The following is a 120,403-nucleotide window of genomic DNA, read 5'->3' as shown; positions in this document are numbered from 1 at the left end:
AGTATCTTCTAGTGTACCGTTTTAATTAATGATTTTTTTTTCGTACCATATATATGTTTGTTTGTTTGTTTGTTTTTAAAGATTTTATTCATTTATTTAACAGAGAGAGACATAGCGAGAGCAGGAACACAAGCAGAGGGAGTGGGAGAGGGAGAAGCAGGCCTCCCGCTCTGCAGAGTGGGAAGCCCGATGCGGGACTCGATCCCAGGACCCTGGGATCATGACCTGAGCCGAAGGCAGACGCCCAACGACTGAGCCACCCAGGCGCCCTATGTTTGGTTTTTTATTGTGACAAAACATACATTAAGATTTGCCATCATAACCGTCTCTAAGCGCACAGCTCAGCGGCATGAAGCCCACTCACACCGTCCTGGGACCGCCCCCACCCTCCGTCTCCAGAACGTTCCATCTCCCTAAACTGAGACTCTGTCCCCGTGAAGCACGGACTCCCCACCCCCACCCTCCGTCTCCAGAACGTTCCATCTCCCCACACGGAGACTCTGTCCCCACGAAGCACGGACTCCCCACCCCCTGCCCCAGCCCCGGCTCCCACCCTCTCCTCTCTGTCTGTGTGGACGGGACTCCTCCGGGGACGTCCTGGGAGTGGGGTCCTGCGGGATGTGTCCTTCGGGGTCTGGCTCCTCTCGCTGAGCCCGGTATCCCCAAGGTCCCTCCACGTCGTGGCAGGTGCCGGGGTCCCTTTCCTTCCTGAGGCTGGAGCGTGTTCCCGCGTGGGGACGGACCGCGCCGTGTGTACCCCTCATCTGTGGGTGGACACTGGGGGGCTTCCCCCTTCGGGCCGCGTGACCCCTGAGGCTGTGCGCAGGTGACTCTGCTCGAGTTCCTTGGGGCGACAGCCCTACCGCCTGTCAACGTTAGACCCGCACACGCGTTACAGAAACCTAGCAGTGCACGGCGGTGCGTGACTTCGGGTGCTGAAGGCTGGCCGGTCCCCATCAGGGGCGCCTTCTCGGAGCACCCTGCAGAGCCCGCGTCCGGCCCGCCGGCCCCCCGGCTTCTCCTCCTTGCTCCGGACTGACCGCCGCCCCCACTGGAGCGCCAGCTCCCCCGCGGCGCTGGGCCTGAACCCGCACACCTATGCTGGAATAGGGTTGCAGGACTATGAGGTTCCGAAAGGGGCAGCGACGTGTCCCACGTCCCCCAAACGCGAGGCGGCCGGCCCCAGCCCCGGGGGTCGGAGCGCCGCAGACCGGCGGCGGTGGCTTCAGTCTGCGCAGCCTGCGCTCGGTCCTCCGGCCAGCAGAGGGCGCGCTCCTCCGCCCAGAAAGCGGAAGTGCGTGCGCGCGGACGGCCGAGGGGCGGGGCGCGCGGGGACCTTGTGATAACTGCGCAGGCGCGGGGAGGCGGTCCTTTCTGGAGGGCTGACAAGATGGTGAGTGCCGTGGGTTGGTGCGACCGTCCCCGGCCGATCCGCCGCCATCCGCCCCCTGACCGCGCCGTGAGGGCCGGGGGCGGGCCGCTCGGCTGCGGCGGCCTCCTCCAAGCGTCCGGGGCCGCCGGATATGGGGGCGCGGGGTGGGCCTGGCTGGTGTCGGGATGACGCGGGGCGGGGAAGGCCGGTGCTCGCTGGCACGTCCCCGCCGAGCCCCAGCAGCCCGGAGCCGCGTGTGTGTGCCCCGGCCGGAGGCGGCGGGGACCCGGGCCGGGTGAGCCCCGCGGCCGCGGCGGCTGGGGGGCAGGTCCTCGGGCCCCGCACTGACGCGCGCCCCGGCCCGCGCAGGCGGAGGTGGAGCAGAAGAAGAAGCGCACGTTCCGCAAGTTCACGTACCGCGGCGTGGACCTGGACCAGCTGCTGGACATGTCCTAGTAAGGGGCGGCCGGGGCCGGGGGAGGGGGGCGGCCGGGGCCGGGGGAGGGGGGCGGGGGGGGCCGGGGGAGGGGGGCGCGGGGCGGGGGCCGCGGGCCGGCGGGGCGAGGGGCGGAGGCCGGGGCCGGGGTCCGGGGTCCGTCCCGGCTCAGGCCGCCCGCGCTCGCCCCTGTCCGCAGCGAGCAGCTGATGCAGCTGTACAGCGCGCGGCAGCGGCGCCGGCTCAACCGCGGGCTGCGCAGGAAGCAGCACTCGCTGCTCAAGCGCCTGCGCAAGGCCAAGAAGGAGGCGCCGCCGATGGAGAAGCCCGAGGTGGTGAAGACGCACCTGCGGGACATGATCATCCTGCCGGAGATGGTGGGCAGCATGGTGGGGGTCTACAACGGCAAGACCTTCAACCAGGTGGAAATCAAGGTTCGTGCGGGGCTGGCCTGGCGGGGGGGGGGGGGGGGATCCTGCCACTGACGTCACCTGACGCCCTGCCCTGCTCGCCCCCCGCAGCCCGAGATGATCGGCCACTACCTGGGCGAGTTCTCCATCACCTACAAGCCTGTGAAGCACGGCAGGCCGGGCATCGGGGCCACGCACTCGTCCCGCTTCATTCCCCTCAAGTAGCCCGTCTGCCCAATAAAGGCACAGACTTGTCTAGTCCGGAGTCCGAGCGTTCCTTCCTTCCTGGGGTCCGCCACCTGGGGCCTCGGGTCCTACGAGACTTGTGCCAGCCGTGGCCCTGGTCTCCTGCTGTGGCACGCATTGTTGGCAGCCTGAGACAAGCCCAGGGTCCTGTGCCGTCTTGTGCTCTAGCGTCTCACCCTCCAGCCCCAGACCCTCGGGGGGAGCTGCCATGCCCTTCTGGGGCTCCTCCTCCCACGTTCTCCATCGCGGGGGTGGTTTCCACAGCTGAAGCGAATGATTGGCAGGAGCCTCTGCCCTCCCTCCAGCTGCACACACCTGCCCCGTCCCTCGCCGTGCCGCCTCGAGTCCCCTGGGTCTCCCATGGTGTCCCGGGGTGAGCTCACCCAGTACCCCCTTAGCATTTGATGCAAGGTCTCAACCCTGCTCCCTAAAGTGTTTCTGCTCCAATTTGTCTCCTTCACGACGGGGAAGACCTGCAGGCCGCGGGGGGGCAGAAGCCTCTGGACCAGGTGTAACGGTCCAGGCGGCGCTTCCTGTGACTCTCTGACCGACGTATGTGGGGGGGAGGCGAGGTGGTATCCTGGTTGTGGCCTGAGTAAGCAGCTGGCGTGGGGACAGCAGGGAGGCGTGAAGTGAGGTGCCTACTGTGCGTCTAGCGGCAGTAAGGTGGCTGCGCCTCCGGAGGGGAGGCTGGGAGCGGAGGCAGTGGAATGAAAGGAGCCTCCTGCCTTTCCCCACTCCCCCCAGTGATGACTGCTGTGCCCTCCGGCTGCTCTTTTTTGGACTCTCTCTCCGGGTTGCAGCATAATGGGCTCACACTGTTCCCTCGAGTTGCAGTGAGTGGAGTTAGAAAGCTGGGGCCGTTGTGTTTGTAATTTGTAGCAGAAGGCAGAGCAGGGCAGGCTCTGACAGGATGGCACACGCTTCTCGCGGCTCGGCGAGAGGAACCGCAGGGTGGAGACCAGACGGCCCGCGACTGTAGCTGCAGTCTGTCCGCCACTCTTCCCTGGGAGCCCGCGCGCTTAAAAAGCCCCGGAGAGCACAGTACTGCGAGAAATAGGGCCGAGTATCTGAACCGGCAGAATCAAAACGCTTGGCCTCAACCTCGTTTCTAAAGCCCCCACAGAAGCCGTGCGGACGTTGTTGGTTCCAGGCCTGGCGGGAAGGGTGGCCGGGGAAGGCCGTGTGGGCTGGTGGGAGGGGCCCCTCTGAATGGCAGCGGTGACGGGCCGGGGGTCCTCTGACCGTCCCCGGACCCTGGTCTGACTGCGGAGAGGTGGACCAGAAACTCCCAGCCCGCGCTGCGGATTTGGCGGGTGCGAGATGGGACACGGGCAGGCCAGTGCTTCGTGGTCTTGCGGCCCTTGTCAGAGCTGCTGCCTGCAGAGACTGGTGGACCCCATGCACGCAGCCGTCCCTGGGAGCTGCAGAGGCCTCTGCGTGACCTCAGACTCACCTGGCCCAGGGGAAGGTGAGGGCTCTCTGTGGTCTCGGTTGTCTTGTCTTTGGAGGTTTTGCTAGTTTCAGGGGTAGAATTTCATGATTCATCCGTTGTATACAACACGCGGTGCTTGTTCCATTATGTGACCTCCTTAGTGCCCATCACCCAGTGACCCCCTCCCACACCCCCCTAACCGCCCCCCCCCCAGCAACCCTGTTCCTAGAATTAAGTGTCTCTTACGGTTTGCTTCCCTGTTTTCATCTTTATTTTTGGAATTTTTAAAATTAGGGTTTGTTGTTTTATTTTGTCAGAGCACAAGCAGGGGGAGTGGCAGGGAGAGGGAGAAGCAGGCTCCCTGCCCAGCGGGACTCGATCCCAGGACCCTGGGATCATGACCTGAGCTGAAGGCAGACGCTTCACCGGCTGAGCCACCCAAGTGCCCCTTTTTGGAATTTTCATAATTAAATTGAATAGAAGAAACATTTTCTACATAAGCTTGGCAAGGGGGAGAAGAATGCCCAGGGTGAATGTGTTGCCTTCACTGGCAAGTGGTTTTTGATCCTGAGCATGAAAAGCCATACAACTGGACAGTTCTTAGGCCACTGGGTCCATGTGCGGGATAAAAGGCACGTGCAGACAGGTGTCTGAGATCCTCCTTGAGGGGCATGGGAATAATGGCAGTGAATACCAGCTGGGGGTTGGTGCCCGCTCAGCTCGAGGCAGTGGGCAGCCCTGGGACTGAGGGGCCCACCATCCGTGCTTTCACCAAATCCACTGGACCTTTGTCTAACAGTTTGTGTTGTATAAAAACAAGCAGGACCCTCCCTATGACCGCAGCATTGGCGTCTCCCACCTTCAGGGCCTTTAACCCTCACTGGAAGCTTCCAGCATGGCCACCACAGGCCACCTTAGTGGGCTCAGGGTGGGAGTGGTCAGTGGTTATACCATTGTTAATTTTAATGCAGTTTAAATTTATATTAACCAATTAGGTATGATTGGGAGACAATGCCTGTTAGTGTTCCAAGCGGAAGGAACGGTGTCCTACTGAGACCTACACCCCAGCCATCAGGTGGCACTCTAGGTGTCCGGCTGTGGGGCAGGATCCTGCGTAATCTGCTGGCTTTAGGCCCAGGCTCTGCCTTCAGGCCTCCCAGCTCCATTCCTGCCTTTGTGCCCTCTGAGTCTGATCCTCCGGTCCAGCTGCAGTGGGCTGCAGCCCCCACACCCAGAGTTGACTCTCCCAACCTGCCTGCCATCCCCACTACCTCAGTCACAGGCAGCTCTCACCCCGGGGCTCTGCCTGGACACCCCGCCTAGCTGGCCAGCTGCTTTGGAAGCCTGTCCTGCGTCTGGCCCCTTCTCTACCTTCTCACCTGTTCATCAATTTGAAATAAGTAGAACAGCGCCCGGAGTCCTCGAGTGTCCCACCAGACCCTGCTGGCCTGCATCCACCCCCTCCCCCTGCTGGTCCTCACTTCCCAGCCTTTGCATGGGCTGTGCCCTCTGCCCGAGTACCCTACCACTGATTCACGGCACCTGCTTGCAGAGGCTAAGGGAGCGCCCTTCTCTTCTTGCTGCTTGTTCTTTGCTTTTCCGGGACTCACCACAGTTCCTAATAACGCTCCTCCGGGACTCCCCTCTACCTCCCATCCTCATCCCTCCTGGACCAGCACAGTGCCCTCCGCCCTGTTCTCCCCGCTGCCGTCAGGGGGCGCCGGTGAGCACCGAGTCGGGCCGGTCCCTGCTCCGCCCGCAGCCCTGCAGGGCTCCCAGGTCCCTCGAGTAAGGGCCCAAGGCCTTCCACGTCCACGGGACCCTGCGCGACCCCTCCCCCACACACCTCGTCCCCGCCTGCCTCCTCCGTTTGCGCTGGCCGTTCCTTGTGCCGGGACGCTCTTCGTCGGGTCTGTCAAGTGCCCTTCCCCGCAGCCTTCCACGCCCTCACCTCCCTGCTGTTTTCCGCGCTCACCGCCAGCCAACTTACTGTCATTCCCTCTCCTCCCAGTGTGTCCGTTTCCCTCGAGCAGGGTTTTGACTGTTGCACACAGCAGGTGCTCGATGGATACTGGTTAAATGACTTCAGTGGATGTCTGTCTACGTGTAGTGTGGGCCAGCAAGCCCCCTCCGTACCCAGCGCCCAGCTCGGAGTCCGGCAAACAGGAGGCGCGCGGCAAATGTTCGCTGAATGGCTAATGGCCTGAGCGCGCAGCCCGAGCCTGGTTGCTGCGGGCCCACTGTCCCAGCGGGCAGCCGACTGCGGCCGCAGGGCGGCGCCTCCCTCCATCCTTCCGAAGCTCCATTCTCCTTGGGACCCCTCGCGCTCCGGGTTCCCAGCCCCCCGGTGAGCCCCTCCCCGCTCTTCCTCCGCCCCCACCCCTCTCCAGTCTCCCACCTTCCTCTTCCGAGTCCTCAGTCCCGCGAGACTCCCGCCCCCCCTCCGGCGAAGCCCCGCAGACCCGCTCGTTGGTCGCCCCCCCTGCCCAGGAGTCCCCGCCCCGGCCCCGCGGAGCGGGCCCTCCCCGCAGTCCCTCCGCGCAGGCGCAGGGAGTCTCGGACGTGCCTCCCCCCCCTTACCCGAGCGGCCGAGGGCGGGGCGCGGGCTGGTCCGGGGCGGCCGCGGCTCCATGGGGCTCTTGGGGCTGCTGAGCCTGCTGCACTCGGCCTTCTTCGGGGACCAGGTAGGGCGTGGGGGGCGCTCCGATACGCGCGCGAGGCTTGACGGGTCTGGGGTCTCGCGCAGTTGCCGAGGAGACCGTTGCCAGGGAAACTGCTTCAGGCTGGGAGCCCCTCCCCCGCGTCGCAGCGAATTCCCCACCCCGGGTCTGCGCAAGCGCGGCCTCGCCGGGCCCAGCTCCAGGTCTCCGAGGGAGACCCCCCCACCCGACCCCTCCCCACTGCGCGCACACAGAGAGCAGCTGGGGCGGGGGGACTGCGACGGGGGACCGTCCTGCCGAGGGTCCGTCCCGTACAAGGCGGGTAGGGGCCGGGCCACGCCCTGCACCTTTTACTGCCTCAGTTTCCCCTCTGGGCTCCCAGCGTAGGGCCGACTCCGACATTCACCGACGCTGAGGTTCATAGTGTGCATCCCACCGGGCCCGAGCTCTTTGCCGGCCTCTGTAATCGTTCTGAACCCTGCGGCTCTAACATCCCCAATTTAAGAGGAAACTGAGGCTGGGGGCGCAGCGAGGAGGCCAAGGTCACGTCTTTAGCAGGGCTGGGGCCTGAGCGCCGGGCGGAGGCGTCAGCAGAGGACCGGGCGTGGAGGCCGATGGGGAGCTGTCCGCGGTGCTGACAGGACGCTCGCTCGCCCCCTTCCCGCCCGGGGAAACTGAGGCCCAGAATCCTGTCAGGGGCCCCACCGCGGATCGGGTTTCGGGGGCACGGTCCCACCAATCCCCCATCTCCAGTGGCAGTCCTTCCTCACCCGTCAGGGCCCTAGTCCGCGCTCCATCTCTGGTCGTATGACAACCTGGTGCCTTCCTGCTTCCTTCTGCCCCACCCCAGCTCTGAGTGGGGGGGGGGACACCTCAGGTTCTACCCGCAGCCCCTAGCATAGCGGAGGGTCAGTGGAAAAGGGCGGGGCATCAACTGGGGATTGACACTGAGGTCAGGCTCAGAAGACTCAAAGACCCTCTGTGAGTGACCGTGTTGTGTGCTGGCCAGACGCTGGGATGGGGGTGGGGGCGGGGGGAAGGGGCGGTCTCAGGGTGAGGGTGGGGATGAGCGAGCCGCATGATTCAACTTTCCTCTTGAGAGCCCAGCAGCGGTAGGGAGCACAGAGGGTCCCAGGGAGGGTACCTGGGAAGGGTCCCCCATTAGGCCTGGGTACTGTACACTGAGGGGTCTCTTTCATTCCCCCAAGACTGGGACTGGGGTCTTGGGGTGCTGTGGGGTTTCCCAAGTCTCTGTGGTTCTCGAATTTCCAGTGATGCCTGAATGTGTGGCTCAAGAATTCAGAGGGTCAGGGACTTTTGAGGAGGAGGAGGGACAGGGGTGTCAGAGATATGATGTTCCAGAGTCTTGGGGACAAGGGCATCTTGCCTTGGGGTCTCAGTCCCATGTGCCCTCAGCCTTCCAGGCCCCAGGGCTGGTGAGGCTCATGAGTTAACTCCAGCAGGGTGCTTTCTGGCTTAAGCCTTAGTGTCCTCATATGTATGAGGACAAGGCTGGCCATTAGACCACTCTAAGATTATGCCTGAGAGGGGCCTGGGGAGCAGTGACCTCTGAGACTGGGTGGGGGAGGTAAGATGTAGTTCTCTGCAGGCAAGGATTCTCCAACCCACCTCCCAGCCAACAAAACAGGAAACTGAGGCCAGAGAGAGATAGGCCCAAGGTCATGCAGGGGGAATCAAGGTACAGCTAAAGCTGGGGCCCTGGGCTCTGTCCTTTCCCCACCCCCATTCCAGCTTTGCCCATTCTGTCCTTGCTCTTTGTGGTCAGTTCAGCCCATGACTCCTCCAGGAGACTGCCCCTGCTCTAAACCCCTCATAACGACCTGATCCAGCCCCACCAGAAACCCACATCCCCTGAGAGGGCTTTGATCTCAGCTCCAGAAACTGCACATGCTGTTCCTTCAGCCTGGAATGCTGTTCCCCTCCTTGCCTCCATGGCCAACTCTTATTCATCCTGAAGAGGCCAAGCACCCATGTCCCTTTCTCTTTGCAGCCTTCCCAGCTTCCAGAAAGATCCCCCTTGCCCATTGCACCCCGTCCTCAAGCCCCACGGGTTGGGGACTGCTGTGTCTGGCTCTGGAGGCTCCTCTGAGGGCCCCCAGCACTGCTAGCCCAGGACGGGCACACGGGACCTCCTGCAGTAAACCCAACAGAAAACAGTGTGGTCCCCGTGCCCTTGGCTGCCCGTCCTGTCGTTCCTTGCACCAGCCCTATGTGAGGCTGCAGCCACCTCCCCATCTTACCGAGGGGGAAACAGGTTCTCGAGGCAAACGATTTGCCCTGGCCTCCCAGCCAGGAAAGACAGAGGCAGGCCCCCTAAACCCCGTCTCCTGCCCAGAGCCTCCTTCGTCCTTCAGGCGTGCATGTGTCTGGGCAGTAAGGCCTGGCCACAGCTGGGACCCCAGGTCCCCCCTCCTCTGGCTCCCCTTCTGTGAGGGTGAAATAGGAGCGTGATGAGAGACAGAGACACAGGGAGACAGAGATTGAAAGAGACCGAGCGATATGGGGGTGGACAGGAGTCATGGCAGATGCCCACGGAGAAGCTCTGCCAGGGAGACAGTGAGAAATGCCAGGGTCCCAAATGCTTTGCAGCATGCCCGCCCATCCCCCATGCTCAGCCCTTCACGCCAGCCATGACCCTCCCTGGTGGCAGGAGCTGGGGGGTGGGGGGTCCAGCCTGGATCCTCAGCCCTGCCCCGCCCTCACCCATCTGGCCTGGCTGGATCCGTGGGGAGGGGCTGGCCTGGCTCCTGCCCCCCACCCGCCAAATTCTGATGTAACATCCAAGACTGGATGTTTTACTCTCAAATTCTTCGGATCAAGCCGCGGGAGGTTCTTAAGACTCTGGAGCGGGGGGGGGGGGGGCGGGGGGCACGGGGTCCTCGACCTCGGGGCGCCCCCGTCCCTTGGAGGGGGTTCACCCCCCCTTCTCTGCACACGCAGTCCCTGAACCCGCCCGGAGGCACTACGTCCCGCGGCCGCCGCTGGTCCCCGCCCTCGGGCCGCCATTGGCTGTTGCCATGGCACCAGTCCGTCTTCCCGCGCCGCCATTGGCCGCGGGGCCTGCATCCCGCATCCCGCATCCTCCCCCGCTCGCTCGCGGTGGTCTCGCCCAGCTCCAGGAGCGGCGGCGCCGCCTGGCCAGGCCGGGACCGGGCTTTGTCCGCCCCAGAGCCCTCTGCCTGCGCCGCCGAGACCCCGGAGCCCCGGAGCCCACGCCCCGCGGCGCCCCCGACAGCCCAGCCCGAGTGAGATAAAGTAAGCGGCGCGCTTCCCTGGGTGGAGGGCAGGGGGCGCGTCCTCCGCCTCTGCTGGGGGCCTCCATCCCCTCCTCTGCTTCACCTGTCAGCACGCACTCCGGAGCCTCCGTTCCTCCAGGGTGGAGCCGGAAAGGAAACTGAGAGCCAGGGAGGGGGCCCCTGCATCGCTGCTGCTACCCCCACGCACACACCCACTCACGGGGTTCAACCCTCTGGTGGCCCCCAGTCTGCAGGCAGGCCTGCTGTGTGCTTCGGGGATAGCGCTACACCTCCCTGGACAACCATTTCCCTCTCTGTAAAGTGGGGTTTGCATAGAAGGAAGGGGAAGGAAGGGCCTCTTTGGGCCAAATCTATGCCATCCTCCCCTGAAATTCGGCCACTCACTGCTCAATCAGACCAACCCCCCAGCTATTGGTGCTTTCCTTTCTGCAGTGGAGAGCTCCCAAGGAGGCTCCTGGGAGTCCCCTGGCGCAACCTGGGGTTGAGGGGCAGGCAGGAGGGCTTCCTGGGAAGCTGCACCTTGAGGGATGGCAGGAATCGGGAAGGGTGCTCCAGGTGGAAAACTGCACATGCAGGGGCCTGGCTGAAGAGCACTGCTGTGTGGCTGCAGGTGGATGTGGAGGAACCAGGTCTTATCTTGAGGGCACTGGGGAGCCATGGGAAGTATTGGAGCAGGGGAGGGATGGAGTCCAACCAGTGACTTTCAGAGCTTCCTTCTGGCTGTGCATGAGGAGTGGACTGTGGGAAGCCAGTGAAGCTGCGCTGATGGGAGGGGTGTGGGGAGCTGGGGGAGAGAGGGTCCAGCTGGGCAAAGCTTGAGGGGCTGGTGGGAGCGTGGAGCTGGGGACTTGGGCTGGAATGAGGGGGGAGTCTGGTGGGTGGCCCTGCTGCCAAGCTCAGGCTGATGAAGATGCAGGGGGAGTGAAGGTATCCCAGGCTCAGCCTGGAACATCCACGAAGACACCCATGAGGGGAACGGGGGGTGGGAGGCAGCCCTGGGTGGGGCTCAGGGAGGGGGCTGAGGTTGGTTGAGGGACTGGAGGGGTGTGCAGGGGGTGATGTGCCTCACCCAGTGCTTTCTGGCGGGGCACGGCCTGGGAGCCTCAGCCAGGACACAGCTCCAGTCCAGGGATCCAGCCACAATCCCAGGCATGACTCCCAGCTCTGGGACCCCTGACGGAGCCATGGGTGGGATCGCTATTGGGGTGGGAGGCGAAGGCTGTGGTGCCCAGGCAGCTGGCCTTCCCTACCTGACACACTGTCTCCCATTCTGACTGTCCCACCCGCCCTGTGACTTCTGGTTTGTTCCATGACCACTCCCATGCCTGACCTTCTCATCAGCCTGCAGGATGGGGCCGGCACACTGAGTTCTTCTCATGGCTCAGATGGGCAAACCGAGGCCAGAAAGCACCGCCTGGACTCCTGAGTACTTCCAGTGCCGGCTTCCTGTCATGCTTCGTGTGGCCCCCTGGCCTCACTTCCTTCCTCTGAGCACAGCCTAATGTTGGTCCCTGAGGCTCAGGACTGTGACCAGGAAGTCAGATGACAGGGCCAGGCATACAGTAGGGCCTCCAATGGGTTAGGATGGCCTGACCCCATCTCCCCACCCTTACGCCAGGCCCAGTGTGCCCTTGGTGACTCCAGGGTGGGTGGGGTGGGGAGGGTTCTGTGGGTAGGAGCAGACGGATGACAGTGAATGAGCATGTGAGTGAATGCATGTGTCCAGGTGAGGGGGGCAGTAAGCACCTCCCTGTGGGCAAGGGAGAGCTGGCTGATTTGGGGAGGGGGCTCCTAGGAAGGAGGTGGAGGAGAGGATGGGCTGCCATTGGTGGGCCTCAGACAAAGGCGGAGGGAGGGGGCGAGTGCTGATGGGAAGGGAACAAAGAGGGAAGGGGGGCGGGGAGGTGGGACAGCTCTGGGGAAGGCCTAGCCAAGAGAGGCGGGGCCGGCTGGACAGAGGGTGGAGGCTGGGCCAGAGTGAGAAAGGACCGCCACACACAAAGAAGGGGTGGCAGTGGCAGAGCCCAGGAGATGGGGCATGGGGCAGCCGGGGCCGCAGGGGCTGGGAGAGGGCTGACCGGAGGGGGGCCGGGCCAGGCAGGTAGCTGCTCTGGCTCCAGCTGCTGGTGGGGGTGGGGTGGGGGCGGGGCATCTGATCTTAGCCCCCCAGGGTGACTGTGACGGGCTTGGGTCTGTCTGTCCGGCTGTCCAGCTGTGGGGGTCCCACCATCAGCCTGGCCATTGCTCTCTGAGCTGCTTTTTGTTGGCAGGCACAGCATTTTTATTGTCCCTCGGTTGTGCCAGCGGGTGGTCTGCCCAGGCCCTCTGGGCAGCTGCGTTTCTGTGGGTCAGGGCCTGGGCTGTCAGCATGTGTGTCTGGGAGCCCGGCAGTGAGGACGGCCATGCATTTGTGTCTGCTGGCCAGCGGCACGTTTGGGCCGTGTGTCTCGACGTCCATCCCATGGCTCTGCCCACATCTGTCACCATCTGTCTCTCCACTGGCCATGCCGCATGTGTCCGGGGCCAGGCCTGCAGCGGTCCACACCAGGCATTCCTGCTGGGACTCACCCCAGGACTGGATGGGAGGGCTGGGACTTCGATCAGGGGCCAGCCCTCCCTAGGCCCTTGGGTGAACCTTCTGACCTGTGGCCCCAGGCGCTGCAGGAGCTGAAGATGGCGAGCTCCGTGGCACCCTACGAGCAGCTGGTGCGGCAGGTGGAGGCCCTGAAGGCCGAGAACAGTCACCTGAGGCAGGAGCTGCAAGACAATTCCAGCCACCTGTCCAAGCTAGAGACGGAGACATCCGGCATGAAGGTGCGGGTGGGGCTGGGGCTGCAGTTACAGGCACAAACACCAGGAGGTTGGACCTAGAGGCCGGCCGGCCCGGCTGGGGCATCTCAGGGTGGGGGTGGCCCCGGGCAGCCCAGGCAGTGGGCTTATGCTGGTGGTGCTCTTTCCCGCCCCCCCTTAGGAGGTCCTGAAGCACTTACAGGGCAAGCTGGAACAGGAGGCCGGAGTGCTGGTGTCCTTGGGGCAGACCGAGGTCCTGGAGCAGCTGAAAGGTGAGGGCCCTGCCTGGGGGCCCCCTCTGCACGCTGGGGCAATCTCCAGCTTGCCCCCAGAGGGAGGGGCAGGAAGCGGCGCTGACCTCGCCCTCTCCCTCCATGCCCATACAGCCCTGCAGATGGACATGACCAGCCTGTACAAACTCAAGTCCCAGTCCCCAGCCCTAGGCCCCGAGCCCACTGCGCGGACCCCCGAAGAAAGTCCCGTCCACGGCTCTGGGCCCTCTAAGGACAGCTCTGGGGAGCTGAGCCGGGCTACCATCCGGCTGCTGGAGGAACTGGACCGGGAACGGTGAGAGACCCCGGGCGGCGGGAAGCCCCGCCCTCAGCCAGCCCCGCCCCCGCTACCCGGGCCCCTGACTGGCCCACCGGCATGCGTCCCACCCGCCTCCTGAGTCGACCCTGCCCACACTCGCTGCTTGTGGCGTGTCTTCCCCCTTTCCGGGTCCAGTGGACTCTGGAGGACAAAGGAGGGGGCGTTCCTCGCAAAGAGGGAGGCTCCCGGGAGATACCCTCAGGGGTCCCCAGTATGCAGGCTTCACCAGGGACAGGGCTGTGTCCATTGCCAGGGTCAGGACTGGAGCCAGAAGGGTTCAAGGCAGCCTTTGTGGAGAGAGGGGCTGTGGCCCAGGAAACCCGGGCCCGTGGCCAGCAGAGGAAAGCGGGGCCCAGGCGCCCAGCTCCGCTCAGCTGGGTTGTGTGGGGTCAGATGGGGCAGTTCAGGAGCGGCTTGGAGTCCTGTCCGCGCTGTGCTGTGGGACCTCAAGCGAGTCTCCTAACCCCTACCAGCCTCAGACTTCTGCCCTGTAATTATATGGAACATAGGCAAAATTATTTAAAGTCAGTAAGTTTTTATTTAAAGGAAAAAAAAAAAAGACACAGAGCCTAACCTTGGAGCTCTGTACAATGGGAACAGCAGTGTCTCCCCACAGGGTTGTTCAGAGCGAGACTTGGGCCTGGAGCAACCTGAGCCTGACTTGGTCTTTGCAGGCTAGAGGGAGATTAGCAAGTGCGGGAGAGGGGTTGGGGGCAGAACAGCCCCCTCAGAGCCTTTCTCCGGGGACCAGAACTTATAAAGGAATTGCGTCTCTCCTTTGAATTGATTTTCTGCCCCCCACCCCAGTCCCTGAAACAAGTGATTACACATCAAGGCAAACACCGCATGCACGACGGCCCCCCCTCTGCGAGCTGCGCCCACCGACTCGCCCCCCCCCCCCAGGTGCTTCCTGTTGAACGAGATCGAGAAGGAGGAGAAGGAGAAGCTCTGGTATTACTCACAGCTGCAGGGCCTGTCCAAGCGCCTGGACGAGCTCCCGCACGTGGAGACGGTGAGCGGCCGGCGGGGGCCGGGGGTGGGGGGGGCTCGGGCCCGGACGCGCCCTCACCGCGGCCCGCCCCCCCCCCAGCAGTTCTCGATGCAGATGGACCTGATCCGGCAGCAGCTGGAGTTCGAGGCCCAGCACATCCGCTCGCTGATGGAGGAGCGCTTCGGCACCTCGGACGAGATGGTGCAGCGGGCGCAGGTGAGGCGGTAGGCGGGGCCGGGCGCGGAGCGGGTGCGGGGAAGTCTGCATTACCCGGCGGGCAGGGACTGCCGTGGGCGGGGTCTAGCTCAGGGGGCGGAGCCAGAGCTAGAGCCCTTTGTGGGGTGGGGGGCGGAGGGGTCTAAGGGCAGAGCCGGGCCCAGAGGGCAAAGTCCGAGAAAGTTGGGGGCAGGGGGCGGACACTGGGCGGAACCGAATGTGAGCGAGCCCCGGGCCTCGGTCAGTGGACGCGACGAGATCAGGGAGTGGGCGGGGCCAAATGAGGGAGTGGGTGGAGTCAGTCTGGGTTGGGGTTGGACCATGGGTGGGGCCGGGATGTGGGCAGAGTCAGGTAACAGGGCGGGGTTTAGAGCGGGTGGGGCCGCATAGAGGAATAGGATGGATCAGAGCCAGGGGAGGGGCCAGGGCAGAGTCAGACGTCAAAGTGTGGTTTGGGCAGTGGGTGGGGTCATAGCAGGGAGTGGGCGGAGCCAGGGCCGGGGCGGGGTCAGCCCCAGCGTGCACCTTTCTCTGGGCTCAGATCCGCGCTTCGCGTCTGGAGCAAATCGATCAGGAACTGCTGTCCGCGCAGGACCGCGTGCAACAGACCGAGCCCCAGGTACTGGGATGGGTGGAGCCAGGGCCCTGGGGTGGTGACGGGTCCAGGCAGGGCCCTGCCCGGGGTGCAGGAATGGGCCCGTAGCCCCCACCCACATCGTCTTGGTCTGGGCGCTTTGTGGGGTGCTCCCCAGTCGAACCCCCCGGGCCTGGCGTTCTCCGCACAGGCCCTGCTGGCGGTGAAGTCAGTGCCGGTGGATGAGGATCCAGAGCCTGAGGTCCCCACGCACCCTGAGGATGGTGTCCCTCAGCCGGGCAACAGCAAGGTGAGGGGGTATCCAGGTTTGTTGGGGGCCAGGCGGGTGGGTTGAGGTGCGAGGGGTGTGGGTGGCCAGCCGGGTTGAGGTGCATGGTGAGATGGGTCCCTCCCGCGTCTCTGTCAGATGTGGGGGACCCGCCCTCCTCCGTCTCATAAAGTGTCCCCAGGTGTGGAAGGGCGAGCCTGGGTGGGGTGTGTGCTGAGACCGGCAGGGCCAGCATGTGGTCTCAGGCCGGTAAGGTGGGTGGGGGATAGCGGTCCTATGGGTGTGTGTGGGGGGACACTCTAGCCTTAGACATAGGAGGTCACCCACAGGAGTACCCAGTGAGGGACGACAGGGTGGGCATTTGGCCCTCCAGAACTGGGGGCACTCAGTGCTGGCTGACGCCTGCCACCCACCTCACCAGGTGTGTGCGCTGGCCCCCGGGAGGATGCAGGGCGAGGGGGGTCGGGCTGAGCAGGCGATTCTCCTGGGCTGGGGTCACATGACTCTCACTGTGTTTGCGCCGCTCACCGGGGGTGCGGGGCTGCCCTGGCTGGGGCCGGGTGAGCTGGGCGGGGTTCCGCACCTTGACTCCATCCCCTGCCCGCCTAGGTGGAGGTGGTCTTCTGGTTGCTGTCCATGCTGGCGACGCGCGACCAGGAGGACACGGCCCGCACCCTGCTGGCGATGTCCAGCTCGCCGGAGAGCTGCGTGGCTATGCGCCGCTCGGGGTGCCTGCCGCTGCTGCTGCAGATCCTGCACGGCGCCGAGGCTGGCGCGGGGGGTCGGAACGGGAGCCCCGGGGCGCCGGGAGCCAAGGATGCGCGCATGCGCGCCAACGCGGCGCTGCACAACATTGTCTTCTCGCAGCCGGACCAGGGCCTGGCGCGCAAGGAGATGCGCGTCCTGCACGTGCTGGAGCAGATCCGGGCCTACTGTGAGACGTGCTGGGACTGGCTGCAGGCCAGGGACGGCGCCGAAGGCGGCAACGGCGGCGGTGAGCACGTGGGGGCCGCCTGTGCGCCGGCCGAGGCCTTCTGGGGACCTTGGCTAACTTCCGGGGGACCCTTGCAAGCGGGGTGCAGTTCGAGACTGCTAGTTTTTACAGCTCATTACAAATACATGACAAAAACGCTGCCAAAATGTACTTAGCACCAGGCACTGCGTCATCCCCCTCTGCAATCCCGGGGGTGGGCAGCACCCTCTGTCCTGGCTTTGGACAGGTGTGGTAAGGCCGCCCTGCTCTGGGAGGGCCCCCCCATGTGCTCCGCGGGCGGCGGTTTGAAAAGCTCCGGGGTCCCTGCAGGCCTGTGGGGTGAAGGCAGGGAGGGGCAGGGACCCACCAGGAGGGCGAGGGCTCTGACCCGCCCTGTGGCCCACAGCCCCGGTGCCCATTGAGCCTCAGATCTGCCAGGCCACCTGCGCCGTGATGAAGCTGTCCTTTGATGAGGAATACCGCCGTGCCATGAACGAGCTGGGTGAGTGCCCCCTCCCTCCTCCATGACTACACACCGCCTCCCGACTGGCGGGGGGGTGGGGGGGGGTGGGGGGGGGTGCTGGCCCCCATTCCACCCAGGGCCGGCTTTTAGCCACCAAGGTGCTGGGGCTCAGAGAACAGGGAGGTGACTTTGCTGAGGAAACCAAGAGTAAAGGTGAAAGACCCAATAGCAAGGCTCAAACATCGCATCCATATGCTCAATTTCACTGTCGTGATTACAAAATGAGATACGCTTCTCACCCAGCAGGTGGTCAAAACGCCCAAAGGGTAGACCCCGTTCCTGTGGTTGGCTGTGTGGAAGTGGGTGCTCGCAGCCCCCGGGGGGGGCACCCGAGTGCAGGCGCGCTGGAGGGGCATTTGGCTCCAGCAGATACTTTATGAATGTGCGCACTTTTGAGGACCGCCCCCCCCAGCTAGGAATTTACCCTCTGGAGGAAGCAAGCCACCCAGATAAAACCCCCAATCTGGAGACCGCGTGTGCCCAGTAGCTAGGAGCCGGTCGCAGGCAGCGGCGTCTTACCTTCCCTTTGAAGCTCTCCTGTGGTGGGGGGAGAGGAGGGGGTGGTTCGGTCCGCTCCGTGCACGATACGCCTGCACACACGTGCCCCAGAACGCAGTCTAAACCCAGGAGGATCGAGTGCCCCTGGGCTGCGCTTCCCGCCAGCCGGTGCGAGGCCGCCACGGGGAATTTCTGTTGGCACCGTATCCCCCTCTGACCTTGAACACCTGGACTGTGGACACACAGAATTTCATATGAAACTGGTTCTCAAAGTGTGGCCCAGGACCCCTGAGGGTTCCTGAGGCCCTTCTAAGAGGTCCCCAAGGTCGCAGTTCTTTTGATAAGGACACAAGATGTGATTTGCATCTCCCACCCCGGTCTTCTCTTGGGCGTTTTCCAGATGCTCCTTCTCTGAGGACCACTGGGCTGTATGTTCTGGGGTTTAAAAAGGCTTCCTTTTAATTTCCAGCAGGGTGCGTATGCCCAGCTCTCACCCACAGGAACAGAGTCTCTTTGGGGGTCCTCGAAAACGTTTGGAGGATACAGGGGTCCCAAGGGCAAAACACTTGCATGCCATGTCCGCCAGGACCCCCTAGCCAGGTGGTCCCACCCACAGCTGAGTTCACAGCACTGTCTGCCTGTTCTTGTTCGTGTCCTTCCTGTGGGTTTCCAGCAGTGGGGTTTCCACGTTCAGGAGCGTGAAAGGCCTTGGAAGCATCCCCTGAAATAGCTTATAATTATGTACTAAAATTTTTAGGGGTGCCCGGCTGGCTCAGTCAGTAGTGTGTGATTCTTAACCTGAGGGTCGTGAGTTCAAGCCCCACGTTGGGTGTAGAGCTTACTTACAAAGAAATTAAATTGTGGTAGAATGTACATAAGATTTGCCATCATAACCGTCTCTAAGCGCACAGCTCAGCGGCATGAAGCACACTCACCCTGTCCTGCGACCGCCCCCACCCTCTGTCTCCAGAACGTTCCATCTCCCCACACGGAGACTCTGTCCCCGTGAAGCACGGACTCCCCACCCCCACCCTCCATCTCCAGAACGTTCCATCTCCCCACACGGAGACTCTGTCCCCGTGAAGCACGGACTCCCCACCCCCACCCTCCATCTCCAGAACGTTCCATCTCCCCACACGGAGACTCTGTCCCCGTGAAGCACGGACTCCCCACCCCCACCCTCTGTCTCCAGAACGTTCCATCTCCCCACACGGAGACTCTGTCCCCACGAAGCACAGACTCCCCAGCCCCGGCTCCCACCCTCTCCTCTCTGTCTGTGTGGACGGAACTCCTCTGGGGACCTCCTGGGAGTGGGGTCCTGCGGGATGTGTCCTTCCGGGTCTGGCTTATTTCACACAAACACCCTCAAGCAGAAAGTCTTCGGGGTCCACCCATGCGGTAGCAGGTATCAGGGCGTCCCGCCTTTTCGCGGCTGAGGAATGTTGCATTGTGGACAGACACACTGTGTCCACCTTTCGGCCGCTGTGAGCCATGCTGCTTGAACATGTGGCAGGTGTACTTTGGAAGTTTTTAGATGCGTGCTACTAACTTCCTGCCCCAGGGACGCGGCATTGCCCCCATCATCGTTGCGATGGGGAGATGGTGGAGATGGGGCTTCTCATGCTTGTGTTGCTGCTGCATTCCCTTCTCTCCATACTGACCATTTCCCCCGATTCGTTTTCCCCCACAGTAGCTCCTGAGCACGGGCCATCCACAACCTGCCCTCCGTGGCTCGTGGTCCGGAGGGAATTCTCATGTGGGATGTTGGGGGACTTCCCTGAGAAAGTGACTTGAGCTGGGAGTAGAGACAGGAACCTGGGCAAATAGCAGGGAAGAGCATTCCGGGCAGAGGGAACAGCCGTGCAAAGGCCCAGGAGCTGGCAAGGAGCCCTGGAGGCTGGGGAGGGGGACCTGAGCAGGGCAGGTGTGGGTGGGAGGGAGCAGAGGGCATCTGAGGCCGGGAAGAAGGCAGGTGGGTGGTTTGGGGTGCCCAGCAGTGGGCAGGGCCCCCCACCTGTCCGCAGCCAAGCCCCTCCCCGCACCCCCGTAGGTGGGCTGCAGGCCGTAGCGGACTTGCTGCAGGTTGACTACGAGATGCACAAGATGACGCGGGACCCGCTCAACCTCGCCCTACGCCGATACGCTGGCATGACCCTCACCAACCTCACCTTTGGGGATGTCGCCAACAAGGTGCCTGGGGCCGGCCAGAGGGTGGGCAGGGTCAGCGCTGTCCCGGTTCGAGCCTCCCTCTCCCCAGCCTCAAAACAGCCCTGAGAGGTGGGGACAGTTGTCCCCAACTTATAGGTGGGTAGACTGAGGCTCAGAGAGGGCTGGTGGGGCCCAGAAGGCTGGTGTCTGGATGCGATCTGCCAGGCCACCATCCTGTCGGCTGCTCTGGGGCCAACGCTGCCGAGAAGGGGGCCTCTGGACCAGGGGGCTGGGTGTCCATGCTGGTCTGGGCCTCAGTTACCTCGACGGAGCAACAGGGGGACGGCTGTCCCTCCCCCTCAACACTCGTCAGTGAGGGTGGGGGCTGGGCTCTAGCACACAGTAGGTGCTCAGTGAGCAGAGGAGGGAGCCTGGAGGTGGGGGTGGTCTGCTTCATGCCCCCTGCCCCGCCTGGCATGACAGGACTTCCCTCTCTCACACCAACAGGCCACGCTGTGTGCCCGCCGGGGCTGCATGGAGGCCATTGTGGCCCAGCTGGCTTCCGAGAGCGAAGAGCTCCACCAGGTACCTGGCTGGCGTGGGCCGTGGCGCCAGGAGCGCCCTGCAGGGTGTCCCACTGCCTGAGGCCTTTCTGCCAGCAAGGCGCCCTCTCCCCTGGGTATGGTGGGTCTCCAGTGAGGGGCATCCCCTCCAGTCTGTCCCCAGCCCCGCCTGACGCAGGGGTGGAGGATGGGAGCCTGGGCCCTAGGTCCACCTTGCCCCTTCTCTGCCCCGGCCCAGGTGGTGTCCAGCATCCTGCGCAACCTGTCCTGGCGGGCCGACATCAACAGCAAGAAGGTGCTGAGGGAGGTCGGCAGCATGACTGCTCTGATGCAGTGTGTTCTACGAGCCTCCAAGGTGGGTGCCAGCTGGAGCTGGGGCTGGGGGCAGGAGGGGCTCACCCCGGCCGCAGGAAGAGGGAGCAGCCAGGGCTGTTCAGTGCCAGCCACAGGGCAGGGAGACCTGCGGGAGGGGGTGAGTTCCCCATCTCTGGGGGAAATCAAGTCAAACAGTGCACCGCATAGCAGCTGGTCCACACCTGGGGCTTCCAACCCTGCATCTCAAGGTCCTTTGGGTGCCTTTCCTCCCAGCCCTTTGTGCACATGTTGACTGGGAGGGCGGCGTGGGTGGGGCTGACCCCCTCCTTCCCCCGCTCTGTGTCCAGGAGTCTACCCTGAAGAGCGTGCTCAGCGCCCTGTGGAATCTGTCAGCACACAGCACTGAGAACAAGGCGGCCATCTGTCAGGTGGACGGCGCACTGGGCTTCCTGGTGAGCACGCTGACCTACAAGTGCCAGAGCAACTCCCTGGCCATCATCGAGAGCGGCGGCGGCATCCTGCGCAATGTGTCCAGCCTCATCGCCACCCGCGAGGACTATAGGTCAGCCCCTCCCAGCCCGCGGCCACCAGGGGCGTGAGGAGGGGGTGGAGCGCGGGCACTGCGGGGAGGTGGATGCCGGGGCGCAGTTTGGGGTTGGGAGGGCAGAGCCCACTCTGCTGCGAACCGAGAACAAGCCTTGCTCTGTGCTGAGAACGGGACCGTCCCGACTGGTCCCTAGGGACTAAATTTTTTAGCATAAGTGTATCCCAAACCTTGTGTGGGGTATACTTATACTAAATTTTATTTATTTTTTTTTAAAGATTTTTTTATTTATTTGAGAGAGAAAATGAGATAGAGAGCATGAGATGGGGGAGGGTCAGAGGGAGAAGCAGACTCCCTGCCGAGCAGGGAGCCCGACGCGGGACTTGATCCAGGGACTCCAGGATCATGACCTGAGCCGAAGGCAGTCGCCCAACCAACGGAGCCACCCAGGCACCCACTTATACTAAATTTTAAACTAACTTATTAAAATACAAATATGGGGCGCCTGGGTGGCTCAGTCGGTTAAGCAACTGCCTTCGGCTCAGGTCATGATCCCAGGGTCCTGGGATCAAGTCCCACATCGGGCTCCCTGCTCTGCGGGGAGCCTGCTTCTCCCTCTCCCCCTCCCCCTGCTGGTGTTCCCTCTCTCGCTGTGTCTCTCTCTGTCAATAAATAAATAAAATCTTTAAAAAAAAATACAAATATGTATTACTTTCTAAATATTAGTTATAAATATTCTTTACTAAAATTTTTATAAATAGTATTAATAAGTACTCATCCCTTATCAAAATAAAGTAGTATTTATTAGATGATAATCAGTAATGTTTTTGATGTAGGAAAATACATAACATTTATTTTTAGTGTAAGTATATCCCAAATATGGCATGGGCTATACTTGTGCTAAAGATTTTATTTATTAAAGTCAATAAAACATTTATTTACTATGTAATACTGCTAATTAACAATACTTAGCATTTTTAAAAACAGATAAGACTTGCCTTCAGTGTAAGTATATCCGAAATATTACCAGATGTGGTTATGCTAAAATGAGATAAAGTCAATTTTACATTAAAAGATAGTATTAATTTATTATTTTAATATGTATATTTTAGAAAATATGTATTCCGTTTTCTGAAATGTACAGTTACTTTGGCGCCTTGCCTTGGTGTTTGCTAAGTCTGGCCCCCTGTCCCGGCGGGCGGGCGGGGCGGGGCAGGGCCGGCCTGACGCTCCCCCGCCCCCGCCCCCGCCCCCCCTGCAGACAGGTGCTGCGGGACCACAACTGCCTGCAGACGCTGCTCCAGCACCTGACGTCCCACAGCCTGACCATCGTGAGCAACGCCTGCGGCACGCTCTGGAACCTGTCCGCCCGCAGCCCGCGCGACCAGGAGCTGCTGTGGGACCTGGGCGCCGTGGGCATGCTGCGCAACCTGGTGCACTCCAAGCACAAGATGATCGCCATGGGCAGCGCCGCCGCCCTGCGCAACCTGCTGGCGCACCGGCCCGCCAAATACCAGGGCACAGCCGCGGCCGTGTCCCCCGGCGCGTGCGCGCCCAGCCTGTACGTGCGGAAGCAGCGGGCGCTGGAGGCCGAGCTGGACACGCGGCACCTGGCGCAGGCGCTCGACCACCTGGAGAAGCAGGGCCTGCCCGAGGCCGAGGCCGAGGCGGACGCCGCCTCCAAGAAGCCGCTGCCGTCCCTGCGGCACCTGGACGGGCTGGCCCGGGACTATGCCTCGGACTCGGGCTGCTTTGACGACGACGAGGCGCCCTCCCTGGCTGCGGCAGCCGCCACCGCGGAGCCTGCCAGCCCGGCCGTGCTGTCGCTCTTCCTGGGGAGCCCCTTCCTGCAGGGGCAGGCGCTGGCCCGCGCCCCGCCTGCCCGCCGCAGCGGCCCGGAGGCGGAGAAGGAGGCCGGCGGGGAGGGGGCCGTGGCGGCCAGGGCCAAGGCCAAGTTGGCACTGGCAGTGGCGCGGATCGACCGGCTGGTGGAGGACATCTCCGCCCTACACACCTCGTCTGACGACAGCTTCAGCCTCAGCTCTGGGGACCCCGGGCAGGAGGTGCCGCGCGAAGGCCGGGCCCAGTCCTGCTCCCCTTGCCGGCGGCCCGAGGGCAGGCGGCCGGAGCCTGGCAGCCGTGCCCACCCCCTACTGCGGCTCAAGGCTGCCCACACCAGCCTCTCCAACGACAGTCTCAACAGCGGCAGCACCGGTGACGGGCGCTGTCCCCGCGAGCACACACGGCCCTGCCCGCTGGCCGTGCTGGCCGAGCACCGCGAGGGGCCCCCGTGCAACCAGGTGCGGCCCAGCCGGCTGGACCTCCATCTGCCGGGGAGCCAGGAGCCGGCGTCCCGGGACAGCTCTGCCGCCGACGCCCGCGTGCGCACCATCAAGCTGTCGCCCACCTACCAGCACGTGCCGCTCTTCGAGGGCCACCCCAGGGCGGGCATGGGGCCCCTGGCCCCCGGAGCCCGGAAGCAGGCCTGGCTGCCCACAGACAGCCTGAGCAAGGTGCCGGAGAAGCTGGTAGACACAGGCCCACTCTGCCTGTCCCGCTGCAGCTCCCTGTCCTCGCTGTCCTCGGCTGGCCACCCAGGCCCCAGTGAGGCCGGGGACCTGGACAGTGACTCGTCCCTCGAGGGGCTGGAGGAGGCGGGACCTGGCAAGGCAGACCTGGACGGGGCCTGGCTCGGGCCCGGGGCCGCCTCCCTGCCCGTGGCCATCCCGGCACCCCAGAGGGGCCGGGGCCTGGGGGTCGAGGACACCACGCCGTCCAGCTCCTCGGAGAACTGCGTGCAGGAGACGCCGCTCGTGCTGAGCCGCTGCAGCTCGGTGAGCTCCTTGAGCAGTTTCGAGAGCCCGTCCATCGCCAGCTCTGTCCCCAGTGACCCGTGCAGTGGGCTGGGCAGTGGCACGGTCAGCCCCAGCGAGCTGCCCGACAGCCCCGGGCAGACCATGCCACCCAGCCGCAGCAAGACGCCCCCGCTGGTCCCCGTGCCCCCCGGCGAGCGCGAGAGCACCCAGTTCAGCTTGCAGTGGGAGAGCTACGTGAAGCGCTTCCTGGACATCGCGGACCGCCGCGAGCGCTGCCGGCTTCCGTCCGAGCTGGACGCGGGCAGCGTGCGCTTCACCGTGGAGAAGCCCGACGAGAACTTCTCGTGTGCTTCCAGCCTCAGCGCGCTGGCCCTGCACGAGCACTACGTGCAGAAGGACGTGGAGCTGCGGCTGCTGCCCCCGGCCTGCCCCGAGCGTGGCGGTGGCGGCGGCGGCGGGCCTGGCCTGCACTTTGCTGGGCACCGCCGGCGGGACGAGGCTGGGGGCTGCCTTGAGGGGCCGGCCGCCGCCGACCAGGAGCTGGAGCTGCTGCGTGAGTGCCTGGGGGCGGCGGTGCCCGCCCGGCTCCGCAAGGTGGCCTCGGCCCTGGTGCCCGGCCGCCGCGCGCTGCCCGTGCCCGTCTACATGCTGGTGCCTGCCCCCGCCCGGGTGGAAGACTCCTGCACCGACTCCGCCGAGGGCACACCTGTCACCTTCTCCAGTGCCACCTCACTCAGTGACGAGACACTGCAGGGACCTCCCAGGGACCCGCCTGGCGGGCCTTCGGACAGGCAGAAGCCCGCAGGTCGTGAGGCCCCGGCCGGGCAGGCCACGGGCCATAGGCACAGGGCACGGGGTGCGGGCCGGAGCACAGAGCAGGCCCGCGGGGCAGGCGGGAGCCGGGGGGGGCTGGAGCTGCCCCTCCGCGGGCCCTCGAGCGCCTGCACGGACCGGGCCAGCCCCCGCCCCATCCCTGCGCACGGGGACGGGGCGCCGCAGTCACTGTGCCTCACGACGCCCACCGAGGAGGCCGTGTACTGCTTCTACGACAACGACTCCGATGAGGAGCCCTCCGAGGCGCTGGTGACCCCGCGGCGGGCGTCAGCCATCCCCCGTGCAGTAAGGAGAGAGCACCAGGCCGGCAGGAAGGAGGTGCAGGCCTTGCCCAAGGTCACGCCCAAGGCCACGCCAGCCGCCCGCGCCCAGCCCAGCCTCATCGCCGACGAGACGCCACCATGCTACTCCCTGAGCTCCTCCGCCAGCTCCCTCAGCGAGCCTGAGCCCCCTGAGCCCCCGGCCAGCCGGCCCCATGCTCCCCAGCCAGCGGCCAACAAGGTGCCAGGCACTGGGGGTGCGCGTAACGGCCCCCCGAGCCCGCGGGCGGAGACGGGCCTGCTCCGGCGCTGCGTTGGCTCCGCGGTGCCCAGGCGCCGGCTGCAGGCATCGGGCCCACGGCGCCGCAAGCCCCAGGCTGCGCGGCCAGCAGAGGCGCTCCGGGAGCGCGGGGATGAGGCGGCGAGCTCAGACCATGCCTCAGACCTTGACAGCGTCGAGTGGCGTGCCATCCAGGAGGGCGCCAACTCCATTGTCACGTGGCTGCACCAGGCAGCGGCGGCGGCCACCCACGAGGCCTCGTCTGGGTCTGACTCGATCCTGTCCGGGTCCGGGCTGTCCGGGAGCTCCACCCTGCAGCCCCCCCTGCACCGGAAGGGACGGCGGCTGCAGGCGGGGGGCCCGGCGGGCAGCACCGCGAGGCCGGAGAAGCGGGACTCGGCCCTGGCCCAGCACAGCGCCAGGGGCCCCGAGAAGCTGCGCGGTGCTCAGAAGACCGCGTGCAGGGTGCCGGCCGTGCTCCGGGGACGGACCGTGATCTATATGCCCAGCCCGGCCCCCCGGGCCCCGCCCAGAGGCCACGCTGGCGCCTGCATGGCACCAAGGAAGATGGCACCCCCGAGTCCTGCGCAGCCAGCAGCCCCCGCCAAAACCCCCAGCCCCGGGCAGCAGCGGTCTCAAAGCCTGCACCGGCCAGGCAAGATCTCGGAGCTGGCGGCGCTGAGCCCTCCTCAGAGGAGCGCCACACCACCCGCCCGCCTGGCCAAGGCCCCCTCATCCGGCTCCTCCCCGGCCTCTCCGGCCTCCCAGCCCCCTACGAGGAGGCCGCCCCCAGGCGCCCAGGCCGCAGGGCCCCTCCCCGGCCCCAGGGCATCTCTGGTGCCCCAAACACCCACACGGGCCTTGCTGTCCAAGCAGCACAAGACACAGAAGTCACCTGTGCGGATCCCCTTCATGCAGAGGCCAGCCAGGCGGGGGCCGCCACCCCTGGCCAGGGCAGCCCCAGAGCCAGGCCCCCGGGGTCGGGCAGCAGCTGAAGGAAGCCCTGGCGCCCGAGGGGGCCGCCTGGGCCTGGTGCGCGTGGCCTCTGCCCGCTCCAGCGGCAGCGAGTCCTCCGACCGCTCGGGTTTCCGGCGGCAGCTGACCTTTATCAAGGAGTCCCCGGGCCTGCTGCGCCGCCGCCGGTCGGAACTCTCCGCCCCCGAGGCTGCGCCCCCCGCCTCCCAGGGTGGCTCACCCCGCCGCAGTCGACCCGCGCTGCCTGCTGTCTTCCTGTGCTCCTCACGCTGCGACGAGCTGCGGGCAACCCCCCGGCAGCTTCCGGTCCCCCAGCGAGCCCCCGTGGCCAGGCCCAGTCCCAGCGAGCGGCCGGCCCGGCGCCCCAGCTCCGAGAGTCTGTCCCGCCTGCCTGTCCGCACCCCGGCCGCACGGCCCGAGACGGTCAAGCGCTACGCCTCCCTGCCGCACATCAGCGTGGCCCGCAGGCCCGACGCGGCTGCCCCCGGGCCCACCACCGACGCTGCCCGACGCAGCAGCGATGGGGAGGCCCGGCCGCTGCCAAGGGTGGCGGCGCCGGGCACCACGTGGCGTCGCATCCGGGACGAGGACGTTCCACACATCCTGCGGAGCACGCTGCCCGCCACTGCCCTGCCACTGATGGGCGCCCCATCTGAGGAGGGCCCCAGCGGCCCCCCACAGCGCAAGACCAGCGATGCCGTGGTCCAGACGGAGGACTTTGCTGCCGCTAAGACCAACTCCAGCACGTCTCCGAGCCTGGAAAGCAGGGCCCCCCCCCAGGCCCCGGTCAGCGGCCCCATGGCCCTCCTTGGCAGCGATGTGGACGGGCCCGGTCCCACCAAGGCGCCCACCTCTGCTCCCTTTGTCCATGAGGGCCTGGGGGTGGCTGCAGGGGGCTTTCCTGCCAGCCGGCATGGCTCCCCCAGCCGCTCAGCCCGTGTCTCCCCCTTCAACTATGTGCCCAGCCCCATGGTGGCAGCCACCACTGACTTGGCTGCAGAGAAAGCCCCCACCGCTGCCCCCGCCAGCCTCCTGGAATAGCGGCCAGGGCCCGCCTTCTAGAACATCCTTTCCAAGCCAAGGGCTGGTCTGGCTGCCTGGAGGGTGGTTCCACGGTCCCTCTACCCACCAGAGCCCGCGCCCTGGGAGCCCCACTGCAGCCTGAACTGGCCTCACATCTCACGCACAGACGCTTGCTTCCGTGCTGTGGGGGCTCTGGAGGGAACAGGGCTGCCGGCTGGACCTCCAGTCCCAGCCTGGAGTGCGCACAGCGAGGCCGTCTGGCCCCAGCCTGGCCCCCACGCAGAGACCACCCTCCCAGCCTGGACCACCCTCTGCAGCACGCTCCAGGGCCCCGAGCTCCGCTGGGCCCAAGCCTCAGCAAGCCCCCCCCATGTCAGGAGCCGCAGGAAGGTGACAGCCCGCCCGAGGTGGGGGACAGGGCTGGGGAGGGTGGCCCATTAAGCAAGCGCCTGCCAGCTGGGGGCCAGCCTACACGGGGACAAAGCCTGTAATTTTGGAGGCCCGGTAATTGGTTAATGATGGCTTTGTGGGTTTGTTTGCCTTCTCAGCCCCAGCTGGGGAGTGTGGGGGTAGGGAGCGGCTGAGCCCGACTCAAAGCCCCCGCCCCAGACAGCGCCGCCTAGGGAGGCGGAGCAGCCTGGACGAACAGGGACGGGCTGGTGCGTCAGCGGCAGGCGCAGACGGAGCCCTGGCCGGGGGAAGGGGGGCCCCGGAGCTGGGCACGGTGCAGTGGGACGGAGGTCCAGGCGCGTCGCAGGGCGACCCTCCGGGGGTTGTGCGGGTGCTGGGACGACGCCAGGGTCTGCGAGCGCACCTGTGGGAGGAAGCGTGTGGAGGGATGTACCCGAAGGCGGCCGCCAGCTTTTCGATTCCCTTCTCCTTCGCCCCACACACAGCGCTGGGCTCCCTGGGCTCTGCGCCAGGCGCACCATCTCCGCCTCGGGACAGCACTGCAGCAGCGGGCGCGGGGGATGCTGACCACCGGGTGCTAGACTCGGGACAGACGCAGGGACAGCGAACCCCGAGGCCTCACTTCTTCCCCTCCCGCCGCCAGGCCGCTCAGGGGTCGTGCGCGCACGTGTTCGGGGTCAGCTCCAAGGGCACCTCCTTGCAGAAAGAGCCAACGACCTCTTTCCTGCGCACGGAGGCTCTGGGGAGCAGCTGCTCTCGGCAAGCGGGTCTGCCATGACAGCCGCCGCGCCTGAGCCAATGCTCGGGCAGACAGGACGCGGCCACCGACGTCCCTTCTCTGGAGGAGGCGCGCGTGGCGAGGCCCGCCCGCAGACATCACTGTCCCGCCCCATTACCCGAAGTGTTTCCTGTGGCTGACCATCCCCACGGGAAACCCTCGTGAGCCGTGCTGATCCCAGACCCCACGGACACCCTGCTGCTGTCATGTTGCATCACCAACGCCCCATCCCATGTGACGGGAGCCGGGGCCCGGCCAGAGAGGGCCCACGGGCAGGAGGCAGGGTGGCCAGCAGCAGAGGCGGTGACGGTGGCTGAGCCAGCTGCGAACGGCCACAGCCCGCCCCCGGGGACACACCAGAGTGTCTCAGACTCTTCTCAGAAACCGCCAGTCGCGGTCCCCACTGTAGCCTGGAGGGCTGGGACTGGGGCTCCTCTAAGCTCCTTTCTGGATTTGGGGACTGCCAGACATCATGCTTGCATCTCCACGGGGCAGGTGCTCCCGTGACGGCCTGGGGGGGAGGGAAGCAGCAGCGGACCCACCACCAGCTCATCCGGTCATGGGGCCCACGGCTTCGTGCACTGTGAGACCCTGGGCAGTGCTTCCGCTGCTCTGTGCCTCAGTTTCCCCCACGTGGGCCGTGGGGAGAACTCCCAGAGCTACCTCTTGGGCGAGTGGAGAGACCACCACGCCCGGGGGAGAGACCTGTGCTTCTGGACCCTCCCTCGCTGCTGCCTGCGCCCATCTGGCCGCGGGCATATCGTCTCCACAGGCAGGGCAGGAAGGCAGCTCCACCTCGGCGGCACCCCGGGGGCTCATGTCCTGTCCACGCCCGGCAGCCACTTTTGCCTTTCCCAGCCCCCGCGTGGGGGCACAGCCACACCTCATCATCCAGCCTGCGCAGGCGGCGGCAGGTGGCGGCCACCGACAATCAACCCGAGTCGGGAGCTGGACGCCTGAGGTCTCAGGACCTGAAGGACCAACCAAGCCACCTGCCAAGGGAACCGTGAAGGGCCCCTCCGCCTCTGGAGCCCTCCTGGGGCAAGCCCGACGGGGACGCCTGGGAGCCCAGGCCTGGGACTTTGGACCCCGGGCCGGACGGACACCACCACTAGCTGGGTGCTGAATTTGGGGCTACCTGCTGGCGTGGCATTACCTCACCCCTGCTGCCCCCCACCCGTCACCCGGCTGGCGGCCACACGCCCCCAGCCCGAGCCTGGCCGTCTGGGTCTGTCCCCTGCATCTCTGCTCATCTCTGCAGCACTACAGAGCCTCTGTAAATACAGCCCCAGCTGCCCCCACTAACCACACAGCCATCGTCTGGCCGAAGGAACCCGCGGAACCAGGCGTCTTACGTGCACCTTTAATAAACCCAGCTGTCGAACCGCGCCCCGCTGCCTGTGGCTCTTTCCAAGCGGGTGCGGGTGCGGTGGGGCTGGAGGGGCCTGGCCTCCGCCAGGAGCCGACCCGCTAGGACACCCTTCAGAAGTCCTCCTCGGCCAGGCCCCTGGAGGCAGAGCTGGAGTGTGGCCTGGCCCCGGGACGGCAGCACAGGGAGGTCAGCAAGCGCGCCCCCGCCTGACCCCCGGGGGGGCTCCGGAGAGCAGACAGCACCCCAGAGTCAGGCAGCGCCTGGAGACCAGGGCCAAGCAGGGAGGGGTGAAGCGCCTCGCACCGGGCGGGCTGTTAGCTGTGGAAGGGTGCTGATGCGCGAGGGGGCCCAGCCTGGACAGGGCAGTCTTGGCGTCCACTGCCATCTCGGGAGCCAAGCCTGGGCTTTCTGTACACCTGTGCCCGCAGGCCTCCTTTCTGGTTCCGTTTTAGGGGTCTCTCAGGCTTAAGCAGACTCCCCTTCTTCGGGGAAAGAGAAACACCTCCGGACGCCCCACCATGCCGCCCCGGAGCTTCCAGGGACCCCAGGAGAGGGGCAGCTCACAGAGGCACTGTGCAGGGGACCGGGTTCTGAGCAGATTGCCCCTGAGGGGCTCAGTGGGGATACCCCCAAGCAGCCTGGCTTCTGTGATGCCTCTTGCAGACACTGTTGCCCTGGTCTTCCCAAAGTCTGTCTTCTAGGGTGAAAAACCCCTTTCAAGATCTGCTTCTGTTCCACGGCCCCACACCCACCCACAGGTGAAGCTTGCCAGGATGGAGGCAGCCAACAAGGGCTCGTGTGGGAGACGGGCCAGGAGCCCCGTGTGATGCAGTCCCACAGCTCCCAGGCCGGCCCCGCACCCCGACCATGAACCTGCCCTGTGGGAGCGCCCACACCTTAGGTCAGGGTGCTCGGGGTCCTCAGGGGCGGCACCCGCCAGAGGCCCCATCTCACATCTGGGCCCTGCCGGGCAAAGCTCCTCTCATAGCCACAGCCACTGTGGTGGAGGGAACAGAACCCCCGGCCTCCTCGGGAATCTCGGGGGCCCTGCAGTTCAGGCAGAGATGGACAGAGGCAGCAGAGTGGGTCCCACCAGCTCAGTCTATTGGGGACGATGCGGGGAAGCAGGGTCCCCAGAGGGAAGGAGAGGAGGGTGGACGGCCTGGCCCTCGGGTGCTGGGGACCCCACGTGAAGTCCAGTCTGGGATTCACAGCCCCGGGGTGAGCAGCATCCACACCAGGTCCCAGGCCTGACCCCCAGAGAGGCGCCCGTGCCCGGCTGTGTCCCGGGGGCTCTCTGGGTACCGGGCACGCCCGGACCATGGGACCCGGGGGCCTAAGCTGTGCCAGGTCAGGTGTCACGGGGAGTCGGGGGGCGCCCTGCCCAGGGCAGGCAAGCAGGCGGACCGCTCAGCCCAAGGAGGCAGCCATGGCTCCCGGCAGCGCCACTTGCTTCACCTGGCCGACGTCGCGTTCCAGCTCCTCACCAGCTCGCCACAGCTCCTCACACTTCTGCTTCAGCCCAGCGCCCGCCTGCTGCAGCCGCTGATTCATGGTGACGTAGGTTCGGCTCTGCTGGTAGAGCTGTTCCCGCTGGGCCTCCGTGTCCTCCGCCTTCCCGGAGAGGCCTAGGGAGTCTGGGGACGGGACACGGCACACGGGTCAGGGAGGGGCGGGGAGAGGACACAGCTTATCCCCTCAGCAAAGCACGCCACTGGAGGGGATGGATCACTGAAAAAGCCTGGCACCTGCATCCTGAGGCCCTGCCTGGGTATCGGCCTCCACTCCTGCAAAGGGCGGCGACCCCATGGTGGAATCACAGAGCAGGCTGGCTCCCACGCCGCTCTCAGAGCCAGATGCTGCGTCGCGCCTCCCCAAACCTCCTCCCTGGCCGCGCAACCCTGTGAAATCCAACAGTCAGGGAGGTGGCCCAGGTCCCCGCGCCCCTGCTTCCTAAAACAGCACAGGCCCGGGGAGGGCAGCGCACGACAGCAAGGGTTGCAGGCCGCCCAAAGGCATGTCGAGATGCTCTCCACCCTGCCTGGTTCCCCGGTCTTTGACCTGCGTCGGTACTAAGGCGGGACACAGGCCACACAACACACATGCAAGGTCACAGGCAAGCTCCCCCTCTGTGGGCCCTCGCGTAGCCCGGGCCTCAGTGTCCCCTCCCTGGGAACGCTGGTGGACACGGGCTGTGGGGCTGCCCCGTGCAACAGAACATTCCGGTCCGATAGAGAGCCACCCACCAGCCACGAGTGGCTCTTGAGCACATGAAATACAGCCACATGGAGCAAAGCACCAAATTTTTCCTATTACGTAGTTTTTTTTTTTTTAATTCCCAGAGCAGGGCACCTGGGTGGCTCAGCTGGTTAAGCGACTGCCTTCGGCTCAGGTCATGATCCTGGAGTCCCTGGATCGAGTCCCGCATCGGGCTCCCTGCTCGGCAGGGAGCCTGCTTCTCCCTCTGACCCTCCCCCCTCATGCTCTCTCTCTCATTCTCGCTCTCTCAAATAAATAAATAAATCTAAATAAATAAATAAATAAAATTTCCAGAGCATTTCTTAGCCTCTCCAGTTTCCCAGACTAATGGTGAACGTGTCCTCCACCAGCGTAACCCGAGGGCGTGCACTTTCGGCCATCCCGTTGGCCCCAGGGCTCCGAACAGTAGCCCTGGCCAACAGAACACGGTCTCTGTGACTGTCCGATGAACGAATACACGAACCCCACCAAGCAGAACACAAAATTCACCCGACTGCTGTACGCCCAATGCTTCTGTCTTCAGAACCAGGAGTGGACGAAGGCTTCCCACAAAAGGCCGGGCATACAAAAGAGGGCGCATTGGGCTGGCCGTCCCAATGCGCCCTCTGCCACACGCCTTCAGGGCGGCCGCCGGGCATGCACGCCATGGGCATGGCTCTGTGCCCACTCGACCCCTGGCCCTGAGATCCCCACTTCCTGCATTTCCCTTGTCACCACGCATTCTCACCCCCGCAGCTGAAAATGAAAAATCCATTCTTTTTTCTTTAATCTCCACACCCGGCGTGGGGCTCGACCCCAGACCGAGTCGCAGGCTCCCCCAGTTGAGCCGGCCGCGCCGGAAAACTGCTTTCTCAGCTGCCAGGCTGTAGAGAAGAGGCGGCGAGCGGGATGTGGCCGCGGCGCGGGCCGATCCGTGCGCCCCCCTTCACGGGCGTGCAGAGCGAGCTCAGAGCGGTACGGATGGCGCTCGTAATCCCACGGCTTCAAGGGACCTGCTGCCCGGGCTGGGGCTGGGGTGTGCCCCCCCGCCCCTTGCTGCTGGGGCAGGGTCGTCCCTCCCCTGCTCGTACCTTCCGGGGCCAGCGCGGCGAAAACGGGGTCGTCGGAGGGCGCACCCCGCACGTCCTCCAGGATCTGCTCCACCGTGGGGGGCGCCGGGCGCGTGGGCAGCACCACTCGCTTCTTGGCCTTGGACCCCATCCCTGGCGGCGAGAGAAAAGGACGTTGACCGGGGCGTCCACCTCTCGGCCTTCTCCTGGGCCCTTCCTCCCGCCCAGCAAACTCCTACACACCCGCCGGAGCCCCGTTCCCGGGGAAGCCCGCCCCGCTCTGTCCCACCCCTTCGGGCTCGCTTCGCCTCTGGCCCTCCCAACGACCGGCAGCATGGGGCCAGGGGTTTCAGCGCCCGGCTCCATCTCTGCCTCAGTTTCCCCGTGAAAGCCTCGAGCGCACCTACCGCCTCACCCTGGCGCGCGTACAGAGCGGCCAGCGCCGCTGAAAACCCACTTCCGCTTCCGGTCGCAGCGCGGCCCCGCCCCCCAAGCACGCGGCGCACACTTCCTGCCTCCTCTGGCTCCTGTCCGCCCCTCGTCGCGAGGCCACGCCCCCTGTTAAAGGGGCCGCGCCCGCGAGGGTCCCAGTCCCGTCAGACCGGACCGAGAAGTGCGCGACCTCAGCCTCCCCGGCTCGCGGGTCCTGGAAGAGCATGGAGTGGGCGTGGGGTCCTGTCCCGGCTCCCCTCGCTGCGTCACAAAACACGGAGTACTGGTTTTCTGCCAAAAGGGGACAGGGCGCAGAACCCACGTGGCTGTCGTGGGAACACAGTTACTACCCGTGCAAGGGGGTGACTGTGCCAGTAACCGGGGAGCTGGCCAGGGACGCCGGACGCAGGTCGGCGTCGCCCCTCCGGTCCCTAACACCTCCCGCCTGGGCTCCTCCCCTGACGTCGAGGGTGGGAAGACAGGCTGAGCAGAGGGCGGGTCTGTGCCTTTTATTATTTATTTATTTATTTATTTAATGTTTTATTTATTCATGAGAGTCAGAGAGAGAGAGAGAGAGAGAGAGAGAGAGAGGCAGAAGCAAAGGGAGAAGCAGACTTCCCGCTGAGCAGGGAGCCCGATGCGGGGCTCAATCCCAAGACCCTGGGATCATGACCTGAGCCAAAGGCAGACGCTTAATGACTGAGCCACCAGGCGCCCCACTGTGCCTTTTAACAGCTTTATTGCATGTAAGCTACACACCGTACAGTCCACCTGTGTAAAGTGTGCAATTCGGTGGTTTTGAGAAGTAGGTACAACCATCGCTGTAGTCTAGTTCCAGAACATTCCATCTCCCCAAAAGGAAGCCATGTCTCCATCTGCCGTCACTCTCTGTACCCCCCACAGCTCCCGGCCCCCACGAGCCCCCTTCCCGTCCGTGGATGAGCCTGCTCTTGACGTGTCACCCACGTGGACTCACACCCCGTGTGGCCGTCTGTGTCTGGGTCCCTCCCTGAGCGTCGTGGGCTCGGGGTCTGTCCCCGGGGCCGCCCGTGTGGGTGGAAGAGCATTTGAGAATCACGCTTCTGTGAATTCTCAGTGTTAAAGAGAAACTCCCCGAGCAGGATGGAGGGGAACTTAGGGAGTTAGGAATGCAACCCTCCACCTGGCTTGGGCCCCCACCACAACTGGGGTCTCTGGAACCTGGGCTGACCCCCTTTCCTCTGTGGGCCGCTGGGTCCTGCGGGGCCTGATGTCCGGGAGAAGACAGTTTCCACGCGGGCACAAGGGAACCCCCAACCATGCCATGGGGATGGGGGGCCTGCCCCTTCCCCAAAGGAGACCGCAGACTTAGCACCTCCTATTCAACCTTTATTTGCAAACTCTGAGGTCAGACGTGGTGCCTGAGACTCTGGATGGTGTCCTTTGCTCCCCTTGCCCTTCCCCCCCACTTCTGGGGCTGGGAAGGGATGGTCGTCACAGCCTGACCTCTGCCCCACCCCACCCCACCCCCACCCCAAACTGTGTAACTAGACTTTTCTCTCTCTCTCTTTCCCCTGGACCTGCCAATTTCCGGTCCAGGGTTCCATGTAGGCCGCCCCTGGCCCGAGGGCCTCAGTGATCAACCAGGGCCTTCTCAGGGCAGGTTCTCGCAGCCCCAGCCCCGGTTCCAGCTGAAGCAAAGGAGCAAGACAGCGGTGCCTGGCCCCTCGTCAGATGTCTCTAGGTTCCCGCCAGCAGCCAGACCGGGGGTGGTGATGGGGGAGGCCCCCGCACGGCGGCAGGCAGCCTACGGAGAGGACGCTGCAGAGGAAGGGGCTCCCAAAGGCCATGGCCAGCAAGGCCAGGACCACGGCCTGGGCTCGGCCATGGTGGCAGCTGGGGTGGGCCACTGCGGTGGGCCCAGGGGTGCTGTTGGGAGGGGCAGGTCCGGAGCAGGAGCCCCGATGCTCGTCCAGCGTGGAGGCGGGGGGGCAGGTGGTGCAGTTGAGTGGGGAACCGCCACGGCAGGTGTAGCAGGAGGGGTGGCAGCTCGAGCAGACGCGCAGGGCGGGTGGGGCCGAGCGCCCCGGCCCCGCGGTCACTGCCTGCCGGGTGTGGCTGAAGTACCGCGGGGGGCAGTAGGAAAGGCAGAGGTGGCCCAGGATGTAGGCAGGGCCGTGGCATTCTGCGCCGGGGACACACACGTGGGGGGTGAGGCCAAGGCCCGTCGCCCTGCCTGCCCTCCCGCCCCAGGCTGCACACGCACACTGCCCGCGGCTGCCGCCTCCCAGCAGGCGGGCCGGGCCACGTCAGGCACTCACCCTGGCACAGCCCCTCTGTGTCCCGCTGCACACACGCGCTGCTGGTCACCTGGGGGCCCGGGGGCCGCGCCGACATGTCCTCGGCCGTCCCATACAGCAGCAGCGTGTAGCGGTACAGCGTCCCTGGGCAGGGGTTGCGGTGGGCGTGGGGAAGAGGGGGAGAGGCTGTTGGCAGCCTGGTCCCGCCCGTCTGGGCCCCTCTCCCCAGCCACCCGACCCCGAGCTGCAGTCCCAGCCCCGGACGGCGCCCAGGCTGAGCACCCACTGTGCACCGGGCACCGAACGCCGATGGGAACATACGATGTGCCAGACACACCAGCTCGGCCTCTCGGGGAGACCGCTGGGAGCCCCTTGGCAGTGGGGTACCCGGGCGGCTCCAGAGCCCGAGGCCCCAGCCTGCATGCAGCTCTCACCCGTGTTGAAATAGTAGCCCTTGTTTTCCAGGCCCAGAGTCCACAAGCCCTGCGGGTCCTCGTCCCAGAAGTGGGTGGACATGAAGATCCAGTTGTTGTAGCCTTGGCCGCTGACGTCCAAGGGTCTGGGACAGAAGGCGGGGCGGGGGGTGGAGCGGGCCCTGTGTTGGCTGCCGGGAGGGCTCCCACGGGGGGCAGGTGTCTGGCCGGAGCAGACCCACCCAGACGCGCCCTGAGCCCACGGTGTGCGTTTGCCCCAGGCCCGGCCCTCCGCCCTGGTACCTGATGGCCACGAGCGTGGAGCGGGTGCCCATGGGGCTGGTGAGCGAGATCTCCAGGTCCCCCCGGCGGCTGTAGGACAGCGAGAGCTGCACCTGCACGTGCTCCAGCGAGCGGATGTAGCTGGCACGGCCAGCGCAGGCCGACACGTTCTTCCTCACTTGCATCAGCGGCAGGATGGGTCTAGGGGTGGCGTGGGGGGTGAGGGCCCCTCCTGCGGGCCTGCTGGGGGATGGGCGGCCAGCAGGTGGGGTCTGGGCTCAGATCGCGGGGCGCACCCTCTTCTTTGAAGATGAGTAAGCAGAGGCCTCGGGACCAGCCTCCCGCGTGTTTGCCAGCCCCACCCCCCATGGTAATGACAGGTGTAGGGAGAGGACAGACGAGCACAGCGGGGGGAGGGCGGTGGAGGAGGGCGCTCACGTGGCGGTGTGCACGATCCGGATGGCGCACTTCTGCTGGGGCCGCGTGGGCAGCCAGGTCCGAGCCGTGTCCACCAGCAGCCTGGCGTCCAGCAGCCCATAGCCGTAATGGTGACTCACTGCGCGGAAGGGCGGTCGGCACTCGCCCCGCGGCGTGGCAGCCCCACCTCCAGCTGGCCCTGCCTCACCTTGGCGCCCCACGCCGTTGGTCCTCCAGTCCTCAGCCTGGAGCTGTGCCGGCCTGGACGCCCGGACCACCAGGTGCTGCATGTCCCTCCACGTCAAGAACGGGCTGCGGGCAGGCGAGGGCGGGTGAGCTGGGGCCACGCTGGGGGCTGAGCGTGGTGAGCGGGCTCCCCTCCGTCACCTACTTGGCCTCCAGAGCCAGGGCGATCATGCCCGCGGCCAGCGGGGCCGAGGCCGAGGTGCCCGTGTGTTTGTCCGTGCACTGGTGGTGCAGGTCCGTGGTGACCTAGGGGCAGACAGGGGCCCGTGGGGGGCCTGTACACACGAAAACCCAGACTTGGTTCAAGAAGGTACCGCAGAGATGCCCCCAGGAACAGGGCCCTGGGGAACCAGCCCTGCCTGGAAGACAGGAGAATGTGTGAAGGGGTGTCGTGGGGCAGCCCTGGGAGGAAGGGAAGTGGGGAGCAGGAGGGAAGGTGGGGGGAGGGGACAGGTAGAAGGGGAGAGGGAGGGAGTGAATTAGGACGGGGGATGGGAGAGAAGGGGGCAGAAGGGAAAGTGAGAGATAAACAGGCGGGAAGGAACAGAGTACAGTCAGGGAGGGGACAAGTGAGAGGGGCAGGGAACAGGAGGGGAGGAGGCAGGGGAGAGTCGGGGAGGGGGCAGAGGGCAGTCAGGAAGGGGCAGGGGACAGGAGGGAAGGAGGCAGGGGACAGGAGGGAAGGGGCAGGGGACAGTCAGGGAGGGGGCAGAGGGCAGTCAGGAATGGGCAGGGACAGTCAGGGAGGGGCAGGGGACAGGTGGGGAAGGGCAGGGGACAGGAGGGAAGGGGCAGGGGACAGTCGGGAACAGGCAGGGGACAGGAGGGAGGGGCAGAGGACAGTCAGGAAGGAGGCAAAGGACAGTCAGGAAGGGGCAGGGGACAGTCAGGAAGGGGCAGGGGACAGGCAGGAGGGGGCAGGGGACAGGCGGGGAGGGGGCAGGGGAGAGTCGGGGAGGGGGCAGAGGGCAGTCAGGAAGGGGCAGGGGACAGTCAGGGAGGGGCAGGGACAGTCAGGAAGGGGCAGGGGACAGTCAGGGAGGGGCCGGGGACAGTCAGGAGGGGGCAGGGGACAGTCAGGAAGGGGCAGGGGACAGTCAGGGAGGGGCAGGGACAGTCAGGAGGGGGCAGGGGACAGGAGGGAAGGAGCAGGGGACAGTCAGGAGGGGGCAGGGGACAGTCAGGAAAGGGCAGGGGACAGTCAGGGAGGGGCAGGGACAGTCAGGAGGGGGCAGGGGACAGTCAGGAAGGGGCAGGGGACAGTCAGGAAGGGGCAGGGGACAGTCAGGAGGGGGCAGGGGACAGGCGGGGAGGGGGCAGAGGGCAGTCAGGAAGGGGCAGGGGACAGTCAGGGAGGGGCAGGGACAGTCAGGAAGGGGCAGGGGACGGTCAGGAGGGGGCAGGGGACAGGCGGGGAGGGAGGAGCCTGTCTGGCGGACTTGGGGTGCGCGGGGCACTCACGATCTGCGGGTCTGCGGCCACGCCGCTGCTGTAGGTGGTGGTGAGTGTGGAGGCGCAGGCCTCGCTGTACCAGGGCACGTGGCCCTGCCGGGTGGTGCTGCCCACCGAGAGCGTGTGGATGCTGTTGGTGTAGCCGTCACAGTTGCAGTTGTCATAGTGCAGGCCGCCGTTGCCCGACGCCCAGACGAAGAGCGTGCCCAGCCCACCGCGGCCCTGCACACAGGGACGGGGGACCGGGATGGGGGCGTCGGCCTTGGGAGCAGGCCCAGGCCCGCCGAGGCCCCGGGGTGCGCTCACCTTGGTCACGCCGCGCCTGAAGGCCTCCCGGGTGAGGATGCCGGGGCCGTCCACCGTGCGGCCGTCGTCCTCGGGGCCCCAGCTGGCGCTGTAGATGTGGATGTGCTGCGGCTGCAGGCTCAGCGACTGGGCCTCGATGACGTCCGTGATGGTGCCGTCCAGCATGCGCACGCCTGCGGGGGCCGCGGCGGGAGGGGGCGTCGGGCCTCTGTGCATGGCCCCGCCCACCCCACCCCTGCGGGTCCGTCCAGCCCCCGGGAGGGAGGGCATCCGTGCGGGCCCCGTCCCCCGCCCAAGGTGCCGTCCTGGGGCTGCCCTCGATCCGGCACCCCCGGCCGCCCAGCGTCCCGGGGCCCAAGGAGCCAGAGCCCGCGTACCTCCGATGCGTGCATTATAGGCCACTCCTGTGCCGCAGAACCCATTGTTTGCTATTGCTGCCACTTCCCCAGCACAGCGGGTCCCGTGCCTGGTGCCAAGGGGGGGAGGGGAGCCCGTTACAGCCCCCCACCCACCGGCTCCCCGCAAGGCACGGGGTGGGGGTGGGCCTCACACGCTGGAGGACGCCGGGCTCACCGGTTCTCATCACTGGGCGTGTATCGCGGCTGGGGGTCTGGGTCATAGTCATTGAAGTCGTAGCTGGCCAGGGGGTCCTGGGGGCAGAGCGGGCCATGAGGGCTGGGGGGCCGGCTGTGGGACCTGGGGCAGCCCCCACCCAGCACTCCGGTCCCCGTGGTCTCACGTAGTTGGCCCAGAGGTCCGGGTGGTCCTTCTCGATGCCATCGTCCAGGACAGAGACCACAATGCCCTGGCCCGACAGCCCCTGGCTCCAGACCTGCAGGATGTTCAGGTCCGGCTGCACCTTGTTGTTCTGTGCAAGGCGGGCGCTGGGGTCAGTGGGGCTCTGGCCCCACCCGCCCCCACCACCCAGCCCGGCCTGCTCACCATGTACCACTGCTTGGAGAACCAGGGGTCCGTGGGTACCACCACCGAGCGCTTCACCCGCCGCTGGAGCGTCTGCTGCTCAAACCACTGCACCTAGAGGCGGATGCACACTGCAGGAGGGGGCTGGACCCCAAGAGCCAGCCCACCCTCCACCCAACGATCCTGCCCCCACACCCATGCACATTAGAGGGTCCTGCCCCTCCCAGTCTTTCCCACCAATTCCCGGTCAAAGGGTCCCGGGGCTGCTTCCACGGTCAACAGGCCTGTTCCCCAGGTACACCAAGGGGAGCTTGTCTGTGGGGCTACGGCTGGGTGGGATGTGTCTGGGTTGTCCACTGCCTGTCCGGGGTCCCTCATGGTGTGGAACAGGGCCCGGGACCTTGTGTTTGCTGAGGCTGCTCTTTGGGGTCCCTGTGTGCCTGAGGCCCTGGGCCCACTGACATGTGGCAACTGCTCTTGAAGTCCAACCCTGCCCCTTCCCTAGTCCCTGTTCTAGATCCTTCTGCCCGAGACCTGCCCATCTCCCCCCTGTAGTGGCCATTTCTCTCTACCACTCCTCCCCACCCCTCAAAAGGCATCCCTCGATGGCCATACCTGCCTCCTCCCGGGTTCCCCCTCAGCCCCCGTGCTCTCTACAACACTGCAGCCTCACTCCCTGCTGAGACTCTCCCATGCTGCCCCCCCCTCTCCAGGGCCCACAAAGCTTTGCTTAATCTGGCCCTCACCAGCTTCCCTCTGCTACAACAGCCACAGTGGCTCCCTCACCCGGGGCCTTTGCACATGCTGTTCTGCCTGCCCCAGGCTGTTCTTCCTCAGACCTCTGCCCTTCCTTTTTCCTTGTTGATCTCCCACCCCCCAAATCAGTTCATGTGCCCTCACCCCTATCTGTGATAGGGCAATTGTCTCCCCATTTGCACAGCTTCAGACTTGGGAGCTGGCCCTGATTTCTCTCTGTCCCACAAATCCAATCCATTGGCAAACCCTGGCCTGTCTCCTGTAGACCCCATCTGGAACCAGCAACTCCTGCACCCAGTGCTCCCAGTGGGTTTCAGGTTACCAAACCTCTTACCTCCTTGCCAATCAGCCCCCGGGGCCCAGCCCATACCCCATCATGACTCTTGAGGGCTTGCAGATTCAGCCTCAACTCCCCAGCCTGGCATCTAAAGCCTTTTCCCCTAGTCTGGCACCTCTCTGAGCATCTCAGAGTCTCGCTGGGTGACTCTAGGCAAGGTTCCTACTCTGGAGCCATTGCTTCTGTCCTAAAAAGGGCCAATTCCCTTCCCTCCATTCCAGGAACTAGAACGGTACCTGCCGTCTTTATGGAGTACAGAGGAACCTTGATCTTTCAGAGTGAGCTACAGGAGGGGAGTGGGGGGGGGCGGGGAGACAAGAAATGCTGACAGTAGGCCAGGCCCTGAGGTGCGCGCGGCACCCATTTGTGACCTGTTGATCTCCACAGATGGTCCCCACTGTACAGAAGAGGGGCGGGGGGGGTACCAAGTGGAAACCCAGACTAAGAGAGCGAGGGGCCTTGAATAGCAGGAGGTGGCCAGACCCTTAGGCCAGGCTCACCTTGGGGTCTTTCCTTAGGCGCAGGCGATGGCCCCAGTGTGGGGTCAGGGACTGCTGGACCACGCCCCGGTGCCGTAGGTGGTAGTACTGCCCGTCAGGAAAGATCTGGGGACGTGGGGAAGCATCAGCAACTGTGGCACCTGGCTCCGAGATGGAATCCCCCAGGACAGTGGTCCACGCCTCTTGCTTGCGTCCTCCCCCCAACCAGGTGCCCTCTAGAGGTCCCAGAATCTGAAGGTGGTCGAGGCAAGGGTGGGCTGGGGGTTCTTGATATCTTGGGTACCCCTCCCGTCTCCGGGTCTGGGGTCGTCCAGCCCCCGCCCCTCCTGTCCATTTGGGTCCTACCCACCTGCCCCAGGTTGACGAAGCCGAATTTGCGCGCCAGGCGCTCGGCCTCCCGGTAACCCTGGGACACCCGCACGGCCCAGCTGCTGACGTAGATGGGGGCCCGGGCCGAGGGCCACCCCACAGGCAGGGGGCCAACGAGGGCCAGGCCCAGGGCTACTACTAGGCGCAGCCAGAGCGCAGTCTGGGCGGGCCGCATGGCGGCGGGGGCGGGGCCGGGCCGGGGCCTCCGAAAGCCCCTCCCCCTGGCCAAACCGCCGAGTCCCAGGCGCCCGCCCCGCCCCCGAGGCCATAGCAACCCCTGGAAGGCTTCAACTCCCAGAGGGCCTTGCGGCTTCCCCTTGAGGAGCGCGAAGATCCGGCCGAGGTCGGGAGGGGACAAAGGCCGGCCCCGGTCTTCCGCAGATCCAAACCCTCTGGAGCCTCAGTCTCCCCTATTTGTACAGTGACCAAATCTTCCGACCAAGAGGAGCGGATTCTCGGCTGCCAGCCCTGGCCCCGCCCCTTTATTTGGGCCCGCCCACTTTCCTGCCCACCCCTCCCTCTTGAATCAGCCCTGCCTCCTGCCCGGTCCAACCGGGCTTGTTCTTCCGAGTAAGTCCCGCCTCCTGGATTTAGCTCCATCTCATCCCCCTGCCCTGAGATTCTGTCCCTCCTCCTTTATGATCAGCCCCGCCCCTCCCCTGTTCTCGCCAATCATCTCTGGTCTTTCTTCGGGTCCTCCCACCAGCTCCGCCCCCACAACAGCTCAGTCAATAATCCCCGGCCATGACCCCGCCCCTCCAATCCGCTACGTCCCGCCCCCGCTCCGCCAATCCGCACCCTTGTCCTCCGCGCCCCGCCCCCTTCCCCCGGAGTCGCGGCTGAGGCGGCCGCGGCCCGCCAGAGGGCAATGCGGCGGGGGAGACGGGGCAGGCCCCACCTCCTTTGTCCGCCCTGCCCTCCCATTGGCCGGAGCGGGGGGCAGGGGGCGGAGACCAGCTCGGGGGCGGAGACCAGCCCGGGGGCGGAGACCAGCCCGGGGGCGGAGCCGAGCTGCTCGCGCCCGGGGAAGGCGGCACGCGGGCTGCGGGGCCGGTGCGCAGGGCAGCGGTCGAGCTCGGGCTGCCAGCCCCGGGCCCGCCGGTGCCATGGACGGCCTGCGCCAGCGCTTCGAGCGCTTTCTGGAACAGAGGAACTTGGCCACCGAAGCGCTAGGGGCTCTCGAAGCCAAGACAGGTGTCGACAAGCGGTACTTGGCCGCGGGTGAGCCGTCCGGGGCGCTCGGGACTGCTGCCCCATTTCGCCGACGGGCATATTGAGGCTCTGGGGCACCCGGGTTCCGGACCTGACCCTTTCCGGCCGGCGCCTTCTGCGGGGTCCGGGCTCGGACGGCGGGGTGCACCCCACTGTCCAGCAGGGAGACGGAGATCCTGGGGAGGGGTCGTGGACCAGGACTTCGCGTCTGCCTGCAGGCTCTCGCCTGCCCCCGCCGTGCGATCTAGGGCGAGTGCCACCCCCCTCTCTCGGCCCCTGCATTACCTCCATTCCCGTCCTCGGGTCTGGAGGCCGTCGCTGCGCCTTCCCTGGTGGCCCCGGGTGACCGCCAGGCCGAAGTCGGGTTCTTCCAGTTGTTCTGTACGCCCTGCGGGAGGAGAGGGCCACGGGTAGGCAGCCAGTGCCCTGGGAGTCTTGCCACATCCCTGTCCCACATGGAGCCCAGCCTGGAAGCAAGTGTAGAGATCTTACCATTTTGTCGACGGAGATGCTCCAGGCCAGGAGGGGAAGGGTCACTCCCATCCCTCTTCCCCCCATTGTTTTCCTGCGAGTACCCTCCCCTTAGCCTGCCCTCTCCCTCTACTCCCCGATGGCTTTGGCCCACTTCGTGAGTAGTTGAATTGGGTTGTTTGACTGCTGCAGTGAAGTTGGAGAAATATTGGGTGGGGGACCAGAGAGAGGGGGTCCAGCTACTCCTGACTGTGAGGGATCATCCTGGGATGGAGCCTGATCGATCGTCCCGCTACTCCATCCCAGGAGTGCCTCCTCAATGACCTTGGCTGGCCCCCACCACCCTCCCAAACTGTCTAGTAAGCACTCCTTAAATGCCTTCCTCCTCTCTTTTTCTGTGTTCCAGGCCCATCAGGGCTGCCGCCTCCCCAAGGAAGCCCCCTGGAATGGATCTCGGGGACACTTTGTCCAGACCTGGTGGGGGGCTTTGGGCAAGGGCAGGGGCATGTATTCGGAGCACCTTGTGTGTGCAGGTCCTGGGAGTCCTCTTTCCTCCCTTTTCCCCCCAGTGGGGGTACTCCCATGGCTGGCAGCCCAAGGAAGGCCCATATTTACTCCCTCAGGCCTCCTGTGCCCAACCACGTCAGCTCAGCCGGGAACCTGCCCCCTGGGAGCAGGTCCTGACTTCTCTGCTGATTGTCCACAGCCCTGGTACCCATGGGCAGGAAATTTAGGTCATAGAGCGCTGGGGAGGGGCCTGTGGGGAGGCCGGGAGTCACAGGGAGGAAACTGAGGCCTAGAGAGTCAGAGGCTTTGAGGGAGGCTGCCTCCGCCACCTGCCCCGTCTCGAGCATCCACCCCTCCCTACCCACTCCCCCCCAAGCCCCATCTGTTGTTGATCTCTGGGGCTGTGCCCTCCCCCCATGTCATCCGCCCATTGCTGAGGCTGCAGGAATAGGGATTGAGGGGAGAGGTGCCCTAGGAAAGCCACTCCTCCCCAACTAGCAATTGCCCCCTTGCCCAGATGTGGGAACTCTTGGGCCCCACCTGCTCCAAACGACCAAATCCCCAGCCCAGATAACAAGGGAGGAAACCCAGAGGAGGCAGTGACCTCCTAGGGCCGACTGGGGAGGCTCCCCTCCCTCTCCTGACCCCAGGCCCTAGGGACAAAGACTAATGCAGGTGTAGGGAAGGGTGGGGGTGACTCTGCCCTTGGGTACACAAGTGACCTCTATCTCTGCAGATAACAGGCTGGGGGAGGAGGCTGGAGGCTGTAAAATGCTCTGTGAGTGACCTTGGGCCTCACTCCCCGGGTTCCCATGTTGTTCTGGCCATTGAACGAGCTACAGTGGGGAAGTGAAGGGACCTGCACACAAGAAGCACTTAATAAATGCAGTATTTACCATTAATGCTTTCAGAGTGGCTCGCGCTCCTGACTCCCCGCCTCCCCCAACGTTTTCTTGGAACCCTCATCCCTGGGAATGTGTTTGCATGCCTAGAAGGTGCTCAGTTAACGCGTAGACAGGAGGAGCCCCTCTGTGGAGTGGTATTTAGCCACCCCCACAGCAACCTTAGGAGGCAGGGCCATTACCATCCCACTGACAGATGGGGAAACTGAGGCTCCAAGCGGAGAGAGACTTGCTTGGTGTCATGTGGTAGGTGGAACAGCAGAGGGCTCTCCTGGGTCTGGGGGACTCTACTGCTCTCAGCTGTCTCGCACTGACAAGGGTCCTCACACGGGGCCATGCGGTCCCCCTCAGGACCCTGGGCAGTGTCTGGGGACATGACATGGGTGGTTGTCACGACTGGGGGTGCTCCTGGCATCGACAGGGTGGGGCCGAGGATGCTGCTTCATCTCCCCTGCCAGTGCCCAGGACGCCCCCACAGAAGATGATCCCGCATGGCTTGTCTGCAGGGGTGAGGATGAAAAACTCCATTGAGATCAAAGTTACAAATGTTGCCTTTCTCTGCTCACTGGGAGTCAAGCCTTAATGTCAGAATGGCCTTTCTTTTAGGTTTTTCTCCCGTCACTTACATTTAAATGCTGGTCCCTTGTGCCCTCCCTCTCCCATAGGACCTGGAGTAAGCAGTTACAATTGCAGATGGTCACGTATTCATTCAACAAACATTTATTGGGCAGCTACTCTACCTATGAGGGCCAAGGTCCCTGCCTGCCCTTAAGGAGCTCACAGTCCAGAGGTTGGGGGGAGACCGACCAGTTAACTGGTTACAGACACAAAACACGGGGCTGAGGGCCGCGGTGGGGGTCGTCCAGGTGCTGCAGGGGCAGCAAATGCATCCTGGAGGGGTCCCCGAGGCTTCTGGGGGATTGGTTGTTGCAGACTGTGTCTGGCAGGCCAGGAGGCGGCCTGGGGCGCCACGGTCTGGTGCCGTCCTGCCCACACGCTCTCTTCCGCAGGAGCCGCCATTCTGCTAAGCCTGTATCTTCTCTTCGGCTTCGGGGCGTCTCTACTGTGCAATGTAATCGGCTTTGTGTACCCAGCATATGCTTCGTGAGTGCCTGCTGGCTGTCCAGGTGGGGGGCGTCTGGGCGCTCTGGGCAGCCCATGACTCTGCCCGCCTCCCCCCAGAATCAAAGCAATCGAGAGCCCAAGCAAAGAAGACGACACTGTGTGGCTCACGTACTGGGTGGTGTACGGCCTGTTCGGGCTGGCCGAGTTCTTCAGCGATCTACTCCTATCCTGGTTCCCTTTCTACTACGCGGGCAAGGTGGGTGCCCCTCGGGACACGCACGGGACTGTCCTGCCCCCCAGGGTGCAAAGGGGAGACTCACCTTCTCTGAGGACGTAGGCCCGTCCCAAGGGGTGTCTGATGGGGTGGCCCAGGCTCGTCCCTGAGGGACAGAGTGTAACTCCTGCCCTGTGCCCACAGTGCGCCTTCCTGTTGTTCTGCATGATTCCCGGGCCTTGGAACGGGGCTCACATGCTGTATCATCGCGCCATTCGGCCACTGTTTCTAAAGCATCACGAGGCCGTGGACAGCATCGTGAGGGACTTCAGCGGGCGAGCTCTGGACGTGGCAGCCGGAATAACCCGGGACGGTGTGTGCTCACTGGGCGCGGGGCTGTCCTTCTGTCCCAGCCTTGGTCTGCCTGTGTCCCAGCCCACCAGCCCCTGCTCGCTTTCACTGCTGCCCCCCTCCCTCCTCACCCCGCCTGGCCTCCGTCTGGGCTCCACCCCCTCACTGTCAGCCTCTCTCTCCTACATTTGCTTTCGGGGAACCAGTCCTACAGACCCTGGCCCGCGGCCGGGCTCTCGTCACCCCCACAGCTGCCCTTGGAGCTGACCGTACGTAGCCCCCACCCCTGGGAGGTAGGGCCTGTGCGTGTGCAAGATGGCCTATAGTGTAGCCAGCTGTCCCCGTGGAGGAGGGGAGGACGGCCTCCGTCCCCGCCGCCCTGCTCCCCGCCGGGGCCCGCAGGTGCAGGCAGGCCCGCCTCACCCCACGGCTGTCTCTTCGCAGCCACAGCAAGCATGACCGAGCTCCAGAAGGACAAGTGAAAGCCACGCCCCACCTCCACAAACAGCCATCGGCTGGCGAGCTGGCGGGCACATCACAGCCCAAGTCCTCCACGGATTCCTCGGCTTACTCCCGGGTGGAGCCCTCCACCAGTCCCTCGTCCCCCAGCAAGCCAGCCCCTGGGAGCTCCTCACGCACCACCTTGGGCCAGTCCCCGCTGCGCTCCCCGGCCAGCGCCTCCCAGCTGCCTGGCAAGTCCCGGGGCCCACCTCGGCCCCGAGACAGCTCCTCCAACCCGCCCCCCCCGGCTGCCGGCCAGCAGCAAGCCCGGTCGTCCGTCACCTCCTCGGGCCGACCCCAGCCAGCCCGCGAGTCCTCAGGCTCCGCCGTGCTGCGCCCCAGCACCTCCTCCGGCCAGGCCCCCCACGTCGTGCAGTCCCCCAGCGGCGCCACCATCCCCACGCAGCCCCCCAGCAAAACCTCGGATGGGCCCGAGGACCCGGCCCCCAAGGCCTCCGAGTCCCGAGGACAGCAGGAGAGGGGGTCCCCGGCGCAGCCCAACGGCAGCAGCTCGGGCGCCGGGCTGCCTGTCCCCTGCCAGTCCGAGTCCTCTCTGGAGTACACCTCCGAGTCGACCACGGAGGTCACCTGCAGCTGGCCCCACCCCAGGCACAAGCTCCGCTGCCTGCAGCACGGCTGGAGGCTGAAACACCTGGCCTGCTAGTGAGCACTCAATAAAGCTCACCTGAACGAGCTTCGTCTGGCCGTGTGTCCCGGGGGGAGCCCCGGGCCAGGCCTTCGTGGGCCGTCTCCTCTGATCAGGAGCGGATGCGGTGTGGCCCCACTCTACACTCGAGGAAGCTGAGGCCAGAGAGCCACCCCACTCGCCTGAGGTCTTGCCTTGTGGCCGAGAAGGCTCCCAAAGCAGACCCGGAGAGAGAATCGGAGTACAAGTCCTTTCTTGGGAGGGCATCCCGGGCAGGTCCGGTCGGTGGGGGGGCTGTGAGATGGGGGGAGGAAGGAAGCTAAGCTTGGGTGTTGCCAAACCCCTAGCTGCTGTGGGCACCTGGAGCCCCATCCCATGGAGGCTCTGGGAACCAGTGTTGCCTTTGCCCCTGGAGACCTCTCCTGCCCACCATCCGGCTGGTCCCTGGGCGGGGGGAGCAGTGGCCATCCGTTCCAGCCTGTATCCCCTGCAAGCAGCGCGGGGGCCGAGGAAGCCTTCAGCAAAGGTGGGGAGCCTGGCGGTTGCCATCGGAGTGGGTTCGTGGAAGTGGGGAAGAGGGGGAAGGGTATCACTAGCAGCCCGCAGTTGGTCTCTCTTTAGACACCAGCATGGCCCTGATCATAAAACCAGGCAGAGACCCAAGCCTGTTGCACAGAGACAGATGTAAAAAGAGCAAACTCAATCCAGCAGTATGTTGACAGAATAGAACCCCCCCCACCCCGCCTCCATTGGAGGTCAGGTTCCTGGAAGCAGAGTCTGCATTGGAAGCTGGCAGGGGAGTTTGGGGGGAGCTGAGCAAGAAGGTGGTCTCAGCTGGGGGCGGGGCAGGGCCTGGAGCACAGGACCCTGGAGTTCTGCCTTAAGGCCAGGTGGGTTGTCACCTGTGTCTGTCAGTCCTGAGTCTCAGCCCACCCCCAAGAGGGGCTCTAACCCTGAGGCACCTCCCATCACCCCAAGACAAGTCCCTAGCCGGGCATCTGCAGCCACAGTGAGGAAGGACCTGGGGACCCGCAGTGTACGCCTCGGTCTGCCCCTCCCACCCAAGGGCTGCTTCTCCAAGATTCTGGGTGATCATGACTTTTTTTTTTTTTTAAGATTTATTTGTTTGAGAGAGAGAGGGAGATCGCGCATGAGCAGGGGGAGGGGCAGAGGGAGAGGGAGAGAATCTCAAGCAGACTCCCCCCTGAGCGCGACTCCGAGATCACCACCTGAGCCAAAGTCCAAGAGTGGGACACTTAACCAACTGAGCCCCCCAGGCGCCCCCGGGGAATCGTGTCCCGGGGACACTGGACGATGTTTGGAGACGCTGCATGTGTCTGTGCTGCGTCCCACAGTCCATTGGCACGTCACTGTCGGCCGCTGGTGGTGGCCGCATTCATCCAAGACAAGGTTCCCCCGAAGGAGGCAGCCCTGTGCAGCCACCTGCCCCGCAGCCTGTGTCCTCATCCTTGAGAAGGCCAGTGAAGGAGGAGGGAGCACTGAGAGTTGCTGGTGAGCAACTGGTCCAATTCGTTTATTTGCTCATTCAACAAATATTGAGCACCTACTGTATGCCAGGCCCTGTTGCAACAGTCAAGGGTACATAATGGCCCAGAGAGAGAAAAATCTCTGCTCCTAAGGATTGGGAGGTGACAACAGCATGATAAATATATATGTCAGAGGGAGGTGAATGTTGTTGGGGGCGGGGATGCAGCGGGGAGTTGGGTGGGGTGGCAATTTCAGGAACAGTCGGAGAAAGACCTGTCTATGAAAGTGACATTTGAGGAGAGGCCTGAAGGAGATAGGAAAGTCAGGTCAGAGGGCATGGGTCTTGTGAAAGCCAGGGCAAACATGGTCTGGGCAGAGAGAAAAGCACATGCAAAGGCCCTGGGGCAGGACTGTGCCTGGCAGGTTAGAGGAAGAGTGCGGTGGCCAGTGTGGCTGGAGCTGAATGAGTGAAGGGGAGAGAGGAGGTGAGTGGGGTGAGGCTGACCTTGCAGATACCTGGAAGGCGTGGTGAGGACTTTGCCTTTGCTTGGGGATGCAGTCTTTGCAGGGAGCAAGGGAGGGACTGAGCATAATCATTACTGAGCCTCCCTCCCCCCGCCCCCGCCCTGCTGAGAAGTCCAAATGGGTGTGGGGGACACGGATCCGGGAATCTGCTTATTGCTGGCCCAGCTGTTTGAAGAATGTGGTGTGGCCATAGTCCAGGGACGGACAAGGAGGTACCAGGCTTGCTCTGCACCTGGCATTGACCCCTGCCATCCAAGGGGGCAGCAAAATGGGCTCTAGCTGTGTCCCTTCAAAGATTTTCCCCAGACCGCCAGGGGTCAGCCCACCAGGGAGCACAGGTGGGAGGACACACCTGTCTTACCAGGTGGAAACAGGACCTTTAGCCCCTCAGACTTGTTTGTTGTTGTTGTTGTTTTAAGATTTTATTTATTTATTTGAGAGAAAGAGCAGAGCGAGAGAGTGTGAGTGAGCGCACGAGTGTGGGGGATGTGGGGCTCGATCCCAGGACCCTGAGATCATGACCTGAACTGAAGGCAGACGCTCAACTGACTGAGCCACCCAGGTGCCCCTATTTTGTTTTTAATTTAAACATACAGAAAAGTGTAACCAGCAACTCAGAGCTGGTGACGCAACATGGCCAGCCCCTCCCAGTCACTTGCCACGCCCAACGGTGGCCCCTGTCCTGACTCCATTTACGCTGTCCGTGTGCATCACTTACGTCTCGACTACGCTGTGTCCTGCCCTTGCCTGTGTGACTCAGAGCCGCGGCGGTCAGATTCACCACCCTGCTGCAGGAGTGATCCAGACTGGTTTTGGGTGGTGATGGACAGTATTTCACTCAGTTTATGTACACCATTCCACTGTTGGTTGGAGTGGTTTCCAGTTTGTGGTTATTGTGACGAAAGCTGCTAGGAACATTCTAGAACTGGCCTTTGGTGAGCAGAGCTCTTGTTTCCTTGGGCACACACCTGTCAGAGATTGCAGGGTGAGCATTCGAGTGTCCTGGGGAGGCTGATGCAAATGACCACACACTGGGAGGCTTAAAACTAGAGATTTATTCTCCCACATTCTGGAGGCCAGAAGCCGGATGTCAGGGCCTGGCAGGACCAAGCTTCCTCCGCAGCCTCCAGGGGAAAGGTCCTTCACCTGTTCCAGCTCCTGGCAGCTCCAGGCCTCCTCGGGCTTGCAGCTGTGTCCCTCCAGAGTCACCTCCGTAGCCACGCAGCTGTCTCCTCTGTCTGTCTTATGAGGACACCTGTCACTGGGTTTAGGTCCCACCTGGTTAATCCAGGATGATCTCATCTTGAGACTCTTAATTGCATCTGCAAAGACCTTTTTTCCAAATAAGGTCCCATTCACAGGTTCTGGAGGTTAGGACCTGGATATGTGCTCAGCCTGCCATAGTGAGGACTGCTTCACTTAGAGCAGCACGGCCAAGCTGTTCTCCACGGTGGCTACCCCGCATGGCCCGCATGTAACCCCAGGGGGCTGTGGGACAGCCCGGAGGCTCTCAGCAGCTGTTGGGACCGCGTCCTAGTTCAGGGTCAGAAGGAAGGGAGAGCGGGCCCCGGGCAGGCAGTAGGGGGCTGCTGGCTGCAGAGAATTAAAAATAGTAAGAAAAGCATGGGAAGCCCAGAGCCAGCCTCCTGCAATGTTGTGGGGAAAACCTTTCGGGGGAACCAATGAAATAGTCATTGCGGTTATCATCCTCTTACTAACAGGACGCGTTTCAAACTTGCCTGCTTTTGTCCTTTCTCCTTGACTAAACACCTCCTCCTGAGGGAAGTGGGTCCAGAGAATTCGCAGCTGTGCCCCCCGCCCCAGGCCTCAGCCAAGGGAGCTGGCCGCAGGTGGACGGTCCTTACTGCCACCACCACCCCCCCGTGCCCCTTCGGGCGACATTTCAGCCTCTAACCCAAACGGGCATTGCCCATTCCCGAGGGGACACGGTAACTAATAAGAACTGAGAGCCAATGACTGTAGAGAGGGAGACAGCTCCGGTAGCCCGCTCCTGTCACTCTACGTGACCACCTGTAGTTTTCATCCCTGGGCCGGACTTGAATGTCTTTAGAATTGCAACATCTTCTTCTCTCTTTTAATTGTTCAAGTGTTCGTTTTAAAGCTAAAGAGCAAATCCGAAATCAAGAGCATGTCCGCTGTGGTTGTTACACGATGGTCCCTGGAAACAATGTTGCCGTGCAGAGGAGGGGGCAGTGAAGACATGGGGTCCCCGCTCGTGGGGCCACTGCCATCCCGTCCGCCAGAGTGCACCCCGTGCTGGCCTCTCCTCGCCGGCTGGGCCAGCTGGCTTGGGAACCCGGGACAGGGCCGCCCCATGGATCCCCCACTCCCCGACATACCCCACGACAGCAGGGAGGCAGAGGGGGCACCCGTGGGCTAAGAGGTGCTGGCAGGACTGACAGGCATGGAGGGGCCCTGGGCGTGGGTGCCGTGTACGGAGGCTGGCGTGCGGAAGGAGGTGGCAAGCATCCAGGAGAGAAGTGGGCGCCAGTGAGGGGCATGGGCATGGGGCCCCTGGGGGCTGCAGGCAACTCCAGGGGCCTTGAATCCCTTCCTTTCCCATCCTGCCACCAGGGGGCGCCCAGGCCCCACGCCTCCTCCAGAACTGTGCCCCATTTTCCGCCGAGGGACTGGAGGTATGCCCCACCTTCAGCACTCCTGCTGGAGGACAGGGCTAGGCCTGGACGGAGAGGCTGGGGGCGGAGGGACTGGGGGCGCAGTCCAAGGAGCGTGGTTCCCATGCTCAGAGCTGCGAGGGGCTCAAAGGGGACCCGCAGATGGGGAAACAGGCCAGGGAGGGGCAGGGTCTGCCCCTGGGTCACCTGCAAGGAGGTCAGGGGGCTGAACCTGAGACCCCCCAGTTGAGCATCCCTTGTCCTAGAGAAAAGCACAACCAGGGATGGTACCAAATGACAGCATGAGCCATCCCATCAGGGAGGGAAGGTAAAAGGGTGGCTCTTCCAGGGATCCCCAAGGAGAAGGTTTGCTGAATGACACCCACCAGGTACCCCCAAATCACACATGACCGAGGCTCCAGAATATATGAGTAGCAGATCTCCAGCGCGTAGGGGACAGGCTGAGAGCTGCGACCAGCCTCCTCTGCTGGGGATCGACCCTGGATGGCATGCCAGGAAAGTGTGGCCCCCAAGGGGGCATAGGAGGGGGCGCTGGACCAGGAGAAGGTTGAGGGCTGGGGTGCATACACTGTGACAGCATGATTGCGAGTCCAACTACCAGCACATCCTGGGATCTCTGCGGCCAAGTATGCTTAACTTGGGTGCCCTTGTTTTTAAAAAGTGCTTGTAAAAGTTACATAGGAATAAACAAGGGATGGATAGCAGAGTTGCCTGAAAGAAACCCAGCCAGGGGTGCCCGGCTGGCTCGGTCCGTGGAGTGTGTGACTCTTGATCTCCAGGTTGTGGGTTCAGACCCCACGATGGGTGCAGAGGCTACTTTAAAAAATAAAAACTTTAAGAAAGAAATTAAGAAAGAGAGAAAGAGGGAAGGAACAAAAGAAAGAAACCAGCCAGAAATGCTGAGGCTCTCCAGATTATCTCTGGACTTATGGTAGCCAGGCAAGAGGGGAAGTGGGTACATTACAGTATCTGGTTAGGCGTGTCTTCTGGGGAGCGTGCCTGTTTGTTAGAGTGTCTTTGAATACATGCAGCCTATGTGTGTCCGTGAGAAGAGAGAGCACATGGTGTCAGGTTGTTAAACAGCAATGAGCTTCCTGGTAGCAAGGGCAAGAGGGGAAATGGATACATCATAATGTCTTCCTTTGGGCCTTGCTTGTTTGTGACAGTGTCTCTAAGAAAGTGAGTGTGAGGCAAAGGGGATAAAAGCAGACACAAAGTTTCAAAGTGTAAAATATCTACGAGTTTCCTGGCAGCCAGAGTGAGAGAGGAAATGAGTTCGGGTCTATTCAGTGCATCCTCACCACTGGCTCCTGCTCATGGCAGTGGATCTGACCGTGTGCAGGGCCGTCTAAGCATGTGTGATGGGAAGTCACATAGCTGTGGATGGGAGATATTTCTAAGCTCACTGGAAGCCAGGGCAAGAGGGGAAATATGCTGAGTTTGAGCCTGGTCTAACATGGTCCAGCATGTCTTTCTTGCTGCACGTGGCAAGGGCCTTGTCGAAGGGCTCAGACAGGGCAGTGACGGGCGGCCAGGCGCACACGGCTGTCCTCAGCGGGGCTCCAGGCCCGGGCATAGCCCGTGTGGGGCAGCAGTAGTCGGTCTTGAGTGCCATCCGGGCTGATGAGGCGCTGGACAGCCAGCAGATACTCACGGTGGAGGTCCAGCCGGGGGCAGGGGCAGCGACCCAGTGCCCACACGTACTCGAGGGCCCGCAGTGGCGAGCGGTTCTTGTAGATGAGCTGCACTTGAACCTCATAGCGCGTCTCCTGGGCCTGGTGCAGGCGGCTCAGCACTCGGGCCCTGAATACTGCAGGCAGGACCGCGTGGAGGCTGGCTGGACGCTCTACCCTGGGCACCCATCCACACGCACCCCATTGCCAGAAAAAGGAACTGGGGTCACATGGGGCCACTGGATGTCCCTGGGGACTGGGGGTGGGGGGAGGGGCGGGGGTCAGGTGAGGTCAGGGATCAATGAGAGGTCAAAGGTCAGATTAGGGCAAAGGGTCAGAAGGAGTCCAGTGGGCGTCAGGTCAAAGAGTCAGAGGTAAAGTCAGGCCGCAGGGGAGGGTCAGCAGCTCAGGGGTCAGGCTCGGGTCAGTTAGGAGCCAGGTAAGGGCTGGGGTTCAGAGTCTCTCACCAAAGTCGCCTCGACAATAGTACAGCAGCCGGTGGGCGCGACCTCGGGTGTCAGGGCAGCGTCCGCAGGGGTCTGTGGGGGTGGCACAGTAAGGGGCACAGGCCTCCCCTCCCTACTTGCTCCACCCTGGCCATGCCCGCCTCACCTGGGGTCGGGGTTGGGGTGCGCGGGGCACTGGGAGCTGGGGCTGCAGGGAGTTCGGGGGCCTGCGGTTCTACCTCCCGAGGCTGCTGCTGCCGCAGGGACCAGCCCACGGCCTGCGCCTGTGCCTGGAAGGGCCCGTAGCGCTCCCGCGGGAGCCAGAACTCGAACGCGATGCCGGGGTTGGGCTCCTGCAGGAGGACCTGGAGGGGTGTCACACCTAGGGAGCCGCACTGGGACCTGATGGCCCGGCTTCCCCTCTCCGACCCCTGCCTCCCGCCCCCCTCCTGTAACCCAACCATCCCCTACCTCTGCCACCCCCGCCTCACTGCCCAGCTGCCCCCTGCAGAAGTTGGCCCGCACCTGCAGGAGCAGGTCTTGGGACGTGGGCCCAGCCGCGCTCAGCGTCTCCTCTGGCCCTGCAGCGCGGGTGTAGACCACACGGGTTCCCGCCGCCTCGTAGGTCCCGGGTGGGCTGACCGCCCAGTTCCCGTTGAGCACGTAGCGTCCGTCGCCCCCTATCAGCGCTGCAAGGGAAAGGTCAGCCCGGGCTCCGGGACCGGCCCGTCCAGCCTCCCGACCCTGGCGTCCTCCTCCCCCCCGCCTCAGGCTCCCCGGCTGCTCCCAGGCGGTCAGCAGGGTGCCTCCCCCCTCGGACCCCGCGATACCCAGGTGGTTGCGGCTCCGGTGGGCTACACGGATGTGTCTGGCGCCCTCAGGGATCAGGGTCACGTTCCAGTACCCAGCGAAGGCACCTGGACGGGAGGAAAGGAGGGTGTTGGGGCGCAGGTGGGAGGGTATTTGAGGGACGATTTGAGGACTAAATGAGATACTGCGGTAAGAGATACCAGGAGTCCTGGTAACCCCCAAACGATCGGTTAACTTTGGAGTTAGGAGGATTATTCTCGATTAAGTGCAGCAGGGAGAGTTAGAAACCCATCTGTTCCTAGGAGGGCTGGGCCACCTGGCAATAACCAATCAGAATGAAGAGCGGGGGGGCTGGGCCACAGACTGCCCAATCAGCTCGCGACTTCGCTTCCGGGCCCGAGGCTCGTTAAAGGGCCCGCTCTGGGTTAGCAGGGAGGACGGAGAGGGCGGTCACCGGCGTCTCGGAACACGCGCTGCACCAAAAGGCACGACTCGTTGGTGCCGCCGCAGCGGCCGCAGTGGTCTTCGCGGGCGTCCGAGCCCAGCAAACCGTCACAGCCGGCGCTCTACAGGGGCGAGGAGGACAGGCGCGGCTTCACCGACAGCCCCCTGCCCCGGACCGTCCTGGGGGGCGGGACCGTCCTGGGGGCGGGACCGTCCTGGGGGGCGGGACCCACGAGTAAAGGGGCGGGCTCTGGAGGGCAGAGGCTGCGGTGGAACCTAGCGGTGGGCGGGACGTGGGGAGGGGATGGTCCATGTGGGGGCGGGGCTTAGGGAAGAGGGTGGGACCGGGGACTGAACGGGTTGGGGTCTGAGGTCCCGGCCCCGGGTGTGAGACGGACGGGGCTTTGCGGGGTCCCGCGAGGCCTTACGAGGCAGCGGCCAGCCACGCAGAGCCCCTGGGTCTCCGGGCTGCAGGGGGTGCCATCCAGGACGCGGCCGAAGCTGTGGTAGAAGGCGTGGCCCTCGGCCAGACAGTTGAGGTCGCACTGGTTGGGCGCTGGGGGCGGGAGGAATTGTGGGGCCAGTGGAGTACCTCTGTCGGAGTTCCAGCCTCCTCCCCCTCAGGCAGATGAGGCCCGGAGACTCAGCCAAAGCCACACATGGAGGTTGAGGCAGAGCCAGGGCTGGAACCTAAGCATTCTGTCCCCAGCTCCTGGGGACTGTCCCAGGCAAGTATCCTGGGCCTGCGTACACGCATGCACGCATGCTTTCATTCATTCAAGTTAAGCTCTCACCTTAGGGAGGCCCTACACGTTATCCATTGCTAACATCCTTACGCATTCTTCATTCATTCTTTAGTTCTGCAAACACTGACAGAGCACCCACTACTTTCCCAACACTGTTCCAGGCTCTGGGGTACAGCGGTGGCAGAGGTCACACAGCACTTGGGCCCTGCACCCAGCATGTGCCCAATAAAAAGTGTTCAGTGCTGACGGAATTCTGCACAGCCTGGGTGTGTCACTGGCCCTCCCCAGGACTCAGTTTCCCCCTCTGCCTGGCAGTGGGGCAGAATGGGAAGTCCAATCGCAGGCACAAGCCCACATAGCCCTGATTCCTGCTCCTCCTGGCTCCCACCCCCCTGAGCCTGGCACACTGGCCTTGGGCCTCTGTGGGGGTGGGATCACGGCAAATCTCCTCTAATTCTTAGGGGAAAAAACCCCAACCTCTCCCTCAAAAATACCCAATGAGGTCGACAGATGGAATGTTCTCCATATCTGTATCTGCTTCCACTCTAGGGTCTAAAGCTGCCTGTTTCCTTTAAATCTGGAGGCGCGCTGCCCTGGGCACACAGTTATGTAACTTGCTGCCTTCAGCTAAATGCGGCAACATTTCCTGCTACCGGGATAAGTTTGAGAACTCTTGGCCTCTGGATACAGCTCCAAGTAAATCTTCAGCCTGGTGATCAACCCTGAGCAGGACAGACCCTGCCCCTCCCTCTGCTCCTGTTTCACAGGTCACATTGCTCTCCCTCCCCCACACCATCATTTCAACTCCTATATATCCTTCAAAGCCCCAGTGCTAATGTTCTCTTCTCCTTGCAGTCCTCCAGTCTTCTTGCTTTCTTAGCAACCCCTTCTCCCTGCCTCTTCTGGACCAACAGGAGGGAAGGCTACTCACCACCATAGAAAGGCACCCACTGGTAAGTCTTCTGGGTGCCCAGGACAGGGTGGCCATTGTAGAGGGCACACTGGAGATCTCGGAAGGGAATGGCCCCTAGGGGACAGTCCTGAGGACAAAGATAGGTCCGAGGCTGGGAGAGCCCCAGGGGAGCCCAGAGAACCTGGGAGGGTGGCAATGGTATCTGGGGGTGTGAGCCGGGAAACAGAAGGTCTTCAAGGCCCAGCCAAGGGTCTGGGAGGTAGACAGAACTTACCGGCAAAGGGCAGAGGCGGTACTCGTGGGAGTCTCCCCAGCACGGCTCTCCCCCAGGAAACCTACAAGGAGCAAGATGGCCAGATCGTGGCTAGGACCCCCAGTAACCTTCTTTCTGGAGCTGGCCTGCCCCCCCCCCCACCTTTGGCCTGGTCAGCCCCACCCACATTCCAGTTGGATCAGTGGGATTAAAAGGCACAGCATGTGTGGGCAGGCTGAGGGTGCGGCCAGGAGTGGGGCGGGCTGGCAGGAGAGGGGGGGCAGACACCCCCTCTCACCCCACCCCACCCAGCCAAACCCCAGCTTTCTGCTCACCAGAAGCAGCGCCTGCTGCGCACCGAGAGACCTCGCCCACAAGAGCTGGAACAGCGGCTCCAGGAACCCCATGGGGTCCACTCACCTGGACCCTACTTGGGGAGAGAAAGGCACCATCAGCATGGAGAGGAGCCCGGAGGCCCCCAGACCACTGGCCAGCTCCCTAAGTCCACTGGCTCCCTGGACTCATGTCCCCCCTTACCTGAGCACTGCCCCCTAAACCAGAGTTCAGGAGAGTCCACAGCAGAAGGAGGTTCTGGAGGGGGCGGAGTGTGGGGGAGCAGGGAGGGCGCTGCAGTGGGGGTGCCAGCAGGCCAGGGTCTGAACCCCAGCTCTGTCCCAATTGGCTGTGTGATTTGGGGCAGTAATTTAACCTCTCTGGGCCTCTGTTCTTGTCTCTGAAAAGTGGGGTAATAACAGAGCCCCCGTTACAGGAAAATTTCAGGGGCCCATCGGATCAGGGAAGAAAGATAGGTGGCACAGAGCCTGGCAGTGGAGAGGGAGAGCTCAAAGAATTATCTGCTGGTATTATTATTGACTGTGTGTTGTCTTAGAATGTACACAGTAGGTGCTAAATCTGTGTCTGATTATGGAAGGAATCATTCCAGGAGAGTGCATGGGTGTCTCCAGAGTTGGGGCCCTATAACCACTCACCCCACCATTGTTGTTTCTACCTTCCTGTGTGACCGAGGGCCAGCCACTCCACTTTCCCGGGCCTCAGTTTCCCCATCTGTGCCATGGGGACCAGCTGGACTCAGTCCAGGGCTCTAGGAGGGACTTTGCAGAGGTGCTGCTGCTGGGGGCTGAGTCAGGGCCCGAGTCCCTGGCGGAAGCCCTCTGCCTGCCCCTGGGCCTCCAGGACCACCTCAGCTTCCAGACCCGAGGCAGCAGGGAGCCCCTGGATTGAGGGATAACAAGGGGGGGGTGACCTGGCCCCAGTCCAGTCGCCGACTCCTGACCGCATGTGCAGAGGATGTGGGCCCCACCGAGGGCGGCCTGCAGAGGTAAAGGGGCCACTGATGAGAATGATGCAGGAAAGAGGGAGGCATCCGGGGGTGAGTGGATTGGGGTGGGGCAGACTTTCCCTCCCCAGGCCTCAGTCTCCCCATCTGTCAGGGGAAGGATGAAGTCACTCGCCATCCACACCCTCCTCATCACCATGGCATTGCTGGAGAAAGGGGGAGGGAAGTGGCCACCTGGTGAGTCCTTTCTCAGGCCACGGCCAGGCTGCCTGGTGGTCAGCAGAGCCCGAAGGATGCGAAGGACAAGCTGGAGGTGTCTAGCCCCGAGGTCCTGGGCACTGGTCCTGTACCAGTGGACCCTCTGGGCCCTTTTGAGCCCCAGTTTCCCTGGTTCTCAGGCCCTGGCTCTGACATTCCCACCTGGGGCATCAGGGGCTGGGGGCCCTGGTGGCTCCAGGTGCTGAGAACCTTGGGGGCCACTGGGCAGGTCCCCTTCTCTGCCCAGAGCTCTGTAGCCAGCTGTGTCTCTGCCCCTCTCTGAACCCAGAGCCCTGGCCAGCTTGGGAAGAAGTTGGTTGGAGAGCTGAGATAGGGGCAGAGGGCTTGGCCTTCTGACGCCCCCTCTCCCACCACACACACTCAGCACTAGCTTGAGGGGAGGGAGTCTAAGTGGTGGGAACTGAGGGGCTAGAAGCACCATCTTTTACTCCCCAGAGACCCGTCCCAGAGGAGCAAGACACACGTCGTTCTGGCTGCACTCCTGACTGCAGGTGTGATCCCAGGGCAAGCCACGCCTCTTAGGCCTCAGTTTCCCCAGGAGGAAGTGGGGAAGAGCTTTCTCCCATCCTGGGGACTGCTGCCTGGCCAGCCCCTAGCCGGACCGGGCCCTGGGACGGGGAGGAGAAGCCAGCCGGGATAGTGGGAGGATAGGAAGAGGGACTTACCGGCTACGTAGAGCCCAGGCGGCACGTCCTGGCTCCCCGGGCGGCCCCAGGACGAGCGGAAGCGGCGGGGCCCGCGGGGAGGGGCGAGGGGGAGCCAGGGGCAGCCCCTCCCACCCGGCCTCCCGGGGCGCGCCCAGGCCGGGGTCCGCAGGGGCCGCAGCCCCGTGCGCCCTCGCGCGGCCGTTGCGCGCCTCGGCGCGTATCTACGGCAGGGGACTGCCCCGCGCGGGCCCCGGTCCCCCGGAGCCGCGGCCTGGTGTTCCAGCGCACATATCCCGGTGACCTTGGAAAGCCCAGGGCGGGGGAGCCGTGCGGGAACTGACCGCCTCTACCCCCCACCCCGGGGCTGCTATTCCGGGCGCCGCGCTCAGGGCCAGGGAATGTGCGAGAACCGAGGTGGCCCTGCCATGGTTCCGGGAGTCCGGGACGCTGCCTCCTTTCCACCGACGCCCAGATCGCGTCCCCGCGAGGGTCCCCTTTCTCGGTCAGTCCCCCTCTCCCCTGATCCTCCCTCCTAACCCTCCCTCAAGGTCATCCTACTGAGGAACCCCGCTCGCCTGGGTTGCAATCCTGGGGTTCCCACTCCAGGTCCCGGCCACCCCGGAGCAGGGCCCCAACGCACTGAGAGAAGCTCGGCTCCAGGGGCCAGGCGTGGGGGCGGAGAGCCCCCTTCCAGCCCTGCCAGGAGCATTCCCGGCACTGCTGTCACCAAAGGACATGCCCCACCCTGCCTTCCGCTCTCCCTGCCTGGCCGCCGGCTGTGAGCTGCAGCTTTGGAGCCGGACCCGGGTCCAGAAGACCCGTTTCCCGGCCGGCAGCGGCCCCCTCCCTAGGATTTTAGTTTTCCCATCCAGGCAGTGGGGTCCGTGGGGTTCTTCACTTCACTCCCCACAGGCACTGTGTCCTGCTGTGTATACAGGAGTCACTCAAGCGGCCAGGAGGGTATGCAAGACACTTCCGAGGGGGGACCTCAGCTCTTTTTGAGGGCTGGCAAGGGCCGAGTTACCCCAGGGCTCCCCGCCACCCCACCCTTTCCCAGCTTGGCTTCTGTGCCGGCCCCCTCCCCCTGCTCATGCAGCAAGCAGTAGGTGCCCTCTGCTCACCCCCTCCCCTGGCTCCTTGCTCTTGCCCATGATGTTCCCTGACGGGTGGGTTGAGGAGATGGGGACACCAAGGGGATGATGAGTGGACTGCCCCTCTGGTCAGAGGCAAGCCCAGGCTCAGCTTGATTGCCCCCTCCTCCTGGAAGCCCACTGTGGGGTGTCCAGCCCTGACCACGGGGAGGGCGGTTACCAGTCCAGCTCTGTCTGCCTTCCAGCCCGGAGAAGCTCAGAGCAGGTCGACTCGATGCCATCTATGCATGCAGTCTTTACTGAGCACCTACTATGTGCAGGTACGGCTGTGAATGACCCAGCTAACTAGGCTGAGGGAGGCAGCCCCCTGCGAGTGCAGAGTCCTACCTTTCGATCGGGACACCCAGAGGCAATAGCCCAGGCCCACTGCAGATGGGGTGGGGGTCAGCAAGGCCCTCACTGAAGAGGCAATTGCCACAAGGAGGAGGGCAGCGCGGGTGGAGGAGACAGCCTGTGCACAACCCCGGAGGTGAGAATAAGAGAACAAGGGACAGTCGGGAGGTCAGGGTGGGGGGCGGAGGTGAGGTCAGAGGGGCGTCGTGGGATGGGAGCCCTGGAGGTGGGGGAGGGTGTTCTAGTCTTGGAAAAGCCACACCTGGCTGCCGTGGGGGCCAAGAAGGCAGCGAGGAGGCAGCGGCGTCCTGGGGGGAGAGCCCCCGTGCTGGCATTTCGGGTGGAGGTGAGGAGCCTCGGGCGGCTCTCAGCTGTTGGGGAGCAGAGCATGTAGGAGTTCCATGGGGGGTGATGGTGGGAAGAGGTGAGGCGGGAGCTTGGCCTGAGCTGCTGGAAGGGAGGTGCCCATTGGCTGGGGTGGGGGGGCAGGCATGGGAGAACACGTCCACAGGTCGCTCCTGGACGGGTCTGGGGTGAGACGTCTGTGGGCCAGCAAGAAGAGGCTGGGAGAGCAGGGGCTTTGTCTGGCTGGAGAGAGGTGGGTGTCCTTGACACATGGGGGTGTTTAGAGGCGTGGGTGAGATCACGGGGCATGAGCATGGATGGAGTGAGACGAGGGCCTGCGTACCAGGGGCCTGGGATGGGGGAGGCGAAGGGGGGCGTGGGGTCCTAGAGGCCTAGGGATGTTGGGCTTCAGGGAGGAGGGGGGGGAATCAGCATTGCCAGAGGCAGTCAGTGACCTTGATGAGGTTAATCCTGGTTGGACGGGGCCTGAGAAAGGGTCGCAGGAGAGGCGGTGGGGACAGCAAGGGCAGGCACCGTCTGCTGAGCACCTACTGTGTGGTAGCTGTAGGCTGGGGCCTGAGGGGCGTCAGGAATAAATCAGGCTTGGCTCAGGGGCTCCACCAAGTGGACAGTCTCCTTCCCTCAGACGGGCCTCATTCCTTGAGTCCCAGGCCAAAGAGCTATGCAGGGAGTGCATACAGCAGGCACTGTGTCCTGCTGTGTATACAGGAGTCGCTCGAGCGGCCAGGAGGGTATGCAGCAGGCCCTGTGTCCTGCTGTGTATACAGGAGTCACTCAGGCTGCTAGGAGTACATACAGCAGGCACTGATCCTGCTGTGTATAGAGGAATCACTCAAGTGGCCAGGAATGCATACAGCAGGCACTGTGTCCTGCTGTGTATACAGGAGTCACTCAAGCAGCCAGGAGGGTATGCAGCAGGCACTCTGTCCTGCAGGAGTGCATACAGCAGGCACTGTATCCTGCTGTGTATACCGGAGTCACTCAAGCGGCCAGGAGTGCATACAGCAGGCACTGTGTCCTGCTGTGTATACAGGAGCCACTCAAGCGGCCAGGAGTGCATACAGCAGGCACTGATACTGCTGTGTATACAGGAGTCACTCAAGCAGCCAGGAGGGTATGCAGCAGGCACTCTGTCCCACAGGAGTGCATACAGCAGGCACTGTATCCTGCTGTGTATACCGGAGTCACTCAAGCGGCCAGGAGTGCATACAGCAGGCACTGTGTCCTGCTGTGTATACAGGAGTCACTCAAGCAGCCAGGAGTGCATACAGCAGGCACTGTGTCCTGCTGTGTATACAGGAGTCACTCAAGCGGCCAGGAGTGCATACAGCAGGCACTGATCCTGCTGTGTATACAGGAGTCACTCAAGCAGCCAGGAGGGTATGCAGCAGGCACTCTGTCCTGCAGGAGTGCATACAGCAGGCACTGTATCCTGCTGTGTATACAGGAGTCACTCAGGCTGCCAGGAGTACATACAGCAGGCACTGATCCTGCTGTGTATACAGGAGTCACTCAAGCAGCCAGGAGGGTATGCAGCAGGCACTCTGTCCTGCAGGAGTGCATACAGCAGGCACTGTATCCTGCTGTGTATACCGGAGTCACTCAAGCGGCCAGGAGTGCATACAGCAGGCACTGATCCTGCTGTGTATACCGGAGTCACTCAAGCGGCCATGAGTGCATGCAGTAGGCACTGTGTCCTGCTGTGTATACAGGAGTCACTCAAGCAGCCAGGAGTGCATACAGCAGGCACTGTGTCCTGCTGTGTATACAGGAGTCACTCAGGCTGCCAGGAGTGCATACAGCAGGCACTGTGTCCTGCAGGAGTGCATACAGCAAGTACTGTGTCCTGCTGTGTATACAGGAGTCACTCAAGCGGCCAGGAGTGCATACAGCAGGCACTGTGTCCTGCTGTGTATACAGGAGTCACTCAAGCGGCCAGGAGGGTATGCAGCAGGCACTCTGTCCTGCAGGAATGCATACAGCAGGCACTGTATCCTGCTGTGTATAGAGGAATCACTCAAGCGGCCAGGAGTGCATACAGCAGGCACTGATCCTGCTGTGTATACAGGAGTCACTCAAGTGGCCAGGAGTGCATACAGCAGGCACTGATCCTGCTGTGTATACAGGAGTCACTCAAGCAGCCAGGAGGGTATGCAGCAGGCACTCTGTCCTGCAGGAGTGCATACAGCAGGCACTGTGTCCTGCTGTGTATACAGGAGTCACTCAGGTGCTCAGGAGGGTATGCAGCAGGCGCTGTGTCCTGCAGGGAGGGGACACAGCAGGTGCTGGGGCCTGCATGGGGGCCTAGCGCCTTGGGGATGGAGCGTGGTGGCAGATGGGGATGCGGTGAAGATAGGGTGTCCTGGGCCCTGCGCCCCCACCTCTGCGCCCTCGGGCCCCAGCGTCCTGCCTCTGTCCTCTGTCCTCTGGCCACAGCTCAGCTGGACTCAGCAGATTCCTGAGAAGGAGGCCAAGCGCTCAGCTCGAAATACCTCGTGCAGGTGGAGGGGTGCTTATGAGGTTTAGGCTGCAGGTGTGCGGCATCTCAGCCCCTCCACCCCTCCTGTGCCCTGGCTTAGACCCCCGACAGGGGGGCAGTGCGATCCCCTACCCTGAGCTCTAGCCTGGACTGTCCCTGAGGCAGGGCCAGGGGGGATCAGGCCAAGCGGACTACAAGTCCCCGTGGATGCGGGTCAGCTGAGCTCCTGCCACCTCTGTGGTCTTGCAGCCTTGGGGCTCAGGAAATGCCCATGAGCAGATCCCGTGGCCTCTGCCTACCCCCCCAAACCCCAACTCCCTGTGGCGTCCTGTGATGCCTCAGGCCTGGCCACGTGGTCCCCGGGATGTTTCAGCCTCCAGAGGAGCCTGGACCGGGGCGGGGGGGGGGGGAGGGCTCCTGCCACCCCTGCCCCAGAACCCTGGGTTTCCGCAGCTGCCCAGAGATGAATCCTCACTCCCACTTAATAGGGATACTGATGGGCAGCGGGACCCGGAGGGCCTGGGACGGCTTCTCCCCCACATCTGAATGGGTGTCCTGAGTTCCTTCTTGGAGGGAGTGTGTTGGGGGGAACTGCTTGGGTTGGGGACCCTGGGGGCAGGACCTGGAGGAGGAGGGGAGCGGGGCAGGAGAGGGTGTGAGGGAGAGGGCGTTCTCAGCAGGGGGACAGAGGGACAGCACGGGCAAAGCCCAGGTGGCTGGAGGCCCAGGTGAGGACCGGGCGTGGCAGGGGGCCTGTGCGGCTGGTGGGGGGCGGAGGGAGCAAGGGGGTCGGCTTGGAGGCAGAGAGGGGCGGGAGCTCGGGAGGCTCACTGAACATGGCAGGTCATCTCAGGTACACGGTTAGGTGGAAACATCAAGAAAGTTATGCATGACATGGTGCCATTTATAGAGAGGAAAAGATGTATGTTACATACATTCAGACGGGAAGGGGAAAGGGACACCCCTCGTGTTGCCCACGATGGTCCTGGGGCAGGGCTATGGGTGACCAAGTTACTGCCTTGTAGGTTCTCTGTGAATTTCTGTAATGACCTTCTAATTCAGATTTTTTTAAAGAAAAATTTTATTTTGGAGTAATTTTTGATTTACAGAAAGTTTTAAAGATGTTAGAGAGTTTCTGTCTACCCTCTGTCATCAGTGGTATAATCCGCTGCCCCCCCAAGACGTCCAGATCCTCATCCCGGGACCTGGGACGTGTCCCCTCACGCAGCAGAGGGGACCTTGTTAGGGCCCCCGAGGAGGGGGTGACCCTGGGTTCCCGGGGGCCCGGCGTCCTCACGAGGCCCTCACGAGGGGGAGGCAGAGGGTGGGAGTCCCAGAGATGGGCAGACCCCGCGCTGCTGGCGGTGAGGATGGGGGTTGCCGCGGACCAGGAAGAGGCCGGAGCCGGGTCTCCCGGGAGCCCTGGGGGACCAGCCCTGTCCACACCTTTGTTTTAGGACTTCTGACTTCACAACGTGAGGTTGATAAATGGTGATTTTTTTTTAAGCTACCAAATTTGTGGTGATTTGTTACAATAACCCCAGGAAACAAATAATTTTGTCACCACTCGGGAACTGATACTGGCATATTGTTATTACTAATTAATAATATTAGCAATTACTATTACTATTAACCGAACTCCAAACTGTATATGGATTTCACCATGTGTGTGTTTTTAGCTAATTTCCCTTTTCTGTTCCAGGATCTCATCCACGATCTCCCGTGACATTGAGCTACTTTTCTCATAATTGGTAAAAAGACCCAAACAGATGAAATAGAGATTATTCATGTGGAAATCTGGCCGGGTCTGATGCTCACACAGCACAGTGCACACAGCCAGAGTCAATCGATGTCCCTGGAGAGGAGTCGAAGCAGCATGCAGCTGGAGAGAGGATGCCAGGATAGGTGTCCTCCTCCCCCCAGAGGAGAAGCACCCACTCTGGACCCTGAGGATGCCCCCTCTGTGGGCAGGCTGTGGGGAGCCCAGGGAGGGTCTGAACTTGCATGAGGCCACCCAACAGGTCAGCACCTATGGAGTAGACAGCAGGGACAAACACAGGCCCGTGTCCGCATGTGGCGCGCCCAGCCTGGTGGGATGAAAACCAGCAGACCTGCAAGGAAATGACATAATTTCAGGTTGTGAGGGACCACAAAGGGAATCGAGGGGTGGAGGTGGCCTCCTGGACAAGGGTGGCCCTTGCCTAGGCCCTCGAAGATGAGAAGGGGCCGTTGGGAGGAGACTCAGGGATGGGGAGCATCATGAGCAGAGAGAAGGACATATGCAAAGGCCCTGAGGTTGGGATGAGCTTGGTATGGGAACTTGGACCAGCAGAGAGGCCAGGGCAGCTGGAGTGGGGTGAGTGAGTGGGTGGGTGGGAGGGCCATGGGGGGGCAAATCAGCAGGCCTTAGTTGGAATATGATTTGGTTCTGGAGGGCTTCTTGCTCATAGGAAGAGATTGAGCCTCCTGCCCCTGGGTCCCAGAGCAGGCCCTGAAACCAGCTCCCGGCCACCCCCCTGGTTCTGTGAGCCTCCAAGGGCCCAAACACTCTGTGTCCCCTGATCTAGCCAGGCAGTTGACACTTCCCTCATCTTCCTCTTGGGTAGACAGTCCTGAGGAATGTTGTACCCAGTTCCTTGGGGACCCACAGGGGTCACCAGGGCCCACCCTGCCCTATGCCCCATCCTCCCCACGCACTCACACCTGCTCTGCACCAAACCCTTGCTTCAGGCTCTGTGTTTGGCAGAGCCCAGATGGAGATATGGGAGGAGAGACAAGCCTCCCACTTTGGCGTCCTGCTGGCCTGCCCCATGTCATCAAGAGGGAGTGAAGGGCGCCTGGGTGGCTCAGTCGTTAAGCGTCTGCCTTTGGCTCAGGTCGTGATCCCGGGGTCCTGGGATCAAGCCCCACATCGGGCTCCCTGCTCTGCGGGAAGCCTGCTTCTCCCTCTCCCACTCCCCCTGCTTGTGTTCTCTCTCTCACTGTGTCTCTCTCTGTCAAATAAATAAAATCTTTAAAAAAAAAAAAAAAAGAGGGAGTGAAGACGGGGACAGGGGCCTCAGACCCAAGCTGCAGGCACTGGGAGGAGGAAGAGGAGCCGCTAAGGATAACTGAAGAGATTTGGAAGAAGGGTGGGAAAAAAGCCTGCAGAGCAGGGTCTGGGAGGACAGGAGAGGGCAGGGCTTCTAGAAGGAGCCAGCGAGGCGCATGAGGCTGGGAGAGGCAAGGACAGAGTTTGGTCCTGGGGTGGGGGGGGAGCCGGGTCTAGCCTCCCCCACACCGCTGGGCCAGTCTGGAGACAGCGCGTGGCCACAGTCATGGGGTTTCTAGAGTGTGGTGGCCGCTCCGCTCCTGGCCGTCCCCAGGGAGCTGCCAGGTGGGGTGACTGCTCACAAGTCCAGGCACGAGAGAGTCTATGGCGTTTCAAAGGCCAGGAGGCCAGAAAGGGACCCAGAGCCTCATGCTCCAGCTCCGGCACCTTCCGGAAGGGGCAGACTGTGCCACCCACATGCCCATGGGCTAACACCTCCCCAGGGAGGCCTCCAGGAGTCTCACCGCGGGGGGCTGTCTCGGCAGCCGCCCCCTCTGCCTGCAGCAGGTATTTGGAGCGAAGCTTCCCGGCATTTCTCCCAGGAAATGTGCTGAGTCTGGGGAGTTAGGTCAGGGAAGGAACAGACTATAGCCTGGAGCACGGGGGCTCCGGGCGGGAGCGGTGGGTGGCCAGGCCAGGTGCCGGCCCGAGAGACCAGCCCCGCCTCTGGAACCTGGGCAGGGGTCGGCATGGGAGGCTCAGGGAGCCCGCTGAGCCCCTTTGTAATGCTGCAGTCCTTTGCTTGCCAGGCACGCTGCCTCAGTTTACCCATCTATAAATTTGTGGGTATTAGTGCACTCCTAACGCTGTGATTTCTTTTGCGGAGGGTGGGGGATCTAACACGGTCTTCATTCCTTGTTGTTGTGGCAAACGTAACAGAAACTCACCGTTGTAACCGTCTCTAAGTGCACAGCTCAGCGGCATGAAGCACCCTCACACGGTCCTGCGACCGCCCCCACCCTCCGTCTCCAGAACGTTCCATCTCCCCACACGGAGACTCTGTCCCCGTGAAGCACGGACTCCCCACCCCCACCCTCTGTCTCCAGAACGTTCCATCTCCCCACACGGAGACTCTGTCCCCGTGAAGCACGGACTCCCCACCCCCACCCTCCGTCTCCAGAACGTTCCATCTCCCCACACGGAGACTCTGTCCCCGTGAAGCACGGACTCCCCACCCCCACCCTCCGTCTCCAGAATGTTCCATCTCCCCACACGGAGACTCTGTCCCCACGAAGCACGGACTCCCCACCCCCTGCCCCAGCCCTGGCTCCCACCCTCTCCTCTCTGTCTCTGTGGACGGGACTCCTCTGGGGACCTCCTGGGAGTGGGGTCCTGCGGGATGTGTCCTTCTGGGTCTGGCTCCTCTCGCTGAGCCCAGTGTCCTTGGGGTCCCTCCGCGTTGTGGCAGGTGTCAGGGTCCCTTCCTGTCTAAGGCTGGATCATACTGCAGCGTGGGGACGGACCGCATCGTGTGACATATCCATTATATGTCAGTGGACACCTGCTGTGTGTCCATTGGCTTTTTGGCTGTTGTGAATTATGCTGCTACAGACATCTGTGTTTTTTGTTTCATTGTAATGTTTTTTTCATTCTAGAGTGGTTGGGCAGAGGGTCCTTGCTGAGGGGGCAGGCAGAGAACGGGAGGTGTCCCCGGCCCTGTGGTAGAGGCTCAGCCGGGAAAACACAATGGGCAGCTGGGAGAGGGGGCAGAGCAGGTATCTGTGCAGGTGACAGGTGGGCTGTGAGGCTCCCGGCCAGGATCTTAGAGGGGTTCAGTGAGCTCGGCCACCTGCCCCTGCCAGAGCTCCCAGGGCCCCTGGGGCAGAAGCCCAGGGGGATGGTATGGGGGTGCGGAGAGCGGCTCTAGACTCCAGGTGGGCCTCGGCCACTTGCAGTCCAGCGATCTTGGGCTTGCATTTGCCTTCCTGAGTCTTGGTTTTCTCATCTGTAAAATGGGGCTGAGAACAGCGCCCAAGGATTAGCAGCTGCCCGCCAGGGGCCTGGCTTATACACGTTCGCCTGTGGAGGCCGTCCTGACCCACGGCCGTGGTTCAGTCGGGTGATCTCCTAGCAGTCATTCCATGAGGGCCAAGTGTATCTGTCCTGGGCGTGCAGGGCCCCGTGCAGGCTCCACATGCTGATATGTAGGAGCTAAATGGATGCCTGAGTTAACACGCAGAGGAGGGGTGTGACTGAGAGCCAGCAGAGCCCGGGGTGACAGTGACATGATGGCCCAGACCCATGGCCCCCCAGCCACCCACCTTCTGTCACGCTGCTCCTGGTTCCCATTAGCGGGAACTTGGGCTCCCCAGCTGCAGCCAGCTGGCCCCCAACGGTGGCCTGCAGTCCTTGGCCCGGGTGCTGAGGCCAGTCCCCCACAAAGGTCCCGGAGTCTTGCTCTGGGCCCTGCCCTGGGGCACGCTGAGAGGCCCCCATGCCCTGCGTGCCCCTGCTTGACACACCAGCTGGACATGTGACCATTCAGAAGGTGTTTCCCGTCCCTGGCAGCATGACAGGGCCAGATTCCGAAATCTGGTCTCTGGAAAATTCCAAGGCCTGATTCCAGCCACAGGGAGCCCTGCTAATCCCTCCCCATTCCTCGTGTTATGTAACATTTGGGGATTAATACTGTGGCATCCAGAGAAAGCTGCCTGCATTCAAATCCAGCACTGACCTTCCTGGCTTTGGAAGCCACAGCTTCCCCGGGCCTCAGTGTGCTCATCTGTACAATGGGGACGAGGCCAGTTCCTGTGTCCCAGGACTGATGTCAGGGTGACATGAGAGAACACAAGGAAGGAGCCTGGAAGTGAATCTGAGCTATGGCTCCTAGGAGGGTCCACGACTGCCCACCAGTCCTTTCATCCACCACCTCTCCTTGGCTGCCCAGGCCAGGAGTCACACACCCGCCTTTGCCCTTCGGTCCCCAGATTCTGCTCCTTCTCGCTGCCTAGTGACCTGCATATATGATACCCCCAACCCCCAGCTCTGCCCCTCCTGGGTCCCGGCGCCAGGACTCACTCCCTTCCCAAGCAGCCCCAGCCCGAGAGATACCGGGCTTCTTTCACTGCCCTCTGGATCCCGCCACGGCTCCCCAGTGCCACGAGAACCCTGTCAGGCCCCCACTCCCACTCGCCTCTCCCTCGGAGGCCTCTAAGAATGAGACAATCTTTCTGACCTCTGTTTCCTGCTCGGGGAAATGGGCACGTTGACACTTCACGGCTGGGCGGGAGGAGCGGGATTGGAAGCGCCGGCTTGGCGCAGGACTGGCGCGCGGGAAGCGGGCTCGGCTGTCACTGGAACTCCTGCCAGTCGGGTGTCCCCACACGCCCACGCCCGCCGCCCTCCCTCGGAGCGCACCTGCCCACTCCGGCGCCTGGCCACGGCCCCAGCGTCGGGCTCCGCCCCTCCCTTCCCCTCCCCTCCCCCTCGGCCTATAAGAGGCGCCCCAGCGCCGCGCAGCCCCCAGAGGTGGTCCCGCGGAGGCTGCGCCGGTGCCCGCGCAGAGCGCCCGCCAGGCCCCCGGCGGGATGGAACCCGGGCCGCGGCGGCGGCGCACTTGGTGCCCGCCGGTCTCCGCCTTCCTGCGCGATCCGAGCTCCGGGCGCGTCTACAGGCGCGGGAAGCTGATCGGCACGGTGCGGACCCCGGCTCCGCGAGTCCGCGGGAGGGTCTCGGGCCGCGCCGGGGTCCGGGCGGGGCGGGGCGGGGTGTGCGTGCGCCATCTCGAGCCCCGGCGAGCAGGTGGGCGCCCCCAGGCTTGACTTCGGCGTGCGCCGTCTGTCGGCGCGAGTTTGGGGTCTGGTGTGGGCTGGCTGGGTTGGGCGCCCGGGTCTGTGCTGTACCCGTCGCCGGTGTGCTTTGTGCGCCGGGAGCCGGGCTTGGGCGCCTTGTGCTGTGCCCATGGGTTGTGCGTCCAGGGGTGCGGACGTGTTGCAGGTATCGGGTCTTTGTAGAAACTGTCGTGCTGTCTCCAGGTCCGTGTCTGAACGTGCTCTCCATCTCTGTGTGCGCTTTCCGTGTCTGGGTGTGGAATTGTGTCGTGTGTTCACGTACTTACTGTACTGTGGTCCGGTGGCTGGATGTATCCAGAGGTGGCTACGTCTGTGTGCGCGTCCCTGCGTGTTCCTCCGTGTTCCTGTGGGTGCGTCTGCGGGTGTGAGGGTGTGAGCTGCGTGTCCATGCATCTCCTGCGCCTGTGTGTGTATGTGATATGAAGGGGCCTGGCTACCCGTCTGCACACCTGCGCCCACGTAGCCGCTGAGCGGGTGCGTCCCCCTCCACCGCAGGGTGCCTTCAGCCGCTGCTACAAGCTGGTGGACATGTCCACGAGCGCCGTGTTCGCCCTCAAGGTGGTGCCTCGTGCCGGGGGCGGGGCCGCGCGCCTGCGCTCCCGCCGTAAGGTAGGTCCAGACCTTCCGTGCCCCGGGGGCCCCACACTTCGCAGGGGGTCCCCAGAGAGAGCCCTACCCTGGGGGGTGGGGTTACGCCCCTGGGCCTGAGCACCACGGGGCCTGGACATGTGGGGCCACGCCTGCAGGTGGAGCGCGAGATCGCGCTGCACAGCTGCCTGGAACACCGCAACATCGTCGCGCTGCACGGACACTTTGCTGACCGGGAGCACGTGTACATGGTGCTGGAGTACTGCAGCCGCCAGGTGCCCCGGGGGCTGGGCGGAGAGGGACCCCCCCCCCCCCGTCGGTCTGCTGTGCTCATCCATGTCCACCTCTGTGTCTCCGCCTGTGTCCGCACCAGGCCCATCTGTGCTCATCCTTACGCACCTGTGCCCGCCTTGGCTCTCCCGACTCATTTGTGTCTACTTGTGCCCAGTTTATTCATCCGGCCCATCTCATCTCCATCTGTGGCCATGTGGGGCCACCTTAACCCCATCAAGCCCGCCTTAGCCCTCCTGAGCACACCGCGCTGCATGCACCCGCGTTGGGTTCATCTCTGACCCCCTGGCCCTTTTCAAACTTCCCTGGGGCCATCTGGGCCCATCTGCACTCCTGTATTCCTCTTTGGGTTCATCCGGGCTTACCTGTGTCCGTCTGCGTGTTCGGTGCTGCCGCGGCCACCTGTGCGCACCTGCAGTCACTGGCCCACGTCCTGGAGGCGCGGCAGACTCTGACGGAGCCTGAGGTGCGCTATTACCTGCGGGGCCTGGTCAGCGGCCTGCGCTACCTGCACCAGCGGCGGATCGTGCACCGCGACCTGAAACCCAGTGAGCGTGGAGGGCAGTGGGGGGGGGGGGGGCGGGGGGAGGGGCGGGAGGTGTGTGGCTTCTGCCCTCATAGCCTCGGCCCGCCCCCTCTGGCAGGTAACTTCTTCCTGAACAGGAACATGGTGGTAAAGATTGGAGACCTGGGGCTGGCCGCCAGGGTGGGGCCAGGGGGCCACTGCCACAAGTAAGTGAGGGGCTCTGAACAGTGCCTCTGGGGAGGCACAAGTGGGACCAGTTTGGCATGTGGGCCCCGGCCTTCCTGAGCCCGCCATTATCCCCTCCCAGAGTGCTCTGTGGGACCCCAAACTTTCTGGCGCCAGAGGTCATCTCCAGGAATGGGCACTCCTGCCAGTCAGACATCTGGGCTCTTGGCTGCATCATGTGAGTGGGTCGTGGGGAGCCCCGGGCCTGGGGAAGAGGGGCAGGAGGGCCCGGGTGGGGCCAGGTAAGGACAGGTGGAAGCCTACAGAGGGGAGGCCGAACGGGGGACAGGCAGGTGTGAGCATGCCTAGGACCGATGTGGACAGGTGTGTGCGGGTGTGGGGCAGGTGGGGAGCACCCGCCTGCCATCACGCGAGTGTGCAGGTATGAATAGGGCACATGGGGGATGTACGTGCGAGGGAAGACAGGTTTGAGCACGCACAGAGGTGTGGACAGGTATGTGCAGGTGGTAGATACGCAGGCGGACCTGGGTATATATAGTTACGAGGTACATGCAGGGACAGGTGCAAGCAGACACTCAGGTTCCTGCCGCCCCCACCCCCCGGGTCAGGTACACAGTGCTGACCGGTACCCCTCCCTTCGTGGTGGCTCCCCTGTCGGAGATGTACCAGAACATCCGGGACGGCCACTACCCCGAGCCAACCCACCTGTCACCCAACGCGCGCCGCCTCATCGCCCGCCTGCTGGCGCCCAACCCGGCGGAGCGGCCCAGCCTGGACCTCCTGCTGCAGGATGACTTCTTCACACAGGTGCGTGCTGTTCCACGGCTGGGGCCCGCCCTGGGGGGCCGAGGCCCAGGAGCCGGGCGGCCCGCGCCGCGTGCTGACCCCCAGTGCCCCGCTCCGAAGGGTTTCACTCCAGACCGGCTGCCGGCCCGCTCTTGCTACAGCGCACCCATCTTCACCATGCCCCAGCCTCTGGGCAGGCTCTTCCGGAAGGTGGGCCGGCTGCTGCGGACCCAGGGCCGGCCGCCATGTGAGTAGTTAGTGCACCTGCCCACCCCTCCCCTGCCCCACCTGCCTGGCCGGCTCGCATCTCGCACACCTGTCCTGCTTCCCACCTGTGGCAGGGGTGGGCCTGGGGGGCAGATGCCTTCCCGCTGCATGGGGCCAGGCTCTGCCCCGAAACTCCTTGTGCTTCCCTCAGGCCCCTTCACTCCCAGCGAGGCGTCGGGTCCAGGAGAAGAGGCTTCAGATCCTGACTCCATGGAGCGCGGCCGTGAGGTGAGGGCTCCGGGCAGGGACTCGCGGAGGCACGCGGAATGCGTTCTCACAGCAAGACCCGGCAGAGGGAAAAGTCGGGGGCGTGGTCTTCAGAGGGAAGAGGATGGAGCCCCCCACCCACCTCAGGCCTCTCCTGGGGGCCAGGGCCTCCCTCCCCTTACCCCTGCTGCTTCTTCCCCAGGCCTCCTTGTTGGACAGAGGGGCTCCCCACCCCGAGGTCCCCGTCCACCTGCTCACCCAAGGGACCCTCAGGAGTGACCCGGCGGGTGAGCGGATACTCCATCTTCGGCCCCGGCTGCTGGTGGGGAGTGAGGGTATGGAGGTGGGGGCAACGAGTGGGCCTTGCCAGGGTCGTGGCCCCTCTCCCGGCTTCAACTTTCCCACCTGTGAAATGGGAAAGATGGCCGGAATCCTTCTGGGTTTAAAATAAGATGTTTCCAGACTCGGTCGTTTGGGCCAGGGCTGGTAGGAGGAGCCCCTCGTGGTGGCGGGGACAGACAGGCCTGCCCCTACATAGATCTGTCTCCCCAGGGCCCCCGGGGGGCCAGAGGCAGGAGGTCGAGGTGGCCATCAGAAACCTGCAGCTCTGCCTGGATGCTGGCCTCCCAGGTAGGAACCCAGCCAGGCCCACAGGGGCCACCTGTCCCTTAACACCCCAGGAAAAGTGTCCTGCTCTGCCCAGGGCCCCCCCGGGTATTTCTGGGGCTCCCCTGGGGGGCAGAGCTGAGGGAGGCTTCAGGGCACAGGGACGCCCATCCTGCACCCTGGGGTCCTGGAACCCCCAGCCCCCCATGTCCTGTCCCTCCTGGGTCACTGTCCTGGGAGCCTTTTCTTTCTCAAAAGACCCAGTGGGGTTCTTCTTATTCTTCTGCTCCTGTTGCACAGAAGGACCCTGGACGTTAAGATTCTTCCGTCAGCTGGAGCCAACTCTTACTTACTCAGATGTCCTAAAGAAACAGTGAAAGATACTTTGAGATTTACAGGGGAGGCAGCCCGGAGAGTTCTGCCTGCCACTCCCCCAGCTTCCCCCGGCCACTGGAGAACCCGTTTCCTCACTAATGCCCTTTTATCTCTGCCAGGGTCCGATCCAGGATTCCAGAGGCCATTGATCGATTTTTTTTTTAAAGATTTTATTTATTTATTTGAGAGAGAGAGAATGAGAGACAGAGAGCATGAGAGGGAGGAGGGTCAGAGGGAGAAGCAGACTCCCTGCCGAGCAGGGAGCCCAGTGCGGGGCTCGATCCCGGGACTCCAGGATCATGACCTGAGCCGAAGGCAGTCGCTTAACCAACTGAGCCACCCAGGCGCCCCGATCGATTTGTTTTTAACACACACTTTTTCTTAATGCAATCCAGCAAAGCCTGTAGAGTTTGGGCGTTACACACGGTTCAGAAGGGCTCCTCTCAAGAGGTGGCAGGTGCCCCCCAGCCCCTCGTCGTCCCTCCCCCCCGCAAGGCAAGACTTGGTTTTCTGCCCCCTGGACTTTGCTCTGCATCTTCTGTGTCTCCACCGTTCCTCCCCCAGCCCCCACCCCGCCTTGCTCAATTCACTTCATTTTTGTGCCCAGCCACACAGGACCCCCCCGGAGAGCAGCGGCCCATCCTCTGGGCCCCCAAGTGGGTGGATTACTCCAGCAAGTACGGCTTCGGCTATCAGCTGTCAGATGGGGGCAGCGGTGTTCTGCTTCGGGACGGCACGCACATGGCCCTGCGCCCCCCGGGGGAGTAAGTCGTGGGGCTCCTGTCCACCCCATCTTTCTTCAATCATTCCTCAAGTGTTTATTAAAATAGCGCCTACTGTGCGCGCCCAGGGGGACTCCCTGCCTGCTGGAGGGGGGACAATGCTACACAAGTAACCAAGGTGATTCCAGGAGGCAATTTTCTGAAGAAATGAAGTGTTTGAGGTGACCGACTCGGGGGGCGGAGGGTTAGGGTTGTGGAGGGGCTTCTGAAGAAGTGACATTCAGGCAAGACACAAAGGATGAGAAGGAGCCCAGCAGGAACAGCGTCTGAGGCACAGGCAACAGCATGTGCAAAGCCTCCTGGCGTGGGACGCAGCCCGGTGGGTGTGAGGAACGGAGTGGCATGAGGACACGTGGAGGACGTGAAGTCACCGGCCTTGACGGCCACTGTGGTGGTCGGGACGGGAAGGGTGGGTCCGAGGCACACGTTCAACGTGACCTGGCTGGCAGGAGAGGCCCAGGGAGCCAGCAGGGAGGTGGTTGGACTAGTTGGGCAGGGAGTGGCCGTGGCCTGGGGTGGTGGTCTCGGAGGGACGCCAGGACGCTGGCACCTGGACTCCCGTTGCCGGCAGGAAGGTCGGAGTAGCCGCTAGGCCAGATGGGAAGGTGGCAGAGGGAGCGGTTTGGGGGCTGGCCGGGATCTCAGTATGGACACAGCTCCAGGGGGCTGGCGGTACGGAGAGAGGTGGGTCAGTGCGGAGCTGGTCTCCAAACTCCCATCCGAGGGGGCGTGGCCGGCGGGACGGTGTCCTCGGGCATCGAGTGCCCAGGATAGAGGCTGTGACAGCGGGCACCACCCTGTACCGCACCCCCAGCCAAGTGTCCTACATGCCTGCCCGGGGGAAGCTGGAAACCTTCACCCCAAGGGACATGCCCAGCACACTGGGCGCCAAGCTGGCCGTCCTCCGGCTCTTCGCCCGCTGTATTCAGCAGCGGCTGCGAGAGGTAAGGGCCAGGTGGGGCCGGGCCGGGCTGGGCAGGTGCGGACGCCCCCAGCCCTGAGACCCGCGGGGCTGGGTCTGTGTACAGGAGGGGGCCCGGCCCATGCTCACCCCGCCGGCGGCCCCCAGTCTCTGCCTGCTGCGTGTCCTGGCGTCCGCGCGGGCTTCGCTCCTGCTCTTCAGTGACGGGACGGTGCAGGTGAGCGCTCGGGGCGCCCTCGTCCTCGGGGGGCACGCTGGGAGCACCCGCTGTGGGGGGGGGCCAGGAACAGCTGGCTTCGGTGGGGGTGGGGTGTTGACTCCTAAGTACAAAACGGCACTGGCAAAATGTAATTTCGGGCCATCCTCATGGGGTGTCACCTCGTAGCCGCCCAAATGTCATTTCAGTGGAAAATCATTTCTAGATTGAGGCTTCCCTGAGCAGTCCTGGCAATTGCTGACAAATCGCAGCCAGTCCTGAAACAGACTTCAGAAGCTGTCCTGTACAATGCTTCTGTTGTTAGTTTAAAAAATTACTATTTTGTGTTACAGTAAAACCTCCCTCTCTGTTCAGACTAGAACGTGGCTAGCACGCTTGCCCCGAGCTGGGTCTCAGCTAGAGAGGACATCCGCTGGGGAAGCTGGTTTACCCAGGTCACAGGATTCGGGGTGGGGGTCTCACGGGGTGGCCCTGGGAAGGGGAGTCCCCGTCTGAGCCCTGTTTCCCCATCGGTACAGTAGAGCCCTCGGCCCCTGCTCCCTGAGCTCCTGGGGGTGCGGCAGCGCTGAGACCCAGGTCAGGGGGCTGTCAGCCTCGGTCCACTTGTCCTACTCCCTGGAGCGCTGCGGTGGGGGTGGGCAGGGGGGGGCCCCCTCTCCCTGACCCCGGCTCCTCACCCCCCGGCAGATCAGCTGCAGTGACGACCAGACTCACCTGGTGCTGAGTGGCCAGGGTGAGGAGTTGCGGCTCACGGTCTGGGAACGCGGCCAGCCCAGCACCTCCTACCCCCCGGGCACCCTGCAGAGTCCTGGCTGCTCCCCCGCTGCCCGGCTGCACCTTGTCCACGCTCTCCACATGCTGCAGAGCATCTAGAGTCCCCTGCAAGGGGACCAGGCCCCCAGCTCCAGTTCCGGGTCTCTTGTCTCCCCAGAAGGGTGTCCCTGGGGACGGCTCAGGGGAGCATGGGAGGTGGTGGTCCTTCCCTCGGGTCATGACTGTGCAACCCAGATTTTTGTTTGGCTTTGTTCTTTTTTTCATTAAAGAGAAGTTGACCATCTAGCCGGCTGTCTGCCTCTCTGGTGGAGTCTGAGATGCATTGGTGAGGGGACACTTAGACCGGCAGGCTCTGAGCCCACTGCCCTTTGTGACAGACACAGATGGGCCAGATCTCCGCCAACACAAGAATTCATACCAGCGTGGGGTCGTGCTGCGACCAGAGTGCTGAAGCGTGTGACGTTTGCTCGATGGCCGAGCAGCAAGAAAGTGGGTGTCCGGGCTGGGAAGTTGGTGACCGTGGTCCACAGGGCGACCATGCTCTGGCAGGCCCGGGCTGATCAAGAACTGGGGCTTCTGTGCAAGGTATTCTCAGAAAGACCCAAGGCCAGGAAGGAACTGGCCAGCTAGCAAACAGAGCTCAGGGACAGCAGAGATTCGAGACCTGTGGGGTTGGGGAAGCCAGGAGACGGGGTTCTAAATCCTCCAGGTCAGGTTCCTGAGGGAGGAGTTGACTCGGCAAGTTACAGACTTCTCCACCTGCCCCCCAAACAGAGGTCTGAATGTGTATGAGAGGTACTCAGAGAAACATGCACAATGGACATTTATGGATGTTGAGAATTTTTTAATGTGTAACATTGTTATAGTTTTGTTTTTAAAAGGTGCTCATCCTTAGACAGTCCTTCCCAGCGGGGGGCGGTGCTGCCCCCCAGGGACCCCCGGCGATGACTCGGGGCGACTATGATTGTCACACTGGGGGCACTGCTTGCACCGAGTGGGTGGGGGCCAGGGAGGCTGCTCAGCGCCCCCCAGCACCCGGGACACCCCGATGTCCGCAGGGCTGGGGAGAGACCCTGCTTCAGAGAGAGAAACTGAAGTATTTACAGGCCTAACACTGCATTTTTTTTTTTTAAAGATTATTTATTTATTTGTCAGAGAGACAGAACACAAGCAGGGGGAGAGGCAGGCAGAGGGAGAAGCAGGCTCCCCGCAGAGCAGGGAGCCCGATGCGGGACTCGATCCCAGGACCCCGGGATCATGACCTGAGCTGAAGGCAGCCGCTTAACCGACTGAGCCACCCAGGCGTCCCCCTAATGCTGCATTTCTAAAAGCACGTTTCCTTTGTAATCAGGCAAAAAAGCAATAAAGATGCAAAGTGACAGTTTTGGGAGAAGCGGAGAGTCCGGTGCCCACACAGCACCTCACACAGAGCGTGAGCCCATAATTGTCCCTGTCATTGTCCCTTGGCTGGGGCCCACACCGTGTCCATCGGGAGAGAGGCCACGGGGGGGTGGGGGTGCCTCTCAGACAGAGCGGCGGCACCACGCGGGATCCTTCACAGCCCTGCTGAGGACCCCATGTCCTGCGGGTGCACCTGCCTTCAGGGCGGGGGTGGGGGGAGCTCCCAGTCGGATGTAACTGCCTGGGGCCAGAACCAGAACCCGGGCCTTGGACGCCCTCCAAACAGGGCTTTTCCTTTTCACCGACTATCAATTCCAAAAGTAAAGCATGGATGCCACCTATTTGTGACAAACTGCACATGGACGGAGCCACTCACCTGGTTCTTTCTGTTTACGCACACTTATGTCCCCCTAGAAAGGGAGGCAGCCATCAGTGTGACCTTGCTGTTCCCCCCTGCAACCACAGGCCTGGAGGCATTTCTGCACCTGGGTATAAAGGTCTGGTGCAAGGACGGGGTGAAGGGGAGCTGCCGGTCAGGGCCTGGGGAGGAGACAGAGGGAGCCGGTGGATGGGTCAGGGAGGTCACATGCCTTGGTGTGGCCTGATGTGGGAAGAGAAATTGTTTTGTGTAAAAGAGGGGCAGGAACTAGGAGAGCCCTTGGAGAATCTGGGAGGAAGGGAGTGTGGGTGAGAGAGGAGCCGGCAGAGGGAGAGAGCAAACACTGGGCACATACATCCTGGTCTTTTTGTCCTTTTATTGTTATCATTATTGTTATTGATGGAAGTTCACGTATCATGCAATTAGCCATTTTAATGTGCACAACTCAGTGACATTGAGTGTATTCACAATGTTGTGCAACCTTCACCTCTATCGAGTTCCAGAACATTCCCTCAGCCCAAAGGAAACTCCACCCCCATCAGCCATCACCCCAACCCTCCCCCAGCCCCCGGCCCCCACGGGCCCCCTTCCCGTCTGCGGATGAGCCTGTTCTGGACGTGTCACCCACGTGGCCTCACACCCCACGTGGCCTTCCGTGTCCGGTTCCCTCCCTGAGCGTCGTGGGCTCGGGGTCCGTCCCCGGGGGCTGCGGGTGTGGGTGCCTCGCTCCTGCTCGTGGCGGAGGGACGTGTCCATGCGTGGTGGACGCGTTGTGACTGTGCCCTTCATCTGTTGATAGCATCGTGTTACAAAGGACAGAAACCCCTCCTAACTGTTAGGAGCAACATGAAGGATGGGCTCCTAATGCTGAAATGGTCAGAAGAGACGGTTGCAGGCAAGGCTGGATGTGGGGCTCAGACGAAGGTAGGGTCTCCGTCTGCCCCTCTCTTTTTCTCTTTCTCCATCTCTTGTGCTACCATCTGTAGTTTGGACTTCACTCATTAGCAGGCTCTTGCGGCATGGTGACAAGGTGGTCCTGGCAAAAGTCCCAGGTTGAGGCCTGTTGGCCAGGCCTGAGCTACATGACCTCTCCCTGCCAGCCGAGTCACCTCGAAGGAGAGAGGGGAGTCCAGGAGAGGGGGAAAGGGATGATGACATCCCGTGGTCATACTGCTTTGCCCTGGTGCATTTCCTCCCAACAGATGGTCTTCTGTGGGCAGCCTCCGAGATGGCCCCCACAGTCCCAGTGTCCTGGTAGTCACACCCTTGTGTAGACCGTCTACAGGGACTAGCGCTGGCCCCGGTAACCAATAGGATGTCAACAGTGACAGTCTGTGGCTTCAGAGGCTCTACCATAAAAGCTGTAGGTTTCTGCTTGGCGGTCTCTGGGGTCGCAGGCTGGGGGGTGGATTGCACTGCTGTGCCCTGCGGATGCCCAGGCAGTGCTGGGCAGGGGCCCACGGGGCGAGCCTTCTGCCAATAGCCCCTGTGGACAGCCTGCCAGTGGGTCCTCCAGCCCCAGCCGAGCCTTCAGACCTGGCAGCCCCAGCTGGCCCATGTGTTGACCGGAACCTCATGAGACCCCGAGCCGGAACCAGGCAGCCAAACCGCTTCTGAGTTCCTAACCTGCAGAAACGATGAAGGAAAAAGACAAGTGTGTATTGCTGCATGGAGTCACTTTCTTTGGGGCTGATTTGTTACCACCCAGCAACAGCTAACTGGTACACTTGCCAAACATGCAGAGGACCCGCCCCATTTCTGCACAGACGGCTGTTTCTGGGGAAAAACGACCGAGCGCCCTCAGCGTGTGTACCTGCCCGCTTGGGCAGTGCCCACCTAGAGCACCCGCCCCCACCTGTGTTCCGCCAGCCGCGCCGGCGCAGCAAATAACCCGCCCACACAACGTAGTAATTGCGTGACCTCCTGGGCCAGCTCTTATTCTGTGGGTGAGAACTTCAGGAGGGGGCGAGGTGCCCACGCTGCCCCCACGCTGCGAGTTTCTGGAATCTTCTTCAAACAGGATAACTGTGCACCTCAAGAAATAAAGTCATTAGCTTCCCCTTTGTGGGTGTTTGCAAAAGGTGGAGCTTCAGGAAATGGCAGCCAGTGCATGCCGGGCCGGAGCTTTTTTTCTTTTTTCGGGGAGAGCACGGTTAACGGGAGGATGCGGGGAGCTTGGCATCCTCCGCGCCCGGCCTGTCTGGACCACGTCCCCATTGGCCTGTGGGGGCGCGTGATGCAACGCCTCCTCCAATCACCAGCAAGCGGGGCGGGGCCAGGCGGCACGGCCGCGCAAGACGTGGTTGGCTGCTGCCGTGGCAACCGTGTGTGACGTCGTAAAGCGTTGCCGGGTCCAGGTCCTGATGCGGGCATCTGGTTCCCCATGTGCTCCAATTCGTGCAGCTCGCCTTGGGCTCGGGGGCTCTCCTCTCCCCACTTAACAGATGAGGACACTGAGGCACATGGGTCACCTCGATATGGAACTGCGGGGAGGAGAGGGTGGCTATAGGCCGGTCCGCCCTGCCCCCTTCCCAAACGAGGAAGTTCTAAAATCCCGATGAGGATGCTGAATGAAAACAGGCCAATGCCAACAGATCACACATACTGCAAGATTCTCCTGATACAACATTTTAAAAAATTTGTTAAAGATTTTATTTTATTTATTTATTTGACAGAGAGAGACACAGCGAGAGAGGGAACACCAGCAGGGGAAGTGGGAGAAAGAGAAGCAGGCCTTCGCTGAGCGGGCAGCCTGATGCGGGGCTCAATCCCAGGACCCCGGGATCACGACCTGAGCCGAAGGCAGACGCCCAACGACTGAGCCACCCAGGCGCCCCGTGACACCTTTTTGAAATGACAGCTTTTTAGAAATGCAGGATAGACTCTTGGTTGCCAAGGGTTATGATGGGGGTGGGTGGGAGGGAGGGATCCCGAATTTCCCCAGCTGGTAGCATTGTGGACAATTCAACACACATGCGTGGGTTCGAATAAAAAGAAAAATGTGAAATTGGAGTAAGGAAGGAGGAGTGTGCGACTCTTGATCTTGGGGTTGTGAGTTTGAGCCCCAGGTTGGGTGTAGAGATTACTTTAAAAAAATTAAAATAGGTGTTCCAAACCAAAATTGTGTGCAGGGAATGGCAAAACAGGGGAAGGGGATTAAGAGGTACAAACTTCCGGTTATAAAGTAAGTCACAGGGGTGAAAAGTACAGCCTAGGGAATATTCAATAATATTGTAATGTTGGGGGCGCCTGGGTGGCTCAGTCGTTAGGCGTCTGCCTTCGGCTCAGGTCATGATCCCGGGGTCCTGGGACCCCGCATCGGGCTTCCTGCTCAGCGGGCTGTCTGCTTCTCCCACTCCTTCTGCCCCTCCCCCTGCTTGTGCTCTCTTGCTCTCTCTGTCAAATAAATAAAATCTTTAAAAAAAAGAAATTCGTGTTCACAATTTGAGGTTTCTAATGTGTTCTGCTGAGCATCCTTGTCCTGTCGGAATGTGGAGCGCCCGGCGGTGGGCAGGTGCGGGTGGGCCTCCGGCAGGTGCAAGTGCCCAAGATCCAGAGCCACTGGTCGTCTACGCAGGTCCTGTGTGTCACCTCTCCTCTCCTCCCTGCTAGGATTTACATTTGACATTTCCCGCACTTAAGAGTTTCATGAATCAAGTACGAGCTGTGTTAGGTGGGACATAGTCCCTCTGAAGGGCTGCTTGGAATAAGCCGGAATTGAGTGTCAGGACACTGTGAGCGGAGGCCTCCCCTCGGGTGGGCTCGTGGGACAGGTTCGGACTTCAGAGCCATTGTGGCCAGATGGGAGTTTACCGAGCCGACCCCGCAGAGGACTGGTCTTCCCTGAGCCCACTGGTCCTGCAGGCGAATCTTCACTGCTGTGTCTTTTGAGGGGGAACCCAGAGCCGGGAACAGAAATGGGGGTGAAGGGGGGACAGAGTGTTCTGATGGTGGGGTGGGTCTGCACCCTGGGGAGACCTTAGAGACACTGTCAGGAGGGGAAAGGGAGTGTCCTGGCATCGAGGGGTGGGGCTGGGATGCTGCTCAGCACCCCCAGTGCCTGGGACCCCCCCAGGCAGTGGCTGGCCCCAAATGATCTTGGTGTAGCGGGGAGAGACTCTGTTCTAACAGCTTAGGGAAAAAGAGACAAACCCATAGAGCAGGACATTGCATTCTGTGGTCATGTCAGGCTGCAGTGACCCCGGACCTCCCCCCCCCAGGGCAGAAAACACCCGGCCGGAGGTACACCAGGTGTGGGGCGCAGTGGGAGTCTCAGCCGTAAGTCCCCCCCCCACACACACACTGTCTTCTCTGCAGCCTCGGCCCATTGGCAGCCACCAGCACCTGCAGTAAGCGCATCTGGACCCCGGGTGAATACAGATCCCACCGCTCCAGGCTGCAGCGAGTCACAGGAGACCATGCTCAGCAAGAAAAACCTCTCCCAGGTACACTGAATCCCATGACATGGTGAGCTCCACGCTCCACCTGCTTTCCAAGACTGGTATTTCCCCAGTGTCCATCGACAGATGAATGGCTAAGCAAAATGTGTCCATCCATACACTGGAGTGTTATTCAGTCTCAAAAAGAAGGAAATTCTTAAGGACTGACTCAACTCAATGCCCCAAACCAAATAATCCAATTAAAAATGGGCAGAAGACATGAACAGACACTTCTCCAAAGAAGGCATACAGAGGGCCAACAGACACATGAAAAGATGCTCCACATCACTTGACATCAGGGAAATCCAAATCAAAACCACAAGGAGATACCACCTCACACTGGTCAGAACAGCTAAAATTAACAAGTCAGGGAACAACAACTGTTGGCGAGGTTGTGGAGAAAGGGGAACCCTCCTACACTGTTGGGAATGCAAGCTGGTGCAGCCACTCTGGAAAACAGTATGGAAGTTCCCCAAAAAGTTGATAATGGAGCTACCATACGACCCAGCAATTGCACTACTGGGTATTTATCCCCAAAATACAAAAACACCAATTCAAAGGGGCACATGCACCCCAATGTTTACAGCAGCATTATGTACTGTAGCCACACTGTGGAAAGAGTCCTAATGTCCATCAACTGATGAACGGATAACGGTGATGTTATATATACACAATGGAATATTACTCAGCCATCAAAAAGAATGAAATCTTGCCATTTGCAACAACGTGGATGAACCTAGAGGGCATTATGCTAAGTGAAATAAGTCAGAGAGAGACAAATACCACACGAGCCCACTCATATGTGGTGTCTAAAAAACACCATCAACAAACAGATTCTCAACCACAGAGAACAGAATGGTGGCTGCCAGAGGGCAGATGGGGGATGGGCGAAGCCCACGAGGGGGGTTGAGAGCTACAAACTTGCAGTTATAAAATAATTCATGAAGGGGGCGCCTGGGTGGCTCAGTCGTTAAGCATCTGCCTTCGGCTCAGGTCATGATCCCAGGGTCCTGGGATCGAGTCCCGCATCGGGCTCCCTGCTCAGTGGGGAGTCTGCTTCTCCCTCTCCCTCTGCCTCTGCTTGTGTGCTCTCTGTCTCTTTCTCTGTCAAATAAATAAATAAAATCTTAAAAAAAAGACATTCTGAATAAAATAATTCATGAAGATCAAAAGTACAGTATAGGGAATATCATCAATAGCATCATAATCATGCCTATGGTGATGGATGGTGAGTACACCAAGGACATCCTGCCACCTGCCACAACGTGGAGGGACCCCGAGGATACCGGGCTCAGCGAGAGGAGCCAGACCCCGAAGGACACATCCCGCAGGACCCCACTCCCAGGAGGTCCCCGGAGGAGTCCCGTCCACACAGACAGAGAGGAGAGGGTGGGAGCCGGGGCTGGGGCAGGGGGTGGGGAGTCCATGCTTTGTGGGGACAGAGTCTCAGTTTGGGGAGATGGAAAGTTCTGGAAATGGAGGGTGGGGGTGGTCACAGGACGGTGTGAGTGTGCTTCACGCCGCTGAGCTGTGTGCTTAGAGATGGTGCAGGACCCCACCAGGCCCCACATGACATTCAGTTGTCATGTCTCCTTACACCCTTATGGGCTGAGACATTTGCTCAGACTTGCCTTGTTTGGGAACTCCTGGGCAGTCGTGGGGAGCACTGGTTGGGTATTTTGTAGGACACCCCTCAATTGAGATTTGCTGTCTTTCTCATGGTTATGGGTTACGAGTCTTGGGGAGGAAAGTCACAGAAGTAAAGAGCCTTTCTTACCCAATCACACCGAAGGTCTGTGCTCTCAGTAGGATGGTTAGGACTGATGTTGACCTTCATCACCTGCCTGAGGTAGTTGAAAACGGTTTCGAGCTCTCAATCCACGGAAATAGGTGAGGTTTTCTCCGCTGACAAATCTCAACTTCTCTTTGCAGATGGGAGAATAATGAGATGTATTTTTTTTAAAGATTTTATTTATGTATTTGAGAGGGTGAGAGAGCGCACGCACAAGCGGGGGGGGCGGCAGAGGGAGAGGGAGAAGCAGGATCCCCACTGAGCAGGGATCCGATGCGGGACCTATCCCAAGACTCCAGGATCACGACCTGAGCCGCAGGCAGACGCTCCACCACTGAGCCACTCAGGCTCCCCAGTGAGATGTACTTTGACAGTCAGACATCTGTTGCCTGGCCGCCTGTGTCCTTCACCATGGGACCTCGTTCTGCCTCCTCACCTGATCGCCTGCCTCCCTCAATCCACCCTCCAAGATACTGGAGGATGGTAAGGACGCCCACCACCACCGAGGAGAAAAACGCTATTTAATTGAAAACAACAACAACAACAAGCCAATGAACTGGAGTGCTTTCTGCTGCTGGGGACGGTGGCAAAATTCTCACGGACAGGGGGTGTTCAGGTTGCCCTGTGTCCCCTCCAACACCGGACTAGGCCAGATCTGGTGTGTAAAGGGAAAATCAGTGCTTTGTGGCGCCCTGTCATTTACTCAATCAACAGATATTTTGGGAGCGCCTCCTGTGTGCCGGCGCTGAGCCGCTGGGCCGGGGCCGGTCAGTGGAGAGAGGTGAGAAAGGGAGGCCCGCTTGTGCCCTGCGGGAGCCCACAGCCCGGGGCTGAAGGACAAGGGTGTCCGCTTAACACAGACGGTGCGGAGCGCCGGGCTCCACGCCGCTGAGGGCAGGGCGTCATGTGCAGTCTCGGCCGCGCGGTGGCGACAGAGGACCGGCTGCTCCGCTCCCACCTGGTCGTGGGCGGGGCCCGTACTGGGGAGGGTGCAGGGGGTCCCCCGGGGCAAGTGCGCTGGGGGGCTTTCAGCTTCGTGCCCACCCACTCCTGGTTATGGCAAGAAACAGGCCTCAGTGTGTATCAATAAATTGTGCACTTAACTCTGGTTCATGTTCCCAACCCATGTCCCGTTAGCTTGGCCTCACCTTTACCTGCCAGGCGGAATTTCTTTTTTTTTTTTTAAGATTTTTAAAATTTATTTGCGAGAGAGACGATGAGAGACAGAGAGCATGAGAGGGAGGAGGGTCAGAGGGAGAAGCAGACTCCCCGCCGAGCAGGGAGCCCGATGCGGGACTCGATCCCAGGACTCTAGGATCATGACCTGAGCCAAAGGCAGTCGCTTAACCAACTGAGCCACCCAGGCGCCCTGCCAGGCAGGATTTCAGAGCCAGGGGATAGAGCTCTCCGGTACACGCGTCTCCCTGTGAATCAATGGATTGCTCTCTCTTCCAGCTCCACTTCTTACCAAATTCAGCAAATAAAGATACGTCCGGTTAAATCTGAATTTCAGGTAAGTAACCAATCATTGTTAGGAAGAAGGAGGTCCCATGCAAAATCTGTGAGATATTAAACAAGATCCGTTGTTTACCTGAGGCTCAAATTCACTGGGTGTCCTGTATTTTCAGGGGTGACATGCTTCAGCTCCCGCCACTGGGAGCTCTTTCAGATGGCAGCTCCTGTGTCCCTTGGACTCGCCCTATCCTTGTGGGCTTCTTGAGCATGTACTTACTTCCTGACACCACAAGATGTCTTGGCTCATTTTTTTTTCTTCCCCCTGTGCAGGCAGGCCATAGGGTCAGCCGTGTCTGCAAGGGTTTGGGGTAACTCTACCCCAGCCATGCGAGTCTCCTGGGAGTACTGCACAACTCACCATAAACTTGGCCGCTTAAACCACTCACACTGACTCTCTGACAATCTGGGTTCAGAAGTCCTAAAACCCCGGCGTGGGCAGGGCTTGTCCCCTCCCAGGGCCCCAGGGAGACCCAGCTCCTGCCTTTTCCTAGCCCGCGGCCCCCCCTCCATCCTCACCGCCAGCAGTGCAGGGTCTGCCCATCTCCGGGACTCCCACCCTCTGCCTCCCCCTCGTGAGGACCTCGTGAGGACGCCGGGCCCCCTGGGAACCCAGGGTCACCCCCCTCCTCCATGGCCTTTGTTGTTTTAGGGACACTCTGATCAGGACCTCTGCACACACACACTACCACAATTTCTAGGCACTCTGGCCTTCCTGCTTCCCTGGACTAAAAGTATTTCAAAGTTTGCATAGCCAAGTACTTTCCCTAGATGCTTTCCCTTTTTTGTCTGTGGCTATTAAAAAAATTTTTTTTAAGATTTTATTTATTTATTTGAGAGAGAGAGAATGAGAGACAGAGAGCACGAGAGGGAAGAGGGCAGAGGGGGAAGCAGACCCCCCGCTGAGCAGGGAGCCCGATGTGGGACTCGATCCCGGGACTCCAGGATCATGACCTGAGCCGAAGATAGTCGTTTAACCAACTGAGCCTCCCAGGCGCCCCTGTGGCTATTTAAATTTAATTAAAACAAAATTAAAAGTTTGGTTTCTGAATTGCACAAGCCACATTTCAGATGTCCAATCACTTGGTGTGGCTGGCAGATCTTGTAATGGAGAGTGCAGATCTAGAACATTCCCATCATGGTCCCATTATTAGACGATGCTGGACCGGAACATTCTAGAGTGATGCTGTTCAATGTAGGAGCCGTCATCCAATGTAGGAGCCATCAGCCATCCACTGAAGGCCAGCAGGGGCTGGTGTGGCTTTCCCCTTGTATAGGGGAGGCTCCAGGGACGAGGCAGGCTGTAGCAAAAATGGGGGCTGCCCTGAAAGACCTGACTGGGGTGGATGAGATGGAAGGAGCTCCAAGGCCATGTTCCAATTAAGCATTTCAACCTTGTCTCCTATTAGTTTAACCTGTCCCTCTGACTACTCTTTGTTCCCTGAATGTGACCAGTGATCCCATATCACTTCCAAGTCTTTGCCACACTGTCCCCCCCGGCCAATCAACCCCTCTATCTAACCTTCCCCTGAATTTCCAAGTAGAATTCATCTCTCCTCCTCTGAAGTTCTGACTTATCCACGCATCATCCATCTATCATCCATCCGTCATCAACCCATCATCCATCCATCCATCTATCCATCCATCATCCATTACCATCCATCCATCATCCACCCATCCATCATTCACCCATCCATCATTCATTCATCCATCCATCCATCATCCATCCATCCATTATCCACTCATTATCCATCCATCCAACCATCTGTCTGTCCATCATCCATCCATCATCCATCCGTCCATCTGTCATCCATCCATCCATTATGCATCCATCCATCATCCATCCATCCTTCCATCATCCATCCATCCATCCATCATCCACTCATTATCCATCATCCATCCATCCAACCATCTGTCCGTCTGTCATCCATCCATTCATCCATCCATCCATCTATCCATCATCCACCCATTATCCATCAACCATCCATCCAACCATCTGTCCATCCATCCATCATCCATCCATCCATTACCCATCTATCCATCATCCATCCATCATCCATCCATCCATCATCCACCCATTATCCATCATCCATCCCTCCAACCATCTGTCCATCCATCATCCATCCATCCATCATCCATCCATCCATTACCCATCTATCCATCATCCATCCATCCATCCATCCATCCATCCATCCATCCATCCATTCATCATCCATCCACCCATTACCCATCAACCATCCGTCCAACCATCTGTCCGTCCATCCATCCATTCATCATCCATCCACCCATTACCCATCTATCCATCATCCATCCATCCATCATCCACCCATCCATCCATCCATCCATCATCCACCCATTACCCATCATCCATCCATCCAACCATCTGTCCGTCCATTGTCCATCCATCCATCCATCATCCATCCATCCATTACCCATCTATTCATCATCCATCCATCCATCATCCATCCATCATCCATCACCCATCTATCCATCATCCATCCATCCATCCTCCATCATCCATCCATCCATCTGTCCATCCATCATCCATCCATCCATCCATCATCCACCCATTATCCATCTATCATCCATCCATCCATCCATCCATCCATCCATCCATCCATCATCCATTCACCCATCATCTATCCATCCACTCACTATCCATCATCTATTCATACATTCACTCACCATCTATCTATTCATCCATCCACCCAACAAATACTGAGCATCTTCCAGTTTCCAGGCACTGTTTGTTCTTCTCCTGTTCAGTTTTTTGGGATTTTCCTGGCCTCAAAGGGTTATATCTGAATTGATCCCCTCCAGAGTGTATTCAGCTGAGGGCAGAGATGGAGGGTGGGGACTACTACAGACCAGCATTTAACATCTGCCAGGCTTTGTACTCAGCTGCAGATGATTAAGATAAGAAAACTGAGGCCAGGGAGATAACATGCCCAGGGGCATGAAGCAGGAAAGTGGTCGGCCAGGATGGGACTCCGATGTCTGTCTCTAGAGCTCCTGGTTTTCCCTACACATGGTGGGCATGAGGTGACATATCATTCCTGTCCCAGGGACTTGCCAGGGATACACATGGTCATGCAGGTGACATAGCATTCCCACACTGAGCCCACTTTGTGCGTGGCTCAATCTCACAGATGGGAGAACTACGGGCTTATCCTTCATCATCTCCCTGAAATCTGATGAGACCCAGAATAAAGACCTTCTCAGAAGACACTGGACAAGGGTCACCTCGATGTGCTGAGCCCATGAACCAAGAGAGACGAGTAATAAGGGCAACGGAAGCTTGCCTCAGACTTTGGCTTCCCTGAGTGTGTCTAGTTGTGAAGAAGCTAAATGCACAGGGTATTTGCTTTGCTTTTGCTGAGCACCTCTCGCCCCAGGAAATGCTCCCCAGCTCTCTGGCCAGGAATATGGTCTCTGTAGGTGGTTATGAATTTGAGTTACTCCAGCTTACACTGGCTTAAGCAAAACAGGAGAGTTTACTGGCACTCATAGCTGAGAGGTTGGGATGGTCTGCCTTCAGGCACAGCTGGATCCAGGGCCTCAAATGGCCAGCTTGAGAGTCCACCTCTGGCCATCTGTCAGCTTTCCCCAAGGGCACCAGCAACTCTGGCCTCCTGATGATCGGCTCAGTAGGGAGCGAGCACATCCCTCAGACATTTCTGGACCATTCTAAGACAGAATGTCCTCAGATCAGGCCCTCCCCCATTGCATCTTACAGAAACCCCTTGCTTGGGCTCCAGCCCCCACCTCCTTCCCAAGGACTTTCAACCCCCTTGATGTCCTGTCTTTCCCTCGACCCCTCAGCCCCTCCAGGGACTGCTTTCTCTTTCTCTTTATGTCCAAAATGTCAGGGGGGTGGTCTCCACACTCACCTCCACTGCCTCCATAACCTCCTGCAGGGTGAGGGCTATGGTCTAACTTCACCCCAGCTCATCAGGTGTCACGGCAGCCGTGTCCACCCCACCCCCCCGCCACTGAACTGTGGGCCAGACCCCAGGTTCCATGTTGCCCACAGACCCGCACTGGTTCCCGTGGCCTGCTGTAACAAATTGCCACAAAGCCGGTGGCTTAAAACAACAGGCATCTGTTCCCCCACTGTTGGCTTCCTCTGGAGGCTCCAGGAGAAGGTCCTCCCTGCCTCTTCCAGCTTCTGGGGGCTCCAGGCGCCGCTGGGCTTGCCTCCATTTTCTCTCTGTGTCTGAGTCTTGAATCCCCCTCTCCAGGTCTTTTATAAGGACACTTGTCATTAGACTTAGGGCCCACCCTCATTTAGGAGGAGCTCACCTCAAGATCCTTAATTATATCTGCAAAGGCCCTTTTTCCGAATAAGGTCCATTCACAGGTTCCGGGGCCATGATTCAACTGCTCCACCCACGATCTTCACCAGAGCTGGAAGTGTGGAGTATCCCCGTTTCACAGATGGGGTAACTCCAGCCAGAGTGGGCTGGAACCCCAGGTATGTGTGGCTCTTTGAGACTCACCCCAGGTCCTGCAGCCTCCAGGGGCTGCTACTCAGCTGGAGAGGCTGACGTGGCCACCACTCACTGGAGACAAGGCCCATGGGGTGCCCCATCCATCTGCCCCCTCCTGTTGCCCCACCTGACCTGTCTTCCTGACCCCCTCGCCTCCTCTTGGAGGCCCTCCCGGTTGCTCCACCATGCCTTCCTAGTTTTCCTAGCAGGCTGTGTTCTGCAGACCCCTCCTCAGTGCCCACTCAAGCCAGCAGCCTATGGGCCCCTGGCTCCCCAGCTTGTCCCATGCCTCCACTCACTCCAGAGCTTTCTTCCCCTCCTTGGGAACTTTGGTGGCACCTGCTGACTGCAGGTGGTTCAACCCATAATCCCACAGACCTGACTCCAGGGCCAACCCCGCCCTGAATTGTCCAGTGGCCCCATGGGCATGGTCCTCTGCTCCCAACTAGACCTGGTGAGGGAGGGAGGGCATGTGTGGTCATCACTCACATGTCCTTCGGAGATTGGGAGGTGTTAGAACCCATCTGGGAGTGGGATTTCCAGACCTCAGTTTCCCATTCTGCACAACGGGACTGGGAGTCCCCTCCCAAACACACCAGAGCCTGGTACCCCTCCCTCCACAGTGGCCACAGCTGGCCCCATGGTTGTCTGGCCCCTGGAATGTAGGGGACCTGAGCCTCAAGAAAAGGGCGGGTCTGGCTGCACCACCTTCCCCTCCAGACCCAATGCCTCATCTGGAACTAGGCAGAGTGCCGGGCTTTTAGAAGAGCCTGGGCTTGGGCATGGGGTATCCTGAGTCCAAATTCCTTTATCTGGAAGATTAGGGGGTGAGGGGGCTAGCTCTGAGCACCCCTCCCCCGGTCCTCCCTCTCCCATGCCCACCCGCCCCACACCACGCCAAGGGCTCACGTGTAGTAAAAAGACTTTATTAAGAAGGCTTTGAAGTCAAAAAATAAAACTCTTGATACAATTTTCTGAACCCTTAAGTCAGCTCAGCAAATATATAATCAGTAATTTAGCTGTGTAAGATTAAAGGTCCATTACTTTATTTAAAATAAAATATATTTTAGTTCTTAAAATTTATTCCATAAAGTACATATTTCCCTATAAATTCCCTACATATACACAAGAGGTAAAAAGTAAAAGTTTAAAAAAAACACAATTTAAAAAAATTTAAAAACTGACAAAAGAAACCACAGCAGAAGGGGATTAATAATTAAAAACAAAAAGTTAGAAATTTCTGGTTGGGTCCTCCCCTGCCCCCCCACCCCGCCCCCTCCAGCCTGTCCCGCCCCCCACCGACATACAAAAGGGTAACAGGTTAGCCCCCCGAGAGGGAGTAAAAATGTCGCCATTCTCCTGGAGGGGATTCACAGAGGCTGCGGCCACCTCCGAAGCCAGGGCTGTCAAGTCAGAAATCCAAGTCCCAAAGGACAACGGGGAGTTGTAAAAATCGTGTGTGTGTATATATATATATATATATATATTTTTTTTTTTTTTTTTCTTAAAAAGATCACCCTGGGGGGCGGGGAGTCTTAAATAAAAAGTGCAAGCAGACCTTTTCTCTGTTTTATTTTAACCTGTCGACTCAATACTGTTTATTCGTTAAGAACTGAGATGCCGTCGGGCAGCCGTCTCCACGCCTGGGACCAGGTTAAAGCTCGTCTGTGAATGCTGGCCCCGCCGCCCCCGCCGCGCCGCCCCCTCCGCGCCGCCCCCCGGGCCTGCGGCGGCCAGCCGAGCCGCTAGGAAAAGATATGAATGGCCTGGGTGGCAGGCGTGCGGCAGGCCGGGCACTCGGGCTCGCTCTTGCCGCAGATGCGGACGGCGCAGTCCATGCAGAAGAGGTTGTGGCCGCAGGGCACGAGCGCGGCCATCACCTCGCCCTCGGCGCACACCACGCACTCCCGCGCCAAGGCCGGGGCGGGGGGCGGCGGCGGCGGGGGGCGGGGCGGCCGGCGACACGGCCCCCGGCGGCTTGCGGCCGCCCTCGGAGGCACTGGAGTCCAGGGGGGGGCACGCAGAGGCCGAGGAACCGCTGGGCAGCGAGGTGGCCGCGGAGAAGCCGGCGCCGCCGGAGAAGGACGACAGGGCGCCCTGCGCCGGCCGCCAGGCCAGGGCGCCCACCGGGTCCGGGGCGCCGCGGCGGCCCAGCGGGAGCTCCAGGGCCAGGCCCCCGGGCTCGGGCAGCGTGGGCGAGTGGCGCGGCGTGCCGGCCCCGCTGCTGCGCCGGGCGCCCGGGGCGGGTGGCGCGGGGGCCCCGTTGACCGCCGAGCAGCTGCTGAAGGCCGGCAGCGGCGCGGCCCGCTCGAAGGGGGCCCAGATGGTGGCCGCGGCGGGCACGGTCAGGTCCAGCGCCAGGAAGTCGAAGCCGAAGTCACAGTCCTCGGGGGCGGGCGGCCCCGACGGGGCCCCCGGGCCATCCCCGCCGAAGGTGAAGCCCCCGTTGCCCGAGCCTCCGTAGGGGCTGGCAGGGCCCGCATCGGGCACCGGCGGGCCCCCGCGGCCCCCCGCGTAGAAGGCCTCGGGCCCCCCGGGGCCCCCCCGGGTCCCATCCCCGCGGAGGCCGGCTGTGGGCGCGGGGGGCCGCCGCCCGGGGTTGGGGGCCTTGGCCCAGAGGCCGGCGGCCGTTCCGAGCAGGTCCAGACAGACGTCAGTGCCGTTGGCATGGAAGTCACTGTCGGGGCCCGCGTCGGTGAAGGCGCCCGTGCGCAGCGTGATGTGCGCCTCGATCTCCTCGCGCGCCCGGTCCACGTTCTCGGGCATGCCCGTCACGGCGAACACGGGCTCCTTGTCGCGCCCGGGCGTCACGATGTACGTGTGCGTCCGCTGCTGGATGCGCTTGATGGTGGCGCCCTTGGGCCCCACCACCAGCCCCACCACGCGGTAGGGCACGCGCACCTGGATGGTGGTCTGTCCCGGCAGGTTGGGCGGACCCTGCGCAGCACCGGGCAGCCCGCCGGCCTTGCTGCGCGTGGCGCGGATCACGGAGAAGTGCTCGGCGGCGGACAGGATCTCACGCTTGGCCATCTCCACGTCCTCCTTGCGGCCAGTCACGATAAACACCGGCTCCTCCCCGCGCACCGGCGTCTTGATGTACGTATTTGTCTTAGCACGCAGAGCCTTGATCTTGCACCCTGGGGTCGTGGGGGGGGGGGGGGGGGAGACACAATGAGGACGCGGGCCCCCACTTCTCTGCCCTACCCACCCCGGGCTTTATCAAACACACAGCTCTCCGTTTCCTCTCCGGTCCCAGACTTGGAGGTGGTGGTGGGTTTGGCAAGAAGGCAAGGAGGACCCATTGTGGACTGAAGAGTGAAATTTACGGCCACCTGGTACTTGTGAACAGGACCGTATTTGAAAGTGTCTTACAGGTGTAATTAGTTAACAGGAGGTTGTACTGGAGTAGGGTGGCCCTGAATCCAGTGACAGGTGTCCTTCTAAGAGAAGGGACACAAAGACACAGAGAAGACAGACAACCCTGTGAAAACGGAGCCACAGATGGGGACACCAGGTCTGCCGGCCGCCAGAAGCCGGGAAAACTAGACAGCACAGGTGGTCTCCAGAGCCTCTGGAGGGAGCGTGGCCCTGCCGACACCCTGACTTTGTACTCCCGCCCTTGGATCTGGGGGAGCGTTCGTTTCTATGGTTTCCAGACATCCAGTGTGGTAGGTCACTCCTAGGACGCGAATGCACGACCCTCACACCAACTCCCCAGCCGACGGGCAGGACAGCCCAGGGTCAGACTGTACAAACGACCTAGGATTTTCTCCTGACCAACTGACCCTCCCCAGCCCAAGGGGAGCCCAGGTCTCCTGCACCCTAACTCGGGTCACCTCCAGAGGCCCTGACGGTGCCCCCCATCTGAGGGGACGCTCGTAGACACAGGTCTGTGGTTTGTCACTGGCTGGGCTGGGGCCCTGACCTGGTGGAGGGGGTGCAGGGGGGGTCCGCGTGTGGGGTGGGGTTAGACGCAGGGGCTTCGATGGGGGTGCCGCTCCGCAGGTCTGATACCCCCACCCCCACCCCCGGGGCCTTCTGAGACATCTTGAGTCTGGCCCACGAGTCTGGAAGACGCCCCCCCCCCCCCCCCGACTCTGGGGCGCCTGGAGCAACACAGGGACATTGTTTCTCCGAATACAGAGGCCGGCACAGAGAGAACAGTGTTGCTAACTTCTCCCGGAGCAGAAGATACAAAGTTAGCCGGACCAGCTCGGCTGCTAGGCGGGAGGGAGCACTGGGAGACAGGAGGGGGCTTCTGGGGGTGGGGGGCAGCCTCACCCTGACCCCAAGGACAGCAGCCCCATCCAGGGCTTTGAGCAAAAGCAGAGCCGAGCTCGCGAACTGAGGTCAGAAAGCCCCAGGGAGGGTGGAGCGTGGGGCACGGCGGCTTCCATTGCATCTCCTGGGCCCTGAGCCGCTGCCCCCGCCCCCCGCCCACCCGGTGTCCTCCCTGTGGGTGGCAGCGTCGTCTCACTGGGCACCCCCCCAAACCCACCCTGACCCGGAGCTGCCTCCCCTTCTGCCGGGATGGCTCCCTCCCCACTTGGCAGCTGGTGGGAAAGCTTTCAAGTCGCAAGTCAGTCCTTCCCTCTCCTGCAGCTCCCCTGCCCTGACCTCACTGCCCCCCACCACGACCTTTCCCATCTGCAACCGTGCCTGCACCCCTTCTCTGCATCAAGTTACAGCCCAGCACCCCTTCCTCCAGGAAGCCCATGCGGACTAGCCCGGGGCCCCCGCACACACTTCTCAGTTCCTCCTGTGTGACTTCCCTAACTCCCCAAGGCCGGAGGGCTGTAAGAAAGGGCCAGTGTGCTGGGATGACCTGGCCACTCGAAGCCCTGTCCTGCACCTCTGTTTCCTCCCCAGGAAGAGAAGGGCCCAGACCCGGCACCCCAGGCAGGTGCGCTGCCGTCATGACCCTCAAAGGCAATTGGCGGGGGACCCTCACCTCACCTGAAGTGTTCGCTCCCCGCAGGTCCATGTGGGGGACAGGGAGCCAAGGCCAGGAGAAAGGGCGGGGGATGAAACCCAGGGGTGCACCCTTGTTCCCAGTCACATGGAACTGGCCCCCGTCCTGCCCCCTCCCGCAGGGTGGCCCTGGGTGGAGCCTTCCAGGGCCCAGAGAAGACTAATTCACTGACTGCATTTTGGCTGTGATGCCCATCGACCCGAGCCCCACCCATACCCCGACCCTAGGAAGTGGCGGAGTTTGAGAGGGGGTGGGACTGCAGGTCCGGGAAATGGGGGTGGTGAGAGTGAACCGGGCCACACACCTGCCCTGGTGGGGATGAGCCACAGACGCAACAGTGGGTGAGGTCAGGGGTCAAGCCCCATGCTCACGGGGAACCCTGAGATTACCACTTATCGCTGGCGACAGGCTGAAAGGCAGACCCCTGGGCCTGGCCACCAGGACTCCAACTCAAGCAGGTGTGCCTGGGAATGGGGCTGACCACTCCCCATTTGGTCAACTCCCTCCTCTCTGCAGCTGGATCCTCCCCTCAAATGGGGGTGCCTTGGGTCCCCATGTGGAGCCTGGTCCCATCACTCATATGACTTCATTCTGGGGTCCTGACCCCCGTGTGCTGGGCACTCAGGAACTCAGGAGCTCCAGGCACTGCCCCCAGGAACCCCACACAGTAACCACGGGCTACACTTATCAACAAAACCTCAAAGCCATGAGGGGGAGCAGAAGGGCTCACCCTTGGAAGGATGCATGCCAGGAGAGGGCTCCTAACTGAGGGCACAGAGATCTGGATGCAGGACAGGGCTGGGACAAATCCTCACAATAACCACTGCCCCAAACCCAGTGGGGTGCTGTCCCCAAAGCGGGGCCAAACTGGGCTGCAGTCCTAGCTGGGCCACAATCACAGCAGGGCGGGCCTGTGGGCACGGAGACCCCCCCCCCAGACACAGGGAAGGTCTAGGCTTGCCAACATAAGGGACCCCCCAACCCAAACTCACAGTGGATAAATAGGAACACCAGGGCCTGGACCCTGCTGGTGGCCCTGTGGCGTTCCCCAGCTGCCAGAAAAGGCACCCAAGGCCCGCAGGAGGGGGGCCAGGCACAGGGTCAGCGAGGGAGAGCCGTGAGCGCAGCAGGCTTCCCCCAGCTGAGGGGGGGCCAGTCCGAGCGCACTGGCCCTCCCCTGAGAGCAGCAGAGACAGAGGGACCCCAGGTGCCTGCCAGCACAGGCCCACCACCGCCATCCTTCACTCACTTGCTCCTGACCCAGACCTCCAGGCAGCAGGCAGGTGCTCACGACCCCGCCCAGCCCCACACGGACACCCCCAGCAAGGGTGCACGCTAACGGGAGACTCAGGAGGACCGGGCCCAAGGTCACACCCAGGGCAAGTGGGCACCAGCCTCCCAGGTGACCTTGGCGGACACTTTTCGGAGTCTCCACTTTTCCTGTCTGTAAAGTGGGGCCAACTCCCCAATCCTGGAGCTTTGGAAGGTAGGAAGTCCTCTCCTGAGCCACCTCTGTTCCCTGCAGCGCGCACACAGAGCCAGAGGGACTGAGGTTCAAACCCCAGCCCTGCCGACCCAGTTCTGGCCATGTCCCTGCCTCCTGTGACCAGAAGCTACAGACGACCTTCCCTGAGGGATCTTCTGAGGCTCCCATGCAGGGCACCTTCCCCGCCACTCAGCCTCAGGGAGGAGAGAGAACTCCCAGAGGTTGTAATCACCTATCCTGTGCCCAGGCGGTGTAGGGACCCATTCGAGGATGGAAAAACCAGCTCAGAGAACAGCGAGCGAGCAAGCATCGGGGAAAGGGTAGACCCCAGGTCTGGGGGACTCTGGCCTGCCCTCTAGGGCATGGAGTGGCCCTGGACCTAGGGTTTGACAGAGGAGTTCACAACAAGCTGTGCCTTCTGCCCCGGTGAGAGCCAGGACGCTTAGAAGGGACAGGCTTGGTGTCCAGGAACCCCCAAGGTGGGAGACTGGACGAGTGACCGGAGGAAGGGAGGGGTCAGGACTGGGGCACAAAGAGTTTTCCAGGCTGAGCTTAACACCTGGGTGGGAGAAGATGGGCGCCACAGATGGTCCTAGAGCTGAGAGTCAAGGGCTGCCAAAAGGGCCAACCTGTCCTGGCGTTCATGCTTCCCTCCCCAGGACCCCGCACCCACTTACAGGGTGCTACTGTGCACCAGCCCGGGGCTGGGATTAGATCCCTCTTGCTGGAGAATCCTCACAAAAGCGCCCGAGGGAGGTGCTGTGCCCCCATCACAGAAAGGAGATCTCATTTGCCCAGGGTCACAGGGCCAGCCCCGTCTGCACCCCCCACAGCCTGCCTTCCTGTCTACCACCAGCAAGACCCCAGGCTGGCACCCAAAAAAGCACCCCCAGGAGGTCGGGGTGGGGGCTGACCCCCCCAAGCCTGCTCCTCCACAACCAGATACCCTCTGCTTGGCTCCTGCCACCAGTGGGCTGGACTCAGCCTCTCTGAAGGACCCGCGGCTGTCAGAATACGCACAGGGAACACGCCCTCCTGCTCCGCACTCCGCCAGCCGGCAGATCAGCCTAGTGCCTCTGGACAACAGCCCCCAGGCTGCGTTTCCACGGCTGTCCCCCTGCCCTGGGCTGGCGTCTGCACGCTACGCACACAGCAGTGGTCCTGTTATACGTCCCAATGCAGGTGCGGGCCACTGGGGCAGGTAAGGGGCTGTGGCAGGTGGAGGAGACCGGTCAGGCCTGGAGTCCTGCTATGCCTGCTCGTGGGAGGCAGCAGACAGGGCTCAGAGGACCACCTGTCCCCCCTCCCCTGGTCCCAACTCCTGGGCCCTCAGCCCAGCACTACACCTGGCCCTCCCGGTGTCCAGATGGGGGGAGGACACGTGATCGGCTGCACCTGCACCCAAAGCCAGAGGACTCACTGGCCAAACCACCCCTCCTGCCCAAAACTCTGAGAGGGCAGTGTCTGGAGCATCCCTGTGGTCCTCTGCACACACCCCCGGCCGCAAGGTGGCAAAGATGACAAGTCACCTTGCAGTCCAAGCCCCCCCCCATCTCTGGCTCCTGTTACTGAGTCCCCAAAGGCCAGCCTGAGTGTCCTGCAGCTCCACCTCAAGCCCCGCCCAGACCCCACCCCAAGTTCTAGAACCTGGCCTCAAGCACGGAGTGGAGAACAGGGAGGGGCAGGCAGAAGGCAGGGGAAAGTTGGGGCTGGGGGCAGCTGGCTAAAAGGGTAGGTGGGCGTGTGTCCGGAGGAGCACTGCCCACCACCCTCCTGCCTGCCCGCCCTGCAGCTCCAGCTCCAGGGCCAATGAGCTGCGGCCGGCCTGATGTCACCCTGCAAATCTCAGACTGGCTCTCTAACAAAGAGAACAATGGGGCGGCCACAGGGACTCTGACAAAGCTGCTGCCGGACCCCCACAGCCCGGGCCTGCTGGGGGGAGGCTAGGAGCTTGGACCTCAGGAGGGCTTTTACAGCTGGTCCTTAAGCATGTCCCCAAATCCCCGACTCGGGGCTGAGAGCGGGGTGGGGATCCTCTCTCATCCTGTGCTCCCCCCAACCCCAGTAGGGCCCCCAGGCTGACAAGTGGAGATATGCACCCTCTTTGTACGCCAAACTTCTCTCTTGACCCTGCCTGAGCCCCCCTGCCCCGCCCCCGAGCCACCCCCAAGCCTCAGCGAGCCCCGCCCCGTGTCTGCTTCGGGTGTCGATCGCCCACCGCCCAGCCCTGCCCCCTGGTTCTCGGGATGCCACAGCAGGTGGCCCAGGGCCTGGGCAGAGGCGCCGCACAGAGGGGCTTGACCCGGCTGGAGGCGCCCAGACAAAGGCAGCGGCGGGCCTGAGCGTGGAGGGGAGGAGCGCGGGCTGCGCCCAACTTTCTCGCGCGGCCCGCGGCAGGACAAAGGCGCACAGGCGGCCACCGAGGCCGGGGCCCACGCGGGGCGTGGCCAGGATCTGGCGTCCGGCCTCGAGCTGGGCTGGGGCGGCCCCCTCCCCAGGGCGCGCGACGCGGGGACCCCGGGAGTAGCGCCCCAGACGGCGGCCACTCACCCTGGCGACCCACGATCTCGGCGACGTGCTCGGAGCTGGGCACGGGCACGCACTCGGTCATGTTCACACTCTTCTTGCGGCTGCCGATCACGCTCATCTGCTCGGCCAGCAGCGTCGGGGGGCCCAGGGCCGCGGGGTGGGGCGCGAAGCCGGCGAACACGTCGGGCGGCGACTGCCGGGGAGGCGGCGGCGGCGGCGGGCTCACGTCGGGCTCCAGCAGCGCCAGCGAGGCCGGCGCCACGGCCTCGGCCACCGCGGGCGCGCCCGCCTCCGGCCCGTCGGGGGGCGCGGGCTCCGCCGCCGCCCCGCCGTCCGCGCCGCCCGCCGCCACCGCCGCCGCGCCGTCCCCGCCGCCCGCGGCCGCCCCCTCCTCGTCCGGGCCGCCCGCGCCCCCCAGCCCCAGCCCCGAGAGCTGGTCCAGCGCCAGGCGCAGCGCGGCGGCGGCGGCCGCGTCGTCGGGCGCGGCCTCCTCCTCCGCGCCCTCGGGCAGGGGCGGCGGGGGCGGCGGAGGCGGCGGGGGCGGGGGCCGCGGGCTGGGGTCGCCGCCGCCGCCGTCGGGCTGGCCGGTGGAACCGGGCATGGCGGCGCTAGCGCTCGGGCCCGCGCCCCCGCCTCTCGGCCGCCGGCCGCCCGCGCCGCCGCCGCCGCCGCCCGCGCCGCCGCGCTCCGCCTCTGAGAGCTGGGCCGCCGGCCGCCGGCATCCAGCGGCGGGGCGGGCGCGGCGGGGCGGGGCGGCGGCGCGGGGCTGCTCGGGCCGCGGGCGGCGGGGCGGCGGCGCGACTCTGCTTGCTCCTCGGCGGCGGGGGCTCGGCGGCGGCGGCGGCGGCGGCGCGGACGCTGCTTCCCTCCCGCCCGCCCGCCGCCCTCCTCCGGCCGCCCCGCCCCGCCCCGCCCCGTGACGCGCGCGCGGCCAACAATGGGGCGCAGGCAGGGCGCACGCGCGCGCGGGGCGGGGCGCGGTCACGTGGCGGGACGCGGGGCGCGGGCGCGGCCGCAGGTAGGTGCCCGCGGGGGCCCCCGGCGCCGCGCCCCCAGCCCTCCGCTCGCGGACCCTCCCGCGGCCCGGGCCCGCGCGCGCCCGGCCCCGGGTGGGCGCCCTGGGTGGGGGCTGCCCGAGCCCGAGCTTCGGCCACGTGGGCGGAGGAGCTTCCCGGCTTGGGCTGGTTTCCGCCGGCCAGAGGACCCTGTTGGTCCCGGGGCGCCGGGCGCCCTGCCCTGCGTCTTCACCTCCAGAGCCACCCTGCCCCCGCGGCCCTCCCTGCAGCTGCCGTTCGGGGTCTTCTGTTCTCCACGGTGGGGGAAGGAGCGCTCACACGATCCATGGGCTGGGAGCAGGCTGGACCTCAGCCGGTGCGTCTGCCCCTGTCTCCCAGCGGACCCCGGCCCGGGTTCCTTACTGGCTGGGGGACCTGGGGCGGAGGACGCCAGCTGCCTAGGTGGGAGTGTGAGCGGCCTGCCCCTTCTGCCTGCCAGCCCCTCTCGCCCTGACCGGGGAACCCCATCCCCTGCCCCATGTGGCGCCTGAGCCTCCTGTGAGTTTTCCCCACCCGCTCAGACTGCCCTGACAGATGCCTCTGATTAGGGCCCTCCCGCCTCCCTGCCTTGTTGCCGCTGCCTAAAATGTCTTTCCTGAGCCCCCAAGTCACATCCAGCCCAAGATCCTCTCTCAGGGTCCCAGACTTCTCTTTTGTGCACTTGAACACTTGTGAGTCTTAATTACTTCATAATAACTTATGTCTTGTCCCCTCCCCATGGGACCAAGTTCCCAGAGGACCTGGAGGGACCTGCAGATCCGCTGTGCTTTCTGGACACATCCCAGCACACCCTCCTTGTTACCCGGCCACAGGCCTTGTCCCCATCTCCCCCACAGAAATGTCCACTGGTGCTCCAGGCCCAGCTGGCCAGCCTCAGGTCCCCCCTTCGCACCACCCCCCAGCACTCACCATCACTGCCTTTTGTCAGGGCCAGGCCTTGGTGCATGCTGATCCCCCTTCCTGGGGCCCCAGCCAGGGCGGAGGCAGGTGGGCTGCCCTTTGGGTGAGCTGGAGGAAGGAGAGGGAGAAACAAAAGGGAGCAGGGGGTAAGCGCTGAGAAGGGGGCTCAGGAGGGAACTGGGGTAGGGAGAAGTCAAAACTGGAGGATAGGGCATCCGAGCCGGGTGAAGGGAAAATAATTTGGTGGTGACATAGCATGGTCTGCTCCGGGATGCGCTTCTGGAGGTCATGCAGCCACATATATGTGTTCCTCAAAGCACCCCCTGACCCCATCAGTCGCCGTGGAGAGGTCTTCAGATGAGCTGGGTGCCTTTCTGCTCCCAGGCCCCATACACATGTCCCTCCCTCTGGAGGTCTTGGGAGGGGAGGCAGCATCCGCCGATGGAGGAGAAACAAGGACAGAGTGGCCTGGGGGACCCTGCCCCCAGCTGCCGGCCGCCCCCTGGAGACACCAGCGTTCCTGGGGGCCATGCAGGCTCTGCTCACACTGCCAATGGGAAGGTGACGGAGGAAGACAGAACGAGACAGGGCTTGGGAGTTAGCACGGTAGCCGGCATTAAAACTTCAGCAGGAAGTTGGAAGACTCAAGTTGGAGAAATCTAGAAAGTCAGGCAAAAAGACAAGTGAGAACTGGGAGAGGAGGGAGAAAAAACAGAGGAACAGTTTAAGAATCCCAGAGAGAGCAGAGGGGAAATGGAGGGAAGTTGTCCAAGAAATCATAGTAGGGGGTAGCCAGGAGCCCGCAGCTTGTCCTGGGAAGACAAGTTTGTGGAGCTGGGACTCCCGAGTGCTTCCAGGCCATATTCCGAACGATCAGGAAAAAGAAGGCCTGGGTTCCAGGGGAAAGGGATGGCTGACCCCAAGGTCTGAGTCGAGTGGGAGGAAGAATCAAGATGTTTCAGGCCAGCGAGGTCTTCACCAATCAGCTCAGCGTCCTGCAGGATGCTCCCCAGCAAGACGAGGGAGGACACAGCACACAGGTGCTGGCCCGGGGAGGCGAGTGGACTGGGATGGTGCCGAGCTGTGTGCAGGGGGTCTGGAGGGTGCGGCTGGGGGACCGGTGAGCCTTTGGCCGTGGCCAGCCAGCCATGAGGAGCCAAGACTACTGCCAATTCCAAAAGGAGGCTGTTTGACAACAAGCAGATTAGGAGTCAGAAGAGAGAGGGGAACCGGGGCTCTACGAGTTAGGATGTGCACATGCTAGCCTGTTGGGTGTCTGTAGGGATTGGGCAGGAATGGCCCTGTGGTGGCGCACTTTAGGGAGCCTGGGTGGCTCAGTCGGTGAAGTGACTGCCTTCGGCTCAGATCATGATCCCAGGTCCTGCTTCTCCCTCTCCCTCTGCTGCAGCTCCCCCTGCTTGTGTTCCCTCTCTCTGTCAAATAAATAAAATCTTTTTTTTTTAAAAGATTTTATTTATTTATTTGACAGAGAGAGACACAGCGAGAGAGGAAACACAAGCAGAGGGAGTGGGAGAGGGAGAAGCAGGCTCCCCGCAGAGCAGGGAGCCCGATGTGGGACTCGATCCCAGGACCCTGGGATCATGACCTTAGCGGAAGGCAGACGCTTAATGACTGAGCCACCCAGGCGCCCCAGGACCACAGTTTTTGTGTGTGTTTTTTTTTTTAAGATTTTACTTATTTATTTGACAGAGAGAGACACAGTGAGAGAGGGAACACAAGCAGGGGGAGTGGGAGAGGGAGAAGCAGGCTTCCCGCGGAGCAGGGAGCCCGATGCGGGGCTCGATCCCAGGACCCTGGGACCATGACCTGAGCCGAAGGCAGACGCTTAATGACTGAGCCACCCAGGCGCCCCCCAAAAATAAAATCTTTTGAAAAAACTAAAAAGATCTGTAAACCAGTGGCCGATGAGCAGTTTGCACACTGACGTATTTGGGAGGCAGAAGGTGGTGTCCGTGGTGTGGTTGGAAGCACGCCAGAAACAGGATGGAGTGAGGGATGGGCAGAGGTGGACGATGCCGCAGGTAAAAGGTGGGTGGCCAGCCTGGTGGGGGCCGTGCTGGGCACTGTGTGTGTCTGGCTGCATCCCTGGCCCCCACTATGTGATTCCCGGAGCCACCAGCACCCCACCCCTGCACTTTTCTGTGGTCTTAGCCAATTACCACAAACTGGGTGGCTTTGAACACCAATGTATTCTCTCCAAGTCCTGGGGCCCAAAAGTCCTAGGTCAAGGTATGGCTGGACCGTTGGCTCTCTGAAGACTCCAGGGAGGGTCCTTCCTGCCTCTCCCAGCTCCTGCGTGGCTGGCCATCCTTGGCGTCCCTTGGCTGTGGGCACATCGCCCTGATGTGCGTCCGCGATCATGCAGCTTCTCCCTGTGCGTCTGCATCCACATCTTTTATCTCATGAGGGTTCAGGACCGCCCTACTCCAGTGTGACCTCATCTTAACTAATCACATCTGCCAAGACCCTATTTCCAAGTAAGCTCCCATTCCCAGGTTGAGGGGTTGGGACATGGACAGTCTTTTCTGGGGAGACACAGTGCAACCCACAATACCTCCCCAGGCAGGACGACCAAAACTGTCCTCGGACAGAGTCCCTGGGTGCTGAGAACCGCTTACCCTTCCATGCCAACCCGTGTGTGGCTGGTGCAGGTGGTTCGCAGACGATGGTCATTGTCTGATCTGGCCGACTCTGCTCTGCATCGGAGATCCCTCTGGTAGAGTGCTGGGATAACGTGGAGGCAGGGGACGGTGCTGGGAGGTGGTGTGGGCCCTGAGCGGCCTTCCCGAGGCCGGGTGGCGGCACCTGGGCTGCACTTGTCTGTTTGCTGCATTTCAGAACCTTCCATGATAAAAAAAAAAACAAAAAGTATTTTTAAGTTTTAAAAACTGTCCTTTGAGAGATGCATTTGGAGATGTCTGTAAATGAAAACAGCATGAAAGTCCCACGAGGTGGGGTGGGCCCCGGAAGTCGGCTTTCCCTTCTCTCTACTTTGACCTGCAGGAGGTGCTTGGGAACGTGAGGGAACTCGTGACGGGACCCCTGCTGGAGCTGCCCGGGGGCTGGGGGGGCTGGTGACAAACCCCTGGGAGGCAGGGGTGCCAGGAACAGCCCCAGCAGCCCCACCTGCCGTGAACCCAGAGAACTGAAAATGGACTGAAGCAGACACAGCCCCGTGTTCACCGAAGCCTGAACGTGTAGACGACCCAGGCGTCCATCTGTGGGTCCACGGATACTCACACGGTCCCCCACGCGCCAGAGCATCACTGGGCCGCAGGCAGGAGCGAGGCGCCCATATGCACGGCCCCGGGGACAGACTCCGAGCCCATGATGCTCAGGGAGGGACCCAGACACAGACAGCCACACGGGGTGTGAGTCCATGTGGGTGACACGTCCAGAACAGGCTCATCCGCGGACGGGAAGGGGGCTTGTGGGGGCCGGCGGCTGGGGAGCAAGAAGGATAAAAAGCAGCATGAAGGAAAATGCCAAAAGAAACCAACAAAACCAGCAAAAGAGGGTCTGCTCTGGGTTGCATGAGGCTGGGCATGGTTATTTTCCCTCAGGAGGATTTTAGTGATAGTTCACCTCTTTGTTTTTAACTTTTTTTTTTTTTTTTTGAACAGTTCTTCAAACGTTGGGGAAATGCTGTAATAGCAGAAACGCTGTGGTGGGGCTCCAGGGGCGCCCGCGGGGGGAGCCCGGGTGTGTGCTCAGCGCTGCCCGAGCTGGGGGGGCAGCGGCGCCCTCCTCCTCCGTGGGCACATTTTGAAAGAATAAGAAATAGTCAAGGGGAAAAAATGGCCAAAGAATAATATAAAACCACAGAACCGTCTTCCCTGGACAGTTTCTATTTTCCGCCTTGTCGCTTATCAGAATGTGTGCTGGGGGCAGTTTGGGGGCGGATGCAAGTTAAACTTTGCAAATCAGATGCTGTTGAGACAGTTTACACGCAACGAAAACACAGCTTTCCCCCCTCCCCAAGTGTTGATTTGAATTCCAGTTAGCTAACAGACAGTGTTCTATTAGTTTCAGAAAACACACCTGTTTTTACTGTCCGACTGACTGATCAGCTCTGCTTGCCCAGGTCGACACCCCGGAAAGCTGTGTCCGCCCCTTGCTGTTGGGCCGCCCCACGCCGCCGGCCGCTGGGAGCATCTTTGCCTCTTCTGCAGTTTCACGTTAACGGACTTGCTTTGCGCTGTCTCCCCGTGGCACGTTTCTCGAACTCAGCCTAAGTTAATGTTTGTCTTTTTTTTTTTTTTTTTTTTAAAGATTCCTGGCCAGGCAGCTGCACGTCCACACTGCGGGCCACCTGCTCTCCCCACAGCCATCTGGGGGACCCTCAGGCTCCTTCCCAACTGTCCGAGGAATGGGATCTCTGCACACACTTCAGGTTCCCTAAGACCCTGAAATTTTCTTACTGTTAAAACTGAGAGAGAATTCGTGTGCATCAACGTTTGGTCTTTTAAAGTAGACCGTTGAATGGTTTTTAGTAAATTTGAGAATTTGTGCGATCATCACGACTGTTGGTCTTAGAACATTATCGTTACCCAAACAAGACACCCCATCCCATGGGCAGCAACCCCCCCAGCCCTGGAGCCCCCAGCGCCCGCAAACCCACTTTGTCTCTGTGGATTGACCTCTCCTGACCTTTCACGTCCATGGGTTCGCACTCTGGCTGTGTGAGGGCTCCCCAGAGAAACAGGACCAGTAGGATCTAAGGAGAGATCTCCAAGGGGAGACAAGGGGACTGGGTCCCATGCTTAGGGAGCCAAGCCGCAGAACCAGGAAGGCCCAGGGCATGACTCAGTCCAGGAGCACGGTCGGCTCAGCTCTGGGACAGGAGAGCAGTTCGCCTTTCCTCCACCCGGCGTCGCGTTCGGGCCCCTGGTGAATGGTGTCCCTGTGGACAGGACGAGATCTTCACTCCGTCCGCTGAAGAAATGCTCATCTCTTCCGGACACAGCCCGGGCACCCCCAGAACTCACGTTTACCAGCTGTCTGGGTGTCCCTCGGCATAAAATTAACATCACATTGGAACAAAAAACCCACAGTAGCCTTGTGTGTCCGGTTCCCTCCCCGGACGTCCTGGGCTCAGGATCCGTCCCCAGTGCAGCGCACGTCCGCACCTTGCTCCTGTCCGCGCCATTTCCGTTTGTTTGTTGATAGACCCTGGGGTTATTTCCACGTTTTAAGTGCCTGAATCTGGACCAAGCCTTACCTGATCTTACAGCAGCGTCTGAGCATCCCCCCCCAGCAAGGCTGAGAGTCCCTGTTCTAGAACGGTACTGGGCAATAGAACTTTCCAGATGATGGAACGTTCTCCATGTGCTGAGTCCGCTTTAGTAGCCACCAGGCCTGGGTGCGAGGAATGGGATGTTTAATTAGTTGTAACCTATTGAAACTCGTATCGCCGTATGTGGCTGGTGGCCATCCCGCTGGACTATTCTAGAAATCTGAGCAAGCTGGTCCCTCCGCTCCAGCCCACCCGGCCAGGTCTCGATCAGTCATCTCCCAACTTGTTCTGTTCGCGTCACTGCCTTAGGTCACCCTTAGGGTCCCTTCCTCCTCAAACTTGGTGGATCCTGAGCTCGACCCGTTCCTGGGCTTCTGTAGCAACTGCTCATTCCCCTTGAGGGACAACATGGACGAAGACCAGGGGGCTGGAGTGAGCTTCGAAGGAAGGAAGAGATGGTCAAGGATGCGGGCTGCCCAAAGAGATAAGGAATCTTATCTTCGGGGTAATATGGTCTGACAACTAAGTCCCCCAAAGACATCCCTGTCCTGGGAAGACCTGTGGACATGTCCCCTCACACGGCAGAGGGGACCCTGTCAGGGCCCCCAAGGAGGGGGTGACCCTGGGTTCCTGGGGGGCCCGGCGTCCTCAGGAGGCCCTCACGAGGGGGAGGCAGAGGGTGGGAGTCCCGGAGATGGGCAGACCCCGCGCTGCTGGCGATGAGGATGGAGGGGGGGCCGCGGGCCAGGAAAAGGCTGGAGCTGGGTCTCCCGGGGGCCCCAGGGGGACCAGCCCTGCCTGCGCCGGGGTTTGAGGACTTCTGAACCCAAACTGTCAGAGAATCAATCGTGTGGTTTTAAGTGGCCAAGTTGGCCGTGACCTGTCGCAGCGGCCGCGGGAGGCTCGCACAGATGAGGAGGTGTCCCAGGACTGTTGTGCGGGGTGGGGTGCAGCATGGTTCAGAAAGCTCTGTGCCTGCCTTGGAGTGGGGGCAGCTGGGCACCGGGTGGAGACATGGGGGTGGTTCTGGTCTGTGGTGTGGACATCAGAGCTGATGGTGCTGAAACCCTGGCACCCAGCAGGTGGCGTTGGGAGATGTTGGAGCTGGGCGCACCGGGTGACCTGGCTGCCTGGGAGCCCCCTCCTCGGCCCTTGCCGCCAGGGGTCCCTCTAGGGAGAGGAGAGGATTCGTGGGGGACCCCAGCTCAGGGTCAGGATGGGCTCTGGGGGCTGGAGGGCCCTACTGTGGGGCTGGGACGCTGGACCCTGTCCTAGCTTCTGAGGTCCCGAGATTCGCGGCCCCTCAGGGCCTCTGTGGGCCTGGAGTCGGGGAGACCCAAGTTCTCAGCCAGGCTGGACCTCTCCAGCTGGCGGCCCCAGGCAAGTTGCTACCCTGAGCCTGTTTCCCCTCTGGGAGCTGGGCCCCCTCCAGGAGGGCGGCGCTCACTGCAGGGTAGAGCCCAAGCCTGTGGAGCGACCGTGTGGCAGGGGCGTGGAGTAGAGGGGGCCCCAGGCAGGGCAGGTGGTGGCCGGGCGCCAGGGACGGTAGGGGCGCTGTCATGCGGGCCCCCTTCCCAATCATCTCGCCAGTGCTGGCCCCGGGGGGGCTCCCCGCCTGAGCTCCTGGCACAGGACCCCCACAATGCACAGCTGGGACGGAGCGCACGTGGGGGCCTCCAGTCCGGGCAGCAGGGGGCCCTGGGGGCTCCACATCTTCTGGAAACCTTGGCCAAACTGGCTCTTTCACTACAGGTGCTGGGAGCTGAACCCCACCCTCCCTGGGAAAGGCCAGTTGGTCCCCTGGGTCCCCTTCCATCACCCAGCCCACGCTAAGGTGACAAGTAGGACACTAGGCACCAAAGGCCCGGGCGGGGGTCCATCTCCCCTGGACACAAAGGCTCTGGGTCTTCAGAATTAAGGCAACGCTCCAAACCACACTCACCGAGATGGCTTTATTCAACGGTCGCCCACGGGACAGGGTGCCTCCCGGGCCCCGCAGTCCCTTCCGCTGGGCAGGGCTCCGGGCACCTGGACCTCAGGCCCACACAGGGGCCAGCCCCACACGGAGCTCCCTCAGCGGCTGCGGCCTCCGTGAAGGGCAGGACGACGTGTGGCCTCAGCGGAGAGGCCTCCCCGAGGCCTGTGGTGGCCCGGCCCCCCCAGCACGCCGGCCACGCGCACTCAGACGGCCTTCGTGGGTGGTTCTGGGGGATTTGTGCTTTGACTGGAAGGACGCTGCCAACGTGCCGTGCCGGGCCAGCGAGCGTCCTCGGACGAGCAGGTGGCTCCCGCCATCGCCCCCACCCTGTGCATCAGCCGGAGTGACAGCCACACAGGCAGCGACCCAGGTCTTTCCCGACGGTCTCCGGCTGCGGGCCAGGGCCGAGCGGGGACAGGAGGGCGCCCCTCACCCAAGGCACTCAGGCCAGGAGGGGGCAGGGATGAAGGACCACGATTCCAACGCCCCTGCGCCCAGAGCTCCCCAGAGGCCGGGTGCTTGGAAACGCCGGGCCACAGAACGCACCCCAAGATGGGACCTCAGAGGAGCCGCGGCCCAGGACCAGCTCTGGCCCCGGGCGCTGGGCGTCCCCGTCCCCGCTACACGGGGCGGGGAAGGGAGGCCGGCCGACGGCCCAGCTGCCTTGGAGCCCCGGCCCGGTGAGTCGGCCGTGAGCAGTTCGCCGTCGCCGGTGGCTGGCTGACCCTCAGGCCGGGTCGGCCGCGCTGTGGACAGGGAGGTTTCCCAACACAAAGGCGAGAGTTCGCATCCACGTGCAGCAAACACAAAGGCTAAGCAGTTATGTGGACGTCCGGCCTCGTTTGTGTCACGGATTTATTGAAGGACAACGTCTGGGTTGTGCCGTCTGCCTCCAGATGAGCTCCGAGCCGTGGCGGCTTCGCCCGCTGGTGGGCACCCCCTCCTTGGAGGACTGACGTGCGGACCCCGGAACGGCGTCCCTCACACGCGGGGATCGGGAGGTGGGACTGTTCCAAAAACTGTTTCTCCAGCCCCTTGGGGACCCTCGCAGGCCGCCTGGTGGCAGCCGTCTTGTGTGATGCGGCCGTGGGGACGAGGCCGGCCCCGAGTCCAGGTGGAGTGACAGTGCCGAGGGGGGCCTCCTGCAGGCGGGCCCGGGGCCGGCGGACACTTCCGGACCCAGGCCCTTCAGAGAAGAGCCAACGTGGGGGGCCCGTCAGGCAGGGGCTGCCCTCCAGCCGTGCCCCCGTGGGCCCAGGGGAGGGGACACACCTGGGAGGGCCTAGGAGGGGCCGCCATCGTCCTGGGCCGGGCCACAGAGCGTGGTCCGAGCGTGGAGAAGGCGGAGTCTGCAGGAGGCTCCCTGCGGGCAGGGCTCCACAGGGCCTCTGGAAAGACAGGGAGAGGGCGCCATCAGCGCCCTGACTGGGAGCTGCCCTCCGGGGGACCAGCACAGCTGCCGCCCTGCACAGGGCATAGCCCTTGTCCCCACGGTCACCATCTAAGCACCAGCTGTGGCCTGGGACCCACCCGGCCAGCCAGCACCTGCTTTAGACGTGCTCCATCTCCTGGTCCTGGTCGGGCTCGTCCTCGTCCTCATCCTCGTCCTCGTCCTCGTCGGCGCCGGGCTTGTCCAGCGGCGCCTCGCCGTCCCGGGCCAGCTCCTCTACGTGGGCCAGCATGTCGGCCATCAGCGCCTCCTCCAGCCGCTTGCGCACCTGCTGCACCAGCTCCTCCTGCTTCCTGGGGACGCATGGGCTACGCTGGCCGGGAGGGAGCGTCCTCCGCCCTCGCCCCTCATCCCGGGTGCAGAATGGCCCGCGCACAGCGAGCTGGCCTCTGGCTCAGCTTCTGGGCCCTGCACTCCACCTCCGCTGGGGCGACACTGAGGTGGGGGCCCCCGCTCCCCTCCGCTGGCGCCCCTCCCGGCGCCCCCTGCAGGCACCGCCGCGTCAGTTAGCACCTGCTGGGGCCCAGCGCACGCGCACACCTGACTCCCTTTCCTGTCGCTTGAGCACGGTTTGCAAAGAAAGTGGACAACGGTGCTCGGTCACCGCGGCTAGCCAGGGTGAGTCTCCTGGTGGGTGAGGGGATTTTGCTGGAGAATGCTAGACGGAGAACGGCTTTCTCGGGTCTTTTGCCTTCTGTTACAGCCGTCCAGAAAGCCGCCGGCCTTCCCTCCCTGAGGCTGAGACCCTCACCAGAACGGGAACACGAACCAGCAGTGTCTGTCGCCAGGCCTGGCAAACGTCGGCCCCATCTTCTGGCAGCCACCCCCCCACCCAGACCAAATCTACCACCTAACCCCATGACACGAGGTTCTCCTTTCTGTGGCTTTTCCTGTTCCTAGAAGTTCTGCTTGGCTTTAAAAACCCGCTAGTCTTTCCAGACGGTTGTGTCTTCTTATACTCCCAACTCCCCGGAGATGAGATCCTCTGCGGGCCTGTGGGCGATTCCGTGTCTTCCGCGTGCAGGGCACGGGGCTCTCTCCTGTACCCGCACGGCTTCCAAGCCCCAGGCCCAACACAGGAAGCCCGCCCACCTACGACCCCACCTGTCAGCCAGTCCTGGCCACGGCTGCTGTGTTTCCAGCCCCTTCTCCGAGCGGGGTCCACAGAAAGTCCCCTAACTCATTCTGACCTCAGCTGTGCGTGGACGCTTCAGTCGAGAGAACACAGGTTCCCCTTGTCCAGAGCTCCTACATGTTTCTTGTCCTGCTATCAGCTTCAGCTATCTCCGCACCAGGATGCCTTCCCAGAGGACTCCAGCTCGGGGATGCCTCCTGCCCCGACCCTCCTGCACCTGCTCCCTGGCTCAGCTGGGAAACCCTTCCGGGGCCCACCGGCCACAGGGTCCAGCCTAAACTCGGGCTGGCCTTCGGGGCCTCTGGCACGTCTGGCGCCACCCCGCCCGTCCCATGCCACTCTCTGGAGCCCCCCGGCCAGGCACCTGCCAGGCCTCGTGTGCCCGAGGATGGGCAGGCCACACTGTGAGCCTGTGCGCGTAGGTGAAGAGCCACTTTCTCTTCCCGAGAACGTTCCTACAGAGCTAGGACGCTTCCCACCCCCTCCGCAGGCCGCCCCGGCCCTGGCCTGCTCTGAACCAAGACTCGCGGGAAAGCTCCTGCTGATGCTTTTCAAACCCGCCCTTGCTGTGGCTGCGTCCGCTTCGAGCCCCCGCGCCCCAGAGAGTGTCAGCAGTGAAGCGGGACTGTGGGGAGACAGGAGCGCTCACATTCGGCAGGGGGCGCGCCGGCTACAGGCACCGGTGGGGGGGTGGTGTGCAGGGCAGTACCTGATGTCCTCATCGGTCACCATGAAGGCCTTGCAGAGGGGCTGGGCCGTGTTGAGCCACACCCCGGGGTTCTTCTCCACGGCGGCCGAGAGCTGCCCGGTGATGGGCATGGTGCTGGTGTGCAGGGCACTGGCGATGGCCGACAGCAGGGTCTCATCCGTGCAGCCAGGCCCCACGCCTACCAGGGACAGGAGGGTGGTCACCACTGGGCACCTGAGGCCTCCCCCCGAGCCTCGGGTCTCGTTCCCACCTCCCCGCTACAGGCGCTCAGGCCGTGCCCGTCCGTCACAGTGTGGTGGCCTTTCCGCGGCGTGGGAGCAAAACCACACACAGGCCAGTCTTTGCAGAGCCCCCGACACAGCTCGGGAGCCGCAACACAGGTGGGTGGCCTCCAGGATTGGGGGACCAGGGCCCTGGGTCCAGGCTGCACGGGGGGAGCCCTGTCCTTCCTCCCAGCCCAGCAGGAGCGCGGCGCTCAGCCCAGGGCGCGCTATTTACGGTCCTTCACCGCACTGCAGAGACCGCTGGCTTCCTTGTGCCTGGTCCCCCTCTATCCCGGGCCTACCTTGCAGGCCTTTGGGCAGGTCCATGGTCTTCACGAGCTCCTCGGCGATGTCAAAGGCATTGAGGCCACTCAGCTTCTTCTCCCAGAAAAGCTGCCACCAGACACACAGACATGAGGCTGATGGACGTGCCCCCACGACAGGCAGCCCTGGCCAGTCCCGACGACAGCTGGGGCCCATCCACACGCGGGACAGCAGTCTCAGCACGACCTCTGACCCCCACGTGCCAGAGCTACCCGCCTGGGACGAGGGTGCAGTAGGACCCGTGGCATTTCCCGCCAGGTCTGTCCTCCCAGGCCAGAGAACCCCCCCCCCGGGACCTCAGCCTTGCCGTCAGTGCTCATGGTCTATGGTCCCCAAAACATGGCACAACCCGGGGGAGGCGAAGCTCCCTTCACGCTGAAACTTCAGTACAGAAGTCCACCGTCCAGCAGGGCTGAGCTGCGAGGCCCCCAGAGGCCCCACCGTGGCCCAGCACCAGGGCAGGCCCTGCAGGTGCAAGGGGCTTGCACCCACGGACAGCACCACGGGACTCTGGGGATAGCGTGCAGAGAGGCACGTCCTAAGCATGGGGGCAGACGCACAGGTCTGAGCGGTTACTTAGATGGCGACGACCCCGATGCCACTGAGGGGGCTGGAAATGACACGGGGCCTCCCGGGGAGCGGCCCCACAGCCTCCAGCTCCGGCCAGTGCCTGCATGCCAGCTATCTCCCGGGCATTTGCAAACACGCTCAAAAGCACAGAGAGCTCTTGGCTCTTGAGAGGCAGGTCACAAGGCAGCACTCTATGCCCGCCACGACCTCGCCTGGGGATGTGTGTGGGGCGCGCGGGCTCACCTGCCGAGGCTGCTCCACGGCCTTCTGGGGGTCACTCTTCACCTTGTTGCTGGGGTGGTTGGTGATCTTGGTCACTGGCTGCTTGAAGATGGATGCCGTCTGCCTGACGGGGAGGGCCGTGTTCAGGTCGGGCTTGCCCTGCAGACACACACAAGCTGGTACCGCAGCCCCAGGGTCCTCAGCGGGCTCTCCCCAGCAGCGGAGGAAACCCCTCCCCGTGGACTTTGGGGAATAGAGCCCGTGTCCCTCGGTCACCAGCCTACGCCGAGGCACCCCCAGGGCTGGAGGCGACGGCAAGCCCAGGCCCTATTTGCTGTCCACGGTGGGGCCATGGTGGGGCTCTGTTGGGGCTGTCCCGCAGCCAGGACCAGAGCCCCCCCCCAGTCAGAGACTGGTGGACACAGTGTCACCGGGCCCCCATGGGCGGCCCATCAGCTGTTGCAGACGGGCTGCCTTCCAGGCCCCTGCAGCGATGCCCGCACTGCCAGGTTTGGGGAGAGTGACAGGCACACCGGGGACAGCCGGGAAGCGCAGGCCTGCGGCCTCTCCCAGGGACTGAGCGAAGATGCTTTCTTTCCTTTCTTTTGCTTTTCTGTAGCTCCCAAATTTCCCTCAACAAATAGTTATGACTTTAATACCACGGCAAATAAACTGAATTGTGGAAACTTCTCTCCACCCAAAAGCAGGGTTTGTTTTTTTTTTTAATTTTTTAAAAGATTTTTTTACATTTTTATTTATTTTTTAAGATTTTATCTATTTATTTGACAGAGAGAGACAGAGAGAGGGAACACAAGCAGGGGAAGAGGAAGAGGGAGAAGCAGGCCTCCCGCGGAGCAGGGAGCCCGATATGGGGCTCAATCCCAGGACCCTGGGATCATGACCTGAGCCGAAGGCACACGCTTAACGACTGAGCCACCCAGGTACGCCAAGGTTTATTTTTTTTAAAGATTTTTTATTTAGGGGCGCCTGGGTGGCTCACTGGGTTGTGTGTCTGCCTTCGGCTCAGGTCATGATCTCAGGGTCCTGGGATTGAGCCCCGCATCGGGCTCCCTGCTCAGTGGGCAGCCTGCTTCTCCCTCTGTCTCCCCCCCAACCCGCTCATGCTTTCTCTCAAATAAATAAATAAAATCTGTTAAAAAAAAAAGTTTTTTTTATATATTCATTTGAGAGAGAAAGAGCACGCGTGAGTGACAGCAGGAGGGAAGGTCAGAGGCAGGAGAAGCAGACTCCCTGCTGAGCCGGGAGCCTGACGGGGGGCTCGATCCCAGGACCTGGAGATCATGACCTGAGCTGAAACCAACAGTTGAACACTCAACCTACTGAGCCACCCAGGTGCCCCTTAATTTTTGGACTTTTTTAAAGTAACCTGTATGCCCAACACGGGCCTTGAATTCATGATGCCAAGATCGAGGATCACATGCTCCACCGATGGAGCCGGCCAGGCACCCCCAGAGGCCTGGAGCTTACCTTGACCTGGTTGGACGAGTCATAGCGGACCCTCTGCCGGCTCTTGTTCATCTTGCTCATCAGCATCTTGCCCGTCCGGAAGTCAAAGGTGCTCAGGTCCATGGAACCCCCCAGATACCGTGCCAGCTGGGGTTTGCTCCGGAACTTCTTCCCACTGGGGCTGTGGACAGAGAGGGGTCAGCGGCGGGCAGGGTGTGCTGGGCCAACCCTTGCCCTCTCCCCAGTGCCGCCTCCCGACTGGAGCCCCCAGCAGACCCCAATGCTGAGAGCAGGGATCAACACCCTGATGCAGAAGGCTGGGGCCCAGCTCCGGGAGCCTGGCTGACATTTCAGAAACACAGTTAGGCTGTGTTCTCAAGAAAGGATTCCAGGATAACAGGTATTTGAGGGACAACCCCTAACAGTCTCCTCGTGGGGACCGTGTTGGGGACTAGGGTATCGTAGCTGGGGGGGCGGATGGTGAAACCTCGTTAAGATTCAGGGCCAGGACCCCAAATAGCTGCTCAGGTGTGACCTGTTGGGAAATCCAAAACCAGGTGTTCTGAAGCCTAGAGGCCACCCACCTCTCTAGGAGACTAACGATGCCGACCCACAGGGAGACTGCACGACAAATGAGTAGCACAGGCCCAGGAACGCCAACTGCTGCAGCCACTCTGGACTGATCAGCAACCCCACAGTCCCATCTACCCGAGAGAACGAACGTGTTCATGCAAAACGACACCCCGGTGTTCAGAGCAGCGGGACTCATCGAGGGCAAGAGGAGAAAAGAGCCCAAGTGTCCACCGGTGGGGGGACAGATACACACAGTGTGTCCCTCACGCACGCGTCACTCGGCCATCAGGTGGTGAGCAGACAAACACGTGGAAACGTCCCGCGGCCACGAACAGGAGCGAGGCGCCCACACGCGTGGCCCCGGGGACGGACCCTGAGCCCACGGCGCTCAGGGGGGGACCCAGACACGGAAGGCCACACAGGGTGTGAGTCCACGTGGGTGACACATCCGGAACAGGCTCATCCGTGGACGGGAAGGGGGCTCGTGGGGGCCAGGACGGGAGGGGTGGGGAGTGACGCTAAGAGAGACGGGGCTTCTTTTTGGGTTGACGGAATGTTCTAAAGTTGGCCCTGGTGAAGGTTGCACGACTCTGTGATACACTAAACTCACTTGCACATTTCTAGTGGCTAAACTGTGCGGTATGTGGACGGCACCTCCATCAAGCTGTTAGAAAAAGCACTTGTGTGGGGCCCAACAGGCCCGGGGCCTCTCCAAACACGTCACTGCTACCGACTCAACAAGCAGTCACTCTCAGTAACAGCTCATCAGTCTGAGATTGAAAAGTGCTTGATTTTGTTGATCTCCCCTAAAAAATCTCTAGGATGAGCTTCTAATTCAGCAACTGCATGTCTGCCCCCCAAGCCCCTCTAGGGACCACGGAGGGCAGCATGGAAGCTGGGACAGCCAGAAGGAAACCCCCTCCCCTCCAACGTCAGGACCCACATGGCGGCCAGCTGCACTCCCCTCTAGAATCCCCACCAGAACCTCTGGACAAGCAGGGCCATGGCTGGAAGCCAGGCGATTCCCCTGGGCCTGGCTCTGTCTGCTAGGACCAGGAGCCCAGCACACAGAGCCCCTGATTCTTGCCTTCAGGATGATGCACTTTTCCATCATGCTGTGCTGGCTCATGCGCACACTGAGCCTACATGCCCAGGACAGCAGGAAGAAAATGGGGTCGGATATGGCCACAGAGGAAGGAGAGGACCCCATGAAACTCGCCAGCCTTTCTCTGCCTCCAGTCCCCCCTGCCAAGCTACATAACAGCAAATAGACAAAGAGCACAGGTAAGTGGCTGGGGGTACAAGGCACTGATGATTAAGGGTCTGGGGCTCTTTTGGGGTGAGGGAAATGTGGAGGATTCGCCTGTCTGTGAATATGCTAGAAACTATTCCATTGTACACTTCAAATGGGTGAACTGTACGTATATGAACCGTAATCCCAATAAAGCTGTTAAAAAAAGAAAAAGAAAAAGAAGGTGCAATAGCAGATCCCAGGGGCTGGGGGAGAGATTGAGGGGTGATGCTGATGAACAAAGGGCTCCTTTTGGGGTGATGGAATGTTCTGGAACTAGACAGATGTGATGGCTGCACAACTTTGTGAATGTACTAAAAAACTACTCAAGACTACACGTTTCTGACAGAATGTGGACTATATCTCAACTTTCAAGAAAAGGTTCTGCAGATCAGCATCGACACAGGAAAATGTCCCTGATGGTTTATTGAAAACAACCCTGGATTTATATAAAAGTGCACTGTGGCCTTTCTGGGAGTAGGGCCTAAGCTGGAGGGCACAAACCAGGAGCTAGAGGCGTGGGGACGGAGGGCTGTGGCTGGCCCATCAAGCAGCTTGTGGCGTGAGGAGCCGCCACCCAACCTTGATCCCCAGGCCAGGAGATGGATGCAGGACTGAGCGCAGCCTGGCTTCCCGTCTGTAGAAAGGGCTGCTGTGAGGGTCGCCAGGACCAGTGAGCGGGCACCGATGAGAGTGAGGCCCAAAACCCGTGACGCCCCAACAGCAAGCAAGGTACAACCTCAGACGGCTGCCCCAAGGAAGGGGGCTGCTCCGCTAAGCCCCTCCTGCTTTTCCTGAGTACATTTCTACCTCTAAAATGAGATCTTCTGGAGAAATCCTCCCTACTCTATACCCCTCCAAAGAATTATCCCCGAGATCAGGGTACTAACTTCCCGCACATCCTCAACCTCCTGCCTGGACAAAAAATGTCACAGTGAGATTATTTTCACAAAGAAAATACATGGCTGCAGGCTGATGTGTCAGCCCCCAGGTAACAATTTGTGGGGTGACAATCTTGCAAAGAATACACTCCCTTCCTCCACTCTCTGGACAAGGAAATCGAGGCCCATGCGTTCCTAGGGACAAGGCTTGGACCCCACACCAGGTCTGCTGGACTCAAGGCCCTCGTGCCCTACCTTCCCTCTGCATTGAGAGAATTAGGAAAATCTATCCATGCTCCTGTCCAGCTGCCTGCTTCAGCAGGAGCTCCAGTAGGTGGAGAGGCCAGAGACCCACATTCCAGAAAACACCATGGATTCCAGATCACACCCCCCAAACCACCCACCCACTGGGAGGGAAGGTGACACCCCCCTGCCTGAAGTCGGTCATCCAGGTCAAAGACTTGGGAATGGTACAGGACCCTCCCGCCACTTCCTCCCCTCAGGCCGCCTCTCAGTGGTCATGGGAACCCTACAATTTATCTGTCCAGCCCGTTTGGAACTTTTCCCCATTGCCAGACCCCCATGCTCAGGTCCAGGGCCTCAGAGGAAGGCCCCATTTGGCTGAGGCCCTATGAGGCCCACACGGAGGTGGGGACGGGGTGGAGCAATGTTCTCAAGGTGCTCCAGCCCTGCTGACCTTGGCTCAGCCTCCCGGGGCCTCTGCACAGGATGCCCGCTGCCCGGACAGCCCCTCCCAGCTCCACCGCCCGGCTCCGCTCAGTGCTACCTCGTCAGGGAGGCCCTCCCTGAGCTGCGCCAGCCTCAGTCCAGCACCCCACCACTGGCCCTCACAGATGCCCCCGCTTCTGAGCGGATCTCCTCTCCTGCAACTATGGGAACCTCGGGGAGCCAGCTGGTGCTGTCGCCCAGGAGAGGAAGGCCCGGGTCTGACTCCGAGCCCCACGGTCAGCAGGTGCTGCGGAGTCGTTAACAAGGGAGCCGGGGAGACCTGCTTCGGATTTTAGATCTAAGAGCAAAGACGGACACACAGGCATGCTTGGAATGAAAGGAGGGACCCCCGGGACAGAACTACAACAGCTGGCGAGGGAGCGGCATCGGAGTCCCGGGGAGATGCTGCAGGTACACCTCCTCGGTGCCCGACCTCACACGGTCCCAGCCGCCAGCCCTTCCCAGCCCACCCCCCTCGCTCCTTCCCCAGTGGGGCCGGCGAAGGCCCGGGAGGGACCCAAGGGCTGGGCGCACGGAACGGCACTCCCACCCGCCTCGGCCTCACGCGGGCAGCTGTGGGCCCGCGCGCAACCGCACGAGCCCGGCCCGCACTCAACACGTGGCGGGTATCCCGCTTATTCCGCCCAGCGAGCGGCGGGCGCCCCAGGATCCTGGAGCGAGGGGGAGGGAGCCATCAGAGCTGGCTCCGGAACAAAAGCATCTTCCGGCAGTCGGAAAGCAAACAGCAGGTGGCCGGCCGCCCGGGGTGGGCCGCCGGCCGCCCCTGATTCTTCGTTCCACCGGCCAGGAGCCTGGGGAAGGGGGCTCACGGTCCCGCGCGGCCCCTCCCCGCGGCCGGAGGCGCCGCGGCCCAGCGCAGCGCGCTCTCCGGAGGGGCGGCCCCCCGCCCCCGAGCGCCCCCGAGCGCCCCCGAGCGCCCCCGCCTCGGGCTGCGCGCGCGCCCAGCCGCTCCAAGGGACAGCCCAGCCCCCACCCCCGCCTCCCAGCGGCGTCTGGCCCGCGCCCGGCGTCCCTCGCCCCGCCGGCCGGCCCGCCGCGGCCACGGAACAAAGGCCACCGCCCGCCCGCGCCGCCCCGCGCCGCCCCGCGCCCCACGCGGCCGCGGGGGAGGGGAGGGGGAGGGGCACGCACGCGCACTGGCCCGGGGCCGCCGCGCGCCGGCACGCACGCACGC

At 62.2% G+C, this 120,403-nt stretch overlaps 9 protein-coding genes and 2 long non-coding RNA genes across 29 annotated transcripts in view; 6 read left to right on the top strand and 5 right to left on the bottom strand.

The window, feature by feature from the left end:
* The first annotated feature begins 1,316 nt into the window (after nucleotides 1–1,316).
* Nucleotides 1,317–2,476, top strand: RPS15 (ribosomal protein S15). The gene is made up of 4 exons (XM_064573537.1): nucleotides 1,317–1,393; nucleotides 1,742–1,827; nucleotides 2,008–2,242; nucleotides 2,330–2,476. Exons 1-4 carry the CDS (start codon nucleotides 1,391–1,393, stop codon nucleotides 2,441–2,443), a joined length of 438 nt encoding a protein of 145 aa, XP_064429607.1. The 5' UTR covers nucleotides 1,317–1,390; the 3' UTR covers nucleotides 2,444–2,476.
* Nucleotides 2,477–6,003: 3,527 nt separating this feature from the next.
* Nucleotides 6,004–29,613, top strand: APC2 (APC regulator of WNT signaling pathway 2). Its single transcript, XM_045863459.3, has 15 exons — nucleotides 6,004–6,583; nucleotides 12,493–12,651; nucleotides 12,809–12,899; nucleotides 13,014–13,194; nucleotides 14,122–14,230; nucleotides 14,309–14,425; nucleotides 14,967–15,044; nucleotides 15,211–15,309; nucleotides 15,898–16,282; nucleotides 16,668–16,763; nucleotides 19,333–19,472; nucleotides 19,938–20,015; nucleotides 20,232–20,348; nucleotides 20,656–20,870; nucleotides 22,114–29,613. The coding sequence occupies exons 1-15, from the start codon at nucleotides 6,530–6,532 to the stop codon at nucleotides 27,056–27,058; spliced, it is 6,864 nt and encodes a 2,287-aa protein (XP_045719415.2). The 5' UTR covers nucleotides 6,004–6,529; the 3' UTR covers nucleotides 27,059–29,613.
* CUNH19orf25 (chromosome unknown C19orf25 homolog) lies at nucleotides 29,579–33,699 on the bottom strand. 4 transcript variants are annotated; one of them, XM_045863457.2, is made up of 4 exons: nucleotides 33,317–33,699; nucleotides 32,931–33,062; nucleotides 31,350–31,502; nucleotides 29,579–31,238 (listed from the first exon to the last, which is right to left on the bottom strand). In XM_045863457.2, the coding sequence occupies exons 2-4, from the start codon at nucleotides 33,058–33,060 to the stop codon at nucleotides 31,012–31,014; spliced, it is 510 nt and encodes a 169-aa protein (XP_045719413.1). In that variant the 5' UTR covers nucleotides 33,061–33,062; nucleotides 33,317–33,699; the 3' UTR covers nucleotides 29,579–31,011. The 4 variants fall into 4 exon arrangements, with proteins under 4 accessions (XP_045719413.1, XP_054361059.1, XP_045719414.1 ...); XM_054505084.2 differs by having other exon boundaries at nucleotides 33,325–33,377; XM_045863458.2 differs by lacking the exon at nucleotides 31,350–31,502 and having other exon boundaries at nucleotides 33,317–33,465.
* A 371-nt stretch (nucleotides 33,700–34,070) lies between these two features.
* Nucleotides 34,071–41,798, bottom strand: PCSK4 (proprotein convertase subtilisin/kexin type 4). 4 transcript variants are annotated; one of them, XM_045863455.3, is made up of 15 exons: nucleotides 41,600–41,798; nucleotides 41,251–41,355; nucleotides 39,679–39,771; nucleotides 39,476–39,604; nucleotides 39,310–39,386; nucleotides 39,114–39,202; nucleotides 38,737–38,909; nucleotides 38,440–38,652; nucleotides 37,124–37,224; nucleotides 36,941–37,044; nucleotides 36,754–36,871; nucleotides 36,337–36,516; nucleotides 36,055–36,179; nucleotides 35,642–35,764; nucleotides 34,071–35,505 (listed from the first exon to the last, which is right to left on the bottom strand). In XM_045863455.3, the coding sequence occupies exons 1-15, from the start codon at nucleotides 41,792–41,794 to the stop codon at nucleotides 35,051–35,053; spliced, it is 2,280 nt and encodes a 759-aa protein (XP_045719411.1). In that variant the 5' UTR covers nucleotides 41,795–41,798; the 3' UTR covers nucleotides 34,071–35,050. The 4 variants fall into 4 exon arrangements, with proteins under 4 accessions (XP_045719411.1, XP_045719410.2, XP_045719409.2 ...); XM_045863454.3 differs by having other exon boundaries at nucleotides 35,691–36,179; XM_045863453.3 differs by having other exon boundaries at nucleotides 35,691–36,179; nucleotides 36,754–37,044.
* An 830-nt stretch (nucleotides 41,799–42,628) lies between these two features.
* On the top strand, nucleotides 42,629–47,455 carry REEP6 (receptor accessory protein 6). Its single transcript, XM_045863913.3, has 5 exons — nucleotides 42,629–42,840; nucleotides 45,722–45,815; nucleotides 45,894–46,032; nucleotides 46,195–46,363; nucleotides 46,786–47,455. The coding sequence occupies exons 1-5, from the start codon at nucleotides 42,726–42,728 to the stop codon at nucleotides 46,821–46,823; spliced, it is 555 nt and encodes a 184-aa protein (XP_045719869.1). The 5' UTR covers nucleotides 42,629–42,725; the 3' UTR covers nucleotides 46,824–47,455.
* A 5,350-nt stretch (nucleotides 47,456–52,805) lies between these two features.
* ADAMTSL5 (ADAMTS like 5) lies at nucleotides 52,806–59,808 on the bottom strand. Of its 5 annotated transcripts, none has more exons than XM_054505079.2 (13): nucleotides 59,685–59,808; nucleotides 58,708–58,774; nucleotides 57,981–58,176; nucleotides 57,779–57,870; nucleotides 57,465–57,525; nucleotides 57,209–57,317; nucleotides 55,960–56,087; nucleotides 55,542–55,653; nucleotides 55,108–55,194; nucleotides 54,803–54,966; nucleotides 54,444–54,642; nucleotides 54,299–54,370; nucleotides 52,806–53,968 (listed from the first exon to the last, which is right to left on the bottom strand). In XM_054505079.2, the coding sequence occupies exons 2-13, from the start codon at nucleotides 58,740–58,742 to the stop codon at nucleotides 53,667–53,669; spliced, it is 1,557 nt and encodes a 518-aa protein (XP_054361054.2). In that variant the 5' UTR covers nucleotides 58,743–58,774; nucleotides 59,685–59,808; the 3' UTR covers nucleotides 52,806–53,666. The 5 variants fall into 5 exon arrangements, with proteins under 5 accessions (XP_054361054.2, XP_054361055.2, XP_045719407.2 ...); XM_054505080.2 differs by having other exon boundaries at nucleotides 58,433–58,774; nucleotides 59,685–59,741; XM_045863451.3 differs by having other exon boundaries at nucleotides 58,453–58,774; nucleotides 59,685–59,741.
* A 62-nt stretch (nucleotides 59,809–59,870) lies between these two features.
* On the top strand, nucleotides 59,871–66,369 carry LOC123834308 (uncharacterized). The gene is made up of 3 exons (XR_006788433.3): nucleotides 59,871–60,168; nucleotides 61,078–61,286; nucleotides 65,698–66,369. It is a non-coding gene; the product is annotated as an uncharacterized LOC123834308 (long non-coding RNA).
* Nucleotides 66,370–70,585: 4,216 nt separating this feature from the next.
* PLK5 (polo like kinase 5 (inactive)) lies at nucleotides 70,586–78,411 on the top strand. The gene is given in 10 exon segments (XM_064574898.1): nucleotides 70,586–72,304; nucleotides 72,401–72,685; nucleotides 73,077–73,501; nucleotides 73,673–73,749; nucleotides 73,931–74,015; nucleotides 74,281–74,358; nucleotides 75,317–75,429; nucleotides 75,432–75,473; nucleotides 76,520–76,651; nucleotides 77,339–78,411. Coding segments are annotated over 9 exon segments (1,257 nt in total). The 5' UTR covers nucleotides 70,586–72,304; nucleotides 72,401–72,545; the 3' UTR covers nucleotides 77,504–78,411.
* Nucleotides 78,412–92,322: 13,911 nt separating this feature from the next.
* On the bottom strand, nucleotides 92,323–106,558 carry MEX3D (mex-3 RNA binding family member D). 5 transcript variants are annotated; one of them, XM_064574406.1, is made up of 5 exons: nucleotides 106,422–106,558; nucleotides 104,999–105,221; nucleotides 104,540–104,760; nucleotides 102,369–102,467; nucleotides 92,323–94,554 (listed from the first exon to the last, which is right to left on the bottom strand). In XM_064574406.1, exons 2-5 carry the CDS (start codon nucleotides 105,211–105,213, stop codon nucleotides 93,023–93,025), a joined length of 2,067 nt encoding a protein of 688 aa, XP_064430476.1. In that variant the 5' UTR covers nucleotides 105,214–105,221; nucleotides 106,422–106,558; the 3' UTR covers nucleotides 92,323–93,022. The 5 variants fall into 5 exon arrangements, with proteins under 5 accessions (XP_064430476.1, XP_064430469.1, XP_064430483.1 ...); XM_064574399.1 differs by lacking the exon at nucleotides 106,422–106,558 and adding an exon at nucleotides 105,621–105,757; XM_064574413.1 differs by lacking the exons at nucleotides 104,540–104,760; nucleotides 106,422–106,558 and adding an exon at nucleotides 105,621–105,761.
* On the top strand, nucleotides 101,379–106,895 carry LOC123834305 (uncharacterized). 2 transcript variants are annotated; one of them, XR_010406348.1, is made up of 4 exons: nucleotides 101,379–101,422; nucleotides 104,670–104,857; nucleotides 104,943–105,096; nucleotides 105,384–106,895. It is a non-coding gene; the product is annotated as an uncharacterized LOC123834305 (long non-coding RNA). The 2 variants fall into 2 exon arrangements; XR_010406349.1 differs by lacking the exons at nucleotides 101,379–101,422; nucleotides 104,943–105,096 and having other exon boundaries at nucleotides 104,750–104,857.
* A 2,658-nt stretch (nucleotides 106,896–109,553) lies between these two features.
* The window catches only part of MBD3 (methyl-CpG binding domain protein 3), an 11,221-nt gene continuing 371 nt past the window's right edge, over nucleotides 109,554–120,403 (bottom strand). For 2 of the 4 annotated variants that reach the window (XM_045863450.3, XM_045863449.3), the window contains exons 2-7: nucleotides 115,756–115,915; nucleotides 114,289–114,426; nucleotides 113,454–113,544; nucleotides 112,889–113,066; nucleotides 111,140–111,337; nucleotides 110,415–110,982 (exon numbers count right to left, since the gene is read on the bottom strand). In XM_045863450.3, the coding sequence (XP_045719406.1) occupies nucleotides 111,145–111,337; nucleotides 112,889–113,066; nucleotides 113,454–113,544; nucleotides 114,289–114,426; nucleotides 115,756–115,915 (760 nt within the window). In that variant the 3' untranslated portion in view covers nucleotides 110,415–110,982; nucleotides 111,140–111,144. Of the gene's footprint in view, nucleotides 110,983–111,139; nucleotides 111,338–111,363; nucleotides 111,672–112,888; nucleotides 113,067–113,453; nucleotides 113,545–114,288; nucleotides 114,427–115,755; nucleotides 115,916–116,318; nucleotides 120,034–120,403 lie in introns of those variants that run through there. The other 2 variants (XM_045863448.3, XM_054505077.2) reach the window with 2 other exon arrangements.

The sequence above is a fragment of the Mirounga angustirostris genome, unplaced genomic scaffold (assembly GCF_029215605.1).
Source record: "Mirounga angustirostris isolate CCGP_5_RB_7025 unplaced genomic scaffold, mMirAng1.0.hap1 SCAF_1, whole genome shotgun sequence".
NCBI classification, from domain to species: domain Eukaryota; kingdom Metazoa; phylum Chordata; class Mammalia; order Carnivora; family Phocidae; genus Mirounga; species Mirounga angustirostris.
Note: the sequence above shows the minus strand (reverse complement) of the source record. Positions and strands in the feature narration are given on the sequence as shown.

Bases quoted from the DNA above. Each gene is read 5' to 3' on its own strand.
- MEX3D (XM_045902277.3), bottom strand. From the start codon at position 101,005: ATGCCCGGTTCCACCGGCCAGCCCGACGGCGGCGGCGGCGACCCCAGC. The intron at 94,555-100,425 runs GTGAGTGGCCGC...CCACGACCCCAG, and splicing joins CGAGATCGTGGGTCGCCAGG to GGTGCAAGATCAAGGCTCTG.
- RPS15 (XM_064573537.1), top strand. The intron at 1,828-2,007 runs GTAAGGGGCGGC...CCCTGTCCGCAG, and splicing joins CAGCTGCTGGACATGTCCTA to CGAGCAGCTGATGCAGCTGT. The intron at 2,243-2,329 runs GTTCGTGCGGGG...CGCCCCCCGCAG, and splicing joins TCAACCAGGTGGAAATCAAG to CCCGAGATGATCGGCCACTA.
- APC2 (XM_045863459.3), top strand. From the start codon at position 6,530: ATGGGGCTCTTGGGGCTGCTGAGCCTGCTGCACTCGGCCTTCTTCGGG. The intron at 13,195-14,121 runs GTGAGAGACCCC...CCCCCCCCCCAG, and splicing joins GAGGAACTGGACCGGGAACG to GTGCTTCCTGTTGAACGAGA. The intron at 19,473-19,937 runs GTGCCTGGGGCC...TCACACCAACAG, and splicing joins TTGGGGATGTCGCCAACAAG to GCCACGCTGTGTGCCCGCCG.
- PCSK4 (XM_045863453.3), bottom strand. From the start codon at position 41,794: ATGCGGCCCGCCCAGACTGCGCTCTGGCTGCGCCTAGTAGTAGCCCTG. The intron at 41,356-41,599 runs GTGGGTAGGACC...CCACGTCCCCAG, and splicing joins GCTTCGTCAACCTGGGGCAG to ATCTTTCCTGACGGGCAGTA. The intron at 36,180-36,336 runs GTACCAGGGCGG...CTTCTGTCCCAG, and splicing joins TCCACGCTCGTGGCCATCAG to ACCCTTGGACGTCAGCGGCC.
- CUNH19orf25 (XM_045863457.2), bottom strand. From the start codon at position 33,060: ATGGGGTCCAAGGCCAAGAAGCGAGTGGTGCTGCCCACGCGCCCGGCG. The intron at 31,503-32,930 runs GTACGAGCAGGG...TGGATTTCACAG, and splicing joins CGCCGCGCTGGCCCCGGAAG to GGTTGCGCGGCCAGGGAGGA. The intron at 31,239-31,349 runs GTGCCAGGCTTT...TCCCGTCCCCAG, and splicing joins GGCAGGGCCTCAGGATGCAG to ACTCCCTAGGCCTCTCCGGG.
- REEP6 (XM_045863913.3), top strand. From the start codon at position 42,726: ATGGACGGCCTGCGCCAGCGCTTCGAGCGCTTTCTGGAACAGAGGAAC. The intron at 42,841-45,721 runs GTGAGCCGTCCG...TCTCTTCCGCAG, and splicing joins CAAGCGGTACTTGGCCGCGG to GAGCCGCCATTCTGCTAAGC. The intron at 45,816-45,893 runs GTGAGTGCCTGC...GCCTCCCCCCAG, and splicing joins GTGTACCCAGCATATGCTTC to AATCAAAGCAATCGAGAGCC.
- ADAMTSL5 (XM_045863451.3), bottom strand. From the start codon at position 58,517: ATGGCACAGATGGGGAAACTGAGGCCCGGGAAAGTGGAGTGGCTGGCC. The intron at 57,526-57,778 runs GTGAGCAGAAAG...TGCTCCTTGTAG, and splicing joins CGCAGCAGGCGCTGCTTCTG to GTTTCCTGGGGGAGAGCCGT. The intron at 54,371-54,443 runs GTGAGGCGGGCA...CCACCCCCACAG, and splicing joins CACCCCAACCCCGACCCCAG to ACCCCTGCGGACGCTGCCCT.